The sequence below is a fragment of the Ranitomeya imitator genome, chromosome 1 (genome assembly GCF_032444005.1).
Source record: "Ranitomeya imitator isolate aRanImi1 chromosome 1, aRanImi1.pri, whole genome shotgun sequence".
NCBI classification, from domain to species: Eukaryota; Metazoa; Chordata; class Amphibia; order Anura; family Dendrobatidae; genus Ranitomeya; species Ranitomeya imitator.
The window spans coordinates 98,463,433-98,607,611 of record NC_091282.1 but is presented as its reverse complement, the minus strand read 5'-3'; the positions used below and the strand labels follow the sequence as shown (position 1 = coordinate 98,607,611).

Sequence of the window (144,179 nt, the reverse complement as noted above, 5' to 3'; positions counted from 1 at the left end):
AAATTATTTTTTATTTTCATGGCTCTGCGTTATAAACTTCTGTGAAGCACCTGGGGGTTTAAAGTGCTCAATATGTATCTAGATAAGTTCCTTGGGGGGTCTAGTTTCCAAAATGGGGTCACTTGTGGGGTTGCTCCAATGTTTAGGCACACAGGGGCTCTCCAAACGCGACATGGTGTCCGCTAACAATTGGAGCTAATTTTCCATTCAAAAAGTCAAATGGCGCGCCTTCCCTTCCGAGCCCTGCCGAGTGCCCAAACAGTGATTTACCCCCACATATGAGGTATCGACGTACTCGGGAGAAATTGCCCAACAAATTTTATGATCCATTTTATCCTACTGCCCATGTGAAAATGAAAAAATTGAGGCGAAAATAATTTTTTGTGAAAAAAAAGTACTTTTTCATTTTTACAGATCAATTTGTGAAGCACCTGAGGGTTTAAAGTGCTCACTAGGCATCTAAATAAGTTCCTTGGGGGGTCTAGTTTCCAAAATGGGGTCACTTGTGGGGGAGCGCCAATGTTTAGGCACGCAGGAGCTATCCAAACGCGACATGGTGTCCGCTAACGATGGAAATAATTTTTCATTCAAAAAGTCAAATGGCGCTCCTTCCCTTCCGAGCCTTACCATGTGCCCAAACAGTGGTTTACCCCCACATGTGAGGTATTGGTGTACTCAGGAGAAATTGCCCAACACATTTTAGGATCCATTTTATCCTGTTGCCCATGTGAAAATGAAAAAATTGAGGCAAAAATAATTTTTTTGTGAAAAAAAAGTACTTTTTCATTTTTACGGATCAATTTGTGAAGCACCTGGGGGTTCAAAGTGCTCACTATGCATCTAGATAAGTTCCTTGGGGCGTCTAGTTTCCAAAATGGGGTCACTTGTGGGGGAGCTCCAATTTTTAGGCACACGGGGGCTCTCCAAACGTGACATGGTGTCCGCTAAAGAGTGGAGCCAATTTTTGATTCAAAAAGTCAAATGGCGCTCCTTCCCTTCCAAGCCCTGCCGTGCGCCCAAACAGTGGTTTACCCCCACATATGAGGTATCAGCGTACTCAGGACAAATTGGACAACAACTTTCGTGGTTCAGTTTCTCCTTTTACCATTGGGAAAATAAAAAAATTGTTGCTAAAAGATAATTTTTGTGACTAAAAAGTTAAATGTTCATTTTTTCCTTCCATGTTGCTTCTGCTGCTGTGAAGCACCTGAAGGGTTAATAAACTTCTTGAATGTGGTTTTGTGCACCTTGAGGGGTGCAGTTTTTAGAATGGTGTCACTTTTGGGTATTTTCAGCCATATAGACCCCTCAAACTGACTTCAAATGTGAGGTGGTCTCTAAAAAAAATGGTTTTGTAAATTTCGTTGTAAAAATGAGAAATCGCTGGTCAAATTTTAACCCTTATAACTTCCTAACAAAAAAAAATTTTGTTTCCAAAATTGTGCTGATGTAAAGTAAACATGTGGGAAATGTTATTTCTTATCTATTTTGTGTCACATATCTCTCTGGTTTAACAGAATAAAAATTAAAAATGTGAAAATTGCGAAATTTTCAAAATTTTCGCCAAATTTCCGTTTTTATCACAAATAAACGCAGAATTTATTGACCTAAATTTACCACTAACATGAAGCCCAATATGTCACGAAAAAACAATCTCAGAACCGCTAGGATCCGTTGAAGCGTTCCTGAGTTATTACCTCATAAAGGGACACTGGTCAGAATTGCAAAAAACGGCAAGGTCTTTAAGGTCAAAATAGGCTGGGTCATGAAGGGGTTAAATGAAAAAACACAAAAAGAATTGTCCTAAAGCCAAATTGGATATAATTCCACACCAAACATAAAAAAGGGGGTGGACAAAAGTATTGGCACTGTTCGAAAAATCATGTGATGCTTCTCTAATTTGTGTAATTAACAGCACCTGTAACTTACCTGTGGCACCTAACAGGTGTTGGCAATAACTAAATCACACTTGCAGCCAGTTGACATGGATTAAAGTTGACTCAACCTCTGTCCTTGTGTGTACCACATTGAGCATGGAGAAAAGAAAGAAGACCAAAGAACTGTCTGAGGACTTGAGAAACCAAATTGTGAGGAAGCATGAGCAATCTCAAGGCTACAAGTCCATCTCCAAAGACCTGAATGTTCCAGTGTCTACTGTGCGCAGTGTCATCAAGAAGTTTAAAGCCCATGACACTGTGGCTAACCTCCCTGGATGTGGACGGAAAAGAAAAATTGTCAAGAGATTTCAACGCAAGATTGTGCGGATGTTGGATAAAGAACCTCGACTAACATCCAAACAAGTTCAAGCTGCCCTGCAGTCCGAGGGTACAACAGTGTCAACCCATACTATCCGTCAGCATCTGAATGAAAAGGGACTGTATGGTAGGAGACCGAGGAAGACCCCACTTCTTAACCCGAGACATAAAAAAGCCAGGCTGGAGTTTGCCAAAACTTACCTGAAAAAGCCCAAAACGTTTTGGAAGAATGTTCTCTGGTCAGATGAGACAAAAGTAGAGCTTTTTGGGCAAAGGCATCAACATAGAGTTTACAGGAGAAAAAAAGAGGCATTCAAAGAAAAGAACACGGTCCCTACAGTCAAACATGGCGGAGGTTCCCTGATGTTTTGGGGTTGCTTTGCTGCCTCTGGCACTGGACTGCTTGACCGTGTGCAAGGCATTATGAAGTCTGAAGACTACCAACAAATTTTGCAGCATAATGTAGGGCCCAGTATGAGAAAGCTGGGTCTCCCTCAGAGGCCATGGGTCTTCCAGCAGGACAATGACCCAAAACACACTTTAAAAAGCACTAGAAAATGGTTTAAGAGAAAGCATTGGAGACTTCTATGGTGGCCAGCAATGAGTCCAGACCTGAATCCCATAGAACATCTGTGGAGAGATCTAAAAATGGCAGTTTGGAGAAGGCACCCTTCAAATATCAGGGACCTGGAGCAGTTCGCCAAAGAAGAATGATCTAAAATTCCAGCAGAGCATTGTAAGAAACTTATTGATGATTAACGGAAGCGGTTGGTCGCAGTTATTTTGGCTAAAGGTTGTGCAACCAAGTATTAGTCTGAGGGTGCCAATACTTTTGTCTGGGCCATTTTTGTAGTTTTGTCTGAAATGATCAATGTTTTGCTTTTTGCTTCATTCTCTTTTGTGTTTTTTCATTTAAGACAAATTAAATGAAGATAATAATACCAAATAATTTGTGTTTGCAATCATTTTCAGGAAGAAACTGAGTATTATCTGACAGAATTGCAGGGGTGTCAATACTTTTGGCCATGACTGTAAGTCTGCATTCCAAATGGCGCTCCTTCCCTTCCGAGCCCTCCCATGCGGCCAAACGGTGGTTCCCCCCCCACATATGAAAATACAAAACTGGGGGCTAAAAAATAATTTTTGTGGGAATTTTTTTTTTATTTTCACGGCTCTGCGTTATAAACTGTAGTGAAACACTTGGGGGTTCAAAGCTCTCACAACACATCTAGATTAGTTCCTTAGTGGGTCTACTTTCCAATATGGTGTCACTTGTGGGGGGTTTCAATGTTTAGGCACATCAGTGGCTCTCTAAACGCAACATGGTGTCCCATCTCAATTCCAGTAAATTTTGCATTGAAAAGTCAAATGGCGCTCCTTCCCTTCCGAGCTCTGCCATGCGCCCAAACAGTGGTTTACCCCCACATATAGGGTATCAGCGTACTCAGGACAAATTGTACAACAACTTTTGGGGTCCAATTTCTTCTCTTACCCTTGGGAAAATAAAAAATTGGGGGCGAAAAGATCATTTTTGTGAAAAAATATGATTATTTTTAATTTTTACGGCTCTGCATTATAAACTTCTGTGAATCACTAAATGGGTCAAAGTGCTCATCACACATCTAGATTAGCTCTTTAGGGGGTCTACTTTCCAAAATGGTGTCACTTGTGAAGGGTTTCAATGTTTAGGCACATCAGGGGCTCTCCAAACGCAACATGGCATCCCTTCTCAATTCCAGTCAATTTTGCATTGAAAAGTCAAATGGCGCTCCTTCGCTTCTGAGCTCTGCCATGCGCCCAAACAGTGGTTTACCCCCACATATGGGGTATCAGCGTACTCAGGACAAATTGTACAACAACTTTTGCCGTCCATTTTCTCCTGTTACCCTTGGTTAAATAAAACAAATTGGAGCTGAAGTAAATTTTTTGTGAAAAAGTTAAATGTTCATTAAGGGTTAATAAACTTCTTGAATGTGGTTTTGAACACCTTGAGCGATGGAGATTTTAGAATGGTGTCACACTTGGTTATTTTCTATTATATAGACCCCTCAAAATGACTTGAAATGAGATGTGGTCCCTACAAAAAATGGTGTTGTAAAAATGAGAAATTGCTGGTCAACTTTTAACTCTTATAACTCCCTAACAAAAAAAAAATTGGTTCCAAAATTGTGCTGATGTAAAGTAGACATGTGGGAAATATTACTTATTAAGTTGAGTCACTGTGAAATGCTCAAATACAGGGGACTTTATAAGATGCTTCTTAGACATTTTGTAATTATGTACATTCAAAATAATTTTGTCTTGTAAAAAAAATTAAGTATATTGTAATTCTTGCAAGAATAGGGAATCGTGCACTGTATAATTTGGGATAGTAAGAAAGCAATCTTTGCATAAATCAATAGGACAGATAAGTATAAAGTTTGTAAAATGTGTTGTTAAAACACTGTAGCTTTACTCTGAACTTTCAATGTCAAGGTTTGTCTCAGCAAGGTACAGCTCACTAAATGCTTCACATCATGTTTCTTCAGTCTAAGAAGAGGGGAGGAGGGAGCATGTTTGTGCTGAATCACATTCCAGAACACACACACAAATATACAGTGGGGCAAAAAAGTATTTAGTCAGTCAGCAATAGTGCAAGTTCCACCACTTAAAAAGATGAGAGGCGTCTGTAATTTACATCATAGGTAGACCTCAACTATGGGAGACAAACTGAGAAAAAAAATCCAGAAAATCACATTGTCTGTTTTTTTAACATTTTATTGTACTGTATATGTCCTCATCGATCCTGTTACTGTATTTCTGAATTTGAGATGTTAGAAAACATTTTTTCCCTTATATTCTATGTATAGTATATATAAGTCATCAGAGCAGCTAATTTCTTCAAACATGAGCTAAGAGGAAAAACAAACTAAAACATCAAGCATACAGAGACAGCATATACTGGACTATTGATTTATGCACAGTTTATTGAAAGTTTAGATATGCTTTAGGAAGTACTTACCTTCTTTAATCCTGCTTTCCTGTTCACTCCAGAAATTCTGAGATGAATATAGGCTTTCCTTCCCTGTGTTTATTTTTTCCCCTTATTTGTAGAGGGGGAGCTTCACTACTTATCATGAACATAAACTGCAGCACAGATTCATCTCAGCTAAAAGTCTAGACATTAGATCAGTTATAGGACAAATATTTATAGGACATTCCATAACTTTCCCAAATTCTTATGAAAAAATATTCCCCACAAACTACATTGAACTAATGTACCCAATTTATTATATATTTTAGGAGTCTGAGTCAGTCTATTTTATACCGACCCAACTCCACCAAAATGGGCTCAAACTCTGACTTTATAACCCCGACTCCACAGCCCTGGAAGGAGCGCCAATTGAATTGTGGAGTGCAATTTTGCTGGAGCAGATTGAGGTTGCCATGTCACAATGGCAGAGTCCCTGACATGCCAAAACAGCAGAAACTCTGACAAGTAACCCCATTTTGGAAGCTACACCTCTTGAGGAATTCATCTAGGGGTGTAAAGAGCATTTTTAACCCTCAAGCAAGTCGCAGGATTGTATAACATTGGGTTGAGTCAATGGAAAATTAATTTTTTTTCCACTGAAATGTTACTTTGGCCCCAAGTTTTCTACTTTCAAAAGGGATAATAAGAGAAAATGGAACACAAAATATGTTATGCAATTTCTCCTGAGTACACCGATACGTCATATGCGGTTGAAAACTACTTGTTTTGGGGGGACAGCGAAAAGATCAGAAGGGAAGGAGCGTCAAATTGTAGTGGCCATTTTGCTAGAATATTTTAAGCATGCCATGTCACATTGGCCAAGCCCTTAAAGTGCAAAACAGCAGAAACCCCATAAATGATCCTATTGACACCACCAAGTATCACCGAGGAGGGCGAGGAGCTATAGTGCTTTTCCATAGCCTTTGTACTACCAGTAACGTGATAGCTCCATATATTTCCATTGACAGATAATGGACCTGAATAGGGACTTTTTTTGTGCATTGATTTGAAGGTTTGTAGGGAACATTTTACATGTTTGAGATCACATTTATCAGGCGCTTTATGCTGAGCACTTACATCGGCGTTTACATCTAAATCTCTGAGTCACGAAATTCAGATGAAACCCTCGAGGGATTCATTCACTATAATGAAGCAGCAGTTACTCTAGACTTCACCTGGCCTCTGTTCAGAAGTGTTTTTTTCAGAGGTGCACAACACTGTGGCGGACTGTGCTTTTATGCACACTTAAAAAAAGTACACCGCTGCATCATGGGACAGAGTCCACAGTGCCTCCATATGCCACATTACAGGGAATCTTATGCCAGGGGCTCCATCTGAATCACATATTTCAAAGATTTACACGGAAACTCCAGTGTAAGCGCTCAGCGTACAGCGCAGGATAAATGTGCACCGAGCCTTACTGCGATCTTTGGAGGCAGAAAGAACAAATCAAAAGCAGGTAAAGAATTGGTTTTATTTTTTACGCCATTCCTCATGCGCTACAAGTGATTAGAACACTTTATGCTTCGAGTCGCTGAGATTACAGCTATAACAGATTTGCATAGTTTTTCTTTGTTATGCTTGGCTGCTGTCACACGCTAAAAGACTTTTTTTGGCAAAACAAAGTTTTTGCATCCCCATATTTTGAGAGCTAACATTTTTCTATATTTCTGTCGACAGTCATGTGAGAGCTTGTTTTTTGCTGGACGAGTTGACGTTTTTATTGGTACCATCTTCGGGCACATGACATTTTATGATCACTTTCTATTATGGTTTTTGAGAGAATGAACAAAAACCAGCAATTCAGGATTTTTTTCTTCTATGACGTTCGACCAGTGGTAAAAGTGATAAGACAACATTATTTTTCGGGTCAGTACGATTACAGCAATACCACATTTATATCTTTTTTTTTACATTTGGCGCTATTACACAAAAACTATTTTATAGAAGAATTTTTTTGCATCGCCGTATTCTGAAAGCTAACCCTTTTATTTTTCTGATGAAGCGGAGCTGTATGACGGCTTGTTTTTTGCAGGACAAGATGACATTTTGAGTGATACCATTTTGAGATATATTAGACTTTTTGATCTCTTTCTATTCCACGGTATGATGAAAAAGCATTGTTTTTTGCTACTTTTTTTTACGGTGTTCACTGAAGGGGTTAACTAATGGAAGTTTTATAGGTCGGGTTCTTCCAGACGTGTCCAATATGTGTACTTTGTTTATTTTTACATAAATATATGGTATGTATATTTTGGATAAATAGAAATATATTTTCATTTTATTCTTTTTTTTTTTTTTTTTTACATAAAATTGGAAATTTTTATTTAACTACTTTTCCTACCCTGATCGCTGATCTAATACTCTTAAATGCTTTCAATGGTAAATTATTACTATTTTTTTTTTATTTCCAAGGCCCAATGTTCTAAAATTTTGTGAGGCTCCTGTGGGCTCAAGATGCTCACTACACTCTTAGGCTGCCATCACACTATCAGTATTTGGTCAGTATTTTACATCAGTATTTGTAGCCAAAACCAGGAGTGGGTGATAAATGCAGAAGTGGTGCATATGTTTCTATTATACTTTTCCTCTAATTGTTCCACTTCTGGTTTTGACTACAAATACTGATGTAAAATACTGACCAAATACTGAACGTGTGACAGCAGCCTTAGAATGGTGACATTTCCAAAATTAGATCAATTGTGGGGGGGTTTCTGTCATTTTTGCATGTCAATGGCTGTGCAAATGTGACATGGCATCTGCAATGTTTTCCAGCCAAAATTGCACACCAAAAGTCAAATAACGCTTCCATTCCGGGCACTACAGCGTAACCAAAGATTTGTCGTTGACCACAAATTGCATAACAATTTTTTGCTCCTTTTTCTCCTATTACCCCTTGTGAAAACCAAATTTGTGGGTAAAATAATATTTTTCTGGAAAAAAAAATGTCGTTTTCACATCGAAATGTAATAAAATCCTGTCAAGAACCTCCTAGTTGAAAATGCTGAACATAGTTGAATTTAGTTGAAGGGTTTCGCTTCCAAAATGGGGTCCGTTGTGGGGGATGTTTGTGATTTGGTAACTCAAAGGCTCTGCAAATGTGAATGGTGTCCACCATCTATTCCTGCCCAATTTGCGCTGCAAATATCACATAGCGCTCCTTCCCATTGCAGCCACACTGTGCGCCCAAACACTAAAAATTCCGACCACATATGAGATAGTGCCACATTTGAGTGAAGTTGCAGAACAAATTGTGGAGTCCATTTTTTCCAATTACTCCTTATGAAAATGAAAAATGGATCTAAAAGTAATATTTTAGTGGCAAAAAAATGTAATTTCATTTTGTTTTCATTCACTTTGGTTTAAGAAGCACTCACATCAAAGTTTTTAATATATTGCAGTCATCATATTATATGGCACAGTGTACTTATAATTCCTCATTTTGCCTTTCTACCCAGTTAATTCTTCCTGTATCTACATAAAGCAGAGAAAATAGATGTCCCTTGTAACTGCATTTATCATCCCCTTCTTCACCTTCTGACCCAGCTGCTCCCTCCTTTCCCTGGCAAGGACTTTTGCAGTAATGATGACTAACACAGGTGAAATTGACCTCCTGTTTCTACATAGAGTTTAAGAAGGATTCAGCTAGTCAGTTTATAATCATGTGATGTCATAGACCTAATGGAAAAGAGAAGAATTAGCTGGGTAGAAAGTCAAAATGAGCAATTGTAAGTACAAAGTGCCTTAAATTATGATGATTGCAACATATTAAAAGGATAAAAACTTTGATGGGAGGAGGAATGCTTCTTTAATGCCTGTGAAACACCTGACGTGTTATCAATTTCCCTGACAGCAATTTTGAATATTTTCTTGGAAAAAAAATTTAGTTCTAGTTTTTAATACTTTTAACATCCTAACAAAGTACCGTATATACTCGAGTATAAGCCGAACCGAGTATAAGCCGACCCCCCTAATTTTGCCACAAAAATCTGGGAAAACGTATTGACTCGAGTATAAGCCTAGGGTAGGAAATGCAGCAGCTACCGGTGAATTTCAAAAATAAAAATAGATGCTCCATACCGTTCATTATTGCCCCATAGATGCTCCATATAAAGCTGTACCCCATATAATGCTCCATATTTTTCATTATGGCCCCATAGATGGTCCATATAAAGCTGTGCCATATATAATGCTCTGCACCAATCATTATTGCCCCATAGATGCTCCACATAAAGCTGTGCCATATATAATGCTCTGCACCGTTCATTATGGCCCCATAGATGTTCCATAGAAAGCTGTTCCATATAGAATGCTCTGCACCGTTCATTATGGCCCCATAGATGCTCCATATAAAGCTGTGCCACATATAATGCTCTGCACCGTTCATTATGGCCCCATAGATGCTCCATATAAAAACTGTGCCATATAGAATGCTCTGCACCGTTCATTATGGCCCCATAGATGCTCCATATAAAGCTGTGCCACATAAAATGCTCTGCACCGTTCATTATGGCCCCATAGATGCTCCATATAAAACTGTGCCATATAGAATGCTCTGCACCGTTTATATGGAGCATCTATGGGGCCATAATGAAGCTTTGCCATATAGAATGCTCTGCACCATTCATTATTGCCCCATAGATGCTCCACATAAAACTGTGCCATATAGAATGCTCTGCACTGTTCATTATGGCCCCATAGAAAGCTGTGCCCCATGTAGAATGCTCTGCACCATTGATTATTGCCCCATAGATGCTCCATATAAAGCTGTCCAATATATAATGCTGCTGCTGCAATAAAAAAAAAAAATCACATACTCACCTCTCTTCGCTCAGGACGCCGGCGCTTTCAATATTTACCTGCTCCTCGTGCGGCTCCGTCTCCAGCACTGACGCTCAGCAGAGGGCGCGCACTGACTACGTCACCGCACCCTCTCACCCGAGCGTCACTGCCAGAGGACGTTGGAGATGGAGCCGCACCGGAGCGAGAAGCAGGTAAATATCGCGCAGCGCTCCCCGTATACTTACCTGCTCCCGGCGCGGTCCCTGCTTCTCCCGGCACTGCATCTTCTTCCTGTATTGAGCGGTCACAGTTACCGCTCATTTTCAGTCATGAATATGCGGCTCCACCTGTATGGGAGGTGGAGCCGCATATTCATGACTGTAATGAGCAGTACCATGTGACCGCTCAATACAGGAAGATGCAGCGCCGGGAGAAGCAGGGACCGTGCCGGAGCAGGTAAGTATAACTAGACAGCCACCGCTCCCCCTCCCCTGCTGACCCCCGGGAATGACTCGAGTATAAGCCGAGAGGGGGACTTTCAGCCCCAAAAAATGGGCTGAAAATCTCGGCTTATACTCGAGTATATACGGTAAAAAGAAATTTGAAAAATGATGACATAAAAGTAGACATGAAAAATTTAACATGATGATCTGGTTTAAGGGTATACACATTTGAAGCTTAATAAATTTAGAAAAATTAACCATTTTTGAGACCACTTCATAAATCTAAAACATTGATATGAAATCACCACTAACAAAGTACAATCTAACATGGAAGAAAGAAAAGTCAGAATCACTGGAATATGTAGAAGCATTCAAGAGTTGTTACCACATAAGCAGACATACCAGATTTGAAAAAATAGAAAAAAAAAGTGAGGCTTGAGTGTTCCAAAATTGACGCGTTCCCTATCAGGTTAAAGAAAAAAAATGAACACCAAAAAACCATTCAAGCAAAAAAAAAAAAAAAAAAGTCCACACACAGTACAATTTTTAAATACAGTGGGCATCAGCATCATGGCATAGGAACAACAAAATAAATCATACCTGCCGTCATCTCCCATAAGTCAGGTCATCATCTGCAGCGGCACCAGAAGCAATGACAATGACGTAAAACCTGTCACAGAACTACAGCAGCTTGTGATCGCCTGCAGCAGTCACGTTACTGAAACCTTACATAATCGGACAGTGCATCAGCAGAAAAACATCCAAGTTACAGTGGTCCTGTGAAAGGTTGAATGGAAACATGATTTCTTTCGCGACCTGGGCGGGTGACAACAGGAACATAGGCAAGATTGCTTTGTGCAGGCGTGTACTACGGAGGAGAGAATGAACTTCAATCCAATATTGCAGCCAGCATGCAGCCAGCGGGTAGGGAAAGGGTGAATCAAACACCCAAAAACCCCGCCTCCATGGCTGAAGATTGTTCCCTCCAAATTCAGGTGACAGAGTCCCTTTAAAGGATGTCTGTCAGTAGGATCAACCTTCCTAAACCGTCTATATGGGCATGTATGTCATAGGAAGCTATATAAAATTATACCTTGATATTTGTGAGACAAAGTCTTAATTCAGAGGAATATGTAAATGATCTGCTAAGATCTATGGGCTGGACATAGGTCTCCCTGAGAATCTACCTCCAGAGCTAATTATAAATGGAAGGGGGCATTACCAGTGTGAGACCAGTGTAATATCTCGTTATTAAAAGGAAAAAAAAAAACAGCAATCCAAATCAATAAAAAAAAACAAAAGTACCTTGAAAAGGTTGTCAATAAAAACTCCAGCACTGCATGAAGCGAAGGAATTTTTAACCCCTTTCTGTCATTGGACGTACTATTCCGTCCATGTGGGGTGGGCCTAAATTCCCAAGGACGGAATAGTACGTCCAGGGCGATCGGCCGCACTCACGGTGGGAGCGCGGCTGATCGCGGCCGGGTGTCAGCTGCCTATCGCAGCTGACATCCGGCGCTATGTGCCAGGAGCGGTCACGGACCGATCAAACATGATCGCGGTGTGCCGGCGGTATAGGAAAGCATTGCGCAGGGAGGGGGCTCCCTGCGGGCTTCCCTGAGACCCCCTTACCTCCCTCCCTATAGCAGGCCCGGATCCAAGATGGCCGCGGCATCCGGGTCCTGCAGGGAGGGAGGTGGCTTACCAAGTGCCTGCTCAGAGCAGGCGCTTGGTAAGCCTGCAGTGCTCTCAGACAGATCGGTGATCTGACAGAGTGCTATGCAAACTGTCAGATCAGCGATCTGTGATGTCCCCCCCGGGACAAAGTAAAAAAGTAAAAAAAAAATTTCCACATGTGTAAAAAAAACCAAAAAAAAAACCAATTCCTAAATAAAGAAAAAAAATATTATTCCCATAAATACATTTCTTTATCTAAATAAAAAAACAATAAAAGTACACATATTTAGTATCCCCGCGTTCGTAATGACCCAACCTATAAAACTGTCCCACTAGTTAACCCCTTCAGTAAACACCGTAAGAAAAAAAAAAAGAGGCAAAAAACAACGCTTTATTATCATACCGCCGAACAAAAAGTGGAATAACACGCGATCAAAAAGACAGATATAAATAACCATGGTACCGCTGAAAACGTCATCTTGTCCCGCAAAAAACGAGCCGCCATATGGCATCATCAGCAAAAAAATAAAAAAGTTATAGTCCTCAGAATAAAGCGATGCAAAAATAATTATTTTTTCTATAAAATAGTTTTTATCGTATAAAAGCGCCAAAACATAAAAAAATGATATAAATGAGGTATCGCTGTAATCGTACTGACCCAAAGAATAAAACTGCTTTATCAATTTTACCAAACGCGGAACGGTATAAATGCCTCCCCCTGACAAAAATCAGAATAAAAAGCGATCAAAAAATGTCACGTGCCCGAAAATGTTACCAATAAAAATGTCAAATCGTCCCGCAAAAAACAAGACCTCACATGACTCTGTGGACACAAATATGGAAAAATTATAGCTCTCAAAGTGTGGTAACGCAAAAAATATTTTTTGCAATAAAAAGCGTCTTTCAGTGTGTGACGGCTGCCAATCATAAAAATCCGCTAAAAAACCCGCTATAAAAGTAAATCAAACCCCCCTTCATCACCCCCTTAGTTAGGGAAAAATTAAAAAAATTTATTTATTTCCATTTTCCCATTAGGGTTAGGACTAGGGTTAGGACTAGGGTTAGGGCTAGGGTTAAGGCTACAGTTAGGGTTAAGGCTACAGTTAGGGTTGGGGCTAAAGTTAGGGTTTGGATTACATTTACGGTTGGGATTAGGGTTGGGATAAAGGTACCGTCACATTAAGCGACGCTGCAGCGATAGAGACAACGATGCCGATCGCTGCAGCGTTGCTGTTTAGTCGTTGTGTGGTCGCTGGAGAGCTGTCACACAGACAGCTCTCCATTGACCAACGAATCCGAAGTCCCAGGGTAACCAGGGTAAACATCGGGTTACTAAGCGCAGGGCCGCGCCTACTAAGCTGATGTTTACCCTTGTTACCATTGTAAATGTAAAAAAAAAAACACATACTTACATTCCCGTGTCTGTCGCGTCCCCCGGCATCAGCTTCCCTGCACTGTGTAAGCGCCGGCCGTAAAGCAGTGCGGTGACGTCACTGCTGTGCTCTGCTTTACGGCCAGCCGGCGCTGACACAGTGCAGGGAAGCTGACGCCGGGGGACGCGACAGACACCGGAATGTAAGTATGTAGTGTTTTTTTTTTTTACATTTACAATGGTAACCAGGGTAAACATCGGGTTACTAAGCGCAGCCCTGCGCTTATTAACCCGATGTTTACCCTGGTTACAAGTGAAGACATCGCTGGATCGGCGTCACACACGCCGATTCAGCGATGTCAGCGGGTGATCCAACGACGAAATAAAGTTCTGGCCTTCTAGCTCCGACCAGCGATGTCACAGCAGGATCCTGATCGCTGCTGCGCGTCAAACACAACGATATCGCTATCCAGGAAGCTGCAACGTCACGGATCGCTATCGTTCTAAAGTTGATCAGTGTGAAGGTACCTTTAGGGTTAGGGGTGTGTCTGGGTTAGAGGTGTGGTTAGGGTTACCATTGGGATTAGGGTTAGGGGTGTGTTTGGATTAGGGTTTCAGTTATAATTGGGGAGTTTCCACTGTTTAGGCACATCAGGGGCTCTCCAAACGCGACATGGCGTCCAATCTCAATTCCAGCCAATTCTGCGTTGAAAAAGTAAACAGTGCTCCTTCCCTTCCGAGCTCTCCCGTGTGCCCAAACAGGAGTTTACCTCAAACATATAGGGTATCAGCGTACTCAAGACTAATTGGTCAACAACTTTTGGGGTCCAATTTCTCCTGTTACCCTTGGGAAAATACAAAACTGGGGGCTAAAAAAATAAATTTTTGTGGGAAAAAAAAGATTTTTTATTTTCACGGCTCTGCGTTATAAACTGTAGTGAAACACTTGGGGGCTCAAAGTTCTCACAACACATCTAGATAAGTTCCTTGGGGGGTCTAGTTTCCAATATGGGGTCACTTGTGGGGGGTTTCTACTGTTTAGGTACATTAGGTGCTCTGCAAACGCAATGTGACGCCTGCAGACCATTCTATCTAAGTCTGCATTCTGTTGTGAATTCTGTGGCTGAGTTCACTTCTGTGGTCACAAGTGGTATTGCAGTCTCTGGGCTTCCTCCCTCAGGTGTTATGGTGAGCTCGTTGGCTGCCTTGCTATTTAGCTCCACCTGAGTCTGTCTTCCTTGCTCCTTGTCAATGTTCCAGTGTTGGATCTGAGCTACTGCATCTTTCCTTGGGCCTGCTGCTCTGCTAGATAAGTGCTTCTAGTTTGTTTTCTGTTTTTTTCTGTCCAGCTTGCTATTGTCTTTTGCTGGAAGCTCTGAGAAGCAGAGGGGTGCACCGCCGTGCTGTTAGTTCGGCACGGTGGGTCTTTTTGCCCCTTTGCGTGGTTTTCGTTTTAGGGTTTTTTGTAGACTGCATAGTTCTCTTTGCTATCCTCGCTCTGTCTAGAATATCGGGCCTCACTTTGCTGAATCTATTTCATTCCTACGTTTGTCTTTTCATCTTGCTAACAGTCATTATATGTGGGGGGCTGCCTATTCCTTTGGGGTATTTCTCTGAGGTAAGTCAGGCTTGTATTTCTATCTTCAGGCTAGTCAGCTCCTCAGGCAGTGCCGAGTTGCATAGGTAGTTGTTAGGCGCAATCCACTGCTGCTTATAGTTGTGTGAGGATAGATCAGGTACTGCAGTCTACAGAGATTCCACGTCTCAGAGCTCGTCCTATTGTTTTTGGTTATTGCCAGATCTCTGTATGTGCGCTGATTACTGCACGCTGTGTTGCCTGATTGCCAGCCATAACAGTACAAGGAGCCCCACCAATGATTCCCAATAGAGGGAAAAAAGAAATCCTGACATCATTTTTTTTTCTTAGCTCTGTCTTCAGTCTTTTTTTTCCCCTAGACATTAGAGTGCTTCAGGACACAGCTGTGGACATGGATATTCAGGCTCTGTGCTCCTCAATGGATAATCTCGTTGTAAATGTACAAAAGATTCAAGATACTATTGATCAGAAATCGATGCTAGAACCAAGAATTCCGATTCCTGATTTGTTTTTTGGTGACAGAACTAAGTTCCTGAGCTTCAGAAATAATTGTAAGCTATTTTTGGCCTTGAAACCTCATTCTTCTGGTAATCCTATTCAACAGGTTTTGATTATTATTTCTTTTTTGCGCGGCGACCCACAGGACTGGGCGTTTTCTCTTGCACCAGGAGATTCTGCATTGAGTAATGTTGATGCATTTTTCCTGGCGCTCGGATTGCTTTACGATGAGCCTAATTCAGTGGATCAGGCTGAGAAAAATCTGCTGGCTTTATGCCAGGGTCAGGATGATGTAGAAGTATATTGTCAGAAATTTAGGAAATGGTCAGTACTCACTCTGTGGAATGAATCTGCACTAGCGGCTTTGTTCAGAAAGGGTCTCTCTGAAGCTCTTAAGGATGTAATGGTGGGATTTCCTATGCCTGCTGGTTTGAATGAGTCTATGTCCTTGGCCATTCAGATCGGTCGTCGCTTGCGCGAGCGTAAATCTGTGCACCATCTGGCGGTACTGCCTGAGAGTAAACCTGAGCCTATGCAGTGCGACAGGACTATGACTAAAGTAGAACGGCAAGAACACAGACGTCTGAACAGACTGTGTTTCTATTGTGGTGATTCTACTCATGCTATTTCTAATTGTCCTAAACGCACTAGGCGGTTCGATAGCTCTGCCGTTATTGGTACTGTACAGTCCAAATTCCTTTTGTCCATTACCTTAATGTGCTCTTTGTCATCGTATTCTGTCATGGCGTTTGTGGATTCAGGCGCTGCCCTGAATCTGATGGATTTGGATTATGCTAAACGTTGTGGATTTTTCTTGGAGCCTTTGCGGTGTCCTATTCCGTTGAGAGGAATTGATGCTACACCTTTGGCCAAGAATAAGCCTCAGTACTGGGCCCAGCTGACCATGTGCATGGCTCCTGCACATCAGGAAGTTATTCGCTTTCTGGTACTGCATAATTTGCATGATTTGGTCGTGTTGGGGTTGCCATGGCTACAAACCCATAATCCAGTATTGGATTGGAACTCTATGTCGGTAACCAGCTGGGGTTGTCAGGGAGTACATGGTGATGTTCCATTTTTGTCTATTTCGTCATCCATTCCTTCTGACATCCCAGAGTTCTTGTCGGACTTTCAGGATGTATTTGAAGAGTCCAAGTCTGATGCCCTACCTCCGCATAGGAATTGTGATTGTGCTATCGATTTGATTCCTGGTAGTAAATTCCCTAAGGGTCGTTTATTTAATTTGTCCGTACCTGAACACACCGCTATGCGCAGTTATGTGAAGGAGTCCCTGGAGAAGGGACATATTCGCCCATCGTCGTCACCATTGGGAGCAGGGTTCTTTTTTGTAGCCAAGAAGGATGGTTCGCTAAGACCGTGTATTGATTACCGCCTTCTTAATAAGATCACTGTTAAGTTTCAGTATCCCTTGCCATTGATTTCTGACTTGTTTGCTCGGATTAAGGGGGCTAGTTGGTTTACTAAGATTGATCTTCGTGGTGCGTATAATCTGGTGAGAATCAGGCAGGGAGATGAATGGAAAACGGCATTTAATACGCCCGAGGGTCATTTTGAGTATCTGGTGATGCCGTTCGGACTTGCCAATGCTCCATCTGTTTTTCAGTCTTTTATGCATGACATTTTCCGTGAGTATCTGGATAAATTCTTGATTGTTTACTTGGATGACATTTTGATCTTCTCAGATGATTGGGAGTCTCATGTGAAGCAAGTCAGAATGGTTTTCCAGGTACTGCGTGCTAATTCCTTGTTCGTGAAGGGATCAAAGTGTCTCTTCGGTGTGCAGAAAGTTTCATTTTTGGGGTTCATCTTTTCCCCTTCTACTATCGAGATGGATCCGGTTAAGGTTCAGGCCATCCAGGATTGGACTCAGCCGACATCTCTAAAAAGTCTGCAGAAATTCCTGGGCTTTGCTAATTTTTATCGTCGCTTCATCTGTAATTTTTCTAGCATTGCCAGACCATTGACCGATTTGACCAAGAAGGGTGCTGATTTGGTTAATTGGTCTTCTGCTGCCGTGGAAGCTTTTCAGGAGTTGAAGCGTGGTTTTTGCTGTGCCCCTGTGTTGTGTCAACCTGATGTTTCTCTTCCGTTCCAGGTCGAGGTTGATGCTTCTGAGATTGGTGCAGGGGCGGTTTTGTCACAGAGAGGTTCTGGTTGCTCAGTGTTCAAACCATGTGCTTTCTTTTCCAGGAAATTTTCTGCTGCTGAGCGTAATTATGATGTGGGCAACCGAGAGTTGCTGGCCATGAAGTGGGCATTCGAGGAGTGGCGTCATTGGCTTGAGGGTGCTAAGCATCGCGTGGTGGTATTGACTGATCATAAGAACTTGACTTATCTCGAGTCTGCCAAGCGCTTGAATCCTAGACAGGCCCGTTGGTCGTTGTTTTTTGCTCGTTTTGATTTTGTGATTTCATACCTTCCGGGCTCTAAAAATGTGAATGCGGATGCTCTGTCTAGGAGTTTTGTGCCCGACTCTCCGGGGTTATCTGAGCCGGCGAGTATCCTCAAGGAAGGAGTCATTGTGTCTGCCATCTCCCCTGATTTGCGGAGAGTGTTGCAGAAATTTCAGGCTAATAAACCTGATCGTTGTCCGGCCGAGAAACTGTTCGTCCCTGATAGGTGGACTAGTAAAGTTATCTCTGAACTTCATTGTTCGGTGCTGGCCGGTCATCCAGGAATCTTTGGTACCAGGGAGTTGGTTGCTAGATCCTTCTGGTGGCCATCTCTGTCACGGGATGTGCGTGCTTTTGTGCAGTCCTGTGGAATTTGTGCTAGGGCTAAGCCCTGCTGTTCACGTGCCAGTGGGTTGCTTTTGCCCTTGCCGGTCCCGAAGAGGCCTTGGACACATATTTCGATGGATTTCATTTCTGACCTTCCCGTTTCTCAAAAAATGTCGGTCATTTGGGTGGTCTGTGATCGCTTTTCTAAAATGGTCCATCTGGTGCCCTTGGTTAAATTGCCTTCCTCCTCTGATTTGGTGCCTTTGTTCTTCCAGCATGTGGTTCGTTTACATGGCATTCCTGAGAATATTGTTTCTGACAGAGGTTCCCAGTTTGTCTCGAGGTTCTGGCGAGCCTTTTGTGGTAGGATGGGCATTGACCTATCTTTCTCCTCGGCCTTCCATCCTCAGACTAATGGCCAGACTGAACGAACCAATCAGACCTTGGAAACATATCTGAGATGTTTTGTTTCCGCTGACCAGGATGATTGGGTGTCATTTTTGCCGTTGGCTGAGTTCGCCCTTAATAATCGGGCCAGCTCGGCTACCTTGGTCTCTCCATTTTTCTGCAATTCTGGGTTCCATCCTCGTTTCTCTTCAGGACAGGTTGAGTCTTCGGACTGTCCTGGTGTGGATTCTGTGGTGGACAGGTTGCAGCAGATCTGGACTCAGGTAGTGGACAATTTGACCATGTCCCAGGAGAAGGCTCAGCTTTTCGCTAATCGCAGACGCCGTGTGGGACCCCGACTTCGTGTTGGGGATTTGGTTTGGTTATCTTCTCGTCATATTCCTATGAAGGTTTCCTCTCCTAAATTTAAACCTCGTTTTATTGGTCCGTATAGGATTTCTGAGATTCTCAATCCGGTGTCTTTTCGTCTGACCCTCCCAGACTCCTTTTCCATACATAATGTATAACATAGGTCGTTGTTGAGGAGATACGTGGCACCTATGGTTCCATCTGTGGAGCCTCCTGCCCCTGTTTTGGTGGAGGGGGAATTGGAGTATATTGTGGAGAAGATTTTGGATTCTCGTGTCTCTAGACGGAAACTCCAGTATCTGGTCAAATGGAAGGGTTATGCTCAGGAAGATAATTCCTGGGTTTTTGCCTCTGATGTCCATGCCCCAGATCTTGTTCGTGCCTTTCATGTGGCTCATCCTGGTCGGCCTGGGGGTTCTGGTGAGGGTTCGGTGACCCCTCCTCAAGGGGGGGGGTACTGTTGTGAATTCTGTGGCTGAGTTCACTTCTGTGGTCACAAGTGGTATTGCAGTCTCTGGGCTTCCTCCCTCAGGTGTTTTGGTGAGCTCGTTGGCTGCCTTGCTATTTAGCTCCACCTGAGTCTGTCTTCCTTGCTCCTTGTCAATGTTCCAGTGTTGGATCTGAGCTACTGCATCTTTCCTTGGGCCTGCTGCTCTGCTAGATAAGTGCTTCTAGTTTGTTTTCTGTTTTTTTCTGTCCAGCTTGCTATTGTCTTTTGCTGGAAGCTCTGAGAAGCAGAGGGGTGCACCGCCGTGCTGTTAGTTCGGCACGGTGGGTCTTTTTGCCCCTTTGCGTGGTTTTCGTTTTAGGGTTTTTTGTAGACTGCATAGTTCTCTTTGCTATCCTCGCTCTGTCTAGAATATCGGGCCTCACTTTGCTGAATCTATTTCATTCCTACGTTTGTCTTTTCATCTTGCTAACAGTCATTATATGTGGGGGGCTGCCTATTCCTTTGGGGTATTTCTCTGAGGTAAGTCAGGCTTGTATTTCTATCTTCAGGCTAGTCAGCTCCTCAGGCAGTGCCGAGTTGCATAGGTAGTTGTTAGGCGCAATCCACTGCTGCTTATAGTTGTGTGAGGATAGATCAGGTACTGCAGTCTACAGAGATTCCACGTCTCAGAGCTCGTCCTATTGTTTTTGGTTATTGCCAGATCTCTGTATGTGCGCTGATTACTGCACGCTGTGTTGCCTGATTGCCAGCCATAACAGCATTCCAAATGGCGCTCCTTCCCTTCCGAGCCCTCCCATGCGCCCAAACGGTGGTTCCCCCCCCCATAAGGGGTATCAGCGCACTCAGGACAAATTGGACAACAACTTTTGGGGTCCAATTTCTGTTACCCTCGGAAAAATACAAAACTGGGGGTTAAAAAATAATTTTTGTGGGAAAAAATGTTTGTTTTATTTTTACGGCTCTGCATTATAAACTTCTGTGAAGCCCTTGGTGGGTCAAAGTGCTCACCACACATCTAGATAAGTTCCTTAGGGGGTCTACTTTCCAAAATGGTGTCACTTGTGGGGTGTTTCAATGTTTAGGCACATCAGTGGCTCTCCAAACGCAACATGGCGTCCCATTTCAATTCCTGTCAATTTTGCATTGAAAAGTGAAACGGTCCTCCTTCCCTTCCCATGCGTCCAAACAGTGGTTTACCCCCACATATGGGGTATTAACGTACTCAGGACAAATTTTACAACAACTTTTGGGGTCCAATTTCTTCTCTTACCCTTGGGAAAATAAAAAATTGGGGGCGAAAATATAATTTTTGTGAAAAAAAATGATTTTTTATTTTTACGGTTCTGCATTATAAACTTTTGTAAAGCACTTGGTGGGTCAAAGTGCTCACCACACCACCACACCTCTAGATAAGTTCCTTAGGGGGTCTACTTTCCAAAATGGTGTCACTTGTGGGGGGTTTCAATGTTTAGGCACATCAGTGGCTCTCCAAACGCAACATGGCGTCCCATCTCAATTCCAGTCAATTTTGCATTGAACAGTCAAATGGCGCTCCTTCGCTTCCGAGCTCTGTCATGCGCCCAAACAGTGGTTTACCTCGACATATGGGGTATCGGCGTACTCAGGACAAATTGTACAACAACGTTTGGGGTCTATTTTCTCCTGTTACCCTTGGTAAAATAAAACAAATTGGAGCTGAAGTAAATTTTTTGTGAAAAAAAGTTAAATGTTAATTTTTATTTAAACATTCCAAAAATTCCTGTAAAACACCTGAAGGGTTAATAAACTTCTTGAATGTGGTTTTGAGCACCTTGAGGGGTGCAGTTTTTAGAATGGTGTCACACTTAGGTATTTTCTATCATATAGACCCCTCAAAATGACTTCAAATGTGATGTGGTCCCTATAAAAAAATGGTGTCGGAAAAATGAGAAATTGCTGGTCAACTTTTAACCCTTATAACTCCTTAAAAAAAAAAAATTTGGTTCCAAAATTGTGCTGATGTAAAGTAGACATTTCGGAAATGTTACTTATTAAGTATTTTGTGTGACATAACTCTGTGATTTAATTGCATAAAAATTCAAAGTTGGAAAATTGCAAAATTTTCGCCAAATTTTTGTTTTTTTCACAAATAAACGCAGGTAATATCAAAGAAATTTTACCACTATCATGAAGTACAATATGTCACGAGAAAACAATGTCAGAATCACCGGGATCCGTTGAAGCGTTCCAGAGTTATAACCTCATAAAGGGACAGTGGTCAGAATTGTAAAAATTGGCCCGGTCCATAACGTGCAAATCACCCTTAGGGGTAAAGGGGTTAAGCTAAACAATAAAAAAACAACAAAAAACCCACATATATATAATGTAAGCTTGGCATTGCTGAAATCGCACTTACCTCAAATTGCCCGGTCATTTTTACAGAATAAATGCCATAAAAATAAACCCGCAAATAGCAAAACAATGGTACAATTCTGTTTCATTTCACCTTGGAATTTTTTCTTGTTTTTCAATACATTATATGGCAAAATAGACATTCAGAATTACAACTTATTCTGTAAACCCCCCCCCCAAAAAAAACAAGTTCCCATATGGCTATATAGACTGGAAAAAAAAGTGTCACATCCATAAAAAGGGGTTAAAGATATCTGCCAACCCTATTTTGAGCCAACCCATACCCTTGTAATACTCATACATGAATATGCTAAAAAGATCAGATCATGGAAAAAAATAAAAGTTAGAAAATAACCGTTGTTGTCAGCAATGCCGCAAAGAAGCATTCCTCCCATCCAGGTTTTTTGTCCTTTTAATACATTGCAGTCATCATATTATATAGCACTGTGCACTTACAATTGCTCATTTTGCTTTTCTACCCAAATAATTCTTCTCTTTTCCATTAAGTGTATGACATCAGGTGAGTCAAAACTCACAAGCTGAATCCGTCTAAGCTCTATGTAGAAACAGGTCAATTTTCCCTGCATGACACATCAGTCACTGCAAAAGTTATTAACAGAGGGAGGAGGGAGCAGCTGAGTCAGGAGGTGAAAAGGGGAATGAATTATACAGAGGAAAAAAGACTTCCTGCTTCTTTATAGAGCAGAGAAAATAACAATTAGCTGAGAAGAAAGGCAAAATGAGCAATTGTAAGGACACAGTGCTATATAATATGATGACTGCAATATATTAAGAGGATACAAATTTTGATGGGAGGAGGAGGAGGGCTTCTTTAAGAAGCCACAACGCCCTGATGGCAAATATAAATATAGTTTGCATGCCATTAATAGATCAGTCAACAATCCCATTTAACCAAAAAGGAAACAGAATCAACTTTCAAAAAACTAATTTTAATCAAAACAAAAAAAATTGTTGATCATTAACAAGTTTATAAAACAGTGATTTAGTTACATAAATAAATTGATATCAGTGTATCAAATCTTAATTACTTTCAACTTCATGAGCATGTTTACATGGGGTGATGAAGTACAACCTTTTTACCTAGTATAATAAATAAAATTAAGAGCATGAAAGTTCTCTTTTTCTTCTAAACAAAAATACTTACAAACATACCTAAAGCATGTTCTCTAATGAAGGGAACGAGAGACACTAGACAACTTTTGCACCAAAAATATAAAATAAAATTAAAAATAATAATAAAAATAAATGCTTTAGTAAGCACAAGGATACAGAACCATTCAGCTAAAATAAAAAAGGACACAATATCGGAACCAATAAGTTGGTATTTAATTATAATGAACAGTTTGGTAGTTAGATCTCCAGTTTGGTTATTTTAAAGCATTAAGACAAGGCAAGATAGAAGGCTGTTTTTTTTTTTGTTTGATTAAATCTAGAGGCAAAAAATAAAATAAAAAAATAATAAAAATATAAGGAAATTGAACACGTTTGAACAGTCATACCTATGCAACTTTCTGTCCTGCACAAAGTCAAAACACCTATGCAGACATGTATAATTATAGGTTAGCTTATTGTTAGCTTGCTGCCAAGGCGTCATGGATGAACATTTATTTTTGGATGCATTTTTTTTTTTCAGTTTGTTAAAGTGTCTCTTGGAAGATCGTTCTGTGGCCCCAAACCCCCTTTTTTTGTGGCATATTATAGTATTAATGCTAAGGCTTGCAGCTCTGGCTAATAGAGGATGTCTCTTTCTCTAATTTAAGAAGCCAGGTATGCGTATAGTAATGTAAAATATTCCTAAAAGAAAGAAATAATAATAATAATAAAAAAATGTATTTTCCAACCAGTATCAGCCCAGCCATGCAGTGAATCAAGGTGGCTCTGCATAGATGCCCAGCATGTAATGATCACCACCAACGCCAACACTGAAGCGAGGCTCATGTCTCACTTGGATATGTTCTCCTCCCGTGTTTAGTCTGTTTAAAACCAAGCTACTGCAGCTTCAAGTATTTTGCATTACATAGAATAATCTTTATAAATTAGTTAATGTTATACTTTGTTTTCAATATTCAGACATATACTATAATATATATATACAGTACAATAAATGCTCTCATTCTTTATTTCTTGATAATCCCTGAGAATGTATGTTGACAGTCGCTAAGTTTCCACACGCTTGTGGTGCCATGCTTTTAGATGAACCGCGTTGCAAAGCCACATAAAGTCAGCCTTAATTATTTTTTTGTGTGTATTTTTCACATCTTACTAGTATTGTAGGTTTTTTTGGGGGGTAATGGGGGGGAGTTCTTGTGGTTCAGTATGTTGAAATGTAAGAATGGTATACAGAGAAGTAAAGCTGGATCCTTTCGAGGTACTTGTCGCGGGGATGAAGGGTTTAAGGATTTTTTCTTTTTTTTAAAGTTTGGTATTTCTTCTTCTTCAAGATTTTCTGTCTCTTAAAGCCATTTGCGTTTTTGTTTTTTTTTTATTTTCTTTTTTCCTTTCAGGCTGTGAACGAATACAGACACAGGAGAGCTATGTGGGCTTTTGCCACTCGACAACATATACTCAGTGTAAACCAAACCTTAAACCTCTCTCACACACAGATACTAAAAAAACAAAAAGAAAAAAATATAAAAAAAAAACAAAAAAAACAAACACAAACTTTCACAACATGACAATTTAGTTTGCAAACTCAATTTAACTATACAGATAATACCGGTGTGGCTCTTTTTTTTTTTTTGTTTTGACTTTTTTTTTTCTTAAGTTAAAAAGGATAAAAAGGCAGGCTCAAGTAAAAACAAACCTTCTCCCCCCCTCCCCCATTCACACATTGTCAACCGAAGCGCTCACGGACCAGCATCATCAGTTTCTTTTTTCCTTTGTAGATTTGTTTTAGGTTGTCGATGAACTGTGTAAACTGAATGTGTCCGTCGTGAGCCATTAAGAAGGTCTCTCGGGCCTTGCTAAGAAACTCTATAAATTCACTGTAGTGTCGAGGACTGATGTGTGTGAGCCGCGAATGTGTTGTGTTTATGTAGGCCCCGATTGTGGCATCCAAGAGCTGTCTCAAAGGGGATTTGTCCAGTGACATAAGCTTGCCAGAGTTCCTCCGTCCATGAAGTCCCACCATCCCAGGGGTGGTCAAAGTGCACCTGCGCAAAATGTCCGAAAGTACTGTTGCACATTTGACACTAGTGACCACAAGAGGTATTATCGCTGCTAGCTCATTTTTCCCAAGAGAGTGGCTGAGCGCACATGCCCACAAAACGTCATTAATGGCAGGGTGTGTATCCTGGTTGTAACTCAGGTTCAGATGCGTCATGGCCAAGGTAGCCAACTTGTATGCCCTCATGGGGTAACCGCGGTGTTCCATGTACCGCGCTATCGTGAAAAGTTGTGTGTAGCTCATGCCAGTCGCAGCAGCATCCAGAACAATTTGGTAAGCAGTCTCAAAAGCTATGTGATCCTTTTCACATAAAGTAAGTGCTGACAGGGCACAGTTTTGAGGGTCCTTCATGGCACACTGGAGCGCAAGCGTCCTAGCACTGCCGGCCAGCTTTTCCTGTTGATGGCAGTCCAGATGCAATCGGACAATGGTGCTGTTGGACATCACCGTGGTGGCTACGATGCTAGTGGCCTCCGTTGGCGTGAAGAGAGTGAACCAGCTCTGCATGATGCTGTCAAGTGCATAAACACCTGCATACAAGAGGAGAGGAGAATTACCAAGGGCGTCCACATTCGTATTTCTGGACGGACTCAATGGCTGACTCATATTAATATGCACAATAATGTGCCTTATTCTGTCCTAACAAAGTGGCTGTAATAAATCCACTACAAATGGCAGCAGTAGTTTCACAATTTTATGATTTTTTTTTCCATATCACATATCAAAATTTGGAAGAGGGCAAACCTGCAAGGGATATGGAAATAGGATTCCAAGAAGAGCATTTTCGTAAGCTTTAATGGCATGGAACAGATTTTTTGCAGAAACAGATTGTCCCATTTACCTGAATGGTGCCGGCCGCCAAAGTCGGCTCATTTCGATAAATGGAAATGATCAGAGCTGTTTCTGCCTCACATCTGTAACATAGGAACATGGCTCCCAAGAAACCAATTGTATAACTACTACTGAGAATAAAACAGGCTGGTGGAAGGGTGTAGGGGACCCAAAATCTGCCAAGATGGACAAGTTTCCATGCAATGAGCAAAGGTACACAAATTGCACTGTAATTAATACTAGTGAAGTTGTGCAGGCAAACTACAAACCCAACTGAGCGGCACTATGTACTCACCTACTTCAGTCGCACAAGTTACCAGCCATCGGACCATTTCCCGCCGCCGCCAGTTTAAAGTGGATAACGTCATACGCATTACCTATAAAGAAGGATGGCAATGCTATTAAGATGGCAGCTTAGGAAGAGTACATGCACAGTATCACTGTACTCCTTTCACATGGACTTCTTTAAAGAAGAGCTGTCACCAGGTCAAAAGTGCCCAGTTTTTGTCCTTTTATTCCTGCTGATTCCCTGAGTATTATTATTATTATTATTTTTTTAAATCTACATCGCAGTTCCAGAGATATGGGCCTTTTTAATTGGTAATTATTTTTTACTGTATTTTCCAATGTGGCAGTGCTCAAGGGGTAATAATGCAGAAGACCATGAAAAAGACAATAAAAAGGCCCTTATCTCTGTATTAAAAAAACAAAACGTCAGGCACACAGGGGAACAATGGGAAACAAAACAAGAGCACAAACTGGACACATGTTTTCTTGATAAGATCAAGCCCACTTTCAAAACACACTTAAAAAATTGTAAAGTTAAAGAAGACAACCATTGGCCAAAATGCAAAGCAGTTTCAAAGATCGTGGGTCACTCTGAAGGACCAGAACTGTATATGCACAGCCATTGATTGTAATGACCACCGATTTTCCGTGTGGAGGTGTTGCAAGTGCGGAGGTGCTGCAAGTGCGGAGGTGAGGCAAGTGCGGAGGTGAGGCAAGTTCAGAGGTGAGGCAAGTTCAGAGGTGAGGCAAGTGCGGAGGTGAGGCAAGTGCGGAGGTGAGGCAAATTCAGAGGTGAGGCAAGTGCGGAGGTGAGGCAAGTGCGGAGGTGAGGCAAATTCAGAGGTGAGGCAAATTCAGAGGTGAGGCAAATTCAGAGGTGAGGCAAGTTCAGAGGTGAGGCAAGTTCAGAGGTGAGGCAAGTGCAGAGGTGAGGCAAGTGCAGAGGTGAGGCAAGTGCAGAGGTGAGGCAAGTGCAGAGGTGAGGCAAGTGCAGAGGTGAGGCAAGTTCAGAGGTGAGGCAAGTGCAGCGGTGAGGCAAGTTCAGAGGTGAGGCAAGTGCAGAGGTGAGGCAAGTGCAGAGGTGAGGCAAGTGCAGAGGTGAGGCAAGTGCAGAGGTGAGGCAAGTGCAGAGGTGAGGCAAGTGCAGAGGTGAGGCAAGTTCAGAGGTGAGGCAAGTGCAGCGGTGAGGCAAGTTCAGAGGTGAGGCAAGTGCAGAGGTGAGGCAAGTTCAGAGGTGAGGCAAGTTCAGAGGTGAGGCAAGTGCAGAGGTGAGGAAAGTGCAGAGGTGAGGAAAGTGCAGAGGTGAGGAAAGTGCAGAGGTGAGGCAAGTGCAGCGGTGAGGCAAGTTCAGAGGTGAGGCAAGTTCAGAGGTGAGGCAAGTTCAGAGGTGAGGCAAGTGCAGAGGTGAGGCAAGTGCAGAGGTGAGGAAAGTGCAGAGGTGAGGAAAGTGCAGAGGTGAGGAAAGTGCAGAGGTGAGGAAAGTGCAGAGGTGAGGAAAGTGCAGAGGTGAGGAAAGTGCAGAGGTGAGGAATGTGCAGAAGTGAGGAGAGTGCAGAAGTGAGGAGAGTGCAGGGGTGAGGAAAGTGCAGGGGTGAGGAAAGTGCAGGGGTGAGGAAAGTGCAGGGGTGAGGAAAGTGCAGAGGTGAGGAAAGTGCAGAGGTGAGGAAAGTGCAGAAGTGAGGAAAGTGCAGAAGTGAGGAAAGTGCAGGGGTGAGGAAAGTGCAGAGGTGAGGATAGTGCAGAGGTAAGGAAAGTGCAGAAGTGAGGAAAGTGCAGAAGTGAGGAAAGTGCAGAGGTGAGGAAAGTGCAGAAGTGAGGAAAGTGCAGAGGTGCTGCAAGTGGAGAGGTGAAGAAAGTGCAGAGGTGCTGCAAGTGGGGAGGTGAGGAAAGTGCAGAGGTGCTGCAAGTGGGGAGGTGAGGAAAGTGCAGAGGTGCTGCAAGTGGAGAGGTGAGGAAAGTGGAGAGGTGCTGCAGGGGAACTTACCACCTGATACTGGATTCCCCAGGCGCCCTATTAGGAGGACAACCTATGACAAGAGTCACTTGCCAGACAACTTTTTAAGGCCATATTTTATTCCAGTATTTATGTAATTTGATATCTGGATTGCTGTGGGATTAAAAAGCACTTCAATTCTAAAAAAAACCCACAGCTTTCATTTTCTTTGCTGCCACCAGAATGATAATCTGCAATTGTGTATGTCATGGGAGAAGGTCGGTTTCACACATTCGACTTTCAAGGGCTGAGTACGGACTGCAATATCCCATCCAGCCATGGCTCTCCTGACCCAAACTGAATAGCCTTATAAGTATTTGCCAAGGCTGTAGATTTTGGGTCAGGAGATTTGAGGCATATCCAGACATCTAGGTCCCCATGCAAATCTGGCCTAATATAGAACACGGCATCATTCGTATTAGGACCCTGGAAGGTCACTTTGTGAGGACATTGTTTTTTTCTGATCTACTTTGACAAGTCTTACCATTACAGCCTATTATCAATCTATTGGTAATTGACCGATTAGCATATTGACAATGGAAGGAGGCAGAATCTTTAACAGGCCTCAATTATAGTGACATATTTCCTAGGCAGGCTGAAAATTATCCTAATCACCACAACGGCCCGCAGAACCAAGACGCTGGGCTCTTCCACAAATAATGAATCTTGGGATTTGATCGGTTCCATTCATTTTTTTTTGCAGCACTGGTAAAAAGCTGATGCACCGTTCTGATTGTACATGCCGAATGTACCAGGGGAAATGCGTTTTGCTTTGCAGTGTATAAAAGGAAAAAAAAAAATGCCTATTTTGAATGTTGTCCATTTACCACTCGGGAATACAGGAATTGATTTCACACGCTGTTTGGCAACACTATTAGAGGGCCCATAGATAACCATTATGAGGAATCAATATGGAGCGTAACCTATACATCACCCCTCTGCTCAATATTCAGGTGTTGTGCAAAAGGTGGTGCAACCTATGTAGAAAATTAATAGAAGAATTGGAACTACAAATCCCAGCAACATCGCTGCTGCATAGTAACACTCAATATGACTAATGGATGTTACCAACCTGAAGGCCCAGCTCCAAGGATACTTTCAGCAGCGTTATGTCTGGTAAGCTGTCCATTAACGTTGCGATTTTGAATGCATCTTGTGCTAGTTTAAATATGTGCGATGAGGAGTGAATATTTTTCTGGATGGATTCTAACACTGTTTCCAGTCTCCTAACATCACCTGCAGATGGAAGAGGAGAAAAGGCATTTCATCAGCATCTAGGTACATGCAAAATTACTTATTCCAGGCACAACACAAGAATCAGTGGAGGAAACCCCGTGAAGAAAGCACATGGTCCTGAAGCATGGCTGATCAGGGGGAGCTTTAACGCAAACACGTCGTTCTCAGTGAAAGTACAACTATTTCACACAAAAATAATAAAAAAGTCTAGATGTGACCACTCTTGCGTTACCAATTCCTAAAAACCGAAAATCGATTGTATATTTGTTGTATATGCGGGTCACACTGACAAGTTTAATACTTCATGAGCCAAAAGGACTTACAAACACCTGGTTCTTACACATCGGGCTGTAGGCGGCAAAAGTCTGAACACCCAGGAGCCTTCACATTGAGTTTTTCAGTTAAAAAGGGGTTATTCAATATAGATTATAAATCTACATGTACACATCTGTACAGGACACTTAAACAGACGTGTTACACTATACGTTGAAAAAAAACCAACAAATTTGGATTTTTCATTCAGCCTCATTATCCCCGGTGAATCAGCCCTCACCATGCCGTCGGCCTTAAGAATGAGGCATTCTGTCACTTGCTGGTAAAGAGGTCACTGATACCAGCGCGGGCCTGTAATAGGAGGTTTTCCACAAATCAACTGAGTGGTAGACGTGGGGCGAATTTATTCAAGAGGAATTTTATTCTCCTCAAATTTTACAAAAATCTCTTATTGTTGAGAATGTCTGGCTGCCATTCTTCTGAACTGGAAAGGGTGGGTGTGGTTCAATAAAGTACTGCCACACAAGCATAGGGAGATGACCAAAAACTGTCCATAGAGTCCATACAAGGTCCAAAGCCAGTTCTTTTGGTTTGCAAAAAACATGGTTGTCTGGGAAATTAAGATACAATCTGGTTTCTTCACAGTGGGTATATGCAAGTGCTGCGGCACTGCGAAAAGAATCTCCAGAGAAGACCCACGCAAGGTTGTTATCTGCGTATTGTACGTGTTCTACAATGCTATGGGGTCTATCCAGGAACCAGAGCATGAATGTAGAATTTATATATAAAAAAAAACAAAAACATACCACCACACATGAATACTCATCTCTGGTCACCCCACTGCTCACTCCCTGGTCCTCAAGGTTTTTTCCCCCTACTGCTGCAGCCTGCCACTTCACTATAAAAGGGACTTACATCCGCGACCAGGCCTTGGAGGTCACTGCGCGTCGTATGGTTGTGTCGTACGTCAAGACTTCACAATCTTAAGATGCGCCCCAGGGCTGTGGAGTCAGAGTCGTGGAGTCGGAGCCCATTTTGGTGGAGTCGGTCTCATGGAAATTGATGAGTCGGAGTTGCAGGTTTGGCTTACCGACTCCACAGCCTTGTGGAATCGGAGTCCGTTTTAGTGGAGTCTGAGTCGGTGTCATGAAAATTGAGGAGTCAGAGGTTTGGCTTACTAAATCCACAGCCCTGACATTGCGCACGGACCTGGTTCTAGAGTGGCCATGCACTGCCCTCTGTTGTGGTACAGATGATGCTAGTCACTGGTCTCAGTGGTTACGTCATTAGACGACACGTCATTGGATGCTCAACGGTAAATAGGGTGCCGGATACTGTAGAAACAGGCGGCTATAAGGCATGCTAATTTGTGACGTTTTTTTGCTGTGTTTTTTTTTTATGCAAATTTTCAGCTGCGGTTTACAGTACCAGTCTATGAGATTTCAGAAATCTCATGCACACCCCCTTTTTTTCCCCTCAGTATTTTTTTTGCCGAATGCAGCATGTCGATTCTTTCTGCACCTCTGAAAGTAATGGGTGATGAAAAAACGCAGGCATTAGCTTTTCCAGCGTTTTTTGTGCCAAAACCTTATGAAGTAGAACATGATTTTTTTCGTCACTAAACTTCCTCAGCATCACAAAAGAGAAATGTTGCATGAAAAAGATGCAGCAAAAACAACGCAAAACAAAAACAAGCAAAACCTGCTATTTTTTTTCCGGCAGCTTCTTTACAGCCAAGAGAGCCACGTGTGAACATAGCCTAAAGCCCGCGGGTATTTGTTTTAGCACAATCCATACTTTTTTTATATTATGCAACCCTTTTAAAAGGGCAACAGAGAATCAATTTCCTGTAGAAATTGGAGAGAATTGTTTCCTCCAAATTATGGGCCTCATGTATTAAATGAAAACCTTTGTAGCCCCCACAATTCTGCATATGCTGGTAGGGTGTACTCGCAGCCATCTGAATACATTCACATCAAATATGCATGCTGCAGACCGGGGAATATTTATGCAAAATGCCTCACAGATAGCGGAGCAGCCCCATATCAACAATGCTAGTGATGAGCGAACGTGCTCAGATAAGGCGTTATCTGAGCATGCTCATGTGCTAACAGAGTGCCTTCGGCTGCTGTGTTCGAGTGCCTGCAGCTGCATGTCTCACAGCTGTTCGACAGTCGCAATTCGAGCAGGGATTGCCCAACAAACAGACAATCCCTGCATGTGTTGCGGCTGTTGAATGGCCACGAGACATGCACCCGCGGAGCTTCAAACATATTTTTTAAGCATGCCGAAGACACTCTGTTAGCACCCAAGCATGCTCGGATAACACCTTATCTAAGAACGTAGGCTCATCACTAAACAATGCCACTAGAATTTAGAATAAATGGCTTTGTGGTTTCAACAGGAAACTATTTTTATGCAAAGACCTTAGATTGTGGAGAGGTGCGCAGAACACTAGAGCTCGAGCACCAGCTCTCGCCACGCTGGTAACATGCTTGGCAATAGGACGTACCTTTGGCTGCGGTCAGCATTGTAGATGCCAGCTCACACTGCTGTGACTCAATATGACTCAGGGTGAACCAACGGGGATAACGGTTAGGAACAACTGAGGCGATGTGGTGTGGCCGGGACATGTCTCCAGTGGGAGCTGTGGATTCCAACACAAGCAACCTGCATGCAAAATAAAGAGATCAATTATTAAACTGAGGCCCAGTAATCACTTATTTCATAAGAAATAGGAATGTTTTCAATTCCGTATTAAGGAAACCGTCCAACTCCCGTCAGGAATTGTGCCCATGTCCTAACAAGACATGTGCATCAAAAACATGGCAGGCGTCGGACGGTTGCCTCGGCACGTGTCCAGTCTGCAAGCAGCAACTTCTTTCAACATCAAGTGTGGAAATGAGCTGGGCTGGAGAATCCTTATAGGAATGCTGATGCTCCAGGTTACATTGAGGCTAAAGTTCACATGTTGCGGAAAAGTTCCACTACGGATTTTTTTCACAAGTCCACATGTGTGAGGGGAAGATTTGGTTACGGATTTCACCCACAGAATTGAAATGGGTAACATCTGGACAAAAATGAGCAGATTTTGAAAACCCCATTGACTTGTACTGTACAGTGCTGCAGATTTGGGGTTTGGAGTCAGCATCGCAATCCTGAAAAAATTGTCACTTTGCTTTAGTCTTCCTATTACTTTCAGTGTCTGGTCCATGAGGGGTAAAGGTATCCAAACTTCATAAAGGAAAGACTGATAATCTGGCCTTATACTCAGAGGTTGGCACAGCCTTGCTCCAGTCTCCAGCACCACCATGTCTTCCAACTAAAGCCCCAGCGTTGAGCATCATTCACACTGCCACAATAGTGCTGCTGCATTTCATTGCCTGTAATTTTTTTGCAACCCTATAGTTATCCGCTAGAACTGTGGGGCGCTTGGGTCCTGTCTATTGGCTTCATGGTGGATAAATTATTGACCCTGTGCATGGGGTTATTAGATCTGGGGTGACTTGAGGAGATTGGGACTTACCTCATTGCTCGCAGTGCAATCTTGTATGCCAGTTCAGCATCGTGAGGTAGGAGGGAGGTGAAGAGATACTTGGCAAATGTGTGCATTGGAATACTCTCTCGATGGATGATTTCACCCAATCCACTGTATGGCCCAGCTGTGCCAAGAAAACATACATTACTTCAATGTGCTCACACCGCTCTGCATAATAACACAGGCACAAATACTAGGTCACGTCAGCATCTGCTGCCGTTCTGGCTACTTCACAGACACTGCAATGGGCGGCTCAGATCCCTCAGTTCCTAGCAGAAACCGCTTAGGAAAATTTAGGAAAAATAAAAAAACAGAAAACATACTGAACGGATTATAAAAACACATTGAATTTGCTAAAACCAGATTCTGGAACACATAACAGCAGGTATGTAAAAAAAAAACAAAAAAAAAAAACGGACAATTTCAGAAAATGAATGGTGGTTTTTGTATTAAAAGAGGTAATTTGCCTAAATACTTTATATAAAAATTCCGCACGGTTTCCAGGGCTCTGTATGAAATAGGTGCAATCATTGTTTGTTAGATTCACAGGGCCCTGGTCCGGCATACACGTGGCAGCTGCACCCGGGTAACCGGGGGCATGCTTGTGACGTGACACATGTTATGTTGCAGGAGCCTAGTAATCGCAAGAGGATGCTGGAGTTAAAGAGCGTCTGCCATGCCGGTCCACCCTGCCCAGATCCGGCTGCCACTAAGTATAGACGTGGACGTCAGACCAGGGTCCTGGGAATCTTTTTTTGGTCAAATCTACCTTTATATATTAAAATTGCATGGCACCCCCTCCACTGCAATAACTGATCAGATGTGTAGCGACTCACCTTCTAACAGGAAGACTGCTTGTTTTCTGAAGATTTTCACCAGCGTATCATCCAGCTCAATCTCTTGCAGTTTAGAAATGAGTTGCTCCTCGTTGCGGCAGACCTTCTCTTGTGCATACAAGCCATCTGGCATTATTCGCTGCTGCCCCAGCCCGATCAGCGCTACCTCCACCGCCAGCGTTAAGTACGACTCGCCTTCTTCAAGGAACTTGTGAGGAGACAGGTGTTGGTATTCCAGAGATTTACAATGCCCAAAGCCATCTGAGATACAACAGAACAGATCAGACTGCGGCAACATACAGAAATGTACAAAAATCGACGTTCTTACTGGTTTCTGCCATTTTGTGTAATATCCCGATAGGCTGAGGCACGCTGCGTCTCGTACCTCGGGGGTGCTAAGTTACCCAGATTTTGACTGCTCATGAATATTGATGGCATGCATTAGATGCTCTGCAGATAATGGCCGCACATACACTAGTGAAAGGCAGGCTTTTATTTATTACATTACGGTATACGGATGCAAGATTCACCGCTTTAAATTAGTATCAGTCCAAAGCAAATCATAAATTTCATTTTCTAGGAAAACCTGTCATCTACGACAGAAACGTCCCACAATTTCTTGTGACAAATCTCAATAATATCCCCTTAGAAGTTAATAACTCTGCAGCTGGAACGCCATCAATCATTCAGTACCAGCAGTGGGTATCCTGAGTCGCTTATTGAAATGCTGGCACCGAGCTAAGACACGCGCCACTGTCACGTCAATATGGAATTCAGATATAAAACATTAACAGTCTCATCCAATCCGTCCACTTCTGATAGAGAACATCGCAGCGAGTCTTAGTCATTTAAGGAGAGGTGGCCGTGTGATGTATCAGAATTTAAGACCACGGGGGCCCGCTACGATGCTCATGTATGACCACATATGTAGAACGTAAATGTGGCGTCTTTAGAAATGGGTATTTTCAAGATTGTAAGTGATCTTCTATCCATTGGTTAGGGAATAACTTCCTAATCACTGGGGATCTAACCATTGGGACTCTCACCGATCATAAGAACCGAGGCTCAAAGAAGCCCACTGTGAAAGGAGCCGTGGTCAATCGTGAGCAGGGTATTGTTGAGCGCTGCGCTTGGCTGCTCTTTTGCACAAACTTAATGAATGAATTGCAAAAAGGAGAAATAACTGAGTTTTTTAAGCTATAAAAATTCTTAATTTATTAGTTGACATCATAAAAAAGACAAAATGGAAAGTATAAAGATCGACAAAACAGTGTAGGTAACCAAGCACTTGCTACAATCAAGAAAAATATATGAGTGAATAAGTATTTTAGTATAAATATTAATCGACACGGTGGTCATTAATGTATCTGCAGTCATACAGGTATCATAGGTATATTGCAAAAACAAGGTTCCTACACATGACAATGGTGCAGACTGGTCCCCACATAGAAACAAGTCCCCAACAAGCCCTTTGAGTATTTAGCACGTTGCTTCCTCAGGGGGTCTAAGGAAGCAACATTCTAAGGACCTCCTGAGTAAGTAACATACTAAATATGCGAAACGTACGTTGGGGACTTGTTTCTATGTTGTGACCTTGCAATCTCCACTATTGTCAAGCGTAGAAGTCTTTTTTGCCATATTCCCATGATACCTGTATATCGGCATATACACTGGTGACCACTGTTATTCATATCTATACTGATATACACTTATGCACTCATTTTTCCTCATTGTTGCAAGTTTTCATATTCTGCTTGGCTACCTATTGGTTTTGTTGATCTTTGTACGCCATTTGCCTTTTTTATATGTCAACCAATCAATGAAGTTTGTCGTTTTCCTCCTTTTTGCAACTGATTACATGTGAAGTTGCTATTCATGTGTACTTGTGGTGGAAATAGCTGTGTAACCATGTACCTGTTGGATTTATAGTTTATAAGAATGAATGGAGCAGCAGTGTGTATGATGGACCACCGCTCGAGTCTCAGTGGGTTCTTTAGAGGCCTAGTTCTCAGGATAACTGGATTCCCAATGGTCAGGCCCACATTGATGGGGAAGTTCCCCTAAAACTTGACCATAATACTTTAAAATTAACCAATGGATGAAAGACCAAAAATATAAATCCAGTTGTGATTTTGATTATCTATATTCGAGGAGCCTGAAGGTACAGACTGTCATATGGATGTTGAATAAGGACTGGAGTTTTACCACGACCAATCCTTTATTCTCAAGGGTGATAAACTGCACAATATGTGAGCTGCCTGGTTCCATTGAACTGAGTTAGCATGTGAATATGGAGGTCTACAGGAAAAAAAAATGGTCTTACATCACAAGGCCAAACTAAAGGCCCCGTCACACTTAGCGACGCTAAAGCGATCCCGACAACGATACGACCTGTCAGGGATCGTTGCTGCGTCGCTATGTGGTCGCTGGTGAGATGTCAAACAGTGAGATCTTCCCAACGACGCAGCAGCGATGCGGCAACCTGTACAACGATGTCGTTGTGACCCTGTCACATGGCAGCTATTATGACGATTCAGACCTCGATGAGGGACGTCCTGTGTGACGTTGTAGTCACATTTGCGTTGCCTTTTCCGCGCCCATTCAGTTCCGATTGGTGGTCGCTACTGCGTTCTGATTGGTGGCGGCCTTGCCTTATGAGGCGACACAATAGCCCTTCCGTCCTTTGTTCCTGACCGCGTGGTGGTTTGCAGATCGTTGTAGAGTTCTCCGGCCAGCGACTCCTCTTCGATTTATCTATTCTTCAACGGTTCTTCTGACACCTAGGATGGAAGCGCTACTATGTCGCCTTCTGTTGAAGGCATGACCGCCAATCAGAACACAGTAGCGACCACCAATCGGAGCGGAGGGGTGCGGAAAAGGCAACGCAAATGCACGCCTATGTGTCGGTGTCTGAGTCGTCAACGAGGTCGTTGGTAAGGTGTCAAACACAGCGATGTGTGCTACCCAGTGGGACCTCAACGATCAAAAAAAGGTCCAGGCCATTCCGACACGACCAGCGATCTCACAGCAGGGGCCTGGTCACTGCTACGTGTCAAACATAGCGAGATCGCTACTGAGGTCGCTGTTGCGTCACAAAACTTGTGACTCAGCAGCGATCTCGCTGGCGACCTCGCTTAGTGTGAAGGTACCTTAAGGCTCTACTATGGCAGACAACATTAGCCGTGGGAAACCTATGTACAAAGGCCTGCTTTTCACATAAATAAATCAAGTACTTCATCTCTTGAAATACTCTTTAGACATCAAGTTGTAACAGTAAAACATCTCTCCCAAAGCCTTGGAACTTCACGGAACTACACATGAGGCCATCAGAAGCATTGACGGGCTTCTCTAGGGTCTACCAGAGCCCTTAATCTGTTGTAACATCTCAGGGGTTGCCTTACCTGAAAAATCTGGAAAGCCGTGAAACCCATCATCATCCACTCTGCAGGCCTCCATTAGACTGCTGAAGAGAGTACCAATTGGATCCAAAGGATGCCCTACCCAGCCTTCTAGATTGGTGATGGAAGTAACGCCTTTATGTAAAAGCTCTGTTAAAAGAAAAAAAAAAATCAAATATTTCCACCCAAAAGTAAAGGCTATATGATGGGTGATGTCTGATCTCTAGCACTTCACGAATCCCAGAAATGAAGGGGCAGTGCTGCAGACTTTCGGTGGTTGTTATCATTGCACAACCCGAAAACCGGCTGTGCAGGCAACTACAGCACAACCCAATAAAAGTGAATAGGTCCAGGTGCAATTCCTTGCTCAATGGGATGGCTGCGGAGTCGCTGTGTGGATAAAGACAGCAAAGGGGCTACTGGTCTGCAACATGATGGAACGTTAATTCTCACAGCTGGTGGAAGTCACTGCGGTCAGACCCCACCATTATGATGAGGTTATTGTCCCTTTAAATTTGGGAACCAAAATTGGAACTGCTGCCTTCACAAAATGAACATCTTATAAATGACATGTATATGTCACGGCCGACTCACATGTATAAAAATTGAAATGGTAAACTCAAAAGCCAAACAAAAACCCCCCTAAAAATCGGGGTATTCCCATGTAAGTGTCACAATATATAAAATACTGATGGCAGGCACCCGATCCCCACGGAGAGGCCATCATACATGTGTCATCACCTTTCATTATAATAGCCAATGGTGAGCACGGTACTTGTGGGTGAGGCCATGAAAAAGAGGAAAAATTATTTCCATCGCTGTAATTTACATTGCTATAAGTGAGAGCAATATACAATATCGATCTATCAGGCGGCGGAATATTGGCAAAAATCACATAAAATAAGCAAAACAGCCGCAAGTCATTATCAATGGGCATAAATTAAATGTCTATGTGTGCAGCATCTGAATATTTATTGACTTAATAAAGTCCCGTTATGGTGCCGTTTTATGGCATTTTGACGGCGTAGGGACGTTTAAGGAAATATTAGGCCGGGTGCTTTTCTTTATTAAGCTATTCCGCCTTCATGTGAAGTGGACTCACTGTGCTCAAAGCAGCTTCTGTGGCTCAGAGTCAAAAGAAAAAATATTTCCGGAGAGTGGTGGGTCCTGTATTATTTATACAGTCTGCAGCGAGTCAGTCATCTCCAAGCAATTGAATTATGACTTTCAATTGGAGCAGATTAACCCTTCGAGGGCTTCCTGCAAGCCCTACATCGAATTACAATGGCAATATCAAAAGGCAGCAATTGCCTAGTGCTACATGATCATCTACACACTTTTGAAAAGAAATGGACAAAACAAAAACACACACGCACCATATATGTATATATATATATATATATATATACATATATATATATATATATGTATATATATATATATACATATATATATATTTATTTTTTAATAAAAAGGTTGCTTGCATAGAGCCTTTTATTTTTCCATTTTTATATTATGCCTCCTGGTGTTACTGTTCTGATCACTCATTACCAGACATGGTCATTGCTTAAGGACACAACACTGAAAATTAGATAGGGGCAAAAAGATTTAAAATACCCTGCTCCAGGGTCCACTTTGGTACGTTATGGCAACTGGACCCAAAGCAGTGCAGACTGCCTCAAATGCCAGTAATGCGGTTTGCTCTTGAAATGATTAGAGCCTTGTAATAGCAAAAGACGCTAACTATGCGGCTGCTGTAGTGCCAGCTGAGGAGTTGTCCAGTGCTCAGATTTGGCTGTCATGGAGTAGCAAAGTAGGCAATGGACCAGGGTGCTGCAATTCTTATTAGTCATATCTACTGACAAGTACAATTGTGATTTGTTTTATTTTTTACAGGAGGAATAACAGAGTAAACACACCATTGTACAATATTATACTCCTAATATGGTGCTTAATACAAGACCACATGGTCTAGTAGTCGCGTGCGACCACATCAGCACACATGTGGTTCATGGCCACATGATAATGTAGGTAAATCATGTGAAGTCACCATTTTTAAGAAAACTGTAGTAGCCAGTGTGGCTAGCCAGGTAGGTTAGGATTTCTCCCCTACTCTAGTTGCACTAGTCTCCAACCTGTAATAAGGCAGCGAACCATTCCGATAAACATACAAAGAGTAAGAAATATGCCCATTTATTGGAATGAAAGAAAACCTATTGGATCCGCTGAGCCCTTACAGAAACCTCAGTAGGGGAATATAAAGTTTATGTTGTCCGAGTAATGGCCGCAGCAGACATGTGTATTGGTGCCAGGCCATCCTCGTGTTATACACAGTGCGGCTATCCTGACGCATACCTTTCTTTTGTAGCCGGAACATGTCCATTTTTTTCTGCTGCTGTCTTCTAAGAGTGTTGACAATGGCTATTGCTAGTCGGAGGGCCTCTCGTGGGTAGCCATGTGACCTCAAGGCGTCCACCCGCGCACAGGCCGTAGGGACGTGCTCTGTAGAGACAGAAGTTATAGTGATGGCGTGTCCCGGTCAAGTCGGCATATTACCCTGCAGTCTGATGTGAGAACAAAATCATCTCTCATGGCGGAGCATTTCTCGTGCCCACCACCGCTCCTGAATATACAGCTCCATAGGAAAGAGGGGAAAATAGAAAGAAGTGAACAAAGTCGCCAGTCACAGAGCAGTCTGAGGACGGGCAACTTACCGTGCCAGAGGGGCCACCCACGAGAGTCGAAGAGGGAGTTTTCAGTGTCGTCATGGTAACAGTAGTTGGTATAAAGGTCACTGCTGATAATGTGCTGTAAGTGGCTGTCCTGCCAGTGGAGATCGCACGCCTCGATGGCTCGTGTGAACACTGTTCGATGAGGCCTGTGTGAGGAGTCTGAGGTAAAAAAATACAATAAAAAATACCAGAATAAGTAAATGTGCAAAACAACAATGTAAATGTGTCCAAAAACCCAGATATGTGCAGGAAGGTGTGCTAGCTCAATTCACAGGTTACCCGTCTTTTACATGGGACTGCAGGTAAACCCACCACATAAGGAATTAACAAACATTCATGGTAAATCACTAATGTCCAATGAAGTTACACACACACACACACACGTCAGCGTCCTCACCTTGGTTGGCATTTCCAGCCTGAGGCAACGCATTGGTTAAATTAGGCAGCTCATTTCCGTGGTTGCCATCTTCCCAGGGACAAACATCCACGCTGTTCCATTTTTTCAGCTGTTTCAGCCAACTGGCCTTCTGTTCCGGCTTGCAGTGGGGATTTAAGACTATGCACATCCAGAGAGCACCTAGTCAGGGGAAGGAAAGAGGCAACGGTCACATCGTGACGTCCAACAATGACTAGCATTTTCATATTGCGAGAGAGAACGCCTATAAAAATGGCAAGAGGTAAAGATATAATTAGCACCAGGAAAATTATTCAAAAAACCCTCTAAAAACCTTTATAAAATAAATAAATAAATAAAATGCACAGATATCAATTCTGACATGTTGAAATTGAAAAGCTTACCAAGCAATGCAAATATCGGAGATGAAAGTATGGAAGTAATCGTCTGCATTGTGTAACTGAGCAATCGGCCATCGTCGCTGCCACAGAGGGTGGTGCATTGTACCCAATGTGGGAGATTTAGGGCATTTTAGAATACCAAAGGTTTGTGAGTACTGCAACAGATTTAAGGCCCCATATATATTAACCAAACGTTTTATGAATCTGCAAATCTAGATGGGGGTCAGTTAATATTCCAATGTGTATGGGGCCCCAGACAGAAGAATGGCGGAGACTTAAGGATCAGTCATACCCACTTCAGAATGTCAGGCAGCGGCTCTTTGATGATACGGGAGCATTTGGCGAAGCGAAACGGTCAAGATAGATAGCCAGTGTCAGACTGGGGTGCCAAGGGTCCACCAGTAACATTGGCTTTGGGGGCCCACTTTTCACCTGCATACAAATATTACACTACCTTGGTTGAGAGCAGCCGCAGCTATCGCTGCCTCAGAGTGTCAAGTATGTCCTTAGGAGAGGAATGTAAAGCCAGCGCTGATTGGCCACAGGGATTGTGTAACATTATGTTATGTGTTCCCTGGGAGAGCAAGGGCCAACACCAGAGATGAGTAAAAGGGTTGGTGCACACGGTCAGTAATCGGCAGCGCTTTGGACACAGCACATGTCCGCTCCGTCCACAGCACTGCCGGCTTTTGCACGCAGGTGATTCTGCATGTGTTCAATGAACTGTGCGGAATCACCACGTCCTATACATTGGACAGGAGAAATTTATCTTGTGGAGACTCACGTCTCCACAAGATAAATTGACATGCTGCGGTCTGGAGAGATGCGCCGCATGTCCGTCTCCACAGGTGAGCAGCGGGCGTCTGAGCACGCATAGTGGAGATGGGGTTTCTTGAAATCCTATCCACTATACTGTAACATCTGGACGCTGTGGGTTGGATGCTGTGGATGTACGCAGCCTCCAACCCGCAGCGTTTACTGACCATGGGAATGTACCCTAAGTATTAATATTTTACTTGGACATCCCCTACAAGTGTAAAGCACGCCATTAAAATGGCATCAAATCACGGTCTCCATATATGTCAGGAGCTTCTTCATATTTTGAATGGTGCTTGTTGTACAATACAGACTTATAGGGTTAGATAAGGGGTACATTTTATAGACAAAACCCCCACAGATGTGGATAAAAAAGTGCTGTGTGCTCAAAGCCTGAGTGTGCGGATGATAAATCAGCCCCATAGTGTTACAGCTCAAAATAAATAAAAACTGTCTAAAAAGAAGTGGTTAATTGTAGCAACCAATCACAATGGTGCTTTCATTTTAGCAGAGCAGTAAGAAATAAAAGCAATACATATGACTGCTTGCTCTCGGCAACAGACTACTAATAAATGAGGCCTTGCATGTATTCCTCTCTAGCGAACCCTGTGGTGGCAGCCATTAGGAGAGCTTCTACAGGGGTATTGCAGAGAGAAGCATTTGTAATAGCCACCAGATAAATGATGAGCGTTATATCGATGGCAGTCCCATTGCCCAAAGCAGCAAGACCACAGCTATAAGTCAGAGCATGCGCCATTCCACTGGCGGACACAGGTCAGGAGAGGGCCCATGTGCAAGTACAGTATGTAGCACAATAACTCATCATAATCTACAATTCCACCTGGGTTAGAGGTGGAAATGGGCCCCTGAGCAGCCGCACAGGTTGCCCCAATGATGTGTGCACCCCTGTGCTATTCTGCTCTACAGTCTATGATATTGGGGATAACGTGTGCTTTGTAGAATGCCCCTCTCTGAAGAATAAAACAGACGATCTGGAATCTATCAACGAAGCAGGGGATCAGTGCACTGCATAAAAAGTGCAGGGGAGCGCTGACCCGCCAAACTATGTACCTGGATTAATAGGTGGTCGTTTACTTTAAGGCCCGTGCCCACACAGATAGGTGAATTTGCAATTCAGCTCTTAGAGGAGAAAACTTGTGAGATGCATATGCCCTAGTTTACAAAGTTGCCTAAAAATTCACTTCTACTAGAATGCACAAGGTAACCAAGTACAATGAGAAATGCCTACCACAGAAAGCCAATAAGGGTGAAAATCAAATCATAATATATCAGTTTCGCATCAGTATCTTAAAAGTAACTCAGACCAGCCAAACCAGAAACCCATCTGGAGACTGCCATTTCTGGGGTTTTGCCCTTCGTCAGTACATAACGGGGTACTGGCTGGCTGAATGAGATGCCTATGCATTGCTTAGGCCTGGGTTCTCATTCACAGAGACCATCTCATTCAACCAGCTAGTACCACCTTACTCTGTACTAATGAGGGGCAAAAACCTTGCAACAGTGATGTCTACAAACGAGTGTCTGGTTTGGCTCGAAGGGTTACTTTACATTTTTACCCTTGAGTTTTGACAGATTAGGCTACTTTCACACTTGCATTTTTCAGCTTCGGTCACAATCCGTCGTTTTGGGGGAAAAAACGGATCCTGCAAATGTGCCCGCAGGATGCGTTTTTTTTCCCACAGACTTGTATTAGCGACGGATTGCCATACGTTGCGTCCGTCGTGCACTGGATCCGTCGTGTTTTAGCAGACCGTCGGCACGAAAAAACGTTCAATGTAACGTTTTTCCGTACATTGGATCCGCCATTTCCTACCGCGCATGCGCGGCCGGAACTCCGCCCCCTCCTCCCCGGACTTTAGAATGGGCAGCGGAAGTGTTTAAAAACTGCATCCGCTGCCCACGTCGTGCCAAATTTTCACAACGTGCGTCGGTACGCCGCGCCGACGCTTAGCGACGGAGCTGTACCGACGCAAGTGTGAAAGTAGTCTCTGGTTTGGCTGGTATGAGATATTTAAGGCACTGTTGTGAGGTTTTTTTCCCCCTCATCAGTACAGAGGAAGACACTGGTCGGCTGAATGATAGGTCTCTTCATGGAGAACCCACTAAGCATCTCATTCAGTCAACCAATATCAAGTCAAAATATATTTTGTACTGATGAGGGACAAACCCCCACCCCCCAAAACTCATAGGTTTCTAGCTTGTCTGGTATGCTATATATTGCATATTTTTCCTCCATAACTTGAAAAAAGTCACTATATACAGCTTGGCCTCTTCAAGGAGAACAGATACTCAACTCCCAAAACAATATTAAGACACGTTGTACATGCAGCCATACAAATAAATTCCAGGGACCTGTCAAACGTGGCTTGCCAAGGAGGAAGGAGCCTGCGTGTGAATAAATTAATGCAGACATACCTGAAGCAAACAAAAGACAAATTATTATTCAGTGTCTCATTTACAGAGCACAAGTCAGACGCCCATCATTCATCAGGACTTCGGCGGCGTTTTAATGGGACCCGACTTCTTTTCATTGTCATTATTTCCGTAATTAGGTTAACCGAGAAATTTGTTTAACATTATCTTTTTTTTCCCCTTTGAAGATCTGCAAGAAAAATCTAATTTGTGCTGACATTTCACACATAGCGTCAGCTCACAATCTGCATCCCTGACACTGCATAACAGGTTCGTCTGAATGCATCAAGGTCTGAAACAAGCCAATTTTCACATGGAGAGATTTTTTAATCAGTTGTCTCTTCACCGACGTGAACTCTGACAGCGGCGTGAAGAACGTCTGAAAGTGCTATTCAGCCACACTTCATTTGCTCATTAAAGGATGCGTTTTTACACACTTGAGGACATTTGCTCAGTCACTTGAACAATCTGCTGGAGCAGTCAGAATCTGCGAGAAAGTGCCGAACGAGGCAATCTGGGCAAGGACATAGCGGCCCTCCTTATATTCTGGCCAGCATGCAGCCTACAGACAGGGAGCAAAAATAATGGAAGCTAGAGGGGGGCGGGGGACGCCAAGAGCAACGTTTAACCCAAGGAGTGCCTTCACAAGGAGGCAGGCCGAAAAAGCGTAAGGTTGAATTTAAGGCCTGTCTACGTGGATGCGGTGCACCGTGAAAACCTCATGCAATTACCTCCAGAGGTCATGCATGGAATCACACTTTGAAGGATTGGACAAGTAAATAGAGAAAAGGGGGATGGGTGAAAGAAGATTACCATCCACTGTAGATTCGGATAAAGAATCAGCCATGATTGAACTATCTATGGTAATTTTATTAAGCATTTCCTTTTGACCTTGATCACGACAACTAGAAATGGTAAAAAAAAAAAACACCAGGATGAAGAAACATCACTGTAGGCCTTGGAAGAGATCGCCAGAAAACACAAAAGGATGCAAGATATTAGTAAATTCTGATTAAAGTAAACTATATGACAATCAAGTATCACTAAGGCCAGGGTCAGTATTTTACATCAGTATTTGTAAGCCAAAAATTAGGAGTGGAACAATCAGAGGAAATGTATAATAGAAACACTTCACCGCTACTGTATTTGTCAGCCAAAACCAGAACGTGTGTACGTGGCCTAAGGGTACCGTCACACAGTGGCATTTTGATCGCTACGACAGCACGATCCGTGACGCTCCAGCATCGTAACAATATCGCTCCAGCGTCGTAGACTGCTGTCACACTTTGCAATGTACGACGCTGGAGCGATAATTTCATGACGTATGTGCGATGTAGAAGCCGTTGGTTACTATGCGCACATCGTATACAATATCGTGCACACCTTTGTTACACCATGCGATCATGCCGCCACAGCGGGACACTAGACGACGAAAGAAAGTTTCAAACGATCTGCTACAACGTACGATTCTCAGCGGGGTCCCTGATCGCAGGAGCGTGTCAGACACAGCGAGATCGCTGGAACGTCACGGATATATCGCTGGAACGTCACAAATCGTGCCGTCGTAGCGATCAAAATGCCACTGTGTGACGGTACCCTAAAGCGAGCCACACACCCAAGAACGTGGCCCATCGATCAAACGTGTGAGAACTTGGATAAATGATCAACATATATTAACTTGGCCGAGAAGAAAGACAAAAAAATTGGGCTTGTGGCAAAAATTTGCACAACTGGACAACCAACTGAAGAGAGATGGGGGAAGAAGGCAAAAAAAAAAACAAACAAAAAAAACAGCCTGACAGACCTGACGGTATCACCTGTTGTCTCAAGCGATTCTTCACATAATACATAAAGGCGAGTTGACTAATAAGGTTTGTCCATTTCCTCAGGCTTTCAGTAAAGAAAATGGAATCCCAAGGTACCGTATATTCCTCAAACATCCCTTTTATTGCATCGTCTTCTAAAAATTGACAAAGATGGCCACATTTTGGCCACGAAAGGCCTTTTTCAAGCCCATTTTTTGCTTGAAAAAGGCCATTTGTGGCTAAAACTTTAGCCATGTCTGTCAAATTTTTAAAAGATGTTGCAATAAAAGTAATGATAGGGGTAGACTCCAGGTTTTGGTATACAATTTGTTTGCAATTGACTCAAGGGACTGGGTAGAGGGTCACCACCAAGAAAAAGCATGGATCCAGAGGAGTGGTGCAGGGATGCCAATCTATAACCAAAGTCTTCTGATTGCCATCTTATATGAATGAAACAATTTTAAGTCAGTTGTCGAATTACCAAGCACAAAATCGCCCAAGTAGGAATCAGAAAAGCTTCATAAACCCCAAGTTTCCAGAAGGCAAGCCACAAAGCGCAAATGTAAAGGTGGCCACCATGTATAGGGATGCGGAAGCCCCGGTTAGTAGTCTCTGGTGCGGCAGCACGGTGGATCAGTGGTTAGCACTTAGCTCAAATCCCACCGAGAACAAAATCCGCCATGTATATTCTCCCCGCGTTTGTGTGGGTTTCCTCCAAAACTCCAAGGACATACTAATGTAAGATCCCAATTGAGATTGTAAGTCCCAGTGGGGACAGGGATGACCATGTCTGTATAGCGTTATATAAAAGGGATACATTGACACTATGTAAGGCAGGGCAATAAAATAAATACATTTGTGGACTACATGCGAAGATATTAGCCCCATTAACCATTTTAAGACCACTGCACGTAGGCGTTCTTACAGCAGAAATGATAACAATTCCCATAGATCATGCAGGAATCCATCCGACAGCCTTCACACAAGCTTCTTTGTTACAGAAAAGATTGAAGGGGGGCCTTTAAGGATTTCAAGGCATCCAATAGAGTGGGAAGCCGTGGATGATAAAATGATAACTCTTCACCAAAGAAGTCACGCAAGACTACAAAAAAAAAAAATTGAAGATAAGAGAAATGGTCGATATGAGGAGGATTTGATGGCAGTCACATTCCTTCGCCACATGCGCTCCTTCTGTTCGGCTGTATCCAGCTCATCATTCAAGTCTCCCGGGAAAGCATCTAATAAAAGACTTTACCCTACACTGACTCTCAAAACATATGTGGTGGATATGCCACTGCCAATCACATATTCCCCCAATTACGTTTTAATAGGCACTTACAATTCTAGGGAACCCAAATCCAAGAGACAACAGATAAAAATAGCAAGATTTTATTCAAAGGTGGTGAGCGAATCAAGTCAGCGGCCGTCCTTCCTAAAGCCAAAAATCCTTCTATATATTGGTTTGGAGGATTCGATAAGTAGCAATAAATGAAAGGACACGTCGCCATAAAAATCTTTAGACATTGCAAATCTTAAAGACGCAGTTTTGCAATCTTGAAATAGGAGAAGTATAATTTTTTGCTTTACGTAGCAACCAACATAATCCATAATGATGTACATGGATTATGACCTTAATGCCAACTTACATGGGACATTCATTTCCGATCTTGGCCTCTTGTAAACATGTCTGGTGATCAAATGACAAAACGATCATTTGTCCGTTGCAACTTTTATGCAAAAACAAAAAATATCATGGTCAGCGCATTGCACTGCGTAAACAGGGCTGTTCCCCCACCACCAATCTGGGGAACGATCGTTCGTGCAGTTGTGTACACATGATCATTCCAACCATTAGTGCAGTTGTATAGAAGTAAACGAGTGCCAATAGCCTTTCTACATCATCGTACCCCGCTTGTTACAGGCAGATTATGCGTCTCTCCAAATTAATGTCGGATGCATTATATGTAGCGCCGAGGTACTACTCGGTATCACATATGATTGGAGGAGATCGGTGTATCTAGGGAGGCCTTCACAAATTGTTTGGAGAAGATACATGAGGATGTTTTTCCAGTTAATGAAGTCATGTTTTGAAATTTATTAATTTATTTTTGATGATTATGCTCACCCACCTACTTAGGTTTCATCTATCTCCGCCTTGATTGACAGCTGTGGCTTTGTAGGAACTAGACAAGGGCAGAGATGAATGGAGAACAAGTAGGTCAGAGGTGCACTGAAATGGTCGTCCCTGGCCTTGGGTGCGCCGTGTGCCTGTGCTAGGTATGGACCGCCATTTTGCACAGACTTCCTAGTGAGGAGCATGCTCACCCACCAAAATGTATAATCCTCTGTGCTTTCGGGGGGAGGGGTGGTTGTGGTACACACAGAGTCATTATACATTGGCATACTTTGTTCCCCACTGCTTGGAAAATACATATACCATATTTTATTGTGCAGAGGGTTGCCTCTTTGGTGGCAGACAAAGGCTTAAGTCGATAAATACTCCTAATATATCCTTCTGATGGATGCTTAAAATCAGTTGTGAATAGAGCCGTACATGAACAAAAATGATAAGTGCGCCCTACAAACAAAAACAACAAAATGAAAACATCAGACTTAGGAAAAATTTGGGGGAATCCTTCAGATTCAGAGGCCTAGAATACGCCAAACCTCAATTTCAGGGTCTTAGTAATAAAAAAATCAGGAAGGAGCCATACATAAACCATAGCTATAAGTCAGTTGCACAATCCCACATGACCTGACGTAATTTACACACTTTGTTACGGCCAGTAACCGTGTCCAATCTCGAAGGACTGGGGTATTGGCTTTTTCCAGTAGTAGGGTGGAGGAGTTCATCTGTATTAAAGCTCTGTAGCAGCGATAAATCAGGAAAGTGCTCTTTTGACCCCTGGTGTGCTGACGGCATTTGGTAACCAATCACACAAAGTGGATTTTACATCAGGACCGATAGTGATTAGGAGTCAGACCCAGGGTAGCTCCATCTCCAGTCACGTCTACCCTTTCCATTACAGAAAAAGATGACCACAACAGACCTATCCGGCTAAATAGATTCCTGCAGCCAAGCATAACTGTAAATTACATAAACCCGAAAATACTCAAACACAAGCAAATCGCCTTCTCTAGTCACACTGCTTTACACTGACACTGGCTGAAGGCCTCAGTGCTCCTGAATGCCGGCCGCAGAAACAACCAGGTCTGGAGGCCGCATTTCTTGGAAGAACAGAATGTTTCATTTTGCTCTAATTCATTCTATTACTGAATTAAACTTTGATGTATTGGTCTTGACAAGTGCTTCATGCTGATTGTATTGTGCATGATAGTATAATCACTCCCCATGCATTTCGCACTGGCTGGCTGATTAATGCAATAGATTTTTGATGGCAAGGGGGGAGCCGGCGTTATCCTGAAGACTGCATAGGGGGATGGGAGAACAGGAAACAGTACTGAAGCTTAGGAATAGAGTCTTGACCCCTCAGCGCCCATTTTGGACAGTAAATCGAAACTAAAAAAGCTAAATACATACATTTAAGGGACTAAAAAAAGAACTCTGGTGACTCTTACAAAAAACAACCAAAGCGTAGTTGTAGGAGAAACTCTCGCCCGTCTCTCCCATACACTGAGGCACTCACTTTGTATCTCTGGCGGCTGCTTATCTCTGAGAACAAAAGAATCTGTAGTCCAAAACAGGACATGCCGGATCTTCATCTCCCCCGACAATGTTATGTAGGGGGCCCTCACACAAGACAATCAGCTGACGTTAGACTATTGTATATGGGAGAACTTTAAAGCCGAACCCCGCCACCCGCGATTTCAGTGGGACTGGACGGCCAAACTGACCCATGGCGTGGGAGAGAATCATCACGCACTTACAACTAGAACTCTTTTTTTTTTCCCCTCCCAGAGGAGATCAGAGTCCGTTTCTCTTCTTTCCCCATTGAAAAACACATGAACACCCAACCAAGATGAGCAGCCAATTTGTTTTAGGCTACATTCACACATTGAGCATTTGGTCAGTCTTTTACATCAGTATTTGAAAGGCCAAAATCAAGAGTGGAAGAAAAATCACAGGAAAAGTATAATCGAAACTCGTGAGCCACTTCTGTATTTATAAGCTAAACCAGGAGTGGGTGAAATATATAGATTTAAAATACTGAAAATGTGAACGTGGCCTTAGAAATATTGAAATTTGTATTTGAATAAGGCAGCATGATCTGTCATGGAAGCATCCATGCTCGGAACCAGTTTCTATTTCATTGATCACAGCATACATAAAAAAACAAACAAAACAACAAAAATCAAGGAATAATTAAGATCGGTGAAGGTACGGTGCACTATGAGGCACTACGCACAACAGAATATCAAAGGAATAGGTTTCGGCAGGGGAAAAAAAAAAAAACAGAAGAAAAAATATATACAGGTATGGCCACACCTAAGAAAATTTCAATGCTCCAAATGATCTAAAATAGTGAATTAATTGGGTGATTTTCTAATACTTAGTACAAAAAGGAAACCCAAACAGATCAGAACTAACAAGAACAACAACAAATACAAAAGGATAATGAGTATAAATTTTATTATTTAAAAATCCCCTAAACTCTCCAAATATTAAACACATTACTGGAAAAATTGTTCATTTGTTTTTTTTAATGCATTTCATTTTGAATTTGTTCGTATGCACACGAGCTGGGCACTGGCAAATGAGAAAACAAAAATACGGTAGCAAGAACATTATATTTTGCAAGTCCTAAATAACGGCATATAAAGATTTACAAATTTAGCAGACTTTAATGTTTAACCCTCTAAGAGCTGAAATAGTCACCAACGATGAAACAATTTAATCATGCAATCTGTGTGCAGGCCTAGGGGATTTACATGCAATTATGGGGGGACTGCAGGAAACTCTGGAGCAGCATTGAAAAGTTTAATCAACCCTGGAAGGTAAAAGAGCGTTTTTCATGGAGCCATAGTCACACATTTCAATCAACAAGCATGGAGATACAATGGGGGCACTCGAATACATGAATGAACAACAATGGGAGAGTCCAGGTCTTCATTAGAGAATAAGAAGGCGATGTTCACACTATGCAATCAGTGGAATGATGAATCCTGTTTACACACAATCCATGCAGGGAAAAGAAGCAGAAAACAGAGGTCCTATCAAGGAAATCAAAATCCTGGCTGTGAATTCACAAGATAAGAGGAGGCTGAGCAGTGCAGTCTAACAAATGTGAAGGTCTGGAGAAAGTTTCAGGGAAGGGCCATGCTGGAAAGGTGAACACTACTCAGAGGTCCTCTGACAATGGTGGTCAGTGCATCTCGTTGGCAGAAGTCGGCAGGTGTAAACCACAGCATAATGGTGCCGCAAAGAGGCTTTTCGCCCATCCAGACATTCTCAAGATGTTTCACCGAAAGTCTGGAAGAAAGGACGCGGTGTTTTTATGCGGTGGTTTACGCATGCCGGCATGAAATGATGGGCAGAGGAATGGTATAATCTGTGAATTCACAGCCAGGATTTGGATTATTTCCTTGACAATGCCTCCGTTTTATGCTCATCTTCCATTCGTGAACAGCAAAGCTTTTAGGCTACGTTCACATTAGCGTTGCGCCGCCGTGCGTCGGCGACGCAACGCGCGACGCACGCTAAAACGCGTGCAAAAACGCGCGCGTTTTGCGACGCGTGCGTCGTTTTCCGACGAAAATCGGACGCACAGAAAATGCTACATGTAGCGTTTTCTTGCGTCCGACGCTAGCGTCGGAAACGACGCACGTGGCGAAAAACGCCACCAAAACGACGCACGCGTCCCCTATGTTAAACATAGGGGCGCGTCGCCGCTGCGTCGCCGGCGCAACAGCGACGCACATTGGCGGAACGCCAATGTGAACGTAGCCTTACTGATTGCATAGTGTGAACTGTCGCCTTATTATTGGAACCTAGTAAAGCCTGGACTCTCCCATTGTTATCTAAATTTGTTAATCTTTATATGCAGCCATATATCACTTGCAAAATATTATATTTTTGTTATTGTTTTTCTTGATATGCTAAATTTTTCAAGTAATGTATTTAATATTTGTAGAGTTAAAGGGATTTTGTAAATACAATTTATACTCATCATTTATCCTCTTGTAGGGGGAAAGGGAAAAGGCAAGAGGGGAAAGAAAGCACTGCAAGTTGTAGGTCATCACCAGAGGTACATGATTTTTTTAAATTCTTTTTCTCCATATTGAAGTAGTTGTCTTCTAGGGCAGGGGTCCCCAACTCCAGTCCTCAAGGCCCACCAACATGTCATGTTTTCAGGATTTCCTTAGTCTTGCCCAGGTAATAATTGCATCATCTGTGCAATGCAAAGGAAATCCTGAAAACATGACCTGTTGGTGGGCCTTGAGGACTGGAGTTGGGGGACCCCTGTTCTAGGGATTCTTGTGGCTCTATTGATCTGATCATCAATGGAGGTTGGGCAGTAGCCTTGGTTTAAATGCTCAGAACAGAAGAGCTGCCCAAAAACGTCATCATGACCGGCAACAAATAATATTGAAAGACCCTCCCATGCTATGCTACAGGCATCCTCCAAATTAAAGAAGTACTGTGACCAGAAGCTCAATACCCTTTGATACACCAAGAGGAACTAATCCTTGCAACGTGAAGAGTTGCAAAATCTGCAGTTGTGTGAAGACCACAGACCGTATACAGAGCCGCAATGCACAGGACTAGAAGATTCCTGGGACATTCACATGTTCCTCTTCCAATGTGGTGGTCTGATCTTACATGGATACTGGGACAATAAAACTTCCACACCACTTATCTAAGCTAATGAAGGATTCACTCTCTGAGCTCAGTTTGTTTGTTTTGTTTTAAGTGTCTATTTATTACTTCACATCTCTGCTCTTTTTTGTGCACACATTTGTTTCTTCAGATACTTTGTTATACCATGCCTGGTGAAGAGACCTGAGAAGTCTGGAAAGCTTGCTTTGTAACTTCAAAGGAAGTATTGGAATGTGGAAGGGGAAAAAAAAATGAATATTTTACTTTTTTTTTTCCTAACAAAAATTTAGCCACACATTTTTTACATTCACAGGAGAAAATGGACCTGAAAATCTGTTGTGCAATTTCTCCTGAGTACACAGTTACCCAATATGTGGGGTAAACGACTGTAGGTGCACGGCAAGGTTCGTAAGTGAAGCAGCAGCTTTTGACCTTTTTGAATGCAAAAATGGCTGGGATTGATAGCAAACGCCATGTTGCATTTGGAGAGCCCCATAATGTGCCCAAACGGTGAAAAAACCCGACAAGTGACCTTGTTTTGGAAACTACACCCCTCAAGGATTTTATCCAGGGGTATAGTGAGGATTTTAACACAGAATTTGATAACCTAATGTTATCATATTGAATATGTCGTCATTAGTGTTGAGAGCAAGTGTTGGCTACTCTGGTATGCATCAAGTATCGCGGGTGCTACAGTGACCCCGATGCAAACTTGAGTAGCCAACACTTGAGTTTAACACTAGTCATCATATCGTTTTCTTTTACTTTTGAAAGAAGCCCTTGCCCAACCCCAACAGCAAAGAATGAAAGAAATAAAAAAAAGTAATCTGACTAAAGGGATGACACAGTGGAAATGACATACTAATTATTGTTTTTTTTATCACTCAGATAGTGTCTATTACCGTGACAAAAATGAACTAATAGGAAAAATCCCTGCTGTTGCCGGCTGCCATTTTTCTTTCAGGAAGAGGAGGAAGAGGGCCGGGAGGACTAGGGGACCTCATTTATCTCTCCTCTGACATGTATATCATTGAAAGAAGAGAGAGAAATGATTTTTAATAGCTGGCACACTTTTTGCATGATCGGAGACCATAAAAATGGGCCCTGGTTGAGTTCTCCAGGGTTTCTGCTACTCCCGGGAGCTGAAACCCCAGAGATTTTCTAACGCGGGAGGGGGCGCTATAACCTTATTCCCGATCGCAGTTTTAAAACGGCAATTAGGGAATAAGGCGCCTTAACGGTTGCTGGTTTAATGGGTCTCAGTGGTCCTTAAGGGGTTAAAAAGGTATCATAACTAAAAGATTATTTTGTTTCTCTCACGGAGAACAATCTTTTTTCTACTGGCTAATAAAAAAAAATAAAAAAAATCACACTGGAAAAGAAAAACAATTTTTTTGCAAAGCCTTAAAACAAGAAAGAAGATTTCCAACTGCTCGAGTCCCAGGTCCGCATGTTTCTTACCATCTGAAGATACAGCAGCTATCATTCCGTTATTGACCAGTGATTGGAGGGGTGGGTGAAGGTCCAATAGGAGCAAAACAAGCACATTGCCTGTGGACATCAATAGAGAAGGGCCACAAGGCCAGGCCTCCGCAGATCAGGACTCTGCAGATCTGGCCTCCGCAGATCAGGACTCCACAGATCAGGACGCCGCAGACCACCAGGATGTCGCAGACCAGGACTCCACGGATCATTCAGGGTAGATGTAGATTGGCCAAGCCTCCATGTTGAGAAACACTTACTGACGTCAGGCCTGAAAACTCTGCTCCCCAAATTAACTTTCAATTAAACTTTGTGGCTTTATTGTTTCAGTCTCCGCTTTATTAAACCATCAGATGAATCAGCGTCCTCCGATAGCCGCGCCAATTACAGATTGCGTTCCAGTTGACAAGCATAATGACTCAGTGGTGGCACATGAGAAGGATACAGAGATTGTTTTGCATTACAGGTTAGAAAAAAGGGTGGGTATTTTTTTCATTTAATTTGTCACTTATCTTTGTCTAAAGGAGACATCTAAATTGCAGCGGAGAGGCGAATGGGGCTTTTAGTTTCAATATAATCCTCATATTTAAATGATCGGTAATGGCCCAGTGTTTGAGTGAGCATGCCATTGTCTCGCAGTGATCCCCACCGGTGACTTGTGACATTTGTATTCAGGTCCTATGTTCTCCATCTTGCTAAAGGGCTTCCAATTTCATTTCACAGCCAGGAGCGAGCAGAAAACACCAATTAACTTGCAGATCCCAATTGCTGACAAGAGTCAGCCCTCTTCTCAACGTCTGGCATCTGGTGGAGCTCCGATGTGAGCACAGAACCACACAAGGGCACAAGTCACTTCTTTTTTTAATAACCAAGATTAAAAGGAAAAATAAAGAAAAGAAAAAGAAAGGCTTGTATTATACTGTGGGGAGGTCACCGGTCGGTGCAGCCGGTGATGGCCCCAACACCTTATGGTTTCCTCTTAGTGATAATATATCTATATAATATAGATGCATACAATAATTATCCACTCCATCTGTCATTTTATTCAGTGGTTTCTTATGAAACCTTAGATGGTGGTCAGCTGGACGCCTCCTACAGATGCACACAATGGGGAGAGGGTAGTCCGCCGCTGATAAACACTTGAAAGTCCACTATGTCTGACCCTGTATGCCCCCAACACCTGCGGTTAGGGGTGTCAGGATACCTGCATACACTGAGGATGGGAGACACGGGACAGCCATATAGAGGCAACTGCATACATGTGCATGGGAGAGGAGGACGAGGGGTTGGTTTTACCCAGGTCTGACAATCTGAAAAGTACAAAACTCCCACCAATCAATTTTAAATAAAATACATAAAATAAACATATTAATAAAATAAAAATTAAAAAAATAAAATTCACACCATTAAAGGGCCACTAGTAAAGGGGCCTTGCATATTGATTTTATATTCCACACTGTTCACCCACCGTGACTATCCCATTTATACACATTATGCACAATGTATGACAACATGCTTTGTAAAAAGCCTATAATTTCCAATATAGATTTATGGAAAGTATGTAAAATACAACAGACAACATCTATGAATAGTCTGACAGCAATTGTTTCTCCGCTGGAATGAAACTGCAATTTCCTTGCCTATTTAGAGAAAAAAAGCCAACATTTGCTGATTGTTCTTCCTTTCTGCAGTCTTGACAGAAGGCAGCGCACAGATCGAGAAGACGAATATCCTCTCTGCTGCAGTTTCCTGTCACAAATGTGCTGGATTACCTCCACAGGCCTGTCTCGTTCTGGACATCTCTGCCACAAGCTGCCGCCTGTACAGCGATGTACCGTGGCATTCTGTGTGATTGGCACCCGCACCCTCGGAGGCGCAATGAGCAGGAGGGAAACTTTCACATTCTGGACATTTTACTGAAAACTTTCTGGCGGTATAGCTGTTATGGACATATGGCCGGGATAATAATGGAGTACGATGCGAGTCGCTTGGAAAGTGATATTCTGCTTTTATAATACAAGAAAAGGAGATTTGGCTGCGGGAGGGGAGCGCCATTACCAGAGCTCTGGGTAGATCTCCAGTCCTAGTCCTGGAGGCGGAGTCCCTGGTGAGCAGCGATCACTGCACTAGTCAGAGGATATAATGCAGCTTTAGGACTGGGGTCTCTGCTATTTGGTAGCTCCATATGAGGTTACAATGTTATAACTTTTGCCAATTATATCCCATCTGGGGTCTGAATACAAGTTTCTCGTATCTGTAGCTATAAGACTAGAAGGATCTGACAGCAGACAGCAAAGATTACCAGCAAGAAACAAAAATTGGATATTTTGAAGTAATGCATGTTTCAAATTTTTGGCCAAAATTATCCAAAACATTAGTTTTCTTCCTCCAGGATCTCTAAGCAACATTGGCACAAGTCCAGTGCAGAACTAGCAGCAAAATCCAAATCTTCTGTAAAACTACAACTCCCAACATGTTCTGACAGTCACAAAAGGGAAAAAATACTCTAATAATATGCCTCTCTTCTGATCGCTGGGTATATGATGTCACTCATACAGTGCATTACTTCCACTAGCATTCACTAGAGATTAGTAATTTGATGTGCGCAGCCATGGTCCATCGTTTACTACAGTCCTCCGTGGCAGATACTGTTCCCTTCTGTGCCCGATATACATGAGGTCTCGGGCTTTTACTAGTCCCTGTGCCGTTTGACATACTTGCCGGCCCCGTGCCCTTCGTCATACTTGCCAGCCTCGTGCCCTTTGACATACTTGCCGGCCCCGTGCCCTTCGACATACTTGCCGGCCCTGCGCCCTTCGACATACTTGCCGGCCTCGTGCCCTTCGACATACTTGCCGGCCTCGTGCCCTTCGACATACTTGCCGGCCTCGTGCCCTTCGACATACTTGCTGGCCTCGTGCCCTTCGACATACTTGCCGGCCCTGCGCCCTTCGACATACTTGCCGGCCTCGTGCCCTTCGTCATACTTGCCGGCCTCGTGCCCTTCGACATACTTGCCGGCCTCGTGCCCTTCGACATACTTGCTGGCCTCGTGCCCTTCAACATACTTGCTGGCCTCGTGCCCTTCGACATACTTGCCAGCCCTGCGCCCTTTGATATACTTGCCGGCCCTATGCCCTTCGACATACTTGCCGGCCTCGTGCCCTTCGACATACTTGCCGGCCTCGTGCCCTTCGACATACTTGCCGGCCCCGCGCCCTTCGATATACTTGCCGCCCCCGCGCCCTTCGATATACTTGCCGGCCCTATGCCCTTCGACATACTTGCTGGCCCCATGCCATGTTGACGTTGTGGGGCTTAGTAGACGTCGAAGACGTCCAGGATGCTGTGCGCAGAAGTGAAAGACTGGCTGCAATGTAAGATGGGACTGGACGCTGGGCCAGGGGCAATGAGAAAGTATCTACCCACTAGTAACCTCGTCCATTACATCTGTGAAGCTTGCGTCACAAAATTACCATTATAAGGATGGAGTGCTAGAGACATTAGTCCCCCCAAAAACAAACCCTACTTTAGTTCACCTTCCCATCAGGTACATCAGTAAGGTCATCCTCTGGTGCATGTAAAAGCAAAGGGTGGCTGTCATAATTGTCAGGTTATTTCACGACGCCCAACATAGGAGAACTGTCCCGGGAGGTGGATGGGCATTGAGGAATTACACAGCAGTGGTCTCAGATGTGCCTTCTCCCCCATTTTAGAGCACATTATTATTATGTCTGCACATAACATCCCCCACAGGACTGTGACGCAAAGAAAAAAAAAATTATTTACCATTGTATGTATGCCGTGCTCCATCCCATGAGGCGACAATGTACACAATACTGGAGGCAGCCGCCACATCTGGCTACGGCGCGGGTGGCACACAACAGTGACAAGCCAAGCAGCCCGTCACAGATCAGAGCGCACACGCAATAATACAAGAACAGTTTATACATTTTGCAGAGTTTACAACAAAATAAAAGGAAAAACTCCGGCCTCTAAGATCGCAGTAACTTGCGTAGACACCCCGCCGTTTCTCTAGCTTTGGCCATGCTAACCAAGATATTACTGTCAAAATTACAGTTTAGGCCTCTCACATTACCACAGAAAGAGCGCAAGTTATTTTAGGGAAAGAGAAAAGCATCCGTTAAGCATTAAACTGACAGATAAAGCTATACAGAAATGTGGACAAATACAGTCATGAGAAATGTAAGGAAAGGGAAAATGTGTTTTTTTTTCCATTTTGTACACATGGACATATCAAAATATGATCTGTTCAGCTTTATATGCAGTTTGATCTGAGTGTTTTTATGCCATTTCATAACCAGACCGATGCAGTGACGAGGTAAAAAAAAAATAAAAAAAATAAAATTAATCCATATAGTAAATGACATCCTGGAGTCAAAGTGGTTCCTGCAGCCAAAGGTGAGTGAACCGCACTGAACAACCATGGGACCGCATGAAGATGAGCTATGAGAGGGGCAGTCTCATATTTACAGGGGTATCTGTGATAGGGATATAAGGCCACGTTCTGATTTTTACAAATACTGATGTAAAATACTGACCAAATACAGGAGTGGAACAGTCAGGGGGAAAAGTCTAATAGAAACACGTCACCACTTCTGTATTAATCACCCACTCCTGGTGTTGGCTTACATATACTGAGGTAAAAAACTCACCAAATACTCAACGCGTGAACATGGCCTAAGTTGGAGGTTCGCCAGGTAAACCAACAACTTAATAAATAAAATAAATAATAATAATATCTATCCCATGAGTAAGGCCCCCACACTGAGACCAATGTGGTCAAACCCTCCGATACGGACAGCCTAATGTGTATGGTGGTGCAGGCCAACCGATGGTAGGGAGAGCGGTCGATCGGACATGTCAGATTTCGGACTGTCGATCACATTCTCTCAGACATAAGGCTTCCCCGTAGGAAGCACAGGAGCGCTCGCCAAAATCTGTGTCTGGTCGCCTGAGATAGCCATCGGCTGAAAATATCAGCCAAAGCATCGAAGGGATGAAGGCCATCAAATGTGTAATAATAGATTTAAGTTGATGTCACGACAGCTGACAGACCCGAGCAATAGCAATGCGAGGCATTAGAACAAGGGTGCACTAATTTTTTTCCACAGGCAGTTTCAGATCTGTAATAATTAAAATTTTGTGTAATTAGAAAAATAAGTTCCATAAATCACACATTGCCATGACCACATGCTAGTCTGTACAGAGCATAGATGGAAAGGGTTTGTCACTTATTAACACAGGCAAAAAACAAAAAAAGTCCAGCAGAGTCCTTCCTCTACAAAGTACAGCCAGTTCCCTCTCCGCCAGTGGTAACAGTGACAGAAAGCCGCTCATGGATCCTCTTAGAGCCAGGACCACGGGCCATTCCCATGGTTCATTTGTCCCAACCACAGGGAGGGGAGGAGAAAAAAAAAAAGTGAACACACAGTTCCTGCACTGTATGCCAAATAACTCCGACCACTGCCAATTTGGCTGCAAACGCGTTCATTAGAATAGTAAACACATACAAGGGATTAAGGCGACAAAACAGGAATTAAACATCAAGCCAAATACACAAACAGAGAGCAGGCGAGCTGCGGCCAAGGAGCTTACAATGGCAGAGCCACGGTTCATGCCACATAAATAAAAGGGAAGAGACGACCAGGAGAAAAGCTTCACAGCTAATGAGGTGCACAAGAGCTTTACTTTATACCATCCACACTGACGGTAGAGCCTCCCCACAAAGTCATGGAGGCGGGCGTCACTAGGGATGAAATATGCATTCAAATCTTTTTCATATAAAATATATCTAGAAAAATATCTTACACAATGCCAACATGAAGCTCAAGATCATTACAAGTAAGGTGGGAAAATGGTTGGTTCAGACCACAAAATCCACATTGGTGTCATATCCAGAGGCCAGCGCACCTTGCCACACAGAATCCAGAGGCCAGTGCCCCCGTCGCACAGAATCCAGAGGCCAGTGCCCCCCAGCCGCACAGAATCCAGAGGCCAGTGCCCCCCCGTCGCACAGAATCCAGAGGCCAGTGCCCCCCCAACGCACAGAATCCAGAGGCCAATGGCCCCCGTCGCACAGAATCAAGAGGCCAGTGCCCCCCATCGCACAGAATCCAGAGGCCAATGGCCCCCGTCGCACAGAATCCAGAGGCCAGTGCCCCCCATCGCACAGAATCCAGAGGCCAGTGCCCCCCAGCCGCACAGAATCCAGAGGCCAATGGCCCCCGTCGCACAGAATCCAGAGGCCAGTGCCCCCCCATCGCACAGAATCCAGAGGCCAGTGCCCCCCCATCGCACAGAATCCAGAGGCCAATGGCCCCCGTCGCACAGAATCCAGAGGCCAGTGCCCCCCATCGCACAGAATCCAGAGGCCAGTGCCCCCCGCCGCACAGAATCCAGAGGCCAGCACCACCTGCCACACAGAATCCAGAGGCCAGCACCACCTGCCACACAGAATCCAGAGGCCAGCACCACCTGCCACACAGAATCCAGAGGCCAGCACCCCTCTGCCTCAGAAAATCCAGAGGCCAGCGCACCCCTTGTTGCTCAGAATCCTGCACCCCCCGCCTCACAGAATCCAGCATGCCCCCTGCTGCTCAGAATCCAAAGGCCGGCGCCTCCCCCGCTGCACAGAATCCAGCACCACCCCTGCCAAATAGAATGCTGAGGCCAGCACCCCCCTGCCTCAGAGAATCCAGAGGCCAGTCCCCCCCGCCCCGCTGCTCAGGATCCAGAGGCCAGCACCACCTGCCAAACAGAATCCGGAGGCCAGCATCACCTGCCATACAGAATCCGGAGGCCAGCACCACCTGCCATACAGAATCCAGAGGCCAGCTCCCCCGCACTTGGGCAGAATCCAGAGGCCAGCACCCCTCCCCCCACAATTGCAGAGAATCCAAAGGCCAGAGACCCCCACCCCACAGAATCCAGAGCAATTGTGAAAACCGAACAAACAGAAAAGTCCATCCAATACCCATCTGATGCTAAAATAAAGGGTGCTCCATACCTAGCTCATCCCAGAGCTGCCTGTACTTGTCAGTCATCGCAGTGCCTTGTTGTCTCCAGAGCGAAAGACGGGGATCAGCCATGAACTGCTCCGTTATTAAGGTCAACATACGAGCTCCATTGGAGTCCCTCATTTTTAACATCTCCCGTACCTGCCAACAATGAATGGAATCAGAAAAAATGGCATTAAATTTACAGTATAAAATACAAAATATCAGTTTAACATATAACAAAATATGGTGTCAAAGTATATGTAGTGAGCCACGCGAAAAGCAAGAATATCTAAAATACACAAATCAACAATAAATACAAATTATATATGAATACTGCTAGTGCAGAGGAGCAGGCAAGCAAATGAATGTTTATTAGCCCAACCTGTACAGGGCACACTATTCATCTATGTACATCATGCGGCACATGCACAGAGCTGCAGACATACATCTGGCCTTCAGGGGGCGACCTTGCAAGGCACTTCAGCGCTCTGCAGTGACTCAGATGGGAATGGTCAGGCCTGAGACATGAGGTTCCCTCTCAGTATACATTCCAAGCAAGGCACCAATGCAAAATGTAATAGCGGGGAAAAGGAAAAAAGCCCCCAAATGGCCCTTATGTGCAAGTCTTATATCTCATGAATCTCCAAATGTATACCAGCAGTGTGCGCGCCTGGAAGCGGAAATATGGAATTTATGGTTATAAAGAAGATGAAATTACAGTCACATTCCTTTAATCCGGCATTAATGGGAACGGGATTAGATGTTCACGGATTTGCACCAAACATCTTCAGCAGTTTACAGTACAATGGGGATGACAAAAATCACACGATGCAGAATAAAAAGAAATCGGCACAAAATAGGAGCATGGTGTGGATTTCTAATCTCTGCAGCCTCCAAATTCATCTGCGGATTTTCCACACAATGTTTAGTAATAGAGTATTTAATCACTGCACTCGAACAAATTGAGAAATTTTGCTTCTAGCGAAAAATGTAATACAGGTGGCAGGTGAACGGACGGGCAAATGAACGTTTCGGCCAGTCAATGGCCTTGATCACAATGCCGCTGCAAACGATCAAAAAAAAACCTACAATAAATGACAAAATACAGTAGATAATACATCAAATAATATACATATTAACGTATATTATATCCAAAACATGTCCTGAAAAAGGAAAAGAATTGTTCCAAATATAGGCGCATGGGTGCAGGTTACCAACAAGAATATATTTCTTTTATATACATATATGGAATATAAAAACATCCATATATGTATATAAAAGAAATATATCCTTGTTGGTAAGCTGCGCCTATATTTGGAACAATTCTTTTCCTTTTTCAGGACATGTTTTCGATATTGTATATATGTGAATATGTATATTATTTGATGTATTATCTACTGTATTTTGTCATTTATTGTAGTTTTTTTTATCTTTTGCAGCGGCATTGTGATCAAGGCCATTGACTGGCCGAAACGCTAATTTGCCTGTCCGTTCACCTGCCACCTGTATTACATTTTTCACTTGAAGCAAAATTCCTCAGTTTGTACGAGTGCAGTGATTAAATACTCTATTGTTTATGGGACCATCGGCTCCGGTCACTAGCACCGTCATATCCATAAGAATCCAGTGCTAGCCTTCTACCTTTTTACAATGTTTAGTAATGGTGCCACCAGATCAGCAACAAAATCTGTGTCCACATGTGCCAAGTGTCCTGTGCTACATACAAACAGGTCGGATACATGCCAGCACTAAATTGTCAGTGTCGGATAATTTATGATCTCTGATTGTCTGCAGAAATCCAAATATCCCAATGAATATTCGATATTAATGTTCACACGAGCTGCGTCCATCTAGGGACAGACTACATCACATGAGGGGAGCTGGTTAAGGATGGGCACAGCCCCCACTAGCCGTGCACACTTTATATACCCCTATGCTTTCAGCGTCCTCGCCATATAATAAAGTCATACCTTGGCAAAAAGCAAGTTGAGCTGCTTTCCAGATCCATGGTAACCCCCCTGGGAGAGGAATAGCTTGACCTGTTCCTGGACCTGTTCTTCATCCAGATGCCAGCAATTCTCATCATCTATGCTGGCGCCGGCTGTCGGGTCTGGAGCACCTGTTCACATGGAAAGACAGCTGTATATTAATGCACAGGACATGGGCAGAGAGGCGCGGGCGGTGGTCTGCTCTGTGCAAGGAGATCCTGCAGATTAAAAAGCCGCCATGAATCAGGGTTAACAGTGACCACTTTCTACATTCTGATCATACCCGTCATTTTTACTGAAGGGGTCCGGGCCCCTGAGGGGATTACAAGACACGACTGCATTTACCGTAGGAGCAAGATTGGATATATGTAGGTCGATCCTGGAAATAAATGCCTATATACAAAATTACACAAGTTAGTATTGTACAAACAGGTGGTCATCGCTGAAGCTGGCTGTCGGACGAACGATGAATTGGCTGGCAGCCATCTCCCGACTCCTCCATACACAGGAGCCATCGTTCAGAGTGCCCGTCTTCTCTATGAGAAAGCCGCAAGTCAACCCTTATGATCGGCAGAGCAATATGATCGGCAGTCCAAAATCAGACATGCCTGATAGACATCTCCCCCGACTATCAGTGAGCCGGCGCCCCTATACAAAGACCATGGGCCGAACCTGTCCGCGCGTTCAGCTACTATCAACGTGTATGTGGGCCTGTGTACAGTCCCTGACCCCAATGGGGCTCACAATCACAGGATCCCCATCACAGACACAAAAGGCGATCTGTGTGTTTTGCGGGTGTCAAAGCCAAGTGCTTTTGCTATGGGTTCTCCATGATCAGTACATAAGCACAGTCCAATATGCCCAGACCACCCGTGGATCTCCTGCCCAGAACCTTGCCTTACATATGTGTAAGACTATTCAGTAAGTCAGGAGACTCCCGGACGGTCCGGACATGGCACACTGTACTTTGACAGGAAAACCAGCCTGAGCTCAGTCACTGGCATCGGGATTTAACATGCGCTGGGCAGAAGCCCCTCATTAATCCCGCCCATCGGCACCCGTCGCATGATCGTGGGCCGCCGATGGGTTGTCATGACCCCCGTGCTAGCCAGTGTGAATTTCCTGTGAACGCTGGCCCGTGGCTGGTGTTCATAGGAGATCAGCATTTCTGCATTACTCAAGCCCTGCTATGTGTAGCACAAGAGGTCGGAAATCCTAGGGGGACTAGTCAGTGAGAACAAGAAAAAAACAGCAAATTTTTTTTTAAAAATATGGAAAAATAAAAAAGTTCTTTTTGCCCCACTGCACATAAAACATAAAAAAATACACGTACAAATGCCAGAATTACGTTTTTTGGCTGCCACAACATTGCAATAACAGGCGATCAAATCATTCTATCTGCCCCAAAATGGTGTCAATAAACACTAAAACTCAGGGAGATAAAAAAAAATAAGCCCTCGCCCAGCCCCAGATCCCGAAAAATGAAAACGCTACGGGTCTTGGAAAATTGCTATGTAAGCCAATATTTTTTTTAACCACCTAAAATAAAAAAAAATAAAAAACTACTTGCTTGGTATCTGCATACTTGTACCGACCTGCAAAATCTTACTGCCAGGTCTGTTTTACCATACAGCGAACACTGTAAGTCTTCTATTATTTTGCAGTTTCACTAAACTTGGAATTTATTTCCCTGTTTTCCAGTACACTATTCCAGTACATTGGTGTCAGGCAAAAGTGCAACTTGTCCTGCAAAAAACAAGCCCTCGTACTGCTATAGTGAGGGCAAAATAGAAAAAAGTTATGGCTCTTGGAAGGGAAGGAAAAAAAACAAATGTGCAAAAAATGGAAAATTGCCAGGTCATAAAGGGGTTAAAGAGAACCCATCTGCATGGTTTTATCATCACTTTGTGGTTCTACTGTACTCAGCAATTTAAGTTTTCAGGTGCTGAGATTTTGGTGCACAGGGGCCGGACCGTGCACCGGGGCTTCTACTCCCCCTCCGCCCGCCTCCCGTGTTTGATTGACAGGTCACTGCTTTTTCACTGATCTGCCTCCTGTGTGAAATTTCACACCGCCATTTCTATGTGCAGCACATGTACAGATTGATTTCCCGGCTTGTGTTCAATAAAATGGTACCAGAGCGGAGAAGGTGCATGTTGTGATTGCAGTGACCGGTCATTCAAGCACCAGAGGCAAGCAGAGGGGCAGGAGAAGACCCCGTGCACTGTCCCACCCCTGTGCACCGACCTCATTACCAGATAACTTCAATTTGCGGCTCTTCTTTAATCAATTTGGATTTTTTCACCAAAGGTGTCAATGTAATCTATATGTCCGCTCCATTACAGCCATGGCTTTACAGAGTAAATACACAGGATTCATAATAAACGGATGTCTCTCAATGGCCGACAGATGGGACCGTCGTGGGCAACTTTGTGATCCCAGTTTTCAGCAGCGTGAATGGAGCAGTATTGCCCTTGCTATATGAGCCATAACAGAAGTGATAGGAGTGGTGACGATACGCGAGCACCACCACTGTATTCACACAGCCGCCATGCTCGGCACTGCTGGGGGCGCTAGTGGGCGAACTCCCAACAATCATACATTTACCCCCTATACTGAGGAAGATTACAAGGAGTCCTCCCACTAAATGCACTTCCCTTAGCACACTGACAACGCTGCTCATTCCCAAGTCTCACCTCAAAGGGGACATATTCTGACATGTTACAATGGAGACTATTTACTATTACTAAGCTCTATGTCCCCCATATACACTAGTACAAAGATCTATGTCCTCCCTATATACTACTAAGCTCCATGTCCCCCATATACACTAGTACAAAGATCTATGTCCTCCATATATACTACTACTACTAAGCTCCATGTCCCCCATATACACTAGTACAAAGATCTATGTCCTCCCTATATACTACTAAGCTCCATGTCCCCCATATACACTACTAAGCTCTATGTCCTCCATATATACTACTACTACTAAGCTCCATGTCCCCCATATACACTACTACTAAGCTCCGTGTCCCCCATATGCACCACTGCTAAACTCTGCGTCCCCCATATACACCACTGCTAAGCTCTGTGTCCCCCATATACACTACTACTACTACTATGCTCCGTGTCCCCATATACACTACGACTAAGCTCCACGTCCCAATATACACTACTACTAAGCTCTGTGTCCCCCATATACACTACTACTAAGCTTTATGTCCTCCATATATACTACTACTAAGCTCCATGTCCCCATATACACTACTAATAAGCTCCGTGTCCCCCATATGGACCACTGCTAAACTCTGCGTCCCCCATATACACCACTGCAAAGCTCTGTGTCCCCCATATACACTACTACTACTAAGCTCCGTGTCCCCATATACACTACTACTAAGCTCCACATCCCCCATATACACTACTACTAAGCTCCATGTCCCCATATACACTACTACTAAGCTCCGTGTCCCTCATATACACTACTAATAAGCTCTGTGTCCCCATATACACTACTAATAAGCTCCGTTTCCCCCATATACACTACTACTAAGCTCTGTGTCCCCCATATACACTACTAAGCTCCACGTCCCCCATATACACTACTAATAAGCTCCATGTCCCCCATATACACTACTACTAAGCTCCATGTCCCCCACATACACTACTAATCTCCACGTCCCCCATATACACTACTAATAAGCTCCATGTCCCCCATATACACTACTACTAAGCTCCATGTCCCCCACATACACTATTACTAAGCTCCATGTCCCCCACATACACTACTAAGCTCCGTGTCCCTCATATACACTACTACTAAGCTCTGTGTCCCCCATATACACTACTACTAAGCTCCGTGTCCCCCATATACACTACTACTAAGCTCTGCGTCCCCCATATACACTAGTACTAAGCTCTATGTCCCCATATACACTACTACTAAGCTCCATGTCCCCCATATACACTACTACTAAGCTCTGTGTCCCCCATATACACTACTACTAAGCTCTGTGTCCCCCATATACACTACTACTAAGCTCCGTGTCCCCCATATACACTACTACTAAGCTCCGTGTCCCCCATATACACTACTACTAAGCTCCGTGTCCCCATATACACTACTACTAAGCTCTGTGTCCCCATATACACTACTACTAAGCTCCATGTCCCCCATATACACTACTACTAAGCTCTGTGTCCCCCATATACACTAGTACTAAGCTCCACGTCCCCATATACACTAGTACTAAGCTCCATGTCCCCATATACACTAGTACTAAGCTCCACGTCCCCATATACACTACTACTAAGCTCCATGTCCCCCATATACACTACTACTAAGCTCTGTGTCCCCCATATACACTAGTACTAAGCTCCACGTCCCCATATACACTAGTACTAAGCTCCGTGTCCCCATATACACTACTACTAAGCTCCATGTCCCCCATATACACTACTACTAAGCTCTGTGTCCCCCATATACACTACTACTAAGCTCTGTGTCCCCCATATACACTAGTACTAAGCTCCACGTCCCCATATACACTACTACTAAGCTCCATGTCCCCCATATACACTACTACTAAGCTCTGTGTCCCCCATATACACTAGTACTAAGCTCCACGTCCCCATATACACTAGTACTAAGCTCCGTGTCCCCATATACACTACTACTAAGCTCCGTGTCCCCATATACACTACACTGCATATACACCAGTGCAGACGCTTGAGGCTCCACTGTAACAGACCACAACTCTAGTTCAGACATAGAAATATTAAATGTCAGTGAATAAAATTTAGAAGACCGCTAGAAAGCAAAAAAGACAGAATAATAAAACTAAACAAAATAAGTTTCTATGGAAACACATAGATTTGGATAGGAGCTGAGGGAACAAAATCTATATATATAATTGTCTAAGGTTCACTTCCATCTGTCTGTCCTTCTTTCTGTCACGGATATTCATTGGTCGAGGCCTCTGTCTGTCATGGAATCCAAGTCTCTGATTGGTCTCCCCAGCTGCCTGTCATGGCTGTCGCGACCAATCAGCGACGGCCACAGTCCGGCAGAAAAATGGCCGCTCCTTCCTCCCCGCAGTTAGTGCCCGCTCCGTACTCCCCTCCAGTCAGCGCTCACACAGGGTTAATGGCAGCGTTGACCGCGGTGTAACACACTCGGTTAATGCTGCTATTAACCCTGTGTGACCAACTTTTTACTATTCATGCTGCCTATGCAGCATGAATAGTAAAAAAGATCTAATGTTAAAAATAATAATAAAAAAAAAAAATAGTTACATACTCACCTTCCGGAGCCTCTGGATCGAAGAGGCCGGTTACCGATGTTCCTCGCGATGCCCCGGTGACCACTCCATGCATTGCGGTCTCGCAAGATGATGACGTGCGGTCTCGCGAGACCGCTACGTCATCATCTCGCGAGACCGCAATGCACTCTTCAGACCGGAGCGCGCGAGGAGCATCGGTAACTGGACGCTTCGATCCGGGGGCTCCGGAAGGTGAGTATGTAACTATTTTATTTTATTTCTTTTTTTCAACAGGGATATGGTACATACTACGTGACTGGGCAGTATACTATGTGGCTCTGTGTTGTATACTATGTGACTGGGCATAATAATAATAATAATCTTTATTTTTATATAGCGATAACATATTCCGCAGCGCTTTACAGTTTTGCACACATTATCATCGCTGTCCCCGTTGGGGCTCACAATCTAAATTCCCTATCAGTATGTCTTTCGAATGTGGGAGGAAACCGGAGAACCCGGACGAAACCCACGCAAACATGGAGAGAACATACAAACTCTTTGCAGATGTTGTCCTTGTGGGATTTGAACCCAGGACTCCAGCGCTGCAAGGCTGCTGTGCTAACCACTGAACCACCGTGCTGCTGGGCATGTGGCTGGGAAATATACTACGTGGTTGGGCAATATACTACGCAATATACTATGTGGCTGGGCAATATACTACGTGACTGGGCAGTATACTACGTGGCTGGGCAATATACTACGTGGCTGGGCAATATACTACGTGGCTGGGCAATATACTACGTGGCTGGGCCATATACTACGTGGGCATGCATATTCTAGAATACCCGATGCGTTAGAATCGGGCCACCATCTAGCCACTAAGCCACCATGCTGCTGGGCATGTGGCTGGGAAATATACTACGTAGTTGGGCAATATACTACGCAAAATACTACGTGGCTGGGCAATATACTAGGTGGCTGGGCAATATACTACGTGGCTGGGCAATATACTATGTGACTGGGCAGTATACTACGCAATATACTACGTGGCTGGGCAATATACAGCGTGGCTGGGCAATAAACTGCGTGGTTGGGCAATATACTACGTGGCTGGGCCATATACTACGTGACTGGGCAGTATACTACGCAATATACTACGTGGCTGGGCAATATACTGCGTGGCTGGGCAATATACTACGTGACTGGGCAGTATACTACGTGGCTGGGCAATATACTATGTGACTGGGCAGTATACTACGCAATATACAACGTGGCTGGGCCATATACTACGTGACTGGGCAGTATACTACGCAATATACTACGTGGCTGGGCAATATACTACGTGGCTGGGCAGTATACTACGTGGCTGGGCAATATTCTATGTGACTGGGCAGTATACTACGCAATATACTACGTGGCTGGGCAATATACTGCGTGGCTGGGCAATATACTACGTGGCTGGGCAATATACTATGTGACTGGGCAGTATACTACGTGGCTGGGCAATATACAGCGTGGCTGGGCAATAAACTGCGTGGTTGGGCAATATACTACGTGGCTGGGCCATATACTACGTGACTGGGCAGTATACTACGCAATATACTACGTGGCTGGGCAATATACTGCGTGGTTGGGCAGTATACTACGCAATATACTATGTGGCTGGGCAATAAACTGCGTGGTTGGGCAATATACTACGTGACTGGGCAGTATACTACGCAATATACTACGTGGCTGGGCAATAAACTGCGTGGTTGGGCAATATACTACGTCACTGGGCAATATACTACGTGGCTGGGCAGTATACTACGCAATATACTATGCGGCTGGGCAATATACTACGTGGCTGGGCAGTATACTACGCAATATACTATGTGGCTGGGCAATATACTACGTGGCTGGGCAATATACTACGTGGGCTGTGCAATATACTACGTGGACATGCATATTCTAGAATACCTGATGCGTTAGAATCGGGCCACCATCTAGAGATAAAATAAGTTTAAATCACAACAGTTTTCGGATTAGCTTTACAATTGTATTTCTGATGCAGTAAATGACATTTTCTTTTACTACCAAGACTGAGCGATGTGGAAGGTGGGGAATATGATGGCCTACAGACGGCCCCTCGCAGGGTTGTACAAACACGGAGCCCTGAGACGCACTACTCCTGGTGCTCTCAGCGATTCATCTTCTATACCGGGTCCAGATGACGGGACTCCTTCCCGACTCCTCTTCTAAAGGTTGCAGATAGCACACAGGAGGAAAGCTCGGCTCTGCTGGATGAGGCAGCTGTTGTCAGCGTATGTTTCTAATATCATCTTGCACAGATTCCTAAATGTTTCATAACTGGGGATCTGATCTTCCCGCACGGCGCAGGCGGCTGGCGAAAAATCATTTGTTTTCCGGACAAGATTTGCCATTCAATTATTATAGGAATGTACAACACCCTCCCACTGTTTGACCCACATAGGCTCTGAGCACTTACACATTTATGCTACAATTTAACCAGCTGCTGCCAGGTATAAAAGGTTCTTACAAAGGCCCATCAATAATCACTATGGAACCCAGGAACCCACCCAAATTAGCCCTGAAGGCCCCCAGATACTCTTGCTGCAAACATTTACTCCCTACATCAACACTGTCATAATTACAGGGTTATCCCCAAAATACTTAGGTTATTTCCCATCCTGAGGATATAGGATAAAGTACTGATCGTTGAGGGTCTGAGCGCTTGGACCCCCTAAGATACCAGAGACCGGGGCTGTGGAAACTGAGCAGGGCTATCATGAACGGCGGAGGGTTGAGCAGATGTAGCTCCGCTATGTGCAACATCGGGATCTGCAGAGCCCCAAGATCTGCATCATTGGAGGTCCACACGGTCTGACCCCAACAATCCGTACATTTTCCTCTGTGCTACAGATTATAACTTAAAGGGTTACTCACAAAAATATCTCTCAATTTACTACTATCGAGAGAAGTTAGATGGGGGGTTATTTGGTGGGTGACCATAGATGGGGGGTTATTTGGTGCGTGACCATAGACGGGGGGTTATTTGGTGCGTGACCATAGACGGGGGGTTATTTGGTGCCTGACCATAGACGGGGGGTTAATTGGTGCGTGACCATAGACGGGGGGTTATTTGGTGCGTGACCATAGACGGGGGGTTATTTGGTGCCTGACCATAGATGGGGGGTTATTTGGTGCGTGACCATAGATGGGGGGTTATTTGGTGCGTGACCATAGATGGGGGGTTATTTGGTGCGTGACCATAGATGGGGGGTTATTTGGTGCGTGACCATAGACGGGGGGTTATTTGGTGCGTGACCATAGACGGGGGGTTATTTGGTGGGTGACCATAGATGGGGGGTTATTTGGTGCGTGACCATAGATGGGGGGTTATTTGGTGCGTGACCATAGATGGGGGGTTATTTGCAGCGTGACCATAGATGGGGGGTTATTTGCAGCGTGACCATAGATGGGGGGTTATTTGGTGCGTGACCATAGACGGGGGGTTATTTGGTGCGTGACCATAGACGGGGGGTTATTTGGTGCGTGACCATAGATGGGGGGTTATTTGGTGCGTGACCATAGATGGGGGGTTATTTGGTGCGTGACCATAGACGGGGGGTTATTTGGTGGGTGACCATAGACGGGGGGTTATTTGGTGCGTGACCATAGATGGGGGGTTAATTGGTGCGTGACCATAGATGGGGGGTTAATTGGTGCGTGACCATAGATGGGGGGTTAATTGGTGCGTGACCATAGACGGGGGGTTATTTGGTGGGTGACCATAGATGGGGGGTTATTTGGTGGGTGACCATAGATGGGGGGTTATTTGGTGCCTGACCATAGATGGGGGGTTATTTGGTGCGTGACCATAGATGGGGTGTTAATTGGTGCGTGACCATAGATGGGGGGTTATTTGGTGCCTGACCATAGATGGGGGGTTATTTGGTGCGTGACCATAGATGGGGGTTATTTGCACTCTATAGAGCGGCCGATCTTACCAGTTCTTTGCTGCTCTACAGAAGGGACATCATCGCTGAAGACCATAACAGACAACAGGAGCTGAATCGGAAATTCAGCGTTGGACCATGGGAGGAGGAGTGAAGCACTGGGATTTCCGTGTAAGTGAATAAGACGTCTGAATAAGGCTTTACTATGACAGTAGCAGAACGTGTGACAAGTATGTGCTGTGTGACTCCTCACAAGAAGCAGGCTGGCGATTGCTGCTCACTTCACACAGACATGACTTGTTTACAGTGTTAACAATCACCCAATTAACAAGAAAAATGCTCATTCAAAATCAGGTGAAATGAGCTTTCAAGCAGCATAAAAGATAATCGTTCTAGGCGGCGAATCATCAACAGAAATGGCACTGCCGAGAATCAAGGCGGAGCGATCTTCTGCAGATCGCTCAGTGGGTGCCCTTTCCTTCGGTCCGCCGCCATTTGGTAAAAGGTTACTGATCGGCGGCCATATCGTGCCCCCAGTCTGGGTGAGCGGACCGTTACTTTCGTAGTCATTTTGTGGCCATTCTAAAGCTCCACATAGATGATCTATTCTGAGGAGCACCGGCAGAGGCAACATCAAGAGCAGTAAGTAATTTAACAAGCAGGTCACAGACCGAGCAGAAAACTTCTCTACTCCACCATTTTTGCCGACATTGGTAGTGTTGAGAAATCTACAAAGAAAAGGAGCTGTCAGCTGGAGAGATCAGTAATCAGCAGCGGGATGGACAGATCAGTAAACAGCAGCGGGCTGGACAGATCAGTAAACAGCAGCGGGCTGGACAGTATCAATAAACAGCAGCGGGCTGGACAGATCAGTAAACAGCAGCGGGATGGACAGATCAGTAAACAGCAGCGGGCTGGACAGATCAGTAAACAGCAGCGGGCTGGACAGATCAGTAAACAGCAGCGGGCTGGACAGATCAGTAAACAGCAGCGGGCTGGACAGTATCAGTAAACAGCAGCGGGTCTGGTACAATGTATGCTCGCATAGTAAACCTGTCGGTTACTGCAATCAGAAACAAACTTGCTGGAGATCTGTTGTGTGAGATCTGTTGTGTGAGGAGACCACGTCCGGGCCGGCCGCGCTCCGGTGGATTACTGGGGCTGGCTACATGGTTTAGTGGCGCTTCTACCACACACCTGTGCCTACTGCGCTCTCATCACATACCTGAGCGCTGAGCTCACAGGCCTGGAGCCATGTTCCTAACAAAGAGCGACTGTTCAGCCAAACAAGCAGCTCCTCTTGTTGTCAGGACATTCTTCCAGACTTATTAGCTCCCCCTCATTCATCGGTGAATGTAAAGTACACAGCCTGGGTGTGGAAAATAATCCACCATAATATGAGCGCAATGGGTATACTAGAGTAAATCTAAAGAAATCAGTGCACCTGCACAGGGATCACTTAGAAGGATTGTCGTCCCCCCATCCTGTATGGTGATGGCAGATCACTCGGATATGCAACCACTTTATCACTGTGGGGGTCCGAACAGGGAAGAACAGAAGCAGCTTCATTCTCAGGTGCAGGAGGGACCCAGAGGGCACCCACCGATCAGAAGTGAAGAATGTCCTTCTGATTTACCATTTTACAAGAGGAGACGAAAAAAAAAAAAGAAAAGTGAATGGTCCTTTTTATGCAGATTCCTCACAAACTTAAAGGGAATCTGCCAGCAAGTTTTTGCTTCTTCATCTGAGAGATTCCAGGGATGTGTCTGGGTGCAGCCGCTGTGATACAATCTGTCCCCGCCCCCACCAGGCTCTCCGTGTACACGGTCTATTGACAGTGAGCTGCTTATCACAGGAGGGGGTGTGGACAGACCAGGGCTCACAAGCGCAGTAGTCCAGGCAGTGATAATTTCCTGGTGATAAAACATTCATTGTATGGAAAAAGCAGAACAGAGACCAATAAGTGACACATTCCAGAAATCTGTGTCTCTGCCCTTAGATTACATAGCAAAAACCTGCTGACAGATTTCCTTTAAAGAGAACCAGTCATTGAGATTTTATACCCCAAAAGAATGGCATGTATATAGTCGTGCTGAGTAAATCCTTACCTTCCATGGAGAAATTCGTTTTAGAAAAATTCATAACTGAAATTGTATGCAAAGAAGCTGCAAGTGCAGTGGGTGGGGTCTGCACTAGCAGCTCTCCTGCCCCCTGTCCAATTAATAGGTAACTCATGTTTCAGTGATACGTCAGTCATTAAAAAAAGAAAGAAAAAAAAACAAAACCACGCACCGGCTCACTACAATACAAGACGAAACACTTGTAAATAGAAAGACTGATGGTGCTCGGATCTTTGAGGACGCCGGCCTTAAGTAGTCAATAGGAAAAATAGAAAGCTGTAATTGGGCACCAATGAAAATATTACAAAAATTCTAACATTTTATTCAAAACTTCATTAAAAAGTAAATAATAATAATAATAGATAAAGCAAGAATTCCAGGACATAGTGAAATCTTCCGTGTTTCAGACAGTTAAGTCCTTACTGATACTCATCATTTGTAGGCGATTCCAACAAAAATACCTGTTCACTGTTCAATTTTGAATAAAATGTGTAATATTTTCCAGGTGGCGGATTACAGCTCCGCCATGTCAGACAGACAGGAGGCCGAGGACGGGGACCAGGCAGGAGAGCTGCACACTCAGCCCCGCCCATAGCACTTGCAGCTTTTTAGCCTACAAAGTTCAACTACGGATTTCTCTAAAAACGACAAAACGAATCTCTACAAGAAAGGCGAGGATCTAATCCGAATTTATGCACTTTTATGTTCATGCCATTCGTTTCAGGTATAAAAACTCAATGACAGGATCTCTTTAAAAGAGAACAAGTCACCAAGTGAAGAGCAGACAGGTTTTGCCCTGTTATTCCCACTGTACCCCTGAGTGGGTCACATCCGCAATAAATGATGAAAAAAAACATATTAAAATATCACCGTAATAAAAACACCTCCGATTTTTACGCCTTAAGTGGATTTTATCTGAAAACCTCTACAACAAACTTTTAAAAAATGGAACATACTGTTGATAAGTTTTCCCTCCCACTTGTGTGAAAAAGCTGGAAAAATCATTAAAAACACATCACCGTTACAGAGGACATGTCACAGTGGCCAGGTTTGCTCTTATTTTATTCCCATTGCTCCCCTGATTATTCCAGGGTATTTTTCTTTTAAAAGCGCCGTATGATTGAAGATCTGTAGCGTTTGGTACAAATTTTAATGATCTTCACCTAGTAGGCAACAGCAGGGGGAATTAACAAGACATTTGACCTGGTGACAGGTCAAGACAACAAGAAAAAAATATATATATACCGTACATTCACACAAATACACCCCACATCAGTGTTACCGCCAATAAAAGCAGAAACGCAGGTCACTTAAAACCATGAATATGATATAGACTAGTATCACAGAGATTGCGGCAGCCACTCCGCCTGTGGACGCTTCATAACCATTTTTCACGACCCCTTTATACCCAATCTCGGATGATGCAAACGTCTAGATTCACCAATGCAATCGCTTTGGAGTACGGTGATTTTTTTTTTTCTAAAAAGGAGAAAGCACATGGTTCTTTTTCCCCTTTCTTTTTATTAATAGAAGTCCCTATTTAATCTCTTTTTTTCACGATTCTTTTGTGCATGTAAATATGCCCAGTAGGGGGCGCATACTGTCAGCAGGATGGCCGCTATTCTCTATAGCACAGGAACCTGGCTGCTTTTGGAAACCAAAATTGTGGTAAAAAAGACCTAACCAGTCAGATGTACATATATTGCTTAGAACTTACATAGGTGACCCTAGGAAGACCCCACTAACAATGGCCGCAGCCCTACCATTTATGTGCCCAGACTTTGGACCGTGAATGTACATGATTACAAACAAATGTATAATGTGGAGGGTCAAGACCATAGGCTGATATTAATTCTGCTCAATATTAAATTTTATATTAATTGTATCACTTAATAATGCGCAGAATTAAGTATGCAGACATACCCTATATACACTGTACAAGCCCACACATACATACACAGTGCGAGCCCCACATAGCCCCTTATATACAGTGAATCCCACAGAGCTTCTTATATGCAGAATGAACCCTACATAGCCCCCTACAGTACGAGAGCCACAAAAAGCCCCCTATGTACAGTACAAGCCTCATATAGACAACTATATACAGTACAATCCGCACATAGCCCCCTAGATAGAGCCCCCCAATTCTTATATACAGCATCAACCCTACATAGCCCGTTTATACAGTATGAGGCCCCACAGAGCCCCTTTACAGTACAAGCCCCACATAGCCACCCCATATACAGTGTGAGCCCAACATAGCTTCTTATATAAAGCATCAACCTCACATAGCTTCCCTATATAGAGTATGAGACTCCACATAGCCCTATATATACAGTAAGGCCCTCTACATAGCCCTCTATATACAGTATCAGCCTCCTATATGTAAGAGCCTCTATATAGCCTCCTATATACAGCATAAGCCTTCAAATAGCCTCCTATATACAGCATAAGCCTTCAAATAGCCTCCTATATACAGGATGAGCCGCCATAGCCTCCCGCATATAGTAAGAGCCTCTACATACAGTATGAACCCCCACTGTAGCCTCTATACAATAAGAGCCTCTACAGCCTCCTATACACAGTATGAGCCTTCCCATCGCCTCCTATATACAGTATGAGCCTTCACATAGCACCCTATATACAATGAGCCCCCACATAGCCTCCCATATACAGTATGAGCTTCTACATAGCACCCTATATACAATGAGCACCCATATAGCCTCCCATATACAGTATGAACCTTCACATAGCCTCCTATATACACAATGAGCACCCACGTAGTCTCCCATATACAGTATGAGCCTTCACATAGCCTCCTATATACAGTATCAGCCTTCATATTGCCTCCTCCACAGCCTCCTATATACAATGAGCCCCCACATAGCCTCCCATATACAGTATGAGCTTCTACATAGCACCCTATATACAATGCGCACCCACGTAGCCTCCCATATACAGTATGAGCCTTCATAGCCTCCTGTATATACAATGAGCACCCACATATCCTCCCATATACAGTATGAGCTTCTACATAGCACCCTATATACAATGAGCACCCACGTAGCCTCCCATATACAGTATGAACCTTCACATAGCCTCCCATATACAGTATGAGCTTCTACATAGTGCATCGGAGAGAGGCGGCTGACTCTCCGCAGTGCCCAGCTGAAGAGATGAAATGACGTTATCGCGTCTGCTGTCTCACACGCCAACTGGTGGAAGATGGAACTGGTGGAAGATGGAGCCGGCGGTGCTGTCCTCTACTAATGTATTCACTGCTGTCTGCACCCAGATGATGCGGATAGTGGCAACAGTGGACGGTGGCATGGTGCGGCTTGTGGGCCAGCGTTTCAGCCCTTCGGCTGCTACGGTCGGCGGATCACAGTTTGCCCAGGCATACGCTATGGAATAGGTCTGAGCTATAGAAAGCAGCACACGTTTCAGGAATCTAGGTCCCAGAAGAATAGCTGTGCGCAATGATCATTACCACTTGGGAAAAAAAACAAAAACTAAATAAATAAAAATCAGAAGTGGATGTGAAGTCACCGAGAAGGCCCCTTTCACACATCAGTTTCTTGCCGTCGGTCGCAATCCGTCGAATTAAAAAAAAAAAAAAAAAAAAAACAGATCCAGCGATTGATGCCGCTGAATCCATTTTTTTCTCATATACTTGTATTAGTGACAGATTGTGACGGATGGCCTCCATCGTTCGCCATATCCGTCGAAAACTGGCCATTGGCCGGAGACAACGGACAAAGTAACCTTTTTTTTGTTTCCGTCAAAAAATATGGACAGCGATGCATCCGGACAGCGTTTGCTAGAATAGAAGCCTATGGGGTCGGATCCATCAAATGACAGATTCCATTTTTTTTAAACTGAGCATGCTCCGCTTTTTTTAGAATCCAATTAGCCGGATCAGCTAGTCGGATCCAGCGAAAAAAGCGATCCGTCGCATCAGTTTTTCACAATCTGCGACGGATCCGTTTTTTTTCATAATTCGACGGATTGCGACTGATGGCAAAAAACTGATGTGTGAAAGGGGCCGAAGGCGCAGACCTGCCACAATGGACCAAGGCAAACCTCCCATTGCATGCGTTCCAGCTGGGATGTGGGCCCGGGAAGGCTTCCTGAGGTCACGCTTTAGAATAATGTGTATTTGTCTACTCACTGAGTGAACCTTTGCTTTTATGGCCCTGATAAGATTGCACTTGGCTGTAGCCTCCATTAAGAAAAGGTGTGTGAAAAACAAACAAATGTTGGAGCCTCGGCCCTTTTAAAGTTTCAAGGCCTAGGGTCAGGCAGGAATGAATGTGGGGCATCAGGCCATAGGGTGCGGGCACATGGGGTCTCAGTGGCTAAGGGTACCGTCACACTGAAACGACGCTGCAGCGATACGACAATGATGTCGATCGCTGCAGCGTCGCTGGAGAGCTGTCACACAGACAGCTCTCCAGCGACCAACGATCCCAAAGTCCCCTGGTAACCAGGGTAAACATCGGGTTACTAAGCGCAGGGCCGCGCTTAGTAACCCGATGTTTACCCTGGTTACCAGCGTAAACGTAAAAAAACAAATATTACGGTACATACTTACATTCCGTGTCTGTCCTCCGGCGCTGTGATTTCCTCTGCACTGTCAGCGCCGGTCAGCCGGAAAGCAGAGCGGTGACGTCACCGCTCTGCTTTCCGGCTGGCCGGCGCTGACACAGGATGCAGGAGGAGTGCAGAGAAGCAGAGCGCCGGGGACAGACAGCTGAAGGTAAGTATGTAATGTTTGTTTTTTTTACGTTTACACTGGTAACCAGGGTAAACATCGGGTTACTAAGCGCGGCCCTGCCCTTAGTAACCCGATGTTTACCCTGGTTACCAGTGAAGACAGCGCTGAATCGGCGTCACACACGCCGATCCAGCGATGACAGCGGGAGATCCAGCGACGAAATAAAGTTTCAGACAATCTGCTACGACATACGATTCTCAGCAGGGTCCCTGATCGCAGTAGCGCGTCAGACACAGCGAGATCGTAACGATATCGCTGGAACGTCACGGATCGTGCCGTCCTAGCGATCAAAGTGCCACTGTGTGACGGTACCCTAAGAGACTGCCCAGCTGTATTCCCTGAAGACATCGCCATCTAAATGAGGGATTTAGAACCCAAAACACGGGCTGCACGCTATCCATCAGGCACAAGGCAGTGTAATGGCCGCTTTTAATATAGGATGTGACAAACCAGATGCCTAAAAGCCCCATATCTATAGTTGGTAGAAATGGAAGCTTTTACCCCAATGATTGCTTAGTCTTTGGCTATGTGCACACGTTGCAGATATGACTGTGGAATGTTCTGTGCAGACTCTGCATGTCTTGGCAGAAAACGCAGGTCAGATTTTTGTGCGAATTTCTTCCTTTTTTTTTTTACCCCTGCGGATTTCTATTATGGAATGGGTGCAAAAACACAGATCTGCAAAAAGAATGGACACGCTCCTTTTTTGAATCTGCTGCGTTTTCCGTGTGGATTTTTCTGCACCATTAGCACAGTATTTTTTTTTTTTTGCCATTGCTTTACATTGTACTGGAAATCACTTGCGGATCTGCAGCGTTTCAGCGCGGAAAAAAACGCTGCGGATCCGCAGGAAATCTGCAACGTGTGCACATAACCTTAAGCTTTTATCCAACGAATGATGATTTTAGTTGTAATTTTTACTTCAATCAACTTTAATCCAATATGCAACATCATCATTATTTGATAAGAAGTCGGCCATGGTTATTTTTTTTTTTTTTGCCTGGAAGTAGGAAGAAGAAGAGCCTTTATTAAAAGGTCATACATATTCAGTAACACTGGGCGGCAAACCAAATCTTTGTGACCGGACTGAACGACTAATGGGCAATCTGCATATGGCTCGGTCAACACTGATGAAGGATTCTGGGTGAATAATTGGAATATCTAGTGGGGACCGTAGAGGGACAAGCCGAGAGGAACAAGTCATCACACGTCCACAGGATAGGCAATCATGTCTAGATTAAGGGGGTCCTATGTTTCACTTTCTCCAGTCGTACCATAGCGGACCACTGGAGCAGCAGTCGTGCATGCACACTGCCACTACATCCAGAATAAAAGGGCCCCGCTCAGGTGATCGATTGGGATCCCATTGCTTGGACCTCCCATGGTTCCCACTGACATGCACCTTTAAGGCCTGACACAATTCAACTGCTTCCAAAAACCTGGGGTCCCCTGTCTCCTGCATGTACTTCTAACCATAAAAGCACAGCAATTCCCATTTACACAGCGTCAGAAATTATTCTCGTCTGCATTTTACTTTGAATATACAAGAAAAAACAGCCGCACTCAAAGTCTTGATTTCAATGCAAAAAGAAGATTCTTTGCTTTTATTCAAGTGTACATGCACCACCCAATAATTTTTGAGGAGAAAGTAATAAACGATAGCGGACATTTTACTTTGCACAAGAATATTTGCCAAGACTATTTGTCAGCAGGCTTGTGCCATATAATTTGAGAGCAGCAGACCCCAATTACTGCAATGTATCACTTACTGCAGCAAAGCTCAGAATGCTGAGCTCTGTGTAACCCTGCTCACACCACTGATTGGCAGCTTCCGATGTACGCTGTGCATAGGCAGAAAGCTGCCAATCCGCGTTGGGGGTGCCATGTTACACAGATAGATCAGCTGGACTGCCTGGCACGTGACAACTAGTCCTGCAGTGATAATCTGATGAAAAAACAATGTAACTACACCATGCTACTAAAGCAAGTGACACATCCCTGGAATCAGGGTCTCTTCTCCTATACTATATGACTAACAAATTAAATGTCAAAAACCTGCTGACAATTTCCTTCTAATACAACTTTTCCGAGATTCCTGAATGGGAAGTCTACCTTGTTCAAAGAAGCATCATCGGATTTGACCAATTTAGGGTAAGTTCACACAGGACGTTTTTGCTTTTTTTTTACTGCCGTAAAACCTGATTCTTGGCAGGAAAGAAGCTGCGTCAAAAACGCAGGTTTAGGGTAAGTTCACACAGAGCGTTTTTGCTGTGGCTTTTTTATGCTAATTTTCAGCTGCTTTTTACAGTACCATCAAAGCCTATGAGATTTCAGCAATCTCATGCACACACAATGGGTTTTTGTGTGATCAGTATTTTGTGCTTTGCTGCGTTTTTTTTTTGGACATAGGGCATGTCACTTCTTTCAGCGTTTTTGCTGCATTTTTTCACCCATTGACTTGAATGGGTGTTGAAAAAAAAAAAAAAACGCAGCAAAAACGCAGGTATCATTATTTGCTGCTGAAAATCCATGGACATTAGCATGGACAAAGAAAAAAAAAAAAACGCACCAAAAACACACCTAAATATACGTTTTTGACACCACTTCTTTCCTGTCAAGAAGATCAGGTTTTGCTGCAGAAAAAAAAAAGCAGCAAAAACGCCTTGTGTGAACTTACCTAGGTGCGGTTTTTTGTTGCGTATTTGGTGCGTTTTTTTTTGCGGTGTTTTTTTTTTCTTTGTCCATGCTAATGTCATTGAATTCTCAGCAGCAAAAACGCAGCAAATAATGATACCTGCGTTTTTTCAACACCCATTAAGTCAATGGGTGAAAAATGCTGAAAAAACGCAGCAAAAAAAGCTGAAAGTGACATGCTCCATGTCCAAAAAACGCAGCAAAGCACAAAATACTGATCACACAAAAAACCATTGTGGGTGCATGAGATTTCTGAAATCTCAGACTTTGCTGGTACTGTAAAAAAAAAAAAAAAATCAGCTGAAAATTTGCATACAAAAACTCAGCAAAAAAGAACGCAGCAAAAGTGCCCTGTGTGAACATACCCCAAGTCTTATGTGGTTGTGCAGTCAGACATCCTGTGCAAGGACTTGATCCGGCAGTCATAAAGTTGGCTCATTTTAGCCTCTGTACTGCAGGCGCAAGTCCTGGCCTGACCGAGTCAGATATAGATGAGAACTAGGAGTATCACAGATCCCCAGGATTCTGTAGGTTGGGGGCATAAACGCCATGGTCGGAATACAGATCCCACAATGCTCTGGCGTTATGGCAGTCTGGATGAAGCCTAAGGCCAATGTGGGAATCACCCAGCTTTCCCTGAAAAAGATGGCAATCCAGCTAGCAGTTTTCCTACCAATTCTATTCATCATCTAGCCGCAGAAGGGGAGTAATAACTGGGACCCCACCGATAACCAGAAAGGGGGTCTTAAAGGGAAGGTACCGCGTTTGTAGGTCATTAATAAATCACTGTAATGTAGCATAACATGCTGCTATAAGCAAGTTTGAAATGCATGTGAAACAGATTTCATGTGTTATATGAGTTTAAAGAAGGCACTGGGGGCTGACATCTTGGTTTTGCAGCAGTAGCAGGGCCCTATCAGTGTCAGATTACGGCACCCCATGGACATAGGAGATAATAGACCGGCGCGGACCCTATCTGTAACATTGCAGCAGCATTAGCAGTGAGCTGGGCACGCCTCTGTGGGCTGCACACTCACTGCTGTAGGTGTGACTAGCTGCCATTTTAATATAATAGCCCTGTGCTCTCTATCTAGGACAGAAGAAGCCCTCACTGCTCCAAGCAGGCAAGTCCTCTTCTCCCCACAAGCTGCCCTGTGTGCTTCTCCTGCTGTGTCTCCACCTCCCCCTCACACACAGTCCCTGTGATCTCTGGTAAGCTGCACTCACAGCCTGCAGAGAGGGAGGTGACACCTGGAGAGAGAGAGCAGGGCAGCTGACAGGACAGAAGAAGCCCTCACTGCTCCTCTGTACTCCAAGCAGGCACACATCCTCTGCTCCTCACATGCTGCCCTGGGTGCTTCTCCTGCTGTGTCTCCGCCTCCCCCTCACACACAGTCCCTGTGATCTCCAGTAAGCTGCACTCACAGCCTGCAGAGAGGGAGGTGACACCTGGAGAGAGAGAGCAGGGCAGCTGACAGGACAGGGATTAAGGTGGGGGATGGCAAGAATGTTATTCACAAAAAATGCTGCTGGGTCCACTGTGTTCTGCTCCTCTGTAAACAAGCTGTGCCTCTGATGCAGTAACTGCTGGTGATAGCAGGTCACAGGGCAGTCACACACAAAATGGTGCTGCCCTGTGATGCTGCTCTTCATTCTTACTGTTAGCAGCAAATTTGGGGCAGTAACTGCTGACCACCATTTCCCTCCCCTTTTGGGTGGTCTAATATCCCTGGGGCAGAGCTGCTAAATCTTACTATAGCTGCTTGAGGTCTAAAACGGAAAATGCTCCCCCTAGTGGTAAATATGTATATTTGTAGAAAAATATATAATATTTTTCATATAGAAATGTTTGCAAACAGTGCAAACATTGCATTAATACATTTTAATTACTATTTTAAGCTTAATTTCACAAAAAAACTAAATACAAGAAAACTGGTGGCACCTTCCCTTCAAGTTTCCCTGACATTGTCACATCGCTCCCTTCAATGGTCTGATGGAAATGGAAACGTATGCTCAACAATCAGACAAGAAATAAGTGTACCTTGTAACACAACCCCCTTAAAAAAAAAAAAGGATATTTAATAGATATTTTAGGGAAAAATACCCTAATATTTCATCACAGAACATCGCTGTGAGCACCGACACAGAAACTCCCACATGCCTGCAAAAAAGAATCTTGTCTCAAGGTGTGGAGGGTGAAAACCCCTGTGTGTCATTCTGAAAATGCACGGTGTGAATGGGAGCATTGTTCTGCTGCACACTAATCTCGCTTTATGGTCTCCTAATGTCCGCTCACCTGTACAGAGCCAGCTGCTCAGGACAATGCAGCAAGATGGAGGCCTGGTGTGAACTCGCCTTATACCCCTAGTACTATAGAGGCGTCTACAGAGCGCAATACACACACGTAGTAATGGACTGCTGGGCCTGTAGGGAAACAGAGCAAAGCTGTATACCCAAGGAGTTACCACCGGGGATGACAGGAAAACATGAGCACTAACGGGACTGGTCACTAGGGATAGGCTTGTGGGTGTCAGGGCATGCTGGGAATTGTAGTTATGTAACAGGTAAGAGCATCAATGACATTGTCATTCTCTAGTCACATCCGAAGCTGAAGGCAGAATACTTCTTGCTCCTCGTCACCAGAGGGCCGCGCACTGCAGGAACCGAAGCTGCTCATACATTAGGAAAGGGCTTCTGACATCCCCCAAGACCATCTGGAGAAAACCAGTGACCAGTCTCTGCCGTCACATGCAGACTGGTTCCAGCTTCCACCGATTGAATGACGAAGAGGTGGTCAGATGTAGTAGCTCCGGTCTCCCACCACCACAAGTTAACGTCACGGATCTGCTATTGCTTGACATCAATCATATCATGAGAAGGCACAATGATTGCCCTGGTGTGGTATAAACCATCACATTTTGCCACAGCCGACCCTTATCTGCATCCTGAGGACAGGCACAGCCTATGAATATTAGGATATTTTCCACCATTCAGCCTGTGCAACAGACTCAGACGCGATGATGGCACCAGTGCAGTGTGCACGCCGAGGCTCAACACAGCAGACGCAAAGACAGGATGAGAGTGACGGTGTAACTGGAGCAGGAGTAGCAAGTGTGTATAGAGAGCTGGAACCGTCCAACAGCAAGAGGATTTATAAGCAGGAAGGTGTCTGGTTCCGATTAGCTGCTCCTGATTACAATAAGCACTTCATTAACATGAATCAGAATTATGCTATTAAAGGGGGTGTCCACTACTATTACAACCCCTTCTCAATCAGGTTTGCCTCAGTTAAAAACAGTTGTACTCCGCTCCAGTGCTGGTGGGTCAGCCCTTGTAATTCCAGGAATCATAAGGTTGTCATGTCACACGATGCCTGAGCCCAATCAGGGCCAGATTCTCATCAGCGATGCTCTGACTTCATGTTCACTTTGTCCGAATGTGGGGGATGGTGAAGTGGGGACCGTGTGACACAACCACCTCATGGGAGGCCTGGTAACAAGCATGCCGACACTGCTGGAACAGCAACAGCCCTGGAGTAGAAGGTTTTATTGTACCAGGGTCAAACATTCAGATTGAGACAGTGTTTGTCCTACTAGTCGACAACCCCATTAATACAACAATCAATTTTAGCCCATTGGTTCAGACCTCCACAACAGTCACATCTAGGCCCCTGCAATCCCCCCATCCCTGCTTTAGACCATTTCTCTGTTTGTTAAAAATCGTTACCTGTTCATTGGAGTGAAGCCTTGACCTCCCCACAATAGGTTTTACCATTATTGCAATTAACAAGCTAGATAAAATGCGTATGATCCATAAATGCTACCGAGCAGGTTATATAACATAGGTCTATCCACCACTGCAGCCTGCCATAGGCATGGGGAAGAGGTGGCAGATTTTATACACCCAAGGTCAATGCCCTCCCTTATCGCAGACTTTTGGAGGCCATAGCTATCCTCATTGAGGATACACCCCTGGACTGTGCTGCAAGGGCACTCTTTCCAGCAGGGCTGTGGAGTCGAAGCCCATGTTGGTGGAGTCAGTGTCATGGAAACTGAGGAGTCAGGTTTGGCCCCTGGCAGGGATGTGGAGTTACAGTTGTGGAGAAGGAGCCCATTTTGGTAGAGTCTGAGTTGGAGGTTTGGCTTACCAACTCCACAGCCCTACTTTCCAGGAAAGCTTGGTTCTTTTACCACAAGGCTCTGGCCATGAAATAGATGGCTAGAAGACCCCTGCATGTTTCCAACTGGGTCAATATGGTAAATACTGCAGCTATGAGGGTGATATACAAAATAGACACTGTCCTCAAAAATGTGATCTGGTACAAAAGCCTCAGCTCCATCGCCCTTTGACTCACATTAGTACCCCCAGCACATGGAGTATGCTCTCATAATAAAGTATAGATATTTAGTGCCTGACGTAGGGGTCTTATGCTTTTAGTTAAGATCTTAGACCCATGGTATGTTAAGGGCAATGTTAACTTTCCCAGACCGTATTAAATAGCAATGAGAACTGCTGTGCTATGATGTAACCTTGTATAATCTTCAAGATCAGGAGTTTAAGGACCCTCCTCCTGGAACAATCCTATAGCGATCCATAGAGTAGAGTCAGGCAATCAGCCATGTAGCTACGGCATCTACAGGAGAGCGGCAGACGGCTCAGCACAGCTATGAGTGTGAAGAACAGGGATCAGAATATGGAAAGCAGAAGAGCAAGGGTGTACGCAGTGGTACAAAGTGTCCGAATGCCATCTGACTATGGGGCCAGACAGCACTCACATTGTCACAGATCCATTCACGAAAATGACAGATCAGACAATGAGATTGGTGGAACTCAGCAGGTCCGATCGTGACCCCATGATGAGGAACAGAATAGGATGTAGTCAGTGGGTCTGTGCGCAGTCATATAAACACTATAGTTATTCTAAAAACAATAAATAAAAAAAAAAGACTAATTGCACCTTCCATTTTGACGTTATTCCTAGTTATGACTTACAATACTGAAGCAAAATGATTTTATACCTAGCGTTATTGGACAGGCTTTGCTTTCAGCAGTCTAAGGCAAAATCCACTAAAACTAAACATCACCCTGCAAATGACAGAATATGCTTATAATTTTTATTTTTTTTAAATCTCTGAAGCATTTTTTTACTTTAAGGCCATGTGTACACATCAGGATTTTCTGCAGAATTTTCCTGAACAAGACTGGACTTTCTGCAGGAAATCCGCATGAGGTTTTTTTCGTGTTTACCGTGTTTTTTCCCAAGAGCTTTCCCAATGCAATTAATAGCAGTACAAATGCAAAAAATCCACAAAATTAATGAACATGCTAAGTTTACCGCGATGCGCTTTTTTCGTGGGAAAAAAAGCAACATATGCACAAAAATTGGAGAATGCATTATAAATGATGGGGTGCATATGAATACGTTTAAGCGTTTATCGCGAAAAATGCGAAAAGTCCTGAACGTGTGCACGTAGCCCAAGTTTGAGCAATTTGACTGTTGCGTCAGCATTTTATTTTTTTGGGGGGAGGGTTCAAATGGTTTTAGTGACGTCTACTGTAATTTATATAACTGTTTATTTTTTTTACATAGAAAATCGCTCAAATAAGGACATAATGTTTTCAGGCCAATACTGCAAAAAAAAAAAAAAAAAATCTTACCAATTTAAACAGCTGAATAAAAACAAGAAAAAAAATGAAAAAATGATAAAGGAACAGAGGTGATCATGAGCTTTATTATTAGGAAACTAGTAAATTATGGAGGCATTCTCGTACTACAGACTTGACAGGTTTCAGAGTTACTACAGTTTTCATAAGAGTGTTTTATTTAATTAAAATTATGATCATGGCTTTATTAACAGGCATTCTTTTCTGAAAACAAAAAATGAACAAAGTCCAAACACTCACAAGTCGTTCTATGGAAAGTCCTTGATTTCAAACCAAAAAGGAGAGCCCGTGTAGGATCCTTTTGCATTAATTTAAAATTTACAGAATTCATGAAATTTCCATAAATTCTCTGTACAAACATGAACAGGGAATGTTCATAAAGATTTAACTGTGGCAGAAATGTCAACCCCAAAACACAAGTTAAAAGGGTCAGTGTGCCTGTAAAGACCGGACTGTACCGAGTACCTGGTCCGGCTGCCTGGCCCAGCCAAGCTCTAGGGAACCAATTCATGGAGGAACAGGTCACATTTCACGTCATCTTCCCAAACACCCACACAGTACCAGCTCTTAAAAAGCAAAGTCTCGGTCCCTGTGGTGACAGTCTCCAAGAATTCACGTTACTAGTTTGGCGTCTGAGCCCCTCTGATGTCTTTACTTTAGTATCCAGCTGCCTGGCCATCAAAGGCAAGATCAACATCGGGAGACATTCAGGTGCCAAGAGTAAAAGAAAAACCAGTTTTCAATTATCTATATATTTCGTTATGGATATAAAATCAGAGATATATACAGCACAGAGAAGAAATCTCTGCATGGTGAAAACAGTGACCAAGTAAAAAAATAAAATAAATAGTGAGGATATTAGGGAGAGTCGCAGGGAAACATGTGAACAGGGGACTGAATGGTCACTTCCGCTGGATGGAGTAAGTACAGGCCTCTTCTTGGAGCACGCGTCTTGGCTCCTGTCAGAGCGATTCTTACCCGTGGATGTCGAATAATGCGCAGAGCTATAAGAAAACAAAAAAACAGTTTGAAACCATCTGTATTACTCGGTGAAACGTTGGCCTATTCCACAGCTCTGAGCTCCCAATGACGTTCGCGCTGTCACAATCGGAGACTGCTGGTGGACAGATGGAGCCAGGTCCACTATGTGAAAACCTAATGTCAGCAACACTATTAACAGCCTGTATTCATGAACCTGTTCGTTACAGGGTATAAAAGAGATTGAAACACAGAAAACAAAGAAAAAAACACCACACAAACCACAAGACTAACGAAAAGAAACCATTAAAGCAACAATTTTACCTGCCAAGTGGTGGTAGTACCAACAGTTGTGCCATATTGATAGCAAGTTACTAATATTTCAGATGTGATGCCCCCACACTTAAAGCTAGGACTATGTTGAATTCTTGTCCTTAGTCACAAGCCTCCTTTTAAATGGAAATGTTGGGAGATAATTCTGGAGTATAAACTGATTCCATGCTGCAGCTCAGCTAGTCCTCAAGTCATGACCATTGCATATTCCCACCCTCAACCCATTGAATTATAGCCTTCAGTGAACACTAATTAGCAGCTATCTATTTCAATGACAGTGGGCAAGGACAGAGAGCTCAAGTATCAAGGGCTACCTAGTAAGAGCTCACCATTGAGAAGACCACCAGAGCTGGAGCAGATGGAACTATGACAAGAAACCCAGTAAGTGATGCATCACCGAGATCAGGGTATCTAGTATATCCTATTCCCAGATGGGGCTGTAATAACCTGGTAGGGTAGTAAAAATCCAAAATGTATACTAGATCAGAAGATTCCAGTCATGGAGGTCCAAAAGGACCAGGAACGCCTGAGATTTTTATAAGGGGGTCACAATCTTCTGAATGAAGTCATCAGGAATATTAGAAGTGAAATACTGGGTAGTACTTGGACCCACTGCAATTAAATCTTTCCACATCTCAGCGACACTCCCAAACTTGACAACCTCCACTTTTTTTTTTATACAATATACTGTAACGAGAGATCGAACTAGTATGCAGGACAGAGAAACACGTACTTTCCCCTTGACGTCAAATTTCTTAATCTAGAAAATCCAGGCATAAAATAACCATGCAACAGAGATGTGAAGAGCGACAAAGTGTGCCCGCGGCAATAATCCGGAGAGCCGGGCTCCTGGAAACAAACCAGGGCTGATCTTATCACATGAAGGACCACTCACCATGTACTTGATTGATTTCAGAGTTCTGTGACAGGATTTCGTCTGCTAGTTTCTGGGCGGTCGGTAAGACCTCTGTGTGGTGGACTGTAATCAAATACTGTACAAATTTCTGCAGCTGGTCTCTGTTCATTTGAAAGAGGGTCTCTGAAATAGGAAGATGAAGCTTGACCTGATCGGGCTTGCGGATGCGATATAAAGACAGCGCCACCACGTGCGCGCAGTAGAAGATGTCCTTGTTCCCACAGCTGCAGGTCACTGAGGTAATCTTACAACGGTCGAAGCTGATGGCTACATTGCAAACGGATTCGGGTTCAGACTGCATCGCGGGCTCAGTCACTGTGCCGCTCAAGTGGAAGCCTAAAAAAAAAAAAAAAAGAAACAAGAACATGATAAAATAGATGCCATAACCACACACCAACGCAACAATTAGGAGTAATGCTGAGGGGAAAATATGGCAGAGGATCAACAATGACAAATGCGACTTTGGCCGTGACACCTGTGAATGGAGTACCAAGACAAGAAAGTCTCAAGACCCGACTGCAGCGGTTACTTTACAACTTGCTTGTCACGGCACTCTCAGGGGTCACAATGGGACCTCATTCACTTGTACTGCACTGATGTAGCAGCACCATGTCAACATTATCAGAGACCGGATTCACCGTGTAGCCCAATAGTAATACTCAAAAACCAATGAATACACCAGACAAGTCAAGGATAAGTTTGTTAATGGGGGTCATTTTGTTTACAGGAGTAGATCGCTCCTTTGCCTCACAGCGGTGCCCTCCTTACTGACAAGTTGAACACCTGAACCTCTGCCCTGAACTGTTACATAGGTTGGCATAAGCACCACCACTAAAAGGTCCATCAAGTTCACCCTTTCTCCATTAATTATAAACGGTGCGCTTTTCCATGCTGTAAGTAGAGGACGCTCTACCTCTGTAGCATCGGTAAAGCGCAGCTTCACTGAGGATGGCAGATCAGCCCTGTATCACAGCAGCACTTGCAAGCTCTAAACCAAAGAGCTTGTAAGTGCTGCACTCCTTGCACAAGAGGCAGGCAGTGTTTAATACACTAGCAGTGGCAGGTAACAAGTAAAATATTATAACGTACTTTATGGTCCGATAGAGATATTTTCTCCTTCACAAGCATTTTATCTATTAAACAAGATGGGGCAACCCCTTTAAGTTGCATTTACGAAATTCCTTACCATTGACATTTTACTAAAATTAGAAGGTAAAACACTAAAAAACAAACAAAAACAAACAAACACTGAGCCGACTGAGGAGCAGACAGGAGACTATAGGCTGGTCTGTAATAGCTTGTATGTGACTATGACTAGTAGGGAGGTCAACGCTGTATCACTTTCTGGGCTGCATGTTATAGTTTTGATAAAATTACGTTTTTAAAATCAGCAGATTACAGGACAAGTAGACCTGCCACCAGGTAGTCCTGCATATTCATGAGCTGCGGATAACCTCACCCACACCAATGATTAACCGTTCCCATGCCACTGATTGCGTGAAAGCTGCTATTCAGAGAACCGATTGATTAATAGGTTGTGACTTTAAATCAAAACTGACGCGACATCGCTGGAATCAGGATCTCTGCCCTTACATCAAGTGATTACTATAAATTTTGAATGCCAGCTTGGATTGTGGAGGTCTGACCCCTGCTGCGTCTTCATGCTTGGCATCAATAGGGGTGCCAGATGGCCTTCAGTTTTTCCTGCACAGAAGCGCTCCTTTCCACTTGGTTTTTGCAGGAAACAGCAGCCAGGCCTGCTCACTAAAACGGTGCTGCAGTCCCCCTGCACAGAGGTGGCCAAGGCATTGCTGTACAGGAAAGACCACAGCAGCAGTTTTGTTTTTAGGATCAGTGGGGTACTAGAGATTGTACCACAAAGGATGGAGTTTCCCAGCTATCTCATCACTTTAAACAATGGGAATACCATTGTACCACAGAGACCAAGAATATATAGTCCAAGCTGCGGTAGTAAGGGGAACACAGAGGGGCCGACTACTAGACCACAGGGTGCAATGCACAGGATGGGGCATGCAAAGTACTTGATTCCTCCTCATGTGTGCACTATGGCTCCACACCGACGTGCACCACTGTACGGCTCTGCAGTGACAGGACATTTAAAAACCCATTATCAGCAAGTTATGCAAAACCATACAGGCAAGTCCATTAGATGTGAAGGCACCAAATGTTGTACTAGAAGGGGGGAAAAAAAAAAAAAAAAAAAAAGTCAGGAATCAGCCAAATGACCAGTCATAAAAACCTTATTAGTTCTCATTAGTGGCGGACATGAAGTGTGGCCAGAACTAATCCAGGACAAGCCAAGCTAAACTAGCCAAAATGAACTTCAGATGCATAATACGTTCCTGCTCCAACAATCAAAGCCCAAATGCCGGTGAGAGAGTAGAGGATTTAACAGGAGAAAGTAACTGATGTCTTTCAGCGCAACCATTGTGACCCTTTATGCAAAGATCCGCATACAAACAAGGATGGAATATCTCACAAATGGTACCAAGATCCTCAATATGAAGGTCACTTACAGAATACAGCCCAATATATAAGGTAGGGCATCGAAAGTACTGAACTACTGTTTACATCAGATATATCCGGGGCGCCACCTTAATGGGATGGGCAATGTAAAACCCTAAGACGATCCTTCAAATATTGCCCCAATATCCTGACCTGATACTTTTAAAAGGATGTCATTGCGCCAAGCTGGCCCTTGCACGTGAGAGGCATCAGCGAGCCATTTCTCCCCCCCATACACCGTTCAGCTCCGCCATGGTTTTCAACAAGATTGGAAAGTCAGTGACTGTTCGGACAAGTCCTGCTGCGATCGGTGGGTTTGGCCTACATTCGTATAATAGGTATTAATGCACTAACTGTTGCTGCTCACAGATCTTAGAAGCCAGGTTAGTGCATGAAGTGAGTGATGCGAGTGTTCAGTGTCAGGACCCAAAAGACAAGCCAAAAGTCAAAAGTATGCACACAAATGCCATGATCAAGCAGTTGCTCAGTTTCATTTATATTTTCATTAATCCCTATATCAATATTACACATGAAAGAAAACCACTTTATAATATAGCTTATTACAGAAAACGGCTCCTTTCTCCTCCTGGAATGTTCAACTATAGTGGTTCTGTGAAGGCCTCTGAAACTTGGTTTTTGAACATTAGGGATCAAACAGCTCCATGAAAACCAATGAACACACCAGACAAGTCAGGGATAAAGTTGCAAAGAAGAGTAAAGCTGGGTTAGGTTGGAAAAAGATTAAAAAAAAATAATAGCTCAAGCTCTGAAAATCTAATGGAGACAGCTCAAGCCATCATTCAATAAAACGGGAGTAAGGCATAATGGCAAGCTTCCCAAGACATGGCCTTCCACCTAAACCGATATCCCAAGTAGGGAGAGCACCAATTAGAGAAGCAGCCAAGAGACCTACAGTCACAATGGAGAGGCTCACAGCTCAGGTGGAAGAAACGGTCCACAGGTCAAATATTAGTCATATACTTCATAACTCTGGCCTTTATGGAAGAATGGCAAGAAAGGCATTTTTAAAAGGAAGCCACAAGCTAGCAGTGTGCAAAAAGCCATGTAGGGGCCACAGTGAGCATGTGGAAGGTTGTGCTGTGGTCTGGAGGCCAAAGTAATGGGCTAAATGAAAAATGCTATGTGTGGCAAAAAACTAACACTGAACACCACCCTGAAAACATCATCCCCACTGTCAAACAGTGGTGGTAGCATTATGCTGTGATTGTACTTTTCAGCAGGGACAGGGAAGCGAGTCAGAGTTGATGGGAAGATGGATGAGCTAAATACAGGGCAATCCTGGGAGGGAAACCTGTTAAGAGGTTACAAAAGACCCGAGACTGAGGCGTAGGTTCACCTTCCAGCAGGACACGGAGTCTAAACATCCTGCCAGAGCTACAATGGATGGTTTATATCAAGCATATTCATGTGTGTGACCGGTTTAGTTACAGTCCAGACCCAAATCCTACTGAGGGTCTGAACTGAGCTAGAGAAAGTATCAAAATTTGCAAAAATGTCACAAGGGTCCACTCACAGGGGCGTATATTCTCAGGTGAGAGAATTGGGTCAACTAGGTTAATGACTCGACTCAAAATGTCATAGTTTGATGCAAGTGTCATTTGAGTGTGATCATATTCCCTGAAAGAAAAAAATAATAATAATCTTTATTTTTATATAGCGCTAACATATTCCGCAGCGCTTTACAAGTTGCACACATTATCATCGCTGTCCCCGTTGGGGCTCACAATCCAGATTCCCTATCAGTATGTCTTTGGAATGTGGGAGGAAACCGGAGTACCCGGAGGAAACCCACGCAAATACGGAGAGAACATACAAACTCTTTGCAGATGTTGTCCTTGGTGGGATTTGAACCCAGGACTCCAGCGCTGCAAGGCTGTAGTGCTAACCACTGAGCCACTGTGCTGCCCAAAAAAAGAAAAAAAAATTGTAGCACAGGTGTGAAGACTGCACTTACTTTTTCCATTGAATGTCCATGGTAATCACACTGCACTCTAATGACATCTAAGTGCAGTGCGATGTTTCACACACAGCCAAAGACTTATGGGTGTGTGACGCAAATATTGGAGCCACATGCAGCATGCTGAGATTGTTCTCATGTCGAATCAGGAGAAAAAAAAAAAGTCTCTGCCCCATAGTAAAACACTGGGCTGAGTGCCATCTGATAAACATCGCATAACACATGGCCGTGTTATCCGCCAGTGTGAGACGTTAGATGTGCAAAGCTGGTGGATAGATCAAAAGCGTCACAGTAATTGCAGGGAAAGGTGATGATCATACAAAGTACTGACCGAATACAAATGCAGACATCCTGCTCAAAGGTCTCCTGAAAAAGTTACAGTAAGGAAAATTCTATACAGAAGTTATGGGACATTAGAAAAAAAATGTGAAATTTATGATCTGTCAAACACCTCTTGATAATGAAAAACCAAGTACACATTGTTGAGCAAACCCGAGGAATTAAAAATCTTTCATAAAGACCAGCACTAAAATGACTTTAGTGCCAAAATAGAAAATGAAGGAGAGAAAAAAAAAAATAGAATGATTCAGTGCTGAAGTGGCATACACACAAACAGAACAGCTAAAAAAAAAAAAAAAAAAAAAAAAAAAAAAACCCCACTAAAAATAGAAATTCAAACACCATTGCGTTCCTCAAAACAAGCCTCCCAGGGAAAACCATGTAAAAGGTAGAATATGGAGCCCCTATAGAAGGCAATAATTGGCACTGATGGGATTACAGCGCATATGTTATACATTACCCTCGGAGATGGATTCATAAATGCATTGTTTCTCATCTCCAGACAAGTCATATGAATATAAAACACCAAAGCTTAACAGATAGTCCACGAAAGGGATAGAAGAGAGAAAAAAAACCCATCAAACAGCAAGAAATTCTATCCAGTAAAATGCACGCGGCACTAGACAGAAGAGCGGCCCAAAGCTCAGCGCTTCATTCCCGACATCACATCTTACAAGAAAGCCATGAGGCAGCGTCAAACTTTCCTCCAAGGACGGTGGCAATAAAGAGGGGAAGCTTCTAGTTACTCCTTTAGGGATGACATGTGGTAGGAATACCCAGATGGAGGCAGCGAGGGATCTGAGAGGACATCTGAGATTTCTGGCAAAGCCACCGAGATCTCCAGAGTTTCCTCCTCAGAGGGTCTCCGCTATCAGGCTAAGGTTTCATCCCACAACTCTGGCATAAAAATCGGGATTACACACCTTCAGCCCTCTTGAAACATGATCTATTCTTGCTGCTGCTGAGAAGTTAACCTTATTTTTGACGCAGATTAGTTTGGAGTTTGGGACTGTAGTGTGGGTCAGATATCAAGTTGTGTCACATACTGGGGTACGTGTATCAGTTACTTCTAAAAAAGGGTCTAAACCTTTCGCTTATAGAATACAGTTTAAAGGAATATGAACAAATTATGCACAAATGTCTCTGTAATCTACAGGGCAGGATAAAAAGTTAAAAAAGCCTGCTAGAAATCAAGAAGACACCATGAAAACCCTGTCAGATGAGGCCTGTGATGCTGAAGCCTTTCCCTAATTTATCCCACACAGGGGGCCAGAGACATCTCAGGGGGACAGGCTCAATGAGATTACAATATCAGGGCTCGCTCTTTGAAATGCAGATCGGCTTGTGGAATGGAGGCCAAATCCCATTTTGCTCATCTGCACACAAAACTAGGAGAGTAAAATGGCCAGAGCACATAGGAGGGAAACACACAACACACAAGCATTGTAGAAAGAAAACAGTTATGCTTATGTGCACACATTGCGGATTAGCCTTAGGAATTTCCGGTGCGGATTCTGCCTCTCCTGGCAGAAAACGCAGCTGCGGATTTGTCACTTTTGTGCGGATCCGCAGCTTTTTGTTCGTTTTTGCTGCAGATTTTTTGTGGATTTACTGCGTTTTTTTACCCCTGCGGATTTCATTAATTGAATGGGTACAAAAACGCTGCAGATCCACAAAAAAGTAGTGACATGCTACTTTTAATCCGAGGCATTTCCGCAGTGGATTTTCCATAACGTGTGCACAGCTTTTTTTTCCTCATTGATTTGCATTGTACTGTAAATCAATTACGGATCCGCAGAGAATCCACAACGTGTGCACATAGCCTTATAGGGGTACATAAGAAGGGCAACAAGACTTCAGACAAGTCAGCGTTATAGCGCATGCTCGCGTCCACCAACTTATGTGGTCTCCTCAAGAACTTTACGGCACAGTCAGACGGCCGTATGACAGGAGGATTGCATTGCAAGGCAGGGACTGGCTGGTGGCTCTCCTGACCAGAGTGTGCCAGCATGTATTTCTGTGCAGCAGTCATGCTTGGGTCAGGACTGCCACCAGACAGTCCAAGCACTGTGATGAACAGTGACTGGCAGAGCCACTGAAGAAATCGAATCTTCACATACCTGCAGATCCACAACGGAAACCCCAAGGTCCGGCCTCAGATGTCAGAAGAAACGCAAGTAGGACTGCCGACCTGTGGCAATATACCTTATGTGCACATGGTTCATTGTGTAACTACAATACCTGGCCCAGAGGTGGCTCATGAGGTAAAACTACACAGATCGGTCATGTTGTGCAGCCATGGTCAGGCCTGGTGTTGGGATCAGAGAGGTCCACATCTGTCTAAAGCGGCAAGAACCCATCAGTTGGATTGAACATAAATTCTTTGCTTTCCTACAGATATAAGAAATCCTGTATCCAACTAGGTAAATGCAGATAGGACATTGTACAGACGTGACCGTTCCCTTCAGCCATAACTGTGAAGACCCTTGCCACCAAGTGACCAGAGCAGAATGTGGGGAATGAGGAAGGGTCAGTCACCTGCATCACTATACTGGGCCTGGAAACAATCCCTAGCCCAAGGACAGGTCGAGGAGTGTGCACTCAGTCACCAATAAAAGCTTTCTACACTGCCATTATTACCGCACTCCCTACAGAGTATGGACACCGGGATTAGGCTGGGCCATGTGGTAATGGTCTGATAGCTCCCTAATTAAACTGAGCAGCCTGAAACTAAGTGGATTGTTGCGGTCATTGGTTTATAAATGAGCTCAGGTTCAGCTTAGGAGCTGTAAAGGGGGAACCCACCCCGAGGTTTCCCTGGGTGTAAGGGGATGTGCACATTTAGATGGAACCTCTGCAGATTTTTCCAGCACCCGTTTTGAGAAATCCGCAGGTAGAAAGCAATGCGTTTTACCGTGGATTTTATGCGTTTTACCGTGGATTTTATGAATTTTGCGTGGATACCACCTGTGGTTTTACACCTGCGGATTCCTATTATGGAGCAGGTGTAAACCGCTGCAGAACCCGCACAAAGAATGAACATGCTGCAGAATAAACTCAGTTTGAGCGTTTTTTTCCACAGCATGGGCACTGCGGATTTTGTTTTCCATAGGTTTACATGGTACTGTGAACTCATGGAAAACGGCTGCGGATCTGCAGAAAAATCTGCAACGTGTGCACATACCCTAACAGGACACAGACGGACGCAGCTCGGCCACTAAATGCTGCACAGATCCTCATTCACACGAGAAATTTGCGGTGTCAAAACATTTTCATGCTATGAATGTGAAGAAAAATAAATAAATATCCCAAATTCTTACAGTATTCATTCTGGCTACAGAACTGACAATGGTGGCACAGCCAGAAAACTGAGAAAAGGTAAATGGGGTGGGGCTGCAGACCAAGCAACTGCACTGCTGTACGGGTATGTGCACACATTGTGGATTTTTCCATGTAGATTCTGCAGGTAAAGTGACCTATGTTTTACCTGCATATTCTCTGCAGATTTTGTGCGGAACTCGCCGGCGTTTTTTTACACCTGCAGATTCCTATAAAGAGATAGGTGTAAAATGCTGTGGAATCTGCACAAAGTTGACATGCTGCAGAAAATGAACAGCTGCGTTTGTGCGGAGTTTTCTGCAGCATGTGCATTGCGGATTTGGTTTTCCATAGGTTTACATGGTACTGTACACCACATGGAAAACTGCTGTGGATCCACAGCCAAATCCGCATCGTGTGCACATACAGTTAGGGCTGGGGCTACACAGTGACGTGCTGCAAGGCCAGAGTTCACGGCATTCTGCAGCACAGGCATCACAACTCCAAGAAATACACTGCAAAAACTCAACCAGTTGGACTGATATTTGCTGGCAAAGATACCTCGAGAGATGCAATATGACCCCCAGACTCGCCAGTATTATTGCTTTGATGCAATGGTGGCATACAGAGATCTTTGGATGTACGACCAACGTAAGCATCACTAACTAAAGTCAATATGTAGCCCCAGCCCTTATAATACACCCCCCCCCCAGGTCAGATAAAATGGCTGTCCCCATAATGTACAGACAAACACCCAAACTGGACATTGGAAACATTCACCAAAAAAATAATGACCAATTTTTATAGGCGCTCATCCCCGATCCCCTTTAATCATGTCCGGGTGGGTGAAACAAAGGGACAGAGTATTTGAATAAAGGGATGATCATTTGTACCTCTGGTGACCCCATCCAGGAAAATCCACTGAAGCCAAGCTATTGTGGCCCAAATCGGCCAAAAAAACCACGGTCTATGTCCTATGGTGAAAAGACATTACAGTCACAGCACCTTCCTATAGAAGTGTAAGGACTGTCCGCCACCATGTGACTATGCTTTCTTGTAACGCATGCCCTCCAATAATCACACCGTTGTGAGTGAGATAACTAAAGGGGTTAGACCTCCTCAGCTCCCTCCTGCTTCAAGGAGGTTTGCAGGACAGGTCACATCTAACCTTCTGGGAGGGGAAAAAGTGATAGGCGCACAAATCCTGCCAGATTCCATAGACAAATGTCAGCTACTCCGCTCAACTCTCCATGTGGAAGGGAGGTGAAGATACCCTTAAAAGGTGGTAACCATTTTAGAGGGAATCTTGTCATTGAGATCAAATGCCTGCAATCCCATGAACGATTCCTGAAAAAGCAACTTTAAAAATATGTAATTGAGCTGTTAAGATCTATGGGCCAGACATAGATCTCCCTGAGAATCTGCCTCCAGAGCTTATTACAAATGAAAGGTGTTACCAGCGCGAGACATGTGGAGCAGAAGAGCAGACTCAGGTGTTACATGTAATGACTGTCATTTATAATGAGCTCTGGAGGCAGATTCTCAGGAAGATCTATGCCCGGCCCATAGGTCTGAACAGCTCCTTTACATATTTTTAAAAAATTGCGCATATATAGACTGCTTAGGAGGGTTGATCCTACTGACATTCCCTTTATTTTACCCTGAAGCTACAACTCATGTCCCCTATAAACCTGGCCAGTACTTATTTTCCAACTCCATTTAACCCCTTAGTGACCACCAATACGTCTTCACTGACCAGCAATATAAGAGACTAGCATGCCCTGATGGGTGACAATCCAGCAGCTGTCAGCTGTACACTATAGCTGACAACTTGCTGCATCAGCCATGATCATTGTTGGTACCGACCATAGCCGTGTAACCCCTTAAATGCTGCTGTCAGTTACTAAAGCATCTAGATGGTTAACAGTGTGGGGGCTTCCTCTTTAACCCCATCGGCACCCTGAGATCTTGATAGTGTGCTCCTGATGTTTACCATGCCAAGCCATGGACAAATGCCGGTTTTGGTCTGCCGGTGGTCTGTTCAGAAGTTAACATCTAGATTGTAAAAATTAAAATTTCTTCATTCTGTCACGTCATTCTGCATTAATTCCTGAAAAGCAACTGAAGGGTAAATAAACTACCTGAAAGCAATTTTGAATAGGTTTAGGGGCACAATTTTAAAAAGGTTTCACTTTTGGGTAATTCCAATATATAGGACCCCCAAAGTCACTTCCAAACTGAACAGATCCCTAAAAATGTAGGTTTTGTAAAGTTCCTTTAAAAAAAAAAAAAATGAAAAATTATGGCTACATATTTAAACCTTCTAAAATGCAAACAAAACATTTTGCAAATGGTGCTGATGTAGAGCAGACATGAGGGAGATGTTATTTATTAATGTTTGCAAATTTCAATTTATAAATACTGTATATACTTGAGTATAAGCCGAGATTTTCAGCCCCCCCAAAAAAATGGTCTGAAAGTGCCCCTCTCGGCTTATACTCGAGTCATGAAGGGGGGGGGGGGGGGGGGGGTTGTCGGCGGGTGAGGGAGCGACGCCTGTCAAATACTCACCTGTTCCCAGTGCGGTCCCTGCGTGTCCCACTGTCTTCGGGCACGGCAGCTTCCTCCCCTGTTCAGTGGTCACTGGTACCGCTCATTAAAGTTATGAATATGGACTCCACTCCCATAAGGGTGGAGCCGCATAGTCAGTACTGTAATGAGCGGTGCCACGTGACCGCTCACTACAGGAAGAAGCTGCCGCTCCCAGAGACGTGAGACATGCGGGACCGCGTCCGGAGCGCTAGGAGCAGGTGAGCATTTCATATTCACCTTTCCGCGTTCCACCGACGCTCAGTCTTCCGCGTCCTCTGCAGTGACTGTTCAGGTCAGAGGGCGCGATGACGTATTAGTGTGCGCGTCGCCCCCTGCCTGAACAGTCAGCGTGGAGAGACGGGACGCTGAGGAGCAGCAGGCAGCGACAAGGTGAGTAAGGGTACGTTCACATTTGCGTTGTGTGTTGCGTCGGCGACAACGCATGCAAAAACGCATTGTTTTGTGAGGCATGCGTCCATTTTTGGCTTGATTATGGACGCAAAAAAAAAAAAAAAGCAACTTGCTGCGTCCTCTGCGCCCTGACACTTGTGCTAAAAATGACGCATGCGTCACAAAACGCAAGACAACGCATGTCCATGCGCCCCCATGTTAAATATAGGGGCGCATGATGCATGCGTCGCCGAACCTGCGCCCGACGCAACGCAAGTGTGAACGTAGCCCAAGTCGTTTTTTTTAGTGCAGCAGCAGCATTACATGTGGCACAATGCTATATGGAGCATCTATGGGGCCATAAAGAACTGCATGGAGCATTATATGGGGCTCCTGATTCAATATGAATATTGAAAAACACTTAACCTAATGATGTCTCAATTAATTTTACTTTTATTGGTATCTTTATTTTTTACATTTACCGGTAGCTACTGCATTTTTCACCCTAGGCTTATACTCGAGTCAGTAAGTTTTCCCAGTTTTTTTGTTGCAAAATTAGGGGGGGTGGTCCACTTATACTCGAGTATATACGGTAAATGCAAAACGTATCAACCTAAATGTATATTATAGTGGTAAAATGTGTCCCGAAAAAACAAACTCAAAATCAGTGGGACATGAAGCATCTTGAGTTACCGGAACCACATAAAGGGATATTGGTCAGATAAAAAATTTGTCTTTGTCACGTAGGCTATGTGCACACGTTGCAGAATTAGCCTTAGGAATTTCTGGTGCAGATTCTGCCTCTCCTGCACACGCGGATTTGTCGCGGTTTTTTGTGCGGTTCCGTAGCTTTTTTTGTGCGTTTTTTACTCCTGCGGTTTTCTATAATGGAATGGGCACAAAAACGCTGCAGATTCACAATAAGTAGTGACATGCTACTTCTTTTAAACCGCAGCGTTTCCACAAAGTGTGCACAGCATTTTTTTTTTCTCATTGATTTACATTGTACTGTAAGTCAATTGCGGATCTGCAGTGTTTCTGCACCGCAAAAAATGCTGCGGATCCACTGAGAATCAGCAACGTGTGCACATACCCTAAGGCTATGTGCCCACGTTGCAGAACTGCTGCGGAAATGTCTGTAGCATTTCTGCAACTCCTTGCTGCTGGTATAATGTATGCAGAATTCGCATGCGTTTTCCAGCAAAGCAAGAGTTTTTAGCTTGCAGAATGCTTGCGTTTTTCAAGCGATTTGAAGCATCGCTTGGAAAAGTGATTGCTTGACAAGTGTGACCAACCTGTCATAGTGCTTGACAAGTGTGACCAACTTTTTACTATTGATAGAATGTTAAAAATAAAAAAATTGGTTATTCTCACCTTCAGAAAGCACCGATCTCAGCGGAGCTCCCGGTACATTCTGTTCCCAGGGATACTTTGCGCAAAGGACCTTTGTGACGTCATGGTTGCGTGACCGCGATGTCATCCCATGCGATTTGCACAATGCATCCCTGGAACAGAAGCCACCGCGTGCACCGCTGAGAAGCGCGAGGACTCCAGGGGGGCATCAGAAGCGCTCACTTTACACATGGTGGGCATAGCCACATGTGTAAAGTGAGCGTTTCAGTGCAATCATATGGAGGCGGAATCGCCGCGATACCACAGAAATAATGAACATGCTGTGGATTTTACCGCTATGTGATTCCGCAGCATGGGCACAGCAACTGCAGAATCCCATAGGATTGCATGGGAATGCGGTTTAAGTTTTTTTTTTGCCACAGCGGAAAAACAAAGCGCACAAAAAAAAAAAAAAACATGGGCACACAGCCTAAAGGGGTTAAAATTATATTTAGGTGAAAGAAGTCTCTTAAAAACAGGCAATAGATTTAAGAGATATAGGCCAGTGCCGAGGCGGCAGCACAGAGATCCCAGTGGCAGCACGTCCTACATATTTCACACGCTTTCCTTTTTGAGGGCCAGGAAGGGATAAGGAGGAAGAAGGGGGAAAAAAAAAAAAATATATATAAATATAAATATATATATATATATATATATATATATATATATATATATATATATATATATATATATATATATATATATATATATATATATATATATATATACACACACACATATATACATATACACACACACACGGCTCAAATGTTGCATAAAAAGCACATTTATTTTTCAGTTTCCCGCCAATAAAAATATCCCATATAATCTCTCAGTGGAAGTTGGTTTTCAATATTTTTTTTCTCCTCTTCTGGTAGAATGAGAGATTCCAGAAGGCAGATGTGATCTGGGCCCAAACAGGCAGTGCAGCTTCTACAAGGACACTCCTGGCTTGCCATTACGCAGTCACCAGCTCGCCTGTCTTTGCCCGCCTCAGTCTTGGCGCCGCTCACCAAACTGAACACCTGCTTGTTTGTGTAAATCTCTCATTTGAATACGACCTAACAGATGAGCAAGCGCTTTATGATTTGCACCCCCTGCGAGTGTGGAAACGCTTGCCCATTAAGAAGCGCATCGCTCTACATCCCGCTGTTTTTACTTGCTGCAATGCTCCCGGTCTGCACTCCTGCAACCTCCCTCTTGGTCTCTTATGGACCATTCTGCTGAAATTAGCTATTCATTACATGTGAAGGAGCAGCAGATTGAGCACGGCCCTGCTGAGCGAGCCGCTTCTTTACATGTCAATTCCTGAATAAAAGCATCTGCTACCTTCCCGATATGTATATTTAATGTCACTGCATAATGGGCAAAATGATGTGCTGCGCTTTGCTTGTTTGCTCAGCTGTAATGTACTCTTGTCTGGAATTGCTTTAGAATGGATCCCACTGAAATTTGGAGCATTTATTAGGCTGTGCGCGCAGACAAAATTACACAATTTTATCCTACACCCTTAAGCCAAACAAAGCAATTCAAGACAATAGGAAAGAAGAAAATAACTAAGGTTAAAGCAAGGCAAGACATGGCACAATGGTGACATCACTCAACCACCACGTCGTATTCGGGTTTTAAGGTTCCAAAAAGATCAAATGAGGTAAAAATAATGGTCAACCTGTTGTCAGCATTCCTAAATAACTGCTCTCCTGTGGGTCCCAGGGGTCTGGAGTCAGCAATGTGCTGACTACATCGTGTCATTAAGGTTCGCAACTACTAACTAAAGATGTGCAAGGAAGCAGCGGCCTGCATGGGTCTATCCGAGCTGCCTGGGAACCTTCTGCCAAGCGGATGACATGGTCTACACCACTTCAAGGAAAACTTGACCACTGGAGCAAAAATTTCAAAATGAATGTTTAAATCAGAAAATAATCTGATGTGTCAAATGGAATATTCCATTTGATTAACATTAATAATCTTGCAGTTCTTACTCTAGAGATCACCTCTTCGCACAGGCAGGCTTGGGCTATGTTCACATACATATTAAAAGAAAGATCCAGTTGAAATCCTTTTTTGGATGGAGTCTATGGAAAACGTATCCGTTAAATAGCCATCTGTTTTATTCTATTTGAAAGTGATCTAGTAAGCAAACAAAAAAAGTATGGCTATTTAACAGATCCATTTTTCAGTGTTTGCACAACTTCTCTGGTAACTGATCACTGCTAGATGCCAAGATGATTACTGGGCATGTGAACATGGCCTTGCAGATAGAGGGTCAACTGATCTCACTCTACAGACCCCGACGATCCATGTGATCGCACTATAGCATTTAATTGAACACAATGGCATGACAGCATCACAATCACACACAAAAAAAAAAAGTATTCATATGGCTTTCAATGTGGAAAAAAGTGAATAAACTTGTAAGACTATACAGTGAGCCCATCATTTAAATCTTCTCCAAAATCAGATCCTTTTATGACAGCCAGCATTGATAGAATTTAGGCTGTAAGACACCAAGAATTACCCATCAGATTGAGCTATTCCAACAGTTAAGGTACCGTCACACTGAGCAACTTTAGAACGATAGCGATCCATGACGTTGCAGCGTCCTGGATAGCGATATCGTTGTGTTTGACACGCAGCAGCGATCAGGATCCTGTTGTGACATCGTTGGTCGGAGCTCAAAGTCTGGAACTTTATTTCGTCGTTGGATCACCCGCTGACATCGCTGAATCGGCGTGTGTGATGCCGATCCAGCGATGAGTTCACTTGTAACCAGGGTAAACATCGGGTTACTAAGCGCAGGGCCGCGCTTAGTAACCCGATGTTTACCCTGGTTACCATTGTAAATTAAAAAAAAAAAAAAAAAACTACATACTTACATTCCGGTGTCTGTCGCGTCCCCCGGCGTCAGCTTCCCTGCACTGTGTCAGCGCCGGCCGTAAAGCAGAGCACAGCGGTGATGTCACCGCTCTGCTTTACGGCCGGCGCTTACACAGTGCAGGGAAGCTGAAGCCGGGGGGACGCGACAGACACTGGAAAGTATGTAGTTTTTTTTTTGTTTGTTTGTTTGTTTTTACATTTACAATGGTAACCAGGGTAAACATCGGGTTACTAAGCGCGGCCCTGTGCTTAGTAACCCGATGTTTACCCTGGTTACCTGGGGACTTCGACATCGTTGGTCGCTGGAGAGCTGTCTGTGTGACAGCTCTCCAGCGACCACACAACGACTAAACAGCGACGCTGCAGCGATCGGCATCATTGTCTATCGCTGCAGCATCGCTTAATGTGACGGTACCTTAAGGGTAGGTTCCCACGGTCAGTAAATCATGCGGGTTGGGCACTGCATACATCTGCAACGTCCAGATGTTACAGCATAGTGGATGGCATTTAAAGAAATCCCATGTCCACCATGTGTGCATGGACGCCTCCAGCTTCTCTGCGGAGATGGACACGCGGCATGTCTTTCCAGATTGCAGCATGTAAATTTATCTCGGAGATGCTCAGTCTCTGCAAGATAAATATCAGTCCAGTGTAATGGGCGCTGTGATTCCACACAGTTCCATGAACACATGCGGAATCACCTGCGTTCAAAAGCCGGCAGCGGTTTGGGCGGAGCGAACATGTGCTGTGTCCAAAGCGCTGCCAATTACTGACCGTAGGGACGTAGCCTTATAGATTTGAGGATTTCCCATATTTTCTTGTTCTCAAGCGCCATTATCACTGGGGATTATTAGACACATACTACAAAAGTCATGCGTCTCAATGTCAGTCCTCACAAACTATGCCCACCAAGGGAAAAACCAAAACTCGTGGAGTCGAGCCCATTTTGGTGGAGTCGGTGTCATGGAAATTGAGGCATCCGAGTTGGAGGTTTGGCTTATACCGTCTCCACAGCCCTGCTTATCAAGACTCAATAGTGATCAGCAAACCTCTAATTAGCGACCTTGATGAGCCGGACTTCTTACCATCTCCCAATAGATCACAACGATACAGTCAATGGGACCAGGTGGCTTGAGGTAGTGAACACAAGAAATCGGGGCTCTTCAATAGCATGGTGGCAAGTGCAACTCATCTGCTGTCATAACCAGGCTTTCTTTTGCAAAGATGAACTCCTGCCCTGGGGCTTGAACCTGCAACCTCTAACTGTAGACAAGAGCTACAGCCATGAGCCACACCACTTATATTAGTCACTGAGTTCTGAGGCAACTAGTGGCATTGCCACATGAGGCAAAGTGACAGCCACATGTGGAGTTTTCAGGCTTTTAACAAGTAGGGTGCAGTTTTAATCTGGTATCTCATGATGCAGCAGAAGCCAAAAATCGACCCAGTGTATAATTTTGGCTATAACACCTTAATTTACCCACAATAGTGGAGCCATTGAGCTCTGCATGTAGACAAGGTTTCACTTGAGAAAAAAAAAAAACTAAACTAAGATTGCTGACAAAATAGTTACCAATTAAAACAAACAAACAAATATAAATATATATATATATATATATATATATATTTCATATGTGCTGCATGAAACCGAACATACACATTTAGCACAAAAATGTCAGAACATCCCCAATGTAGTTTCTAAAGGGGCCCAATGGTCTCCTATAAACACAATTTTGTTACACAGAAATAGGTTGCTTGATCATGACATTGCCAGTCCCATTGAGCACAACGATGCTCTAACAGCAGTGTATTTCACATGTAAAGGGCCATGGAATAAATGGCGCTATAAAAATGAATAATAATAATAAATATAATCTGCACAACAAGTTGACCCACTCTTAACTTATTGACCAAACCCATATATTCTGATCTCCATGGACGAGAGACACTTTTTGCAAGACATGCAGCTATACAGCAGGGTGGCCTAAGGGGTGTAGGCATCAAGGAACCTAAACAAGAACCTGAAACAAAACATAGGTCAAGCATGTGAGACAGAATCCATTTCGGTTTGCAGAATTTCCCAAGGTTATTTATATGCATTTACTTTGTACGAGACCCTATTTTTAAGGAAGCCACAGCAACTTTAATGCTCAAAAGCCTATGCAGACATGCTTCACTGTACCACTCAGCCCCCCCGGACAGCAAAAATCACAAAACACAAGGTTTAATTTCGACAAGTTGTCCAAGAGCAAATTCCTTGACTATCAGATCAGCAGACTGGAGAGGAGAAAAAAAAAAAAAAAAAAAGCTTATTGGAATTTAGACTGGAATATTTCCAAAGTAAGGCTGTGTGCACACGCTGCGGTTTTTGCTGCGGATCCGCAGCGGTTTTGACTCTGCGGATCCGCAGCTTTCCATGCGGTGTACAGTACCATGTTAATCTATGGAAAAAACCGCTGTGCACACGCTGCGGAAAAAGCCGCGCGGAAACGCTGCGGTTTATTTTCCGCAGCATGTCAATTTTGTGCGGAATCCGCAGCGGTTTTGCACCTGCTCCATGTTAAAAATCCGCAGGTGTCTAAAACCGCAGTGGAAACCGCACAAAAAAAAAAACGCAATAAATCCGCAGTACTTTTGGCACTGCGGATTTAATCAAATCCGCTGCGGAAAATTCCGCAGTGGAATCCACAACGTGTGCACATAACACCCTTTTTTGCCATTTAGGGTAATTCATTTTATAGGCCAGTCAATCTGAAGGCACTAGCCTTGATCGATACCATCGTCCGAGCCCGTTTCGATCATGTGAAATAATCTGGTGTGTATGGAAAAAAATAAAAATTAAAAATAATAATAATATGGCTAAACACCACCGGTCTCACCCTGCTGCTCGCCCCTCCTCTCCGAACCACAAACATTAAGGTAAGGTTTAAAAGTGCCATCAGCAATGTCTGCAGAGAAATGACTCAGCCTTTTAGAGCCAGAAACTACAGGAATTTGTAGCCCCCACAAAGCGTGCACTCATATGGCCAATTCATACAGGGAGATTTTCTGGAAATTCTTCCCTACATTGTATTACAGCCATCAGTGGAATTGTGTGCAGCCAAAATGATTCACTTTCAGGCTTGTCCCCTTATCGAGGAGCCAACACTAGCATGCATTTACTTTACATTGGGGGAGCCTTAATCATGTAAAATAGGATAACGATACTCAAGACAAACAGAAGGTTTGCAACCGATGCCTGGTTTCCATTTTCCCCTCCATGTGATCACACTTGACCTTACAAACACAAGTACCGGTAGTCTGTCTACAGCAGGACATCGGAGACTGAGCATGCATGCTGTACCTTGGAAGGGGTGGAGATCCCCACATATACAGGAGTCGTGCATAGGGACAACCACTGGCTGCACCCAGCAAAGAACTAGCAGGCGGAAAAACATGGATCAAAGAATCATTAGGGAAAGCTTATTTCCATGGCATGTTGTCACCCATCCGAGGGCCAGACAGCTGTTGGACGCCAACATCAATTGTCTATTGCACATTTAGAAATCATTAAGGGTCTAAAAATGTCCCAAAAGTTTTCCATCGAAAACAAGGCATCGGACAGATACGTTATTGGTGGGGGTATGACCACTTGGTCCTGCAACGATCAGCAGAACTGGAATGGAGGGTAGCGAGTAGGTCCAACTGCTGCTTGACTATGGGCTACTGGAAAAGCCGACTGCAGCCCTCTTGCCCCCATAAGTAAGGAAGCAGGGGTAGAGCATGACCAATGGGGATAACTGCCCCGTTCTACCATTATTATTCTACCAAATATTGTGGGTCCCAGCAGTCGATCACCAATCAAGAAGTTATCAGCTATTCTGTGGATAGGCTACACCTTGTTTTTCACCATATATTCCCTTGAGGGTATGTTCACACGTTCAGGATTTCCATCCTTTTTTTTTCAGGACAGTTTTTTTAAAAAACTGCAGCTCTTGGCAGAAAACGCAGGTCCTTTTTTTGTCCTTTTTTGATGCGTTTTTGATGCGTTTTTTGATGCGTTTTTTTATCCTTTTTTTACTGTGTGTTTCCTAGGAAGCTTTTTAGGGCTAAAATGGCTGAAAATACCCTAACCCTACCCCTACCCCTACCCCTAACCCTATTCTAACCTTAGTGAAAAAAAAAAAAAAATTCTTAATTTTTTTATTGTCCCTACCAATGGGGGTGACAAAGTGGGGGGGGTGTCATTTACTATTTTTTTATTTTGATCACTGAGATATAACCTATCTCAGTGATCAAAATGCACTTTGGAGCGAATCTGCTGGCCGGCAGATTCGGCGGGCGCACTGCGCATGCGCCCGCCATTTTGCAAGATGGCGGCGCCCAGGGAGAAGACGGCCGGACGGACACCGGGACGCCGGGTAGGTATAAGGGGGGGAGATTAGGGCACGGGGGGGGCATCGGAGCACTGGGGGGGGCATCGGAGCACGGGGGGGCGGCCACACTCCGCCCACGCACTTCCGCCCGCTCCCCCGCACTTCCTGCTGCAGCGGTTCTGCACATCAAATCGCAGTAAAACCCGCAGATATATTTTTGATCTGCGGGTTTTACTGCGATTTTGACCTCACAATGGAGGTCTATGGGTGCAGAACCGCTGCGGTTCAGGAAGAAGAATTGACATGCTCCTTTTTTCCGGGAGCTATTCAGCGCGGCTTTTTTTTTTACAATTTCCGGACCATGTGCACAGTGTGTCCTGTTTTCCATAGGGTACAGTGTACTGTACCCTGCATGGAAAACAGCTGCGGAACCGCAGCGGCAAAACCGCCGCGGTTCTGCGGTAAAAAACGCACTGTGTGAACATGGCCTTAAGGCTGGGCATCCACAATGGTGATTTGTTGAGGAGCGAGAAGCCCCAGCATGTCCTTATAACCTCCTTTTTGTTCAATAAGTGGCAATTTTCAGCTCTCCAAGCTGAATAAGCTGAGTAAAGCATGCATACTGGAAAATGTGAATAGGTAGGGGGGGAGCGGACAGCACTAAGCAGCTCTTTGTGGGTTTGTGAAGAGAACGGCCCTAATTATCCTGGCTGTGATCAGCCCCAGCAGCGGCTCTTAAGTGTCCATACTTATAATGCAGGCTCAGAATCGGCGAGAACATCTGGGGTGCAGACTTCCTTCCTGCGCTCCCTGGCAACAAGCCTGAAAGTGAGGGAGCCAGTATCCTCTTCATCATAAAGCAGAAAACCACTCCCAGAAACATCAGCATTCAGACAAGGCCAAGAGCGGAGAGGGGGAAAGCGCACCCCTGCACACAACACCCTTCTTCCAATTACGCCACATGAGTGGAGAGCTCCTCCACAGCCCTGCTCTTAGCATCAGATGTGGGGCCCTACGAAAAAGGAAAACCGCACGCTCCTTTATTTAGCAAAAAAGGAAAATGTGTGCAAATTGGAGACTGCCACAAGCGCGCAGGAGCCAGGCAACGCCGACTGATCTACCCCCACATTTAATATTACAGAGGCCGTGTAAATGCTTTCAGCTGTCTCCAAAGTCTAAATATGAAAGCCGCAGCTGCCTCCTCTGGACACGTAGACCAAGTGCTGAGCGGCTCAGGCCTCCTGCCAGAAGCCATTAGTTGTCATTAACCTAGTTAGTGATGAAAGGGAAGGAAAACGCTGCAGGAACAACCATAATCACCTACCACATGAGAGTCACCGGAGAACCCACCAGGCCGGCACCTCCACCACCAGGCCGGTGGCACCTCCACCACCAGGCCGGTATCTCCACCACCAGGCCGGCACCTCCACCACCAGGCCGGCGGCACCTCCACCACCAGGCCGGCGGCACCTCCACCACCAGGCCGGCGGCACCTCCACCACCAGGCCGGCGGCACCTCCACCACCAGGCCGGCGGCACCTCCACCACCAGGCCGGCGGCACCTCCACCACCAGGCCGGCGGCACCTCCACCACCAGGCCGGCGGCACCTCCACCACCAGGCCGGCGGCACCTCCACCACCAGGCCGGCGGCACCTCCACCACCAGGCCGGCGGCACCTCCACCACCAGGCCGGCGGCACCTCCACCACCAGGCCGGCGGCATCTCCACCACCAGGCCGGCGGCACCTCCACCACCAGGCCGGCGGCACCTCCACCACCAGGCCGGCGGCACCTCCACCACCAGGCCGGCGGCACCTCCACCACCAGGCCGGCGGCACCTCCACCACCAGGCCGGCGGCACCTCCACCACCAGGCCGGCGGCACCTCCACCACCAGGCCGGCGGCACCTCCACCACCAGGCCGGCGGCACCTCCACCACCAGGCCGGCGGCACCTCCACCACCAGGCCGGCGGCATCTCCACCACCAGGCCGGCGGCATCTCCAACGTTCAAGTACACACTGACCTCATGAGGCTCCTGAGGCCAGGTGACCCATGACTGGTCCAGACAATCAGTATGCAGACCAGGAAACAAGGGGGTTTGAAGCCACCCATTGATGTATTAAACCTGGCAGATACAACTAAAAAGGTGGCTAAATAATCTCAAACTCATTGGATATCCCATTGGCCAACCTCTTCCACAGACCTGACCGCTCAGTCAGTGCGAGCATGCACGAGACCCCCTGACTTTGGTCCCTAGGTTGTGTGGTGCTCAGAGCTGCCTCATCTAGTAACAGCCTTCAGTATTGTGATCAGATCCAGGATTTCTCAGGAGGTAATGGCAATCCCCTCCTATGGAAGGTTTTTTTTGTCAATTGTCATGCTGGATATTTGCAGTTATTGCCATTCCCTCGCCTCACACTGGAGTGTAAGCTCACACCGCAAAGCGATTTGCTGACATTACCAATACAATGCAGGGAAAGGAAGATAAAAAAAAAAAGTGCAAAGTAAAAAGCGTCATCCTAAAGTAGAGGAGAGGAGGGCTGTGCAGCCACAGCAGCAGCAGCAGGGCAGGCGCCTCCCCGCCCCACTGTCAGTCTGGCCTGGCCCTCAGCTGAACCGCTGGCACTGACGTCAGCTGGCGACTGAGGCAGCATTCCTAAACAGTTCAGACAAACCCACTTGTGGGAAGCTTAGAAAGCCCTCAGCTGTAGTGAAGAAAGCAAAGGCTTGGCCGGGAGCCAGACTACTGAGCTCAGCATTTTGTAATGCACTTCCTTTTTACTTAACAGCTTGCATAATGCCTCAGCCAATCCACCTTTAACCCCTTCTCTGCAACTAGTCAGCTTGGAGAGAGATGGGAGGTGGTGGAAACCGAGAGGGGGGAGAAATGGGAAGAAAAAAAAAAAAAAGTGGGCAATGTCATACTGTGAGGGGCCCCGGAGCACCACATACAACCAACTTCAATAACACAAACATCTGTGGGAAAAAAGTTTTGCGCAAAGAATTACGTGCAAATAATTGAGAATTATCCAAGACCAAACAAACCCCAGCTATGCAAAACTGAAAGAACTTTCTAGAACTTCTCATGGCCATATCTGAGCTGACCAGGTCAAAGACATCTGCTACAGATCTGGTCAGATGGAGACCATGTCCTGTTGGGCCTATTCACATCTACGAGTTGGCACATGCACCCACCCAAAAATCCTGCATGCGACTTAGGCCATTGATTTGGGAATGTGAGGTCTGTCCTCCCCAAGGAGACCCAGCATGCACAGCTTTGGGCCGATTTAATGGTTTCTGAGGTTCATGCAGATTTTGATGAGGAATCGTGGCAGACTTCACTCTGGATTGCAGATGGGGAAACATACAGCAACAATGCACAGCTCACATCCAGAGTTCAGCAGGACCTCCACATACGGTTTACACCAAGGATACGAGTTATTCCTCAGCCAGCCAATGAGACCCCCACCGATCCAAAGAACCGCAGGGCCCTGTCTGAATGGAGCGGAGGGCGAGCATGTCCTACCAATTCTCCAGGGGACAGCAAGTCACTACTGTAACAATGGAGCAGAGATGCACAAGCTACACCTCTACTCCATAGAGTCTATACATCAGTGTTACTGGGCCCTTGAACACACACATACCCATGTCTGCCTTGTTCAGGTCTCCCTAAAAGGGACCAAACCTGAGGTCAAACCTGCCCATAACCAACTGTACGACTCACTATGTCCTATTACCCTCTGCAGGTCCATAGAACCATCTTCGGCTGATACCTTAGCAGCACCATTTATACACCCTAAAGAAGGAACTTCACATAAGGGTAAGCTGTATTGTCATTTTTACCGTCTCGTTATAAATATTATAGTACCATATATTGTGCATTTCCAAACCCCGGACCCCTCTTTTTTTGGCTCCTTGTAACATACTGCACCAATACATATTGGCAGTCTCTGCGACATAACCTCATTACAGCAATGGTCTTGACAGGTTTTCTATACTGTACATATGTAAATATTTATTTTGTATACATCTTTATCATGTCTGTATATAGCCATTTACTGTTTGTCTTGTTTCAGTGATATTGTGATCAAGGCCACAGGTTGGCTGAAACGTTTTTTGCCTATCGCTTCACCTGAACATTTGTTTAAATAAAATAAATTATTCACTTGAATCAAGTATCTTCATAGTACGAGTGCGGTGATTATATAAAATCTTTACACCTCTACTCCATTCAGACAGGGCTCTACAGGTCTTGGGATTGGTGAAGGTCCCAGTGATTTAACCTGCAACCAGTCATTCAACCTACATCATACACTTTACAGAAAACTTTCCAATGCCAAAAAAAAAAAAAAAATGTGAATTCACCCTTAGGGTATGTGCACACGTCAGGATTTCTTGCAGAAATTTTCCTGACAAACCGAACATTTCTGCCAGAAATCCGCATGCATTTTTACTGTGATTTTCACGCTTTTTTGGTGCGTTTTTTTCCCCAAATACATAGAATTGCGGGAAAAACGCAGAAAATCCTCAAAAATAATGAACATGCTCATTTTTTTTACCGCGATGCGTTTTCGTGGAAAAAAAAAACGCATCCATGTGCACAAAACATGCAGAATGCATTCTAAATGATAGAATGCATAATGCATGCGTTTTTAATGAGTTTTTATAGTGTTTTTAGCGCGAAAAATAAACGTGAAAAAACCTGAACGTGTGCACATAGCCTAAAAGTGACCAATTCTTAACAGGATGTGGCACAGTTTTTGCTGTCAGACACATTGGAACCCAAATAGGTCCCAGTATAGTTAAATGGGGCAAGTGTGGATAATTTGTAATGCCGATAATGCAGCGTTATGTATGAGAGCCAGCACTGACCTTGCCCCACTATAGGGCAGCACCATTATGCCACAACAGGAATTGCAAAAAAAAACTAAACATTTAAGGAGGAACAGTATAAGCCGCTTTATCCGAATGAAGAATTCACAGCTCAGACAACCAAATACACCACAAGAACATAAGCAAAGTGACAGCACACACATGGTTAACGGGTCTAATAAGGAACATTTTTACACCCAGTCTGATCCACAGCTGGGCAGGATACAGCATGGACTCGCATGGATCTGTGTCCTACCCAGCAAGGGGAAAATCCTGCAGATACATGGCTAAAGATAGGATGGGTGTGAGCCGCGAATCTCACACTACTGGGCACCGAGCCAAACAGTCACGTCATGACACGAGCCATTCACTATACAGCCAGTATACAGCGCAGGTTTCACAGACGTGAACCCTTACACGAGGTTATAGGGTTAAAAGAGTCCATGTCCCATCATAACCACAGGCGTGATAATCCTACTCCATACAAATCAGGGTCATGGCCTCACACCAGAAGATTAATGTCCCTACAGAGGTGAGAGGAGAATAGCAGATCTGAGCAACGCTTCCTACACTAGTTATTAGATTTTTTATTTTATTTTAAATCCGGAACAAAGCATTTTTCAATCTATATTAAGAATATTGCAATTTTCACACTAGATATATATTTTTAAAATATATAATATATACACACAGTCCATTCAGGAAGGCTTCAGGAGGCTCCTCAGAGGTAGGATTAGTGTCAGGTACCACCTCTATATACAGCATCCACTCCCTCTCCCAAAATTACTTTTGCACCCACTCAGATACTTTAATGCATGGGTTGTCTTATCCCAGACATCAGTGCAGAAAAGTAGCTTAACTTGTGTCCTGCATTGATAGGAATTCTACAGTCAGTTCTAAATAACTGTCAGCAAAAACAGGTCATTGCCATGAGGACCTCTAATCTACAGGGGTGAAGCCATTGATGGCTATACAGAGCAGCAATAGGCCCAAATATTCATAAAAAGGGCAGAATTGTTCAGAGGTCTGGAAAAAAAATTGTAATGCTGTTGTCCCTTTTAGGCCACGTTCACATCCAGTATATACCTCAGTGTTTGTAAACCAAAAATCAGGAGTGGAACAATCAGAAGAAAAGTATGATAGATAGAAACATGTCACCACTTCTGGATTTTTCACCCACTCCTGGTTTTGGCTTACAAATACAGAACGTGACCAGGAAGGGGTTTACCATCTAACTGCTGGATCATTTCCTTGACCATAAACAAGCCAGTGTTCCCTTGCAGGGACACTCATCGATCAGTTGGCAAACATGGATCATTTTACAGCAGCAAATATGCTTTTTTTTCCCCCTACCAGGCAGGTTCAATGTGAAATCAGCCTGAAAAGTCCTTGTGAGCAAGTACCCTGAGGCCAGAGTCACAAGTCTGGATTCATGGTTCATTAATAGATCAGGAGCCTCCTGGACCAAACTCCATGGCCTCGTGCCTACGGGTTTGAGTCAGGAGAGGAGACCCTCAGCCAGTCCAGAAATGGGGGGGGGGGGGGGAATAAGTTTCCTATTCCCTTAAAGAAACAAAATAAAGAACAATCAAGAACACAAACACAAGGTCACTAAACTACTAGAGAAAAAAAATAAACCGTCTGTTCTTTACAATATAAAAGATAACAGCTTGGACTACCGTAATTTCCTTTATTTTTTTGCACATATGAGAAGAGTATGCAACACTGAAAAAATGAACAGATCAGATGTTTGAAAATCAGATCCAGCACACTGATCATAAAATTTTTTTTAATAAATATGCTGGAAAAAAAATAAAATAAAAACACCACCATGGACAATGAATAGGACCCAAATCAAAGAATTCCATTTCAGCCACATTATGTAGGTACAAAAACCCCTCAAGTTTAGAAAATGCTTTTTGCAGTCACTAAGTGAACAGAAGAAAATAAATATAAGACCTGGAAATTCGAGAAAGTCTAGTGCAGCTTGTCATAACACCTCATCCCCCATAAATTAATAACCTTACTTCAAAGATCAATTTTATATTGTATTTACCTTCTGGGGCTTTGGAAGCCGACTCCGACAGCTGCGAGCCACACAATTCCCATAAATCTGATCCACAGAAAATCCTGCCTCTAACAGGCACGTGATTAACCCTTACAAGCAAGGAGAGGAGCCAGCAGCATAGGCACACAGTTAATGGGATGCCTCTGACCTATACACTTGAGCAATCATGTGTAAAGTACCCAGAGACAAGAAGGGGTGGAAACACTTTAAAAAGGATTCCACTTTGACTCTGGAGAATAATTACAATGTGAAACTGAATGCAAACAGATGAAGAAAGTGCAGAGAGTATTCACAGATGCAAGAACGGGCAACCACCAACTACACAGACCAGTCCGAGAACCAAACGTCTACATCCAATCTGCGGCCATCGAACATTTGCATAATTGAGGGAGATTACAATAGTTGCAGACTTATGCTAGGGAGGAACTAGGATAAAAGGGGGTTGTCCTGGGAAAGACGAGTCCCCAGGGCTTTGGAGATAAAAAAAAAAAGTCACTAGTCCACCAAAAGGACTGCGGCTGCATGTAATGGGCTGCAGGGGTCAATGACTTTAGCAGCACCTCATTGATTGTTTGTGCTATTTAAGTCACGATTGATGCAGCAAGTCATAGGTCGCAGTGGTTCTGCCGCCAGTGGACCAGTGTTCTTTTCTTTATTTTAAAGCACAGCTTAAAACCTCTGTAGAGCTTTTATTTTTTTTTTGCCCAGACAATCCCTTTCAAAAGATGGCAGATGTTACGATGTTAACCTTTATATCTCGTTGATGTGTAGTACCTCTCTACATGCCACCGTATGACCTCTGGATTGTCACCTCTTCCTCTGCATCATCCATGCGATGTTGAATCACGTAACAGCTCAATTTGCTCACCATTTCCAAATGATTCTGCAGAAAGTGGATATCTGCAATGTAGGACTGACTCCCTTCCCCTAGAAAAGAGGAGTTTCTCTGGGATCTTTTCAATCTTCCTCATTAAAAAGATTTGAACCAAAATCACTTGTACTCTTATCCTTCATAAGTCTATGGTACATGCTCAGTCACCGCGATCAAAATCCTCAGCGCAAATAGTTCCTGCAACAAGGGGACAAGCAACAGCACCCCAGCATTCATCAACTATCCAATGGAGCCAAATATCCCTTTAAACTAGCCCTATAATGTATGCCATAGCATGGAACTCAACTGCAAGACCAGCCGGAACCAAACTTCGTTCCAGGATATTACAAAAGTGGAAAGGGAGGGTCCGAGAGTCCTTGGGCGTCCCACGACTTTTTACCCCCTTTCCTAGTGTGTGCAATCATTGACAAATGCATGCACTCAATATTACCATGGAGAACACTCACCAGCCATGCTGCCAGGGCATGAGGAGGAGCAGGTGGGTGATGACTTATGGGAACATTTGTTTGTCGCTCCATCTGCTAAACTAATAAGCAACAGTGATCCGCTCTATCCACCCACTGGCCGGGCCGGTCAGGAATGAGCAGCATTTACAGATGGAATGGGCCACCTACGTGCCCACACCGGACGAGTTCCAAACTACTGGCTCTCCCCGCGGAGAAGTGACACAACTGCAACAGCTGAATCCGAGGAACACTGGAAACAGCAAGTGCTATGGGACAGGAGTGGAGAGAAGGAAGCCGCCATCCTGCTCCCATCACTCAAACCTTCCGATGGCAGCTCCTCAGCCAACACGGGAAGAAGCACTAAGGAAACTAGAGCAAGCAAGGACTACATCACCTTCATTGTAACCTAGAAACAAAGCTGCCTACAAGGGTCTACGTCACAACAGCAGGGTGGCAATGCCAGGCCTCAAGTCTTGGTTGATTAGAGGGATTGTCAAAAGATTAAAAAAGGGGTCTGCTGTATTTAGCAGTGTGAATGAGACTGACAGAATGGATAATAACCATAATAACAATATTAATATACCCAAGGTGCCAATTTTGGTTTTATGCAACTTGCAAAACTGGCAGTAATAGGTGTATTCTACATATGCTGATTTTGCAGAAAATGTGTCCAAAAAAGTAAAACATTGGTCAGGCCCATGAAGCGGCCCTCTCCACTGTGTAACCGACAGGTGCACACCACACATCTGCCGACATTCGGATATTCATCAGCTGTTGGGTGTTATTGCAGCACTTTGTACAGAAATATATATAAAATAAAATGACCCTGCGGAGTCTACGTTACAGTCAAAACAAAGAAATGGCAGATAAACACTCGCCGCATTCTGTACAGACTCAGGTACAGAAGAATCACTGAACAGATGTTCTGCCAACTCAATGGGCAAGTGGGAATTATTCCAGCCTCTGTTATGTCAGGAGCTCTCCATTTTCATGAGCCAGCTTAAGTCTACATCTTAACAAGCACAGCCTTGTTGGGGGAAGGGCCCCGAGATCCAACCTTACACATTATGTATTAACCATTGACAATTGTTCGCCCAGAAACCAGAGACTGCTCAGCTGTGTACATGTGGTTACACCAGCACGTCCTCAACCTTCATGGAAGGAGGGCTGCACAAGATGGCATGGTGAGGAAAGGCATTGGCAATAGACGAGCTGTAAAAACTAGACACCAAGAACAGTCATTTCTTCTGTGCTTCATTCCTTAAAGATCCAGCCATTTTTCCCCCCTTCTTCCAAGAGTCATACCTTATTGGTAGCATATAGGGGGTACTTGTACATTTTCGCAGCGATTGAAGTCAGGCGTTGACATGAGCTGGAGAACATGTGTACTAGGGCAACGTGTTGGTGCACATTCACAATAAATGCTCTGAAGTGAGTGAATAGCATTAGTAGATGTTAATAACATTGGGTACATACTGTAGGTGACAATTTTGATTAAAAAAAAAAAAAAAAAGGGTAGAACACCTTGATGTGGTGGGAGGGCTTTTATACTTTACCAAAACAGTGTTAAATACCCCATGTTCCTGACATGTACTATTGCCATTTACTTGCTGCAGGGTATTGGCACATTACAATTTTACCCTAGGTTGGGTTGTGTTTAACAAGGTCATCTTAACAGGTTTAATAACTTTATATAGTGACAGATGAGACTTTTACAGACTTGGCAAAAAAAAAAAAAAAAAGTGTAGTCTTGTGGGTTGGGAGAAGGGTTGATGGGGAGGAGGAAACAGAGTCCGGTATATAGAAAGGTATTCTGACATGAACTCTTGGGCCTCCCCCTGTGGCATGGGGGCTATGGCTACAGATCGTATACAACAGGGACACTCTTAGTGCCAAATAATGTCAAAACCAGCCTAAATCCAAAGGTGAATTTGACAATGGCATTTATGGGAAGTGTGGTGTTATTACAAGTCTTACTGATCGCTGCAGAAAGGGGTGTACATGTGACAGATTGCACCACCAGCTTCTTGTGAAATAGTTACGGCGACTAGGTAGCCACTTCTAGGACCATTACCAGCGTAAAATCAAAGGAAAATATTAATGCTCACATACAACAGGTTTATGGGGTCAGGTGTATGGAATAGTTATCACCACATATGCAGTTGGCAGGTCATGCAGAGCCAGTCAGAAGGTCCTGATGTGGGTTCATATTGTACTAAATTAACCGAGGGGGGGGGGAAAAAAACACTTTACAAAAACAAAAGGAAAATAAAATCCGAAGAAGTCTGGATGAGCGACTCCTGCAGATCACAGGAACAACCACCCTCCATGTGATCAGTTATATACGGTTTTTCGATTATAATTTTTAGACAATGGTCTTGTAAGGGGGACGATGAGACAGCGTGTACCTGCGTGCCGGGTCTGGAACTAGAGAGGCTGCATCCACTGTTCCCGGGGTGGGGAGGTTGGCAGAGCAGTTTGGCGTGAACAGAGGGCAGTGCGCAGTCGGGTGAGCGGTGCACTCCGCTCCCGGTTCCCACACAGAGCACTGGCGCTGCAACAGACCAGAAGGACAGGGACTGCTGCGCTGAGGGAAGAAGTGCCCTGCAGCAATCCAGAGAGAGGGACCACGGCAGAGAGTGCAGAGCCGGGTGTGCGCAGGAGCAGCCAGGATGAGAAGTGCGCCTTCCTGGGAGCACAGTGCCTCAGTAGCGACCAGAGAACAAGGTGCCGTATGCTTCATGTCCGTGAGTACAGTACATGTGCCACAGTGACCACATATGGGACTGATACTTGCGGAGCCACGTTGGGCCCCTACGGGACTGTGGCCCGTAACTCCTTTTCAGCCACTAATATATGGACTATGCTCCGCGGAAGGTTCGGAGCCTGACCACTTCCATCAGATAGTACCTTCCTGGAAAAGACACTGCACCAGAACTATTGAGTTCACAGTAGGAGTTAGAGTTTAAGGACTTCCTGATACAAGTGCTACTGGACTGCCATTATCTACACTCATCTTCTAACAGAGAATCTTGGGAAGGGAGGAGGCCGTCACAGGTCCATGCTTCAATAATTCGTCCACCAGAACCTATAAATATTTATTTGTGGTAAGAGGATAGAGGCGGTTTTAATAAAATTGTAACAAGGATTTTGCATCACATCTGTTGGTAGCAGGGAACAGTTTGGACAATACTGAGCTAGTAATGTGCCCAGGCCAACTGTGGTGTCACCACCTAGAGAAGGACTAAAAGGCCCAGCCACACAGACTGAAAACAGAGCATCTGGATGAGCAGACAGCACCGATCTCTCCAAAAATAAAGTGACATGTTCACAGATCAAACTCGCCAATGCAAGTCTACGGGCCCATGGAAGACTTGGGACAGCACAAGATCGGCTTGAGAGTGAAGAAAATATAAAAAGGGTGAAGAGGATGCCACTTTCTACACAGAGCCAAGCTAAAGCTCAAAGTTGTCTCCGATCATCTGATAAGCAAGTTCCCTTTACAAAAAATTGGCCATGCAGACAAAATGGTTTTTCAGAGCCAGCAAGACAGATGAGAATTTTTTGGGAGGCTCATCCTCATGCACATATGGAATAAGGAAGGACCAACCACATTTTGAGGTCATACGAGACCACCACATTTACATTACAATGGGATGTAATAAATTCACAGTACATTGGGGGATATTGGGAGAAAAATGTGATCGTCGCTCTGGATCCTCCAGGGCCCAGAATTAATTCTACTTTAGAAATCAGGAATGAAGCACAAAGAAGAGCTTTGATTATGATTTTGTTTACTCTGCGATCTTCTTGAATTATTAACAAACACATTATGCAGCACTGTTCTCCGAGCTCACAAAAAGCCCACTGTTATATACCACTTGGCAGGAATTCATTCAGGCAATGGGTGCTGCTACTTTAAGGCTTAAAAAGCTCTAAAAGCCACCATTCATCAAATAAATCTTTCACATCCCCGCAGCCAATGAATGTTTCCTGGATCGTACAGACATGCCATGTGCCAAGTGCCGGGGAGCTTGAGGTGACCTCTTAAAGGAGAACATTCTCAACAAGATTGCAGAAAACAAGGCCTTTCACAAGCCGCAGGATGCTAATCTTAATCTGATATAACTCGAGCTGCAGTAAAAATATAAAACATACAAGTATTAACTTCAAAAAGCAATTAGCACTAGAGCGCAAGTCCGTGCCACCCTCCTCGGTGCCAACTGCAATTCAGCATATCACTGATCAGGTGTGGCCACCATGAACCCTGCGCCATTGGCAACAGGTACAATCAGCCCAACTAAATAGTGGAACATCCAAATTGCAGATGTGTGTGGGATCACTGTTCACACTGAGGCCAGATTTATGGCATTTTATACAATCGGACTTCAACGGAAATCTTTTACCAGAAAATAGGCACAATTACGAGACAAACCACTACTAATCAACGGGGCGCATCTTTGGCTCTCTTAAGGACTGAACATTTTCCCATATGGAAAGGCTTAAGTCATACTCAACATTAGGCAGCCATATTGTGGGTTGGCCAGACAAATATGGTAAGTTCAGCTGACTTCTCTAATGTATGGGTGGGAATGGGGCTCACCCAAATGTTGGGGAAGAGAAGGCCATCGCCAGTGAAATCTTCAATGGCCAATCCTTCAAACTGCAGGTGCTTCTCAAAACCCAGGAGCAATCATGCAGGACGACGGGAGGTCTGTATGATAATTCACCAAAATATGCTTGTATAACACAACTAGTCAGTAATTAGTTACCAACTGGTGGTAGTTTAATAGCCCGTTTATACAAGCAGACAAAGGTTAATGTAGATTGTATAGTGAGCGTAGGCTGATCTTGTATAACACTCCCGGTCCTGTTTACACAGAATGATACGCTGCGGATAAGGATTTGTGCGCAGCACAAAAGATCATTTCACCCCACGAACAAGAGTTTTGCTCTTTAGTCTGAAACAGTCTGTAAGGCTAGGTTCACATTGCGTTAGCGTATGCGCTAATCGGACTGCACTAATGGACTGCGATAACGCAATGTCCAAAAAGGGATCGCGTTTAGTGATCGCGCTAGCGCAGATGCCCGATCTGCGCTAGCGAGAACAGACCCAAAAACGCTGCAGACAGTGTTCGAGGTCCGTCACAAAATAACGGCACATCGCTAACGCATACCAAAAATGGGATGTGTTACATACATTGCGGTCAATGGGTGCGCTAACGGATCCGTTACATTGCGTTAGTGGCGCTATGTAACGGATTCTGTAAGCGGATGCCCACTAACGCAATGTGATCCTAGCCTTAGAAGACTGAAACGAGTGCGCCTGTAAACACTTGCTTACAAATCTGTGAAAATGCACACCTTTAGCCACACTCAATATGGCTGTCTAAAAATTATCCAGTTTGGAGGATGTCCCATTGATGCAGGTGAATGGGGACTTTAGAAGCAAAAATGTGGTAAAAGGCTTTTGAAAACTGCTTGTTTTATTTTCCAAAGCAGTTACCTTATCAAATGGGAGACAAATTGAGGATTTTTTCTACAGATTCTGCAACAAAAGGAAAAAAAAAAATCCCTACCCTGCTTACATGAAGTGATCTTTCACTAGATGCACTGGACCACAGTCTTTATGGCTGTGCGGATGCCTAGACGCCATGAAGACATGGCATTTGCTAAGTATTTATTTCCTAATTCCTAACCACAGAGGGGGAAGAGCCCGAACTGTTGCAACACACAACATATCTTACCACACAGGATATGGTGCTTTGAGGAAGTCAGGAGTCACATGGGAACCTGCTTCCCTCAGATAATGGGATGTGAGGCACAGGAGCACAAGAGGAAGGGTTATGTTGACAGACAAGGGCATGAAGTGATCCTTGTGCAATTTCTTCACTTCCCATGGCTTCTGTTTTACCAGTGCAGAAAGACATGAGGAGCACAATGAATGCTTCCAAGAGAAAAAAAAATAAAAAATAAAACAGCTACAGGAATCTGCTCTGCCACAGGCATATGAAGCACAGGGACATTTATATAAGCTGCAAACAAGTTCACAAAAAGCTCCAACATAGGACATTTAGTTAAACTAGAGCGATACGAGAGTGGAGGAACCGCAGCACATTTAGAAGATGGCCACTAAAGTGGTGGAAGAGCCGAATACAACTTTATCCTTTCGATAAAATGGTGCCAAATGTTTACAGCCTCTGAGTAGTCAAACTGCTGAAGAAAAGTCACATTGTAGACAGCCCCTTCACTGAATCCCCCAAATAAAGGGATGCACATGCGCTTTCAAAGCAGAGTGGAGAAAGTGGCTGCCAAACAGTTGGTGGCGGCGTAATGCCTGGATAGCCAAAGGGTCAGGCATCAAAATAAACCCAAACTGCTTGTCCTTATTCAAGAGCTGCTGCCAGAATCTCATCTCCCCACCGAACACAGGGATTAGGAGGTTTGGTTTTATGTCCCAGGCACGAGTTGTTGGGGATGGTTGGGATGTCACTGAAATGGGAAAATTCGGCACTACTTGTGTATGGTGATTAATTCATAGAGATATGACATCTGCCAATTGTCAGAACTGATAGAGGCAGCCATCTTTGTAATGCTATCGACCACCACTATAGTCTGCCTCTACCACCATTACAATGACTAGTTAGATCACAAGAAAAAAAAAAAAAAAAAAAAAAAAACACACAAAACACCCTTCGCCCACAAAACTTGACAATTACACAAGCTGCTTTATTGAAAGAAGCAGTGATGAAAGTTTTAGTCAGCTTATTACTTCATAAGATAACATCTCACAGGCGTCTGATAAGGGGGCGTCAGAAGGACAAGCCCAGAAACGAAGCATCTAGCAGGCTTCACAGGTTCAGGGTTTCAAAACAGACATGGGTGAACACGCATGACAGAAAACTTCTAGAACAAATTGGGATATCGCTGCACGTATGACAGAAATATTCCACAATAAATATGGCTGCTTTCTTTCATTCACCGTTCTGCCAAGTTATGCTAAAATTCCATCATTAAATGCTGAACTAGGAGCGATATCCGAGACAGAAGGCCTCATTAATTACATTGATTAGGCTTATGACAGACCGCACGTTGTGTAACCCATAGCAACCACTGCCATCACATCTCTGGTTGCTAGGGGCAATACATTATGGCGCAGATTTCCTGCTCAGCACGCATGTACAGACAACTCTGATGTTGGTATATATTTGGGATTATCCACACATGTGTTAGCATCTATTACCAGCAGAGAGTGAACGCTGCATGTTTCCTACACAAAGGGCAAGACACAAGACTCCCACTGTAACCAGTACTGAAATGAGGCGTCTGCACACGTGCGACCCAAATTAATGCTGAGAATAATAGCGACGGGCGACATTGTTATTTACATGTGAAACTGGCGGTTGAGGCAGCAATGACCACATACGGCACAGAGTCATAAAGGAACGACAAGTCACAATGCATGACCTTTTTAACAGCCTTGAAAATAACCAAGTATTTATGATAAAGGAAGAAAAAAAAAAAAAAAAAAGCTACGGTAAGTGCAATAGTAAAACCAGTGCCACAGAATGCATAAAGCAGGGCTATAATGGAGCCAGTAATGCGGCCATTAATCAGCAGGCCTTGGACTCCTGCACAGCCAGGGGAATGCATTGCTCTCCCGTGTACACCAGGACCTCAAGGTTGTAGATAACGCCATATTTTTGGGACTATAGCGCATTACAGAAAATAAGAAGGTGGAGGGGTGGGTACATTTTGTTTTTGCAAAAGGTCATTGGAAGTGCACTTGAAAAGCCTGGGAAAAGTAACTGAATGGAAAGAACCAAGACCCAGGCAAGTTTGTCAACATTTCGACAAATCTTACTGAGCATGTTCCAAAGTAAATGGGGATTAAACAGTTGCCGCAGCAGCCGTGATGGTGCATGGAAGGCCCACCTGACAAGACAATTGTACTTTTCTGAGCATATGACGAGTGATGTCCAAGCCTCAGACGTCTGTACCAGGTACATGTTCTGTCCGTTAGATTATGGTCCACGGTTTATGGACAACATCTGTCAAATCAAATATTACATTGTTGGTGTCCTATTACTGTCAGTTCTTTACTGGTTGGTAAAAAAAAAAGCCCATGTCAAGGTTTATTTTAGTGCAGAGGAGGAAAAAAAAAAAAAACTGATGTAGAAACAGATGCAGACATTGTACTTCGCTAAGGATTCAGCTTTGTTTTTCAGCAATCACTGGAAGGCAGATCTCATTTGCGGGAGGGTTTATTCGTTTTCTTAGCTCATTTGTTTGTTTTTTTTTGTCTTGTGGTGTTAGTTTTCTGCAATTTTTAAGCATTTTATGCAGAAGTGGAATCAAACTGAGTGCACCAAATCAAAAATGGTCTTATTATTGGCAATTATCGCATTTTAGGAACTTTGTGCAAAAAGATGCACATTTTGCAAAATGGTACAATATCTAAGCCAGGGGGTGGGAAAAAGTCACTCTGCACATGGAAACAAAAACAAACCCAACTAAAGAAAAGGCCAAACGACAGCGGGGACAGATGAAGAAAAAAAAAAAATTACAATCACGACTATGGCTTAGGGCAAGGGAGGAAAAATAACTAGGGTACTTCTCTCCCTCTGACAGAATTCACCAGCAGACCCACATCCAACACTTTATTTGGAAATGATCAGATGCTTCGCAATTTGGAAAAAAAGTAAATATTTCCCTTTTAATTTTGTATATGTTTTCGTACAAGGTCAAGTCTCAGACTTAAAATACCTGTTGACCCTTTCAAGAGAAGTTCCTGGATAGAGAAACCGGCCTGAGGGCGACTAATGTGCCTCGCCCCCACCCTGTATCAGTCAGCAGTTATTATCAGATGGTCTGTCAGGAGGATCAGAGGGTCACAGCAGGACCAGGTGGGCTTACACTGAGCCGGGAGGCAGCAAAGACAAGTTTAGGTGCTCACAAATTAAAGGGTCCAATAGCACAATTAAAGGTCAAATAACAGGGTTCACATTCGAACACTCAAGGAGGCAACTGCAAACTGTTTAGACTATGATCAGACTTGTATGTTTGCAGATGTACGAGTTTGACATATGTCCAAAAAAAAAAAAAAAAAAAAAGTGCAAAATATATCATGTTTTTTCCAGTTTTAAAATGGTACAGACAGGAGAATGTATAATTTAATAAGGCTCAGAGGTCTGACCATTTTTGTGTACAAGCACCAGAGATTCAGATCATATTTTCATCAGTTTGTTCAATATCAGTTTTTACCATCAGTGGTTTATTACTTTCACATATGGGGGAGGGGAGAGAAAAAAAAAAAAGTTTCTCCTGTCAAACAGTACATAAAGAACTGACAGCAAATTGAAAAAAAAAAATGCAGCGTGTGAATAAGTCCTATGGGGTACAGGATTAGAGCTACCAAGCATCAGGACTTCCAACTATCAGTTAAGGACCATCTTAAGAGATTTGCCCTAAATATTTATGCCCCGTCTCAGACAACCTGTTATTAGTCGACATCCTAAACTTTTACTGTGACTCAAGAGGCAGCGCTATTTGCTTCCAGATCTTTTTATCGTTGGCAATTAGAACTGTATTTTTTAATCATTCCATCCATTCTGAAGTGGAAGTCGGTTAGTAAGCAGAGTACACAATGCAAAGAGCTGCAGTGTAAAGCATAGGGCAGAAAGAACATTCTGGACCTCTCATGACACCAGAAATGGATTTCTGAGGTCTAAAGATTTCCAGAGATTGATGAGAGCAGGAAAGACACCGACACTGAAGAAACGGTCAGGTAATCATTCTACTCGTGCGACTTATCGGCTATGAAGGAAGCATAAAAGTTAGCTGCATGCATTTTATTAGGGCCATGGAAGGTTCTGGGCTGCGCCCTATGAATATAATAATTTTTCAATAAAACTCGCTTATGTGCACCTGGGTTTCTAAATGCCCCAGAGTCCTATTTCCATGCCAGTACCGACAGTGAGCCAACAGATTCCTGTCTTCTCTATTCCAACAGCTGGGTGTTGCCCGCCGTGCCAATGATTTAACCAACAGCCCTTCCCAAATTTACATGATTTTCCACACAGAGCAGGCAATGGAAACAGCAGGCAGACATGTTTGTTTATGTGATGCAGGCAGATACCCACAGCAAGTATACATCCGCCACACAATCTACTTTATTCGCCAGGACATCATGAGCGCTCGATATAAACCCCATATTAAGCACCAGCATGTACAAATTATGTCATGCAAGCGAGGGAAGACCTAGGACACAAACCACTGGACCCCGATGCCCGTCACTGCATTTACCAGTTACCTCAGACCATTACCAGATACAGGGGCAGTCTCTTATTACTAAACGTTTGATGGTAAAGGAAGTTTACTTAGAGCGCAGGCAGGTACCCGCCGCTTCCCAACAGGCAGGCACCCAATGTATAAAGAGCAGCAATAAATCAGTGCCGCAAAACGTCCATAAACTGCAGAGTATCCCCAAAATCTACATCTCCACAAGGAAGATAATGGTATCTGGTGCTACATTCCAAGGACAAGTCGCCCCCAAATCAGCCGCCCAGGACATCATCTGAGCTGCACTGACACATTACCATTCACCCATTCTATCTAAAACGACAACAGGTACAGAGTCCTGTGTGTGCGAATATTTACCACCCCACCATGTGTCTATACCCACAGCACAGATAACCAGGTCTTATCCGCCCTCTAAGCAAACTGGTCTCCCGCCTACAAATAAAACCGGTTTAAGAGAAGGTCGAAGACATCGATTTTATCTCCACTCACAAACATGACAGGAATCTATACTATGTCTGGGTTTGTCCTCGGTTACAATGGGCAAGAACGCAGCAGACGCCATCTTGACTTGTGCAGTGCAAAATAGCAAAAGGGACAATAAAAAGACAGAAGTCCGAGACCTTATAGTTCCAGGGAAACCCATAACCTACATCCACATGACATCAGCACAGCTATATCAGTATTTATTTTACTCGCTAAGGCCACATTCTCACGTTCAGTATTTCATCAGAATTTTACCTCAGTATGAGTAAGCCAAAACCAGGAGTGGGTGATAAATACAGAAGTGGTGACGGGTTTCTATTATACTTTTCCTCTAATTGTTGCCCTCCTGATTTACCTATATATTCTTATAAATGTTTAAAAATGTCATAGAAAAGTAATGACGCACAAATACTGATGTAAAATACTGCACGTGTGAATGTGGCCTTACACAGTGCCATCTTTCCACAGGGCTCACAATCCAGATTGCCCATCAGTAAGTCTTTGGATTGCGGGAGGAATCCAGAGCTAACAAACTGCAGGAGCCCAGCGCTGCAGCACTACAGTGCTAACCACTGAGCCACCGTGCTGCTCACATCTATGAGTGCAAAATATATTAAAAAGGCTATATCCAGTTACACAAGACAGTGAAGACGCACGCTGGACATGGCTGCTTTACATGCGGTAAAACCCAATATGGACAAGTGTCGTGCCCATGTCCAGAGATCTGTTGCATTTGTGCAGTGTTATTAGGCCTAATCTATATGAAACTGGGCCCTAGTGTGAAGCATGTCAGAACGCCCTGATCATGGGAGCACAGGCCCACTCCCTATCTGCCTGTAGGAGGGGGGGAGAAGACAAAAAAAAAAAACCACGAAGCTTCTCATTTCCAGAGAGGGCCCTCTCAGAGCCCGGCCTGCACGCCTGTCTCCAGTAGATTGCATCTTTTTCTTATTTATTGCCCCTTGGCTTTATTTTTACAATGAATTCCTAGCTTAAAAAGCAATCAGCCAGAACTCCCTCCCTGTGAGCTGGGCTGTCATCCCCCACCGCCTGCGTGCAGAGTCAAGCACAGACAAAAACTCCTCGTCAATGCCAACTAAAGAGGTGGGTTCCTCGCAGAAACCACAAATGTACCTCACGACTACAAGAATGTGCCAGGAGAAAAGTGTAAGAAAACGATACGCAACCAAAGACAGAAGGCGGCGGCCCTCTAGGTGGTGGAAAGGACCATGAACAGTACGGCCTTGGCCCAAAGATCTAAACTGGCATCAGACATTAGGAATCTAATGCAGAGTAGCCAACCTCTATTAGCTACGAGGGGCAGTGTCGCCACCGCTTTACATGGCAGGAATGATCCAGCGATTGCCATAGGGTGCATTTTCTCAGCCTTACAGAAACAGAGCACTGTCGCTTTAAATCTGCCGCCTGCCCAGCTTTGTCAAGTCTCCTCTATTTAACGAGCCCTGAAAGCACTAGAAGAGCCGCCTTTGTTTGGTTTCCTTTCGAGGGGGTGACGGAAAACTGAAAAGACACAAACATGAAAATGAGAACAAACTAGAAGACGCCTGACGGCTATTTGAGATGTGAGGCCGCCGTACGTGACGCGGACCCTCCACTCCCAGCACACAGACTTCTGTATTGTTCCCCCACAGATCAGCATTATACTCTAATTATCTGGATATATCGCTCCACATGCCATGCAGAAACAACCAGTGCTCCTATACTGGCAGGTCTGGGCAGTGACCGATCACATGCCTGGACCAGTGGCCAGAGATGCCAGTGCCAATAAAGAAGATGGTATGGGCTGGAACAATACAAATACAATGATAGAGGTGGCGGAGGAGGGGGACATGAAAGGTGGGCATGGTTTTCACTCCGCTCCCTTGTCCTGACAAGAAACAGCTCCATTCTCAGCTTGGCTGGCACAATGCAGCACAGCCCAGGGGTGTGTGATCAGCCCTCGCCACCCCCTGCCCCCGGGAACACCATCCTGCCATGCAGCACAGCCCACCAGGAGGTGTGACCTCTCCTTTCTCCCAGACATCCAAATCTTAAGACATCTCCAGGCAATTAGTCAGGAACAGTCCAGAGACAAGAGGAAGACAACCTTGATTTAAAGGGGCCGCTAACCCCCGACATACAGAGTTCAGCTGATGCCAGTCACACACAGAACGGTGCTGTCAGTCAGATGGAGCAGCGATCAAGAACAGACTTCATGGACTGTCAAAAATCCCAATGCATCAAATGGCTGATAACAGGGAACAATAGACCAGAGAGAAAACAGACAATGGTTTAGCATCTCTAAACCAAGACATAAAACACCTCACAATGAGGAGGACTTGTCACACAGGAGATGTGAGCCGCCATTCCCAGTGTGATTGGATAGTCACATCTCCCCGGTGGCCCGACGGCCTTTGTTTACTTGTCCTACATCATGTCACATGCATTCACGTGACAGCTGCAGCCAATCACAGAGCTCAGTGCCAGTGCTTGCTTCTATAGCACAGGACCATTGAGGCCAGTGACTAACTGCAGCGGTCACATGGATGTACAAGACATAGAACCAGTACACAAACTCTCAGGGAGCACTGGGGTCTAATGGGGTAGCTACATTTACTGGTTTCAGCCTCGTGCCTGCTATTAGGGCGCAGGTATAAGACGTATGTGAATGCCAAGATGAGACTAGACCTATTACAGGCTATGCCCAGGACTGACCCGTATGCCAGATACACCAGCCCGTACAATACACAGTGGTGACATCCCCACACCAGCCTGTACCCGGCAGTGGCACACACACGACCAGCCTGTACCCGGCAGTGGCGCACACTATACACACAACCAGCCTGTACCCGGCAGTGGCGCACACTATACACACAACCAGCCTGTACCCGGCAGAGTGGCACACAAGTACATATTATACACACACACAAACACATCTATACCCACCAGTGACATACATATACACACACGCCTGTACCGTACCCACCAAGGATACACACATTAGCACCCAGCAGTGACACATGTACATCTTATACACACAGGCCTATAATCAGCAGTTTATACACACACACGGACCAGCCTGCCCCCGGCAGCGACACACACACACGGACCAGCCTGCCCCCGGCAGCGACACACACACACGGACCAGCCTGCCCCCGGCAGCGGAGGCCGGAGCCCACAACAAAGGCCGTTGGTCCCGCAGCCTCCGGCCGCAGAGCTTTGTGTGCGGCTCCGTCACATTCCTGCCTTTGTTCTCCGCGGAGGTCGGGGCTCCGGTACATGATGTGATCGCGGGGTCGGGACTCACCCACTTGCAGGACATTGTCCACGCAGCCGCCCTCCAGGAGCGCGATCCCCCGGCGGAAGGGGAGTCTGTTCTCATCGCTGCCGTCTGCTCCGCCTGTCACCGCCGCTGCAGCTACAGCCGCTGTCGCCGCCACGGAGGCCGCCCCTGTGGACGCCGTGCCCCCCGCCACTGTGCTCGCCCCCCCGGGGGAGGCCCCGTCCTCTCCGCCGGTGTTAAAGGACGAGTACATGCAGATCTCCCTCTCGCTGCGGGGGAAGGACCAGTAGACGATGCGGCGCTGCACGGGCTCCGGGATCCTCTCGAAGCGCTCCTCCACCCTCTGGAAGGGCCACTTCTCTGCCACCTTGCGGGCCGCGATGTCTAGCAGGGACTCCGGGTTCTGTGTCTTTCCGGAGTGGCCGTGAGCCGAGCTGCTGGCCCCGCATTGGGCCCCTCCACCAGCCGCCCGCTGGCCCGGCCTGCATGCCGAGCCGAAGCCAGGTCTGCAGCAGAGCCGTTTTGCGGGAGGCTGCTGACCGCGCTCCGCCATGATCGCACCGCTTCTGAGCAGCCAGCGGAAGTGGCCGCACGTTATAAACTGGGGGGAGGAAGGGCGAGATTGGCATTCAACATAGCGGTGCAAAAACCACGCCCCTCCGGCGCATTACCACGCCCAGTCTAGTATAACCACGCCTTTAGAATGCCCTTAACGCCTACTTTACGTGGTGAACACGCCTATTTCTCACACTTGACACGCCCATCCAGAAATGAAAATAAGATTAAACTTCGTGACGTCACGGGAAATAGGCGTGTCCAAAACATCCACCACCCTTTAGGAAACATAAATAGAGGAGTGGAGGCTGTATGGGTATTAGAGCACGAGTGGGCGGAGGAAGGTGCGGAGGGGAGGGCTGTCCTTTCATGTTCTCCTCGGACTTTGATGTTGGACGTGACCGGGATATCGCGCCTCCTGACGGGAAAAACAGGAGGACTCTGCGGAAGAGGATGTGGGCGTGGCCGTGGTGGAGCAGGCTGTGGGCGTGGCCGGCTGAACCTTGTGACCTCGGCTGGCGAGGAGCCCCGGCGGCGAAGGCGGCTGGTGACGTCACGGCCCCTTTCAAAACAAAAGAAATGTAGCAGTCAGGAAGTGCGAGAGAGACAGAGCGAGCGCTGACAGGGGGCGGGGCGAGCGGCGGACACACCCCCGGTAACCCTGTGTGTGCCGGGAGCTGTCAGCAGCCGGAGCCCGGGCGGCACGTCACGTGGCGGGATACAGCTGTGCACGGGCCCGGGGAGCTCGGTATAATACGGGCAGCGGCGTCCGCGGAAGTCACGGGGCGTCCATAGTAAAAGTCTGAATGTCCCCCCAAAAAATAATACTAATGCGGCCTGTGCTGGCACCTATGCAAATCACAGTCACGTGGCCGCCGCTCCCGGAGGCTCCCAGCGCGTGATGCGAGGACCCGCAGGTCTGCAGTCAGAGGGGGCACATGGGGGGCTGCACACCCTCTACTGTCCACATACAGGAGCGGCGGGGGATCATCATCCCGGGGATTATTACACATGATCGCCCCCCTACTAGTGCTGTGCCCCCATGGGAAGAGCTATAGACAGAGGTGTCTGTATGGGGGTAATGTGCATCCTGGATATGTGTCCCCCCTGCAGCTATAGACAGAGCTGTCTGTATGGGGGTAATGTGCATCCTGGATATGTGTCCCCCCTGCAGCTATAGACAGAGGTGTCTGTATGGGGGTAATGTGCATCCTGGATATGTGTCCCCCCTGCAGCTATATACAGAGCTGTCTGTATGGGGGTAATGTGCATCCTGGATATGTGTCCCCCCTGCAGCTATAGACAGAGGTGTCTGTATGGGGGTAATGTGCATCCTGGATATGTGTCCCCCCTGCAGCTATAGACAGAGGTGTCTGTATGGGGTAATGTGCATCCTGGATATGTGTCCCCCCCTGCAGCTATAGACAGAGGTGTCTGTATGGGGGTAATGTGCATCCTGGATATGTGTCCCCCCTGCAGCTATAGACAGAGCTGTCTGTATGGGGGTAATGTGCATCCTGGATATGTGTCCCCCCTGCAGCTATAGACAGAGGTGTCTGTATGGGGGTAATGTGCATCCTGGATATGTGTCCCCCCTGCAGCTATAGACAGAGGTGTCTGTATGGGGGGTAATGTGCATCCTGGATATGTGTCCCCCCTGCAGCTATAGACAGAGGTGTCTGTATGGGGGTAATGTGCATCCTGGATATGTGTCCCCCCTGCAGCTATAGACAGAGGTGTCTGTATGGGGTAATGTGCATCCTGGATATGTGTCCCCCCTGCAGCTATAGACAGAGGTGTCTGTATGGGGTAATGTGCATCCTGGATATGTGTCCCCCCCTGCAGCTATAGACAGAGGTGTCTGTATGGGGGTAATGTGCATCCAGGATATGTGTCCCCCCTGCAGCTATAGACAGAGGTGTCTGTATGGGGGTAATGTGCATCCTGGATATGTGTCCCCCCTGCAGCTATAGACAGAGGTGTCTGTATGGGGGTAATGTGCATCCTGGATATGTGTCCCCCCTGCAGCTATAGACAGAGCTGTCTGTATGGGGGTAATGTGCATCCTGGATATGTGTCCCCCCTGCAGCTATAGACAGAGGTGTCTGTATGGGGGTAATGTGCATCCTGGATATGTGTCCCCCCTGCAGCTATAGACAGAGGTGTCTGTATGGGGGTAATGTGCATCCAGGATATGTGTCCCCCCTGCAGCTATAGACAGAGGTGTCTGTATGGGGGTAATGTGCATCCAGGATATGTGTCCCCCCTGCAGCTATAGACAGAGGTGTCTGTATGGGGGTAATGTGCATCCTGGATATGTGTCCCCCCTGCAGCTATAGACAGAGCTGTCTGTATGGGGGTAATGTGCATCCTGGATATGTGTCCCCCCTGCAGCTATAGACAGAGGTGTCTGTATGGGGGTAATGTGCATCCTGGATATGTGTCCCCCCTGCAGCTATAGACAGAGCTGTCTGTATGGGGGTAATGTGCATCCTGGATATGTGTCCCCCCTGCAGCTATATACAGAGCTGTCTGTATGGGGGTAATGTGCATCCTGGATATGTGTCCCCCCTGCAGCTATATACAGAGCTGTCTGTATGGGGGTAATGTGCATCCTGGATATGTGTCCCCCCTGCAGCTATAGACAGAGGTGTCTGTATGGGGGTAATGTGCATCCAGGATATGTGTCCCCCCTGCAGCTATAGACAGAGGTGTCTGTATGGGGGTAATGTGCATCCAGGATATGTGTCCCCCCTGCAGCTATAGACAGAGGTGTCTGTATGGGGGTAATGTGCATCCTGGATATGTGTCCCCCCTGCAGCTATAGACAGAGCTGTCTGTATGGGGGTAATGTGCATCCTGGATATGTGTCCCCCCTGCAGCTATAGACAGAGGTGTCTGTATGGGGGTAATGTGCATCCTGGATATGTGTCCCCCCTGCAGCTATAGACAGAGCTGTCTGTATGGGGGTAATGTGCATCCTGGATATGTGTCCCCCCTGCAGCTATAGACAGAGCTGTCTGTATGGGGGTAATGTGCATCCTGGATATGTGTCCCCCCTGCAGCTATAGACAGAGGTGTCTGTATGGGGGTAATGTGCATCCTGGATATGTGTCCCCCCTGCAGCTATAGACAGAGCTGTCTGTATGGGGTAATGTGCATCCTGGATATGTGTCCCCCCTGCAGCTATAGACAGAGCTGTCTGTATGGGGGTAATGTGCATCCTGGATATGTGTCCCCCCTGCAGCTATAGACAGAGGTGTCTGTATGGGGGTAATGTGCATCCTGGATATGTGTCCCCCCTGCAGCTATAGACAGAGGTGTCTGTATGGGGGTAATGTGCATCCTGGATATGTGTCCCCCCTGCAGCTATAGACAGAGGTGTCTGTATGGGGGTAATGTGCATCCTGGATATGTGTCCCCCCTGCAGCTATAGACAGAGGTGTCTGTATGGGGGTAATGTGCATCCTGGATATGTGTCCCCCCTGCAGCTATAGACAGAGGTGTCTGTATGGGGGGTAATGTGCATCCTGGATATGTGTCCCCCCTGCAGCTATAGACAGAGGTGTCTGTATGGGGGTAATGTGCATCCTGGATATGTGTCCCCCCTGCAGCTATAGACAGAGGTGTCTGTATGGGGTAATGTGCATCCTGGATATGTGTCCCCCCTGCAGCTATAGACAGAGGTGTCTGTATGGGGTAATGTGCATCCTGGATATGTGTCCCCCCTGCAGCTATATACAGAGGTGTCTGTATGGGGGTAATGTGCATCCTGGATATGTGTCCCCCCTGCAGCTATATACAGAGGTGTCTGTATGGGGGTAATGTGCATCCTGGATATGTGTCCCCCCTGCAGCTATAGACAGAGGTGTCTGTATGGGGTAATGTGCATCCTGGATATGTGTCCCCCCCTGCAGCTATAGACAGAGCTTTCTGTATGGGGGTAATGTGCATCCTGGATATGTGTCCCCCCTGCAGCTATAGACAGAGCTGTCTGTATGGGGGTAATGTGCATCCTGGATATGTGTCCCCCCTGCAGCTATAGACAGAGCTGTCTGTATGGGGGTAATGTGCATCCTGGATATGTGTCCCCCCTGCAGCTATATACAGAGGTGTCTGTATGGGGGTAATGTGCATCCTGGATATGTGTCCCCCCTGCAGCTATAGACAGAGCTGTCTGTATGGGGTAATGTGCATCCTGGATATGTGTCCCCCCTGCAGCTATAGACAGAGCTGTCTGTATGGGGGTAATGTGCATCCTGGATATGTGTCCCCCCTGCAGCTATAGACAGAGGTGTCTGTATGGGGGTAATGTGCATCCTGGATATGTGTCCCCCCTGCAGCTATAGACAGAGGTGTCTGTATGGGGGTAATGTGCATCCTGGATATGTGTCCCCCCTGCAGCTATAGACAGAGGTGTCTGTATGGGGGTAATGTGCATCCTGGATATGTGTCCCCCCTGCAGCTATAGACAGAGCTGTCTGTATGGGGTAATGTGCATCCTGGATATGTGTCCCCCCTGCAGCTATAGACAGAGCTGTCTGTATGGGGGTAATGTGCATCCTGGATATGTGTCCCCCCTGCAGCTATAGACAGAGGTGTCTGTATGGGGGTAATGTGCATCCTGGATATGTGCCCCCATGGGAAGAGCTATAGACAGAGGTGTCTGTATGGGGGTAATGTGCATCCTGGATATGTGTCCCCCCTGCAGCTATATACAGAGGTGTCTGTATGGGGGTAATGTGCATCTTGGATATGTGTCCCCCCTGCAGCTATATACAGAGGTGTCTGTATGGGGGTAATGTGCATCCTGGATATGTGTCCCCCCTGCAGCTATAGACAGAGGTGTCTGTATGGGGGTAATGTGCATCCTGGATATGTGTCCCCCCTGCAGCTATAGACAGGTGTCTGTGTGGGGGTAATGTGCATCCTGGATATGTGTCCCCCCTGCAGCTATAGACAGAGCTGTCTGTATGGGGTAATGTGCATCCTGGATATGTGTCCCCCCTGCAGCTATAGACAGAGGTGTCTGTATGGGGGTAATGTGCATCCTGGATATGTGTCCCCCCTGCAGCTATAGACAGAGGTGTCTGTATGGGGGGTAATGTGCATCCTGGATATGTGTCCCCCCTGCAGCTATAGACAGAGGTGTCTGTATGGGGTAATGTGCATCCTGGATATGTGTCCCCCCTGCAGCTATAGACAGAGGTGTCTGTATGGGGTAATGTGCATCCTGGATATGTGTCCGCCCCTGCAGCTATAGACAGAGCTGTCTGTATGGGGGTAATGTGCATCCTGGATATGTGTCCCCCCTGCAGCTATAGACAGAGCTGTCTGTATGGGGGTAATGTGCATCCAGGATATGTGTCCCCCCTGCAGCTATAGACAGAGCTGTCTGTATGGGGGTAATGTGCATCCTGGATATGTGTCCCCCCTGCAGCTATAGACAGAGGTGTCTGTATGGGGGTAATGTGCATCCTGGATATGTGTCCCCCCTGCAGCTATAGACAGAGCTGTCTGTATGGGGTAATGTGCATCCTGGATATGTGTCCCCCCTGCAGCTATAGACAGAGCTGTCTGTATGGGGGTAATGTGCATCCTGGATATGTGTCCCCCCTGCAGCTATAGACAGAGGTGTCTGTATGGGGGGTAATGTGCATCCTGGATATGTGTCCCCCCTGCAGCTATAGACAGAGGTGTCTGTATGGGGGTAATGTGCATCCTGGATATGTGTCCCCCCTGCAGCTATAGACAGAGGTGTCTGTATGGGGTAATGTGCATCCTGGATATGTGTCCCCCCTGCAGCTATAGACAGAGCTGTCTGTATGGGGGTAATGTGCATCCTGGATATGTGTCCCCCCTGCAGCTATAGACAGAGCTGTCTGTATGGGGGTAATGTGCATCCTGGATATGTGTCCCCCCTGCAGCTATATACAGAGGTGTCTGTATGGGGGTAATGTGCATCCTGGATATGTGTCCCCCCTGCAGCTATAGACAGAGCTGTCTGTATGGGGTAATGTGCATCCTGGATATGTGTCCCCCCTGCAGCTATAGACAGAGCTGTCTGTATGGGGGTAATGTGCATCCTGGATATGTGTCCCCCCTGCAGCTATAGACAGAGGTGTCTGTATGGGGGTAATGTGCATCCTGGATATGTGTCCCCCCTGCAGCTATAGACAGAGGTGTCTGTATGGGGGTAATGTGCATCCTGGATATGTGTCCCCCCTGCAGCTATAGACAGAGGTGTCTGTATGGGGGTAATGTGCATCCTGGATATGTGTCCCCCCTGCAGCTATAGACAGAGCTGTCTGTATGGGGTAATGTGCATCCTGGATATGTGTCCCCCCTGCAGCTATAGACAGAGCTGTCTGTATGGGGGTAATGTGCATCCTGGATATGTGTCCCCCCTGCAGCTATAGACAGAGGTGTCTGTATGGGGGTAATGTGCATCCTGGATATGTGCCCCCATGGGAAGAGCTATAGACAGAGGTGTCTGTATGGGGGTAATGTGCATCCTGGATATGTGTCCCCCCTGCAGCTATATACAGAGGTGTCTGTATGGGGGTAATGTGCATCTTGGATATGTGTCCCCCCTGCAGCTATATACAGAGGTGTCTGTATGGGGGTAATGTGCATCCTGGATATGTGTCCCCCCTGCAGCTATAGACAGAGGTGTCTGTATGGGGGTAATGTGCATCCTGGATATGTGTCCCCCCTGCAGCTATAGACAGGTGTCTGTGTGGGGGTAATGTGCATCCTGGATATGTGTCCCCCCTGCAGCTATAGACAGAGCTGTCTGTATGGGGTAATGTGCATCCTGGATATGTGTCCCCCCTGCAGCTATAGACAGAGGTGTCTGTATGGGGGTAATGTGCATCCTGGATATGTGTCCCCCCTGCAGCTATAGACAGAGGTGTCTGTATGGGGGTAATGTGCATCCTGGATATGTGTCCCCCCTGCAGCTATAGACAGAGGTGTCTGTATGGGGTAATGTGCATCCTGGATATGTGTCCCCCCTGCAGCTATAGACAGAGGTGTCTGTATGGGGTAATGTGCATCCTGGATATGTGTCCGCCCCTGCAGCTATAGACAGAGCTGTCTGTATGGGGGTAATGTGCATCCTGGATATGTGTCCCCCCTGCAGCTATAGACAGAGCTGTCTGTATGGGGGTAATGTGCATCCAGGATATGTGTCCCCCCTGCAGCTATAGACAGAGCTGTCTGTATGGGGGTAATGTGCATCCTGGATATGTGTCCCCCCTGCAGCTATAGACAGAGGTGTCTGTATGGGGGTAATGTGCATCCTGGATATGTGTCCCCCCTGCAGCTATAGACAGAGCTGTCTGTATGGGGTAATGTGCATCCTGGATATGTGTCCCCCCTGCAGCTATAGACAGAGCTGTCTGTATGGGGGTAATGTGCATCCTGGATATGTGTCCCCCCTGCAGCTATAGACAGAGGTGTCTGTATGGGGGGTAATGTGCATCCTGGATATGTGTCCCCCCTGCAGCTATAGACAGAGGTGTCTGTATGGGGGTAATGTGCATCCTGGATATGTGTCCCCCCTGCAGCTATAGACAGAGGTGTCTGTATGGGGTAATGTGCATCCTGGATATGTGTCCCCCCTGCAGCTATAGACAGAGGTGTCTGTATGGGGTAATGTGCATCCTGGATATGTGTCCCCCCCTGCAGCTATAGACAGAGCTGTCTGTATGGGGGTAATGTGCATCCAGGATATGTGTCCCCCCTGCAGCTATAGACAGAGGTGTCTGTATGGGGGTAATGTGCATCCTGGATATGTGTCCCCCCTGCAGCTATAGACAGAGCTGTCTGTATGGGGGTAATGTGCATCCTGGATATGTGTCCCCCCTGCAGCTATAGACAGAGGTGTCTGTATGGGGGTAATGTGCATCCTGGATATGTGTCCCCCCTGCAGCTATAGACAGAGGTGTCTGTATGGGGGTAATGTGCATCCTGGATATGTGTCCCCCCTGCAGCTATAGACAGAGCTGTCTGTATGGGGTAATGTGCATCCTGGATATGTGTCCCCCTGCAGCTATAGACAGAGCTGTCTGTATGGGGGTAATGTGCATCCTGGATATGTGTCCCCCCTGCAGCTATAGACAGAGGTGTCTGTATGGGGGTAATGTGCATCCTGGATATGTGTCCCCCCTGCAGCTATAGACAGAGGTGTCTGTATGGGGGTAATGTGCATCCTGGATATGTGTCCCCCCTGCAGCTATAGACAGAGGTGTCTGTATGGGGGTAATGTGCATCCTGGATATGTGTCCCCCCTGCAGCTATAGACAGAGGTGTCTGTATGGGGGTAATGTGCATCCTGGATATGTGTCCCCCCTGCAGCTATAGACAGAGGTGTCTGTATGGGGGTAATGTGCATCCTGGATATGTGTCCCCCCTGCAGCTATAGACAGAGGTGTCTGTATGGGGTAATGTGCATCCTGGATATGTGTCCCCCCTGCAGCTATAGACAGAGGTGTCTGTATGGGGTAATGTGCATCCTGGATATGTGTCCCCCCCTGCAGCTATAGACAGAGCTGTCTGTATGGGGGTAATGTGCATCCTGGATATGTGTCCCCCCTGCAGCTATAGACAGAGCTGTCTGTATGGGGGTAATGTGCATCCTGGATATGTGTCCCCCCTGCAGCTATAGACAGAGGTGTCTGTATGGGGGTAATGTGCATCCTGGATATGTGTCCCCCCTGCAGCTATAGACAGAGCTGTCTGTATGGGGTAATGTGCATCCTGGATATGTGTCCCCCCTGCAGCTATAGACAGAGCTGTCTGTATGGGGGTAATGTGCATCCTGGATATGTGTCCCCCCTGCAGCTATAGACAGAGGTGTCTGTATGGGGGTAATGTGCATCCTGGATATGTGTCCCCCCTGCAGCTATAGACAGAGGTGTCTGTATGGGGGTAATGTGCATCCTGGATATGTGTCCCCCCTGCAGCTATAGACAGAGGTGTCTGTATGGGGGTAATGTGCATCCTGGATATGTGTCCCCCCTGCAGCTATAGACAGAGCTGTCTGTATGGGGTAATGTGCATCCTGGATATGTGTCCCCCCTGCAGCTATAGACAGAGCTGTCTGTATGGGGGTAATGTGCATCCTGGATATGTGTCCCCCCTGCAGCTATAGACAGAGGTGTCTGTATGGGGGTAATGTGCATCCTGGATATGTGCCCCCATGGGAAGAGCTATAGACAGAGGTGTCTGTATGGGGGTAATGTGCATCCTGGATATGTGTCCCCCCTGCAGCTATATACAGAGGTGTCTGTATGGGGGTAATGTGCATCTTGGATATGTGTCCCCCCTGCAGCTATAAACAGAGGTGTCTGTATGGGGGTAATGTGCATCCTGGATATGTGTCCCCCCTGCAGCTATAGACAGAGGTGTCTGTATGGGGGTAATGTGCATCCTGGATATGTGTCCCCCCTGCAGCTATAGACAGAGGTGTCTGTATGGGGGTAATGTGCATCCTGGATATGTGTCCCCCCTGCAGCTATAGACAGAGGTGTCTGTATGGGGTAATGTGCATCCTGGATATGTGTCCCCCCCTGCAGCTATAGACAGAGCTGTCTGTATGGGGGTAATGTGCATCCTGGATATGTGTCCCCCCTGCAGCTATAGACAGAGCTGTCTGTATGGGGGTAATGTGCATCCAGGATATGTGTCCCCCCTGCAGCTATAGACAGAGCTGTCTGTATGGGGGTAATGTGCATCCTGGATATGTGTCCCCCCTGCAGCTATAGACAGAGGTGTCTGTATGGGGGTAATGTGCATCCTGGATATGTGTCCCCCCTGCAGCTATAGACAGAGCTGTCTGTATGGGGTAATGTGCATCCTGGATATGTGTCCCCCCTGCAGCTATAGACAGAGCTGTCTGTATGGGGGTAATGTGCATCCTGGATATGTGTCCCCCCTGCAGCTATAGACAGAGGTGTCTGTATGGGGGTAATGTGCATCCTGGATATGTGTCCCCCCTGCAGCTATAGACAGAGGTGTCTGTATGGGGGTAATGTGCATCCTGGATATGTGTCCCCCCTGCAGCTATAGACAGAGGTGTCTGTATGGGGGTAATGTGCATCCTGGATATGTGTCCCCCCTGCAGCTATAGACAGAGCTGTCTGTATGGGGTAATGTGCATCCTGGATATGTGTCCCCCCTGCAGCTATAGACAGAGCTGTCTGTATGGGGGTAATGTGCATCCTGGATATGTGTCCCCCCTGCAGCTATAGACAGAGGTGTCTGTATGGGGGTAATGTGCATCCTGGATATGTGCCCCCATGGGAAGAGCTATAGACAGAGGTGTCTGTATGGGGGTAATGTGCATCCTGGATATGTGTCCCCCCTGCAGCTATATACAGAGGTGTCTGTATGGGGGTAATGTGCATCCTGGATATGTGTCCCCCCTGCAGCTATATACAGAGGTGTCTGTATGGGGGTAATGTGCATCCTGGATATGTGTCCCCCCTGCAGCTATAGACAGAGGTGTCTGTATGGGGGTAATGTGCATCCTGGATATGTGTCCCCCCTGCAGCTATAGACAGAGCTGTCTGTATGGGGTAATGTGCATCCTGGATATGTGTCCCCCCTGCAGCTATAGACAGAGCTGTCTGTATGGGGGTAATGTGCATCCTGGATATGTGTCCCCCCTGCAGCTATATACAGAGGTGTCTGTATGGGGTAATGTGCATCCTGGATATGTGTCCCCCCTGCAGCTATAGACAGAGGTGTCTGTATGGGGGTAATGTGCATCCTGGATATGTGTCCCCCCTGCAGCTATAGACAGAGCTGTCTGTATGGGGTAATGTGCATCCTGGATATGTGTCCCCCCTGCAGCTATAGACAGAGCTGTCTGTATGGGGTAATGTGCATCCTGGATATGTGTCCCCCCTGCAGCTATAGACAGAGCTGTCTGTATGGGGTAATGTGCATCCTGGATATGTGTCCCCCCTGCAGCTATAGACAGAGGTGTCTGTATGGGGGTAATGTGCATCCTGGATATGTGTCCCCCCTGCAGCTATAGACAGAGCTGTCTGTATGGGGTAATGTGCATCCTGGATATGTGTCCCCCCTGCAGCTATAGACAGAGCTGTCTGTATGGGGTAATGTGCATCCTGGATATGTGTCCCCCCTGCAGCTATAGACAGAGCTGTCTGTATGGGGGTAATGTGCATCCTGGATATGTGTCCCCATGGGAAGAGCTATAGACAGAGCTGTCTGTATGGGGGTAATGTGCATCCTGGATATGTGCCCCCATGGGAAGAGCTATAGACAGAGGTGTCTGTATGGGGGTAATGTGCATCCTGGATATGTGTCCCCCCTGCAGCTATATACAGAGGTGTCTGTATGGGGGTAATGTGCATCCTGGATA

At 45.0% G+C, this 144,179-nt stretch overlaps 1 protein-coding gene across 1 annotated transcript; it reads right to left on the bottom strand.

Moving 5' to 3' along the window:
* Positions 1–24,411: 24,411 nt before the first annotated feature.
* On the bottom strand, positions 24,412–132,791 carry ZSWIM6 (zinc finger SWIM-type containing 6). The gene is made up of 14 exons (XM_069749112.1): positions 132,254–132,791; positions 90,095–90,451; positions 63,390–63,538; positions 61,428–61,578; positions 40,686–40,865; positions 40,271–40,447; positions 39,912–40,058; positions 37,560–37,706; positions 34,159–34,419; positions 33,311–33,446; positions 32,297–32,454; positions 29,348–29,511; positions 26,290–26,371; positions 24,412–25,693 (listed from the first exon to the last, which is right to left on the bottom strand). Exons 1-14 carry the CDS (start codon positions 132,780–132,782, stop codon positions 24,831–24,833), a joined length of 3,501 nt encoding a protein of 1,166 aa, XP_069605213.1. The 5' UTR covers positions 132,783–132,791; the 3' UTR covers positions 24,412–24,830.
* Between the last annotated feature and the right edge of the window lie 11,388 nt (positions 132,792–144,179).

Coding starts and splice junctions, on each gene's coding strand:
- ZSWIM6 (XM_069749112.1), bottom strand. CDS start 132,782: ATGGCGGAGCGCGGTCAGCAGCCTCCCGCAAAACGGCTCTGCTGCAGA. Junction 61,579..63,389: donor TCAACTTGCTTTTTGCCAAG/GTATGACTTTAT, acceptor CATTGTTGGCAG/GTACGGGAGATGTTAAAAAT. Junction 37,707..39,911: donor GTTCCGGCTACAAAAGAAAG/GTATGCGTCAGG, acceptor TTCTTTTAACAG/AGCTTTTACATAAAGGCGTT.